Raw genomic sequence first — 142725 nt, 5'->3', positions numbered from 1 at the left:
CAGGCAAGGAATGGAGGGAAGGGTATGCCAAGCAGAAAGGTGTAAGTTAATCATTCAAGCAAGGGGACTGAGATCTCATCAGGGTACCCTCCCCCCGGACAGTGGCTGGTCACTGGGGCCCTGAGGTAACACCGATGGGGAAAGCAGGCCTGGTGTAGGAACCCGGTAGCAAAATTGTCATAACTGTCAATGGACCCTCAGCCTCTGTATCTGGGAGACTGTGGAAAGCAGGAAGTCCTGTGGCCTGTGGGCCTGCGTCCCCATGTTAAGGGCCACTCAGCTCTACCGGATGGGTGCCTTGTAGGAATGTGGACCCCGTGTTGTCAGATCTGGAGATTTTTCAGAAGAAGCTGGAAACCCCAATTTTTTCGTGTTAGACCTCTCAAGTTTATTTTTACATTTTTAGAGTTTTCCAAAGTATACACAACTAGGGGCTCGAACTCCTGACCCTCAGATCACGAGTTGCACGCTCTGCTGACTAAGCCAGCCAGACACCCCTTGACCTCTCAATTTTCTTAATGCTGGGAATTTAAAATATATAAAAACACAATTTTTTTTTTTACGTTTATTTATTTTTGGGACAGAGAGAGACAGAGCATGAACAGGGGAGGGGCAGAGAGAGAGGGAGACACAGAATCGGAAACAGGCTCCAGGCTCTGAGCCATCAGCCCAGAGCCCGTCGCGGGGCTCGAACTCACGGACCGCGAGATCGTGACCCGGCCGAAGTCGGACGCCTAACCAACTGCGCCACCCAGGCGCCCCTATAAAAACACAATTTTGTTTAAAAAAAATTTTTTTTAACGTTTATTTATTTTTGGGACAGAGAGAGACAGAGCATGAACGGGGGAGGGGCAGAGAGAGAGGGAGACACAGAATCGGAAACAGGCTCCAGGCTCTGAGCCATCAGCCCAGAGCCCGACGCGGGGCTCGAACTCACGGACCGCAAGATCGTGACCTGGCTGAAGTCGGCCGCTTAACCGACTGCGCCACCCAGGCGCCCCAAAACACAATTTTGGAACACAACGGCAACTACTGTGTTCTGGGGAGGCTTTCCCAGGTGACCAGTGTTAGCTCAGGTTCCAACACCCTTGATGAGGTTATGGCTCTCTCAGATACTCTGGCAAATCATTTTCCTTTCAGGAGCAATAGTCACCCAGATAGAGTCTGAGGACACACCCTCATCTCCACCAGTAACGCAAAGCATCTTTGAGCATGGATTAGTCTGCGGATGGCCGAAGAGATCTATTGTTCCATTTCTTACCTCCACTCTCAGAGGCTGACATCTTCCTGATATTGACTAGGCCATCCTATTTGGGGCTTAATGTCCTCCTAAAGAACCGCATCATTTAGGATAAGCCATCAAATGATTTACAGTGGGTGCTAGAATTCAAAAGGAAGCCCTGTCACTATGGATTAGGGTACCCAAAGGTTGAGGAGCCCAAAGAGATCGCTAAGGTTTAGGATTCGGGGTGTAACTCAAGCCAGGTCCTGGGGGGATGTGCCTGAACTAGCCGAGGAGGGCAAGGTGAGCCTCGGTCGCAGATAGCAAAGTGGGCTTGCCATGTCGCCAAGACTGGCCTCTTTCCCAGTGTTGGGTTATGGGGTCTTACCTTGAACCGGCTGAGTGGTGAAGGTAGATGATGAGTCATTATGGGGTTGGCAGATGAAACGCAGTTGGGAAAGAAAGAAACCCAGATCACTGGAGAGTGATCACAGGGGCTCTGGTGATGAGTACTGAGAATGACAGGCTTTCTCAGGCCAAGGGTTGGAGCAGGGTGGGGCTCGTGGCTGCCATGTGTCTCACTGAGCCTTGTTGACCTACCTTCCCCATGACCTCCTTCTCTGGAACATTCTTCGTCTCTTAAAGTGGATGCTCTCCTTCCTGTCTGGAGTGAGGGTTAAGGCAGGGGAAGCCCAGAAAGTCACTGTTTGATCAAAGTTGTCTTAATTTTCTGGGGGAAGTAAACTCTATAAGGAGACTGGCCTTGGCTATGAGAAAGCAAGCTGCTTCTCTGAGCCCAAATTCTGCTCTTGCCCTCTCCAACTCCTTGCTAAGGCTTTTTGGGATCAGTGAGATGCAGAGCATTAGGTCAGATTTCTGGTTCACCCAAGGAGGGCCCAATGCCTTCCTAAGAACTTCCCTCCAAATCTTTCCATGTCCTGCTAACCTTACTCTGGCCCCTCACAAGCCAGACACCCTTTCACAAAAAGCTAAAGGAATTGGAATTTTGCTTGAGAGAAAGATGACAAGTGACATTCTTTTTTTTTTTTTTTCCTTTAAAAATTGTTTTTTAAAGTATGTCTACACCCAACGTGGGGCTGAAACTCACAACCCGGTGATCAAGAGTCCCATCCTCTACTGACTGAGCCAGCCAGGCGCCCTGAGGGGTGACATTCTTAAGGAAAGGAAATACTGCTTTCAGAGGATGTTTTGGAGTGTTGAAAACAGTAAGGGGGCTTTTAAAAAAGGAGGTCTTACGGTGAGTGGTTACTTTTACAAGTACGGCTTTTCCTTTTCAAAGTCAGCCTAACAGGGTCCAGAGCTCAGCCGTCTTACTGGCGGAACAACTTTGGGAAGTTACTTTAACTTCCAGACCTCAGTCTTCTCATCAGGTAAAAGAGGGGTACTAAAGAGCAGCGCTGTGAGAATTAAGAGAAGTACGTGAAACACTCAGAATACTGCCGGTAGTTGGTAAGCACTGGATACATGTTAGGCATCGCTAGAATTACCCAAAGAAAAAGGAGAAAAGGTGCTACAGTTCCCGTCAAGTGTGCCTTGGCTCCCGGGTGCCCGCAGACTCCCCACCCAGTCTGGAATCCCTCCCTCCTTTTCAGCCTGGCTAACCCCAGCCTCTTCGGCAAGATCCAGCTCAGCGGCCCTTTCAAAGAGCTCCCAGGGCAACTTGAGTTGGATTTGTCTGGACAGTGAGTTCCTGCTTAACCTCCAAATCCATTGCCCAGACTCTGTGGGTGTTTGTTGAATGAGTGAATAATCCCTTGCTTTTCAAAGCCACTTTATTTAGTTGGTAAAGCTCATAGGAAGGAATGCGTTATCTGACTTAACCTTCAGAGGCAGGAGCAGGGGAGATCTCCGTTTTCCAGATTAAAATATAACTTTTTTTTTAACGTTTATTTATTTTTGAGACACAGAGAGACAGAGCATGAACGGGGGAGGGTCAGAGAGAGGGAGACACAGAATCTGAAACAGGCTCCAGGCTCTGAGCTGTCAGCACAGAGCCCGACGCGGGGCTCGAACTCACGGACGGCGAGATCATGACCCGAGCCGAAGTCGGCCGCTTAACCGACTGAGCCACCCAGGCGCCCCCAGATTAAAATATATAAATATAAATGAGACAGATCACCTGGAGTCTGCAGGGGTCCCACGGGATTGCCACAACCTAGACCCCGGTTGGGGCCCCTGGGATAGGAGTGCAGCTAAAGGTGGGGGTGTTGGGGTAGGGGTTAGGGGAGAGGGTTCCCACCTGCCTCCCCTCCGCCGGAAGGAGAAAGCTGCCCAGAAACTTCCCGGAGGTCACCACCGCGCTGCCTGCAGCGACCAGCCCTTCCCCTGATGGCGATTCCCGTCGGTCCCGGCCCTCTCAGCCCACAGCGTCCGTGGCACTTAAGCCCCCCACCCGCGACCCCAGCAGGTGCCGGCCCCGCCCTCCCCGGGATCGGGAACACCGAGCAAGGCGGGGTCCTCCCTTCTCCGGACCTGGGGCACGCTGCGGGGCTGCGGGTGCGGAGGGGGCACGAGCCCCGTCCCCCAGCCTCTCCCGGACTCCCCTCGGGTCAGTCCACGCTGTCTCCCTCGCTGACCTCTCTTCCTCCCTTTACGCCTGCCGCGTCCTCCTGAATTGCCTTTTAGGGGAATGGCGTTGGTCTCTTGGTAGCCGGATTCCTATTACCAAGCCCCACCGGCCAGGCGCGACAGCAGATGGTGAGACTGGGGAGCCTGGACACCCATCACTCCGGGAGGGTTGGGGAGGAGCCCTCGAGCCCGCGATGAGACCCCCGCCCCCCCACCCCACCCCCAGCTCCAGGACTCAGCAGCAACCCTTCTTCTGCCAGGATTCTCATTCATCCAAACCTTTATTAAGCTCCCACTGAGTGCTAAGCACCTGAGATGAGGGGGGCTGCAAGTCTCACATTCTCCATGAAGTCTTTGAGGCTCTCCCTGGGAAGAAGTCAACTGTTTACCAGGTTAATGCGGTTCATTGGAAAGGCTTGAGGTCACCCAAACGTGGGCTTCGGGGGCCTCCGCCCAGCGGAGAGATCTTAAATGCTATTGGCCACTCTGAGCAGATAATGGACATTCAAGAGCCCATCAGCTTACCTCTCCCTTCGCCAGAGGAGCCGGGGGTGCCTAACACTCACCCTTAGCCAAGGTCCCTCTTCCCTACCCCCTCATCCTCCATAAAGGACCACTGGCTGTGACTCACTCCCAAGGGCCAGCTCCTTTGAAACTGTGAAGTTGCTCCCCACTGACACATCCCCCCAGGGCGCAATCAGCCCTACCACAGAGTCTGAGCTCCTCCCCTTCCCTGGGGAGACTCAGACAGGCCCGGGCAGGTAGGGCATTTCCATTGTGTTGCCAGCCCAGCCCCAGGTGGGTGGGGAGGGGCAGATTTTCCCACCGGGACACCTCAGGGCATGATTCTTCCCCTTCTGGTTGGGCTACTTTAGAAGTCCTGGACATCCAGGGAGCAATTTTAGATGTTATCACCATGGGGGCTACCAGACAAGACTGACGCCCAGGTTCCCTGCCCCTCCCAGAGGCATCATCACCTCCCCACTGGTCCACTTGGGCACTGGTGGTATCTACCTGGTCCCGGAAGGAGAAAGGCGTGGGGCAGATCTGTGAACTCAGACACTTGACCTCTGCGATCCCAAGTGTTCTTATCTGTAGACGAAGGTATTGCCCTCACAGGGTTGCAAGGGGGAGTTGTGCGTGAGGGCTCAGAATTTTCAGGCAAGGAGTACATCGTGTTGGGTCACGGCAATACCTTTTGCAGTCCTCCAGTGGCTTCCCTGCAGCTCGTGGGGTCACACGCTGCCTACAACTGCCTCACTGATCTCATCTCCCTCCACCCCAGTCACTCAGCCAACGCGGTTCCTGCGGTTCTTTCCATGGGCCTGACCTCGTGCTAGACCCGGGGGCTTCCCCGTGGACTGTTTCCTGGCCTGGACCTCCTCCATCTGGCGAACTCTGCTTGTCCTCAGCTTTGGTGAGGTGTCCTCAGGGGAGCCTCCCTTGCCCACCCACAAAAGGCCAGGCCTCCTGCCACGTGCTCTCTTTGCACACCTCTAGCTGGAGCTGTGTAACAACAGTTGCCCCCTCCGAGAGTATGTGGTGCCTCATAGCCCTGCTCGCCGTTTGTTGACCACTGTGTCCCAAGGCTTCATGGTACACGGTAGGCATTTTATTTTCCGTTGAAAGTTTCTAAAGAGTTTTCTTTTTAAATTTTTATTTATTTTTGAGAGACAGAGCATGAGTGGGGGAGGGAAGAGAGAGAGGGAGACACAGAATCCGAAACAGGCTCCAGGCTCTGAGCTGTCCGCACAGAGCCCGACGCGGGGCTCGAACCCACGAGCTGTGAGATCGTGACCCGAGCCGAAGGCGGACGCTTAACTGACTGAGCCACCCAGGCGCCCCCAAAAGAAAAATTCTAGAATCTGAGGCAGCTTTGTGTCCAGTGTCAGCTCTCAGCCTGAAGTCTGCGGCAGTTGCGTGATCCCCACAGCCGCCCCACCTCCCCAGACAGCCGCCCCGCACCTGCTCTGTCTACCAGCAGGATGGGAGGGCTGGTCGGACTTGCCCTCCTCACTCCTCCTCATCAAAAACGTGAAATTCCGGTCACTTCCGTCTTCCCTCTTCGCTCCCTTTCCTGACCCCAGCAGAACTTGCCCTGTTCACTCTGTCACCTCAGTTCTAGGTTTGGGCCTGTTCCGTGGAGTATTAGGTTCACCCGTCAGCAAGCCTCCTGACTGCCCCCCTCCCTCTTTTCCAACAGAGGAGCGGGGCCTCTCCCAGCAAACGGGCTTGGGCCCCAGCTGTGCCCTGTCCTAGTGGTTAGACCTGGGACAAATCCATTTTGGTAACTAGTGTCCTCATCTGCAAAACAGGGATGCTACTTCACAAAATGGTTGGAATTATGAGGTGCGTAAATTACGATCTATGTGTCTGACACTGTGCTGGCCAAGCACTTCACCTGCCTTCTTCTGTACAGCTCAGTGTGATAGAATCCATTGACCTTATCTTGGGTTTGAGGTCACTGAAGCCTAGAGAAGTTAAGTGCATGGCTTGTTCACTAAGTTCGTGAGATCCCTCCAGAACCCAGAGCTCTCCTGACTGTGTGCTCTGTTAAGGTCAGGGGGCAGAGCAGGTGCTCAGTAGGTTTTAGAGTTTTGTTTTGTTTTGAAGTAGGCTCTGTGCCAGCATGGAGCCCAGTGCGGGGCTTGAACTCATGAACGCTGAGACCAAGTCCTGAGCTGCAATCAAGAGTCAGGTGCTGAACCGACTGAGCCATCCAGATGCCCCAGTTTAGGCCATTTCAAATCAAGTTCCACAGGTTATCGAAGGCACCTGGGGTGGTTTATCTGCTAAGGCTGAGAGCTTCTGCAAATCTGTGCTAATGTTTGAGTCAGGGACATAGAAAAAAGGTATTCTTTTTCTCCCTCCCTTGAGGAAAGAACCCCCACCTCTTGGCCGGTGTCACTGTGTTGGTAGTAAGAGGGAGGATGGGGATAAGAAGCAGTTACAAAGTGTTCAAAGGGGGTGACAGGAACTTAAAAGTCAAATTCCTTAACCTCAGGAAGTTCACAACATGTTTTCCATTTGTTTAAAGCTGTATTCCGTTTAGGCCTGTGCAGGTCACATTGAGGAACGATTTTTCTTAAAAGTGCCCACCGATGGCTTTATTGTACTATTTCTGCAAAAGTCCAGGACCCTTGAGCAGTGGCTGTCAACTCTGGCTGCACATTTGGGTCACCTAGGGAGATTTCCAGAAAAATACCAGAGCTTGGACCCGAGACCAATTAGTCAGAAGTTGCAGGGTAGAGCCCTGGCATCAGTGTTTGTTAAAGTTCCCCCAGGTGATTCTACTGTGCCCCCTGCCCTGGGAACAGTTCCTCTGACAGCCTGGCCTTGAAGCAGCAACACCTGGGAACTTCTTAGAATTGCAAATTCTCGGGCCCCACCCTGGACCTACTGAATCAGAAACTTGAGAGTGGTGGTCAGTGACCAGCAAATCCTGTTGTCAAGCCTTCCAGGGAACACTGATCCAGGCTAAAGGACTCTGATGAAGGCACAAAGGTTTTGTTTTGTTTTGTTTAAAAAAAATTTTTTAATGATTATTTTGAGAGGGAGAGTGAGAGAGAGAGAAAGAGAGAGAGAGAGAGGCGTGAGCAGGGGAGGGGCAAGGATGGAGAGGGAATCCCCGAGCAGGCTCCTCAGGGCTCAAACCTGCAAACTGCAAGATCCTGACCTGCGCTGAAATCGAGTCAGTCGGGATGCTTAACCGACTGAGCCCCTCTGGCGCCCCTGGAAGGCACAGCATTTTCAAGCTGACAACAATCAGAAAGTCCATCTAATCTGAGCTTGCCCTTGGTATCCGGGGAAAGGGAAGCAGAGCCACACAGCTTCCCTAACCTCAGCCCTCAAGTTCCGGGCAGAGTCCGGTCTAGAAGCTGGGCTTTGTCTTTTTGTCTCTAGTCTGTCCTCTCTTGGGCCGCCTTGGAGTAGAAGGTCTGCAAAGACCAAAGACAGCCGCAACCCTCCCATCCCTGTACATGTAGGTCAGTCTTCCCACCAAAAGGGAGACTTCGTTTCCCTTTGGTATTCGTTTGCCAGGCTGTTGTAACAAAATCCCACAAACTTGGTGCTTAAGACAACAGAAATTTATGGTCTCTGGAGGCAGTCAGGTTCTGGAGGTGACAAGTCTGAGACGAAGGCGTTGTAAGGGCCATATTTCCTGAGACCACTGGGGCAGTCTCTGTTCCAGGCCTCTCTCCTAGTCTGATAGTTGTGACAGCATTAACGCCACAGTCTCCACGCGGCATTCTCCATGTATATGCCTAAATCTCTCCCCTCCCCCCCTTTTTTAAATGTTTATTTTTCAGAGTGTGAGCAGAGGAGGTGCAGAGAGAGGGAGACACAGAATCGGAAGCAGGCGCCAGGCTCCGAGCTGTCAGCACAGAGCCCGATGCGGGGCTCGAACTCACGAACCGTAAGATCATGACCTGAGCTGAAGTCAGATGCTCAACCGGCTGAGCCACCCCGGCACCCCTAAATCTCTCCCTTTTTTATTTATTTATTTATTTATTTATTTATTTATTTTAATGTTTTTATTCATTTTTGAGACAGAGAGAGACAGAGCATGAGCAGGGAAGGGGCAGAGAGAGACGGAGACACAGAATCGGAAGCAGGCTCCAGGCTCTGAGACATCAGCACAGAGCCCGATGCGGGGCTCGAACTCACAGACTGTGAGATGAGCCGAAGTCGGACATTCAACCGACTGAACCACCCCGGCGCCCCTAAATCTCTCCCTTTTTAAGGACACCAATCATATCGGATTAGGAGTCCACCCTACTTCAAGTAGGAACTTCCAGTTGAGGGCACGTTCTTAGCAAACGAAGATTAGAACTTCACCATATGATTCTGAGTGGGTCGGGGCCACATTTCAACCCAGAACACCTCCCACTGAACCTGGACCTGAGGGAGTCCTCGGAGCTTCTATCTTCACACTCTGAAGCATCGAGTTCTCATGGTCTGGAAGCTGGCTACTATGTAGAGAAATCTGACTTCACTGCTGGATGAGACTTAGAAGAGAGAAAGGGAGGCCCAGGCCAACCCTGCCATCCCAGTCACCTCGGCTAAGGCATCGGCTGTGTGAGTGAGGCCGTTTGGGGATCTTGGGTAGCCTGAGCGAACCTCCCATAGCAAGGGTGAGCCACCAGCACCAAGCTCTGTCAAATTACAGAATAGTCAACGAATAAATGGTGGTTGTTTTAAGCCACTAAATTTTGGGGTGGCTTATTTAAAAAAATTTTTTTTAATGTTTATTTTTGAGAGAGAGAGACAGAGTGTGAGCAGGGGAGGGGCAGAGAGAGAGGGGGACACAGAATCCGAAACAGGTTCCAGGCTCCGTGCTGTCAGCACAGAGCCGGACGCGGGGCTCGAACCCACGGACCGCGAGATCATGACCTGAGCCGAAGTCGGATACCTAACCGAATGAGCCACCCAGGCGCCCCTGGGGTGGCTTATTTAAATTTTTTTTAATGTTTATTTATTTTTGAGAGAGACAGAGACAGGATGCGAGTGGGTCAGGGAGGGAGACACAGAATCCGAAGCAGGCTCCAGGCTCCGAGCCGTCAGCACAGATCCCGACGCGGGGCTCGAACCCACGAGCTGTGAGATCTTGACCTGAGCTGGAGTCGGACGCTCAACTGACTGACCCACCCAGGCGCCCCTGGGGTGGCTTATTTTAGATGGAAAGAGATAACTGCCATGAGGCTCCAATACCACATGGCCTTCATAATTAATACTCAATTCTTCCTGTTGGAAGGCCTTCTGCCAGAGCCAGTGCCTGCGTATCACTCAGATAAAATATTTGGGTCTCACTGCTGGCTGAGTGGCTGGGAATTAGGACAAAGTTCTGCTTGTATATAATGAATGGCACCCTCTGACCTACCTAGAAGCTTCTGAGAGCACGAGTGAGACGCTGAGGCCCTGGCTGCGAGCAGGCGGGAGCAGGGGAGGGGGCGGAGAGGTACTGAGGGGTGCTTTGTGTGGGTGGGCCTACAGCCAGAGCTTGGACGCACAGAGCCAATTGTGTGGCCTCCAAAACACTGGGACTTGGGGAGAGGAAAAACGCAAGTAGTGAGAGGCCTTGGCTGAAGGGAAAATTGGAATAATTAACCACTGAGAACAAGTATCTTCAAAAGAGCTTCATTTGGGGGGAAGGAAGGGCATCAGGGAAGACAAAGAAGTGATTACTTAGAATAGGAACAGAGGAGTATTATATGGAGAACAGTGATGGAAGGCAAGGTGCTCAGACCAATACAGAAAGTTCCCGACTTCCCCCTACGGTGGGTTGTGTTCACCACCACACTGACAGTAGTGAACAGCAAAGCACACTTGCCGTGTCCCAGGCACCATTGTAAGCAGTGTGTATTCAATCCTCACGGCAACCCTAGGAGGCAGGTTCTGTCATCTTAGTCTCATTCCATGGATGAGGAAACCGAGGCCCAGGAGCATGAGGAAGGCCACACAGTGATTAAGTAGCAAAACTGGGATTCAAATCTAGGCCTCTGGCTTGAGGATCTGTGTTCTTCACCATGAGTGGAGCTGCTCTGTACTTTTTAAAGGCAGCTGAGTGGATTTGCACACTGCTTCTCATGCCTCTGCAGAGCCTTAAATGTAGCATTTAGAGATCACTTGGGCTTTGGGCTTGTGAGACCCGCTCCAAGCGGCCCGTCCCCCATTGGGGATGGGGGGGGGGACTATTCCCTGGTAAGCTGCTCGCTAGGATAAGGTGACCAAATGGGCCCAGTGCTTCTCCCCTAGTTGCTGCTGCATGAAATCCTGTGTGGGCCTTGCCTGCTGACTTTCTGATGCGGTAGTCTAAAAGCAGCCCCTCCCAGGGCAGGCAAGCCACAACCTTCCGAGGAGCCTGCCCGGGGCAGGGAGCCTGCTCAGACTTGATGGGAAGAAGCAGACTCTAGATCAGCAAGAAAGACTGTGCATGGGGGGTGCCTACACCTTGGACAACCCCATCCCTGGATTTCTTCCTTGCCGCCTAAGTTCTGTGTCCTTGTGCATAGAGACACGGAAGTATCCTTAACTGGACATCTGGTCCGCGTCCCTCCACTTACAGACAAGGAGTGTCCAGAGGGGAGAATTACTTGACAAGGTCTCCACCCCTTCTCTGACAGGTGGGTGATCTGTCTTCCCAGCCTGCTCCACTTTCTTCTCCAGGGCTGCGGTGAGGAGGGGAGAGGAAGCACGTACTCTCTGCAGGCTCCCCCTTCCTTCCTGTCAATGAGGGAATCCGATGCTGCTACCTCAGCTGAGTCCTGCCAGGTCTTTCTGAGCAGGTGTTTGAGTCCGTGGCGGAGCAAGCATCCAGAGCGCCCAGGCTGCTACTCGGGGCGGGGTCAGAATGCCCCAGGAGGTGGCAAAAGCAGTCTCTATTGAGGCGTGGGCCCAGAGCTCCGTCACCAGTTTCGTTTCCAACTTTGTTCCTTCTCTCCAGTAAGAACGAGCCAGCCTTATTGTGAAGTGGGAAATAAGCAGTCAGGCGTATGGTCAGTTAGCAGCATTTATAACCATCCCTTGAACCTTAACTCCCGGACTTTAAAAAAAAAACAACCAAATTATTATTTTTGAAAGTGAGAGCAGGGGAGGGGCAGAGAGAGAAAGGAGAGAGAGAATCCCAAGCAGGCTCTGCGCTGCCAGTGCAGAACCGGACATGGGGCTCAATCTCACGAACTGTGAGATCATGACCTTGTTGCAATCGAGAGTTGGACGCTTAACCAGCTGAGCCATCCAGGCGCTCTGTGAACCCTAATTCCCAGACTTCCGAGGTCTTAGGCGATCATCATCTTTCTCTGCCCCCCCACCCCCGCTCTGGCTCCCATTTTCCCGACACCAGAGTCCTTCAACCTAACTCAGTACCCAAATACACATCAGGGGCTAGCACTATGTGAAGTGTGACTAAAGCACAGACCTTGCCCTCAAAGGCTCAGGCACAAGAGTCCTTTCTTGTCACTCTTTACAGGGACCTCTTGTTGGGGTCAGGAGGTAGCTGTTCTCTGAAGACAGGGCCTGCCTGCTCCCGTTGAATTTTCACCTGTTTCCCACCACTCTGCCCTGAACTGTCAGCCCTGGCATTAGAAAAAGAAAGCTAGCTGTAGTAGTTCTGATATCATGCTGTGCCCTCTGCCTCGTTCCTTCCTGGTCTGCCTGGCCACCCCACTGAGACTCTCTACCTAGTTTCCAGGCTCTATGCCCATTTCTACTCATCTTTGCCACATTATGCTGTGATCTGTGCACATATCTTCTTCCTGTTTCTTTCCTTCTAAGCTTAGACTCAGGTGGCAGTAGGTTCCGGGCCCTGTGTGCCAGGACCCCTTGGTAGTGGCCGTGTTGAGGGGTCTAGGGCCCTGAGGGTTCAGAGGGGGTGGGGCAATGTCTGCGGCTGGACAAACTGGCCATTTGCAGATTCCCAGGGCCCTCAAGGACGCCTGGTGGATTTAGATGCCTCTTCCCACTCCCCCAGAAGATCGAAAGCCTTGAATAGTGTCTACCTCCTTTGCTGCCGTTCATGTGAATGACTCAAAGGTGAATTCTTATACTTTAAGTAAAAAAAGAGAAGCCAGGCATTCTGACCTCCCACCTACAGGTGTAGCCGCACAAGTGGCCATCTGCCCGGTTGCTGCTGACACTATGGCTGAGGACTAAAACACAGCCTGCACCCTTGCCTTCTGCGACTGTCCTCTCCCCTGGGCTGGGGAGTCTCTGCCCCCGTGGGCTGCAGCATTGAGGTGTCTTTCTGTACTCTCTGTCCTTCTGTACTCTCCACTGGTGACCTCACGCCCTGACCCTCAAATCCTGACTTCCTGGGTTTCAGAGCATCTGGCCAGCCCCCAGGCAACTTCAGCTCAACATCTGTTAGAGGCTGAATTGTGCTCCCACAAAATTCATGTGCTGAAATACCTCCCAGTGGTACTGTATTTGGAGATAGGATTTTTTAAAAAAATGTTTATTTTTGAGAGAGACAGAGTGCAAGTTGTGGAGGGACAGAGAGAAAGGGAGACACGGAATCCGAAGCTGGTTCCAGGGCTCCAAGCTGTCAGCACAGAGCCCAATGTGGGGTTCAAATCGCAAGATCCAAACCTGAGCCGAAGTCGGACACTTAACCAACTGAGCCACCCAGGCACCCCTGGAGATAGGACCTTTAAAGAGGTAATTAAGATAAAGGCGTAGGGGTGAGTCCTATATGACTGGTGTCCTTGTAAGAGAAAATTAGGACACAGACAGGCACAGAGGGAAGACCATGTGAAAACGCAGGGAGAGGACGGCCATCTATAAAGCAAGGAGAGGAGCTTCAGAAGAAACCAATCCTGCTGAGAACTTTGATCTCGGACTTCCAGCCTCCAGAATCCTGAGAAAATGCATTTCTGTTGTGGAAGCCCCGCCCCCAGTCTGTGGTACTTTGTATATGGCGGCCTTAGAAGACTAATTCAGTGTCGAAAGCGGAGTTCATCTCCAAATCTAAATGGAATAACGCGGAAGGACAGCATCTCATGCGGTCCAAGGCAGAAATCCAGTCATCCACAACTCTCTCCACGTGCCTCATCAACTGATCACTAAGTACTGGGTTTCTGACCCCTTCTCTTCCCTGTCTCACTGCTCTGGTTGAGGCAATATCCATCACCTGGATTACTACAAACGCCTCTCTCCCTCCACCTCGCTGTGCGTGGTAACCCGCCCCTCTCAGCACTAGTGACACTTTCGGGCGGGTCGGGCGGGACAATTCTTTGTTGAGGGGAGGTCTGTCCTGTGCTTTGTAGGATGTTGAGCAGCAGCCCTGCTGTCTACCCACGGCACGCCACAACCCCCCACCCCCAACCCCCCAGCTGGGACAGCCATAAAGGTCTTGCAACATCACCCCAGGTTGAGAACCACTGCTTTCAGGACAGCGTATCCCTGGATGCTGGCCCTTGACAGCCACCGAAGATTTTATACAGGAGAAAATTCAAACTCCTTTGCTGCCCGATGGGTTGGGTCCCTATAGCATCTAGAGTAATGCATGCTGTGTAGTGGGCGCTCAATACATATTCAGGAAAGAAAGGTAAAATCAAGGTCATTTACTGCAACCTTTTTTTCTAGCTTCCCCTTCTTCCGTCTCAAGTTTCAGCTACAAACTACTCAGTCCCTTGAATCTAATGTACCTGTGTTAACCCATAGCTTTTCCTCTCCCTGTCTCTGCCTTGAACATCCCATCCTCTCTCTATACCCCAACCCACCTTCAGTATCTGGCTCAAGTGCCAGTCCTTCCAGAAGCCTCCCCCTGGTGGAGCTGGGGCTTCCTGGCTCCTCTGGGCACACCATGCACATTTCTCACCCCAATCGGACGGCTTTGGGCAAGAGGGAAGACTTTGAGAGGCAGCGGATGGGTAAGCGGGAGGGCTAGTGCATTAGCACCGAATGCCTACAAGAGGACTCGCGTCACGAACTCCAAAAGGCCAAGGAACTAGAAGTCCTGGGAAGGTCCGCAGGTGAGGATGCAGGAAAGAGGCAAGAGTAACGAGCCTGGTCAAAAATCCCCAGGATCCTGCCTTCTACCTTAAAACTGGCAGACACATCAAAAAGGAAACAAAGTTACACCCCAGAGCAGTTGAATCTAAAAGGCTCTGGTGCCGGGTGGTTCCGGCACAGTTCAGGGAATATGCAGGAACAGCATGGAAACCAGGCATTAGTGAGTAACAGCACCAGAGAGAGAGAGAGAGAAACAGCCAAGGCCTCCCTCCTGTCCCCTCTATACTTTCTTGAGGACAGGTATTTTTTGTTAAACTTCTGATATGAGCTAGCTGCTTTGGAGGTGCTCTAAACTTCCCTGTCACTTAGGCTAATTCCTTTTAGCGTTGTTCTGGATCACCAGCAGGATAACCACCCTGCTCTCCAAGGACTCCACTTTCCACAGGGCTCCCGGGTTCTGGGTCAGTCACAAACGGAAGGTGGTGGTACCTGCCGGTGTAGACCCTGTGGTGGCCAGGACCGGAGTCCATCTGCCGCGAGCCCCAGTAAAAATGCCTTCGAGAAAATCCCAGCTGAGTAAGGGGAATGCTTACTTTAGGCTCATGCTTTAAGTAGAGTACTTGTGAAGACTCTAAGTGCGTAGGGCACTTGGCTGGCTCAGTAGGTTGAGCATCTAACTCTTGATTTGGGCTTCATGGTCAGTCTCAGTTTGTGGGTTTGAGCCCCATGTTGGGCTCCATGCTGACAGCACGGAGTCTGCTCGGGATTCTCTTTCTCTCTCTCTCTCTCTACCCTGCTCGCACGCCCTCTCAGGCTCTCAAAATAAATAAACATTAAAAAAAAAAAAAAAAAAAAGACTCTTAAGTGCCTTTAAATTTCAGACCACAACTCCCCAGGCAAGAATTTCTCTACTTCTCCATCCTTAACCCACCAAGGACTTCCTAATTTGAAAGGAACCCAGGCAAGGCTCTCTCTGGGGACCCAGGGAAATGACTGTTTGGGGGTCGGTGGTGGGTGTTGGGGGAGGGGCATTGAATCCAGACACAGACTGAACAAAGATTCTTCCTGCATATTTTGAAAATCTACACAGAAAAGGGATATAGGAAGTGGGAAAAGAGAATGTGACTTACACTTATTCCAGTTTGGGGCCATGAGAGAAGGTAATGGCAGCTGCGGGTTTATCCAAATAAATTATCTAGTTTGTTCCGCCCACTTGTAACTGACTCACTTTATCTGGTCTCTCATCACAGGAGAGCCTCAGGGTTAGGTGTCCAACCCTCATTGGCCATTCTCCTTCCCAACGCCTGGGGCACTTGTAGGGGAGGAGAGGTCTCTCAACTTGGTGGTTTGAACCAACAGAGGAAGTGCTAGTATGTGTGAATTCATGTGTCCAGGGAGGGAAAAAGCAGGGAAAGAGTTAAAAATATCTGCTCTTGGTTTCTGGATGAAGATACCAGCAGAGCAGGCTGGATGTACTTGCTGAACACAGACAGATCCAGGTCCTTGAATGGGCACTGGCCAGGTTTTTCTAACTTCCTCCCCTTCCTTCTATACCTTAACTTCACCTCTAACCCAAGCCCTTAAGTCCTTGAGGACCTTCACAAACAGACCCATTGCCTGGGACTGGTAATTTGCATAGGTCCACAGCCCCTATTAAGTACATGCAGCTTCACTGTAGGGGTCAAAGTCTTCTGGATCTGAGCACTGTGCTAATGAGTTGTAGGATACTAAACCGCTCCCAGGGATCAATCAAGCAAGGCTCATTGATGTTGGGGATTAGTTCCTAGGTTAACATTAATAAACTTGTCCCCTGAACCCAAAGCAAGGTCACTAAGTGACCCATTCAGGTAGCCCCAAGGCTCACTGGTGCCTAAAAAAAGCAGAGACACATCTGAGTGAAATGCTAGAATTAAATGTTTGAAAATCAAAGCAGTTAGATTTAGGCCAAAAACACAGGTCCTACCCATCTGGGTGTGTGTGTGGGGGGGGGGGGGGGACTGGGCTGGGTTCTCCTCAACGGTCTTGCCAGGGGCAGAACCTGGCCCCATGGAGATATCCCTCCTCTTCAGAGAATACATTTCTGCCTGGCTGAGATTTTTTAAGCACATTAAAGAGAAACCTCCTTGAACCTGGGCTGTGCTAGAAGGGTCCATCCAGTTTACTGCTTAGCTCCTGCCAGGCCCTTCTCCTGACTGATGCACTGATCTCTAAGACTTTATGTGGCTAGATCCTAGAACAATAAATAGTCCCTTTCTCAGCAGGGACACCTATTGAAAATAAAAAATACAGTTTTTGCCTTAAAAGGCTCATAATCACTTTAAAAATTATTTCAGATGTTCACAGCCCCAGGCTAAAGACCCCTGTCTTTTGGAATGCTGGTTCTTAGACCCAGTGCCCTTATATGGCATCGGGGTAGAGCCCTAAATTGTAAGATGGCTGCTGCAGAATGGCCTGTGAATTCATGTGGATTCAACCTCTACTGCCCTCTGTTGGCCATGAGGAGGGAGGAGGGGTTAAAACGCTGGATTCCTTCCTGGCATTGAGATGGAGACAGACGTTCTGCCCCAGAATGGCAGGGGGGACAGATAAACTTTCAGCAGCTTTCACCAGAACCTCTACAAGGCTTACCTTTCCTTGCGGTGGGCTGGGGATAAGGGGATACACAGGGAACCACCACATGAAGTCAAAGCACCACAGCACGGGTCCTGAGCCCCTGAACATTGTCAGGTGGTCTGATTGCACGGGACAGCACCATCGATCCTCCATTAGGTATTCCCCTGGCTGCAATCCCTAGAGGCAGAGGCCACCCTGGCCCTTAATTTAGAAGGGCAACAAGGCAGTTGGGAAAGTTAGTGAAGGCCCACAGCTGGGCAGAACTCCACATCACAGAGCTCCACATCACTTGAGACATTGATTGTATTTGTAGGGGGTTAGGGAAACAGTGGAACGAGAGACACAAAACCGGGGAGAGAGCCCAGGCGTTGCAGGTGCCGGGACCCCTAGAACTCCTCACTCTCGTCCTCGCCGTCCATAGACTCTGTTCCCACTTCTTCATAATCCTTCTCCAGGGCAGCCAGGTCTTCTCGGGCCTCAGAGAACTCTCCTTCCTCCATGCCCTCGCCCACGTACCAGTGCACAAATGCCCGTTTGGCATACATCAGGTCAAACTTGTGGTCGAGGCGGGCCCAGGCCTCGGCGATGGCCGTGGTGTTGCTCAGCATGCAGACTGCCCGCTGCACCTTGGCCAGGTCTCCCCCGGGCACCACGGTGGGCGGCTGGTAGTTAATGCCAACCTACGAAGAGACAGCAAGTAGTGTAAGCCCTGGGTTCTGTGTTCCCTGGAAGGGGTTCCCATAACTGGGAAAGGGGCCGGTCAACCGGCGTGTGACATTTGCCAGGCTGCAAGAAGCACAGGGATAACGGGACAAGTTAACTACCACCAGAAAACAAATCCAGAATGTGGACTTTCAAGATGGTAAGACTAGTCCCTTCAAAGTCACCATCAAGAAAAAGGGTGGATGTTTTACATTAAAAGATTTAAGGGGCGCCTGGGTGGCGCAGTCGGTTAAGCGTCCGACTTCAGCCAGGTCACGATCTCGCGGTCCGTGGGTTCGAGCCCCGCATCAGGCTCTGGGCTGATGGCTCGGAGCCTGGAGCCTGTTTCCGATTCTGTGTCTCCCTCTTTCTCTGCCCCTCCCCCGTTCATGCTCTGTCTCTCTCTGTCCCAAAAATAAATAAACGTTGAAAAAAAAAAAATTAAAAAAAAAAAAATAAAAGATTTAAGAGATGGGGGTGCCTGTGTGGCTCAATTGGTTAAGCGTCCAACTTCGGCTCAGGTCGTGATCTCACAGTTCGTGAGTTCGAGCCCTGCGTCGGGCTCGGTGCTGACAGCTCAGAGCCTGGAGCCTGCTTCGGATTCTGTGTTTCCCTTTCTCCCTGCCCCTTCCCTGCTTGTGCTCTGTCTCTCTCTCTCTCTCTCTCTCTCTCAAAAATAAACATTAAAAATAAAAAAAGACTTAAGAGACAAATATAATGCCTAATCCTTGATTATACCCTGACTTTGAAACACTGACTATAGAGCACATTTGTGGAAATTGGGAAAGTTTGAATACTGACTAGGTATTCTTACTTTAGAGAAGTGTTATTAATTTTGTTAGACACAAAACAAACTTGTGTGTAATACCTATGAGTTTATATGGATCAGCAAAGCAAAAATAAAGGAAACCTAGCAGAGTCAGATGTTGAATCTAGGTAGTGGGTATATGATTGTTAACTAATCTCTCCACTTTCCTATAGTTTAGAAAATAGTTTAAAAAAATAGAAAACCTTGGGAAAATCTACTTTAGACATTGCTCTATTCAGAACGTATAAATACATTTCATATTCAGTGTTTGGAAAAAAAAAAAAAAAAGGTCAGCTTCCCCCTTAATGCCTCTAATGAGAGCAAGCTTACTATTTCCTGAAGGCGGTCTACTCTTCCTCTGAGTAGCTAAAGCTTTCCTAATATGGAGCTGGGAGAATCCGCCTCCCAGACTTCCTACCCCTGGTTTCTAGTTCTGAGCTACAGGACAGCTCTTCAAAACTAGCAAGCAGCTATTATCTTTATGACCAGGAGTCCCTGCCTCGCCTCCAGTTGTGGTCACGTCTGCAACAGTGCAAGGAAGCTGTGTGTTTTTCTTAAATGCCTCAGCTGCCACCTTTAATCTTTCCAAGCGCACACTGGAACAAAACCCATAAAACTTAAAACTAGGTCGTATGCCCAGTACCCTCTGGGAATGTAGACTGACGAAAGAACGGGGCATATAAACAGATTCTTCCTCATTACTCCTCAAGAGATTGCATTCATAGACTTCTGACCCACGTCTTGCCCATTATCTGAATGGTAGGCTTTTCTGCGCTTCCAAAAGCACTCCCTTCCGAGGAGACGGATTCTGGGGGTATGTCCCTGGCACATGTGAACGACGGGTTCCCTGACCTGACTGGCAAACCTAGGGAGTGCCTATCTGCCAGGCTAAGAGACACGAAACCTACTTTTCCCTTTGTGAGGGCAAGCTTTCAAGTCAAATAAAAAAGTCGTGATTTGCCCGATTCTCCCCATCCCTAGCACTTCTGTTTCCATGCTCTGGGGCTCTCTAGGAACCTCCCCTCTAGCAGGTACGCAGGCAGCATGCGAATCCCTCCTCCCCTGCTTCATTCCCGGCTTGCCTTGAAACCCGTGGGACACCAGTCCACAAACTGGATGGTGCGCTTGGTCTTGATCGTGGCAATAGCGGCGTTCACATCCTTGGGCACCACTTCTCCACGGTAGAGCATGCAGCAGGCCATGTATTTGCCGTGGCGAGGGTCACACTTGACCATCTGATTGGAGGGTTCAAAGCAGGCGTTGGTGATCTCTGCCACGGACAGCTGCTCGTGGTAGGCCTTCTCGGCTGAGACAATGGGGGAGTAGGTCACCAGGGGAAAGTGGATGCGGGGGTAGGGCACCAGGTTGGTCTGGAACTCTGTGAGGTCCACGTTGAGGGCACCATCGAAGCGCAGGGAGGCAGTGATGGAGGACACAATCTGGCCGATGAGCCGGTTGAGGTTGGTGTAGGTGGGGCGCTCGATGTCCAGGTTGCGGCGGCAGATGTCATAGATGGCCTCGTTGTCCACCATGAAGGCACAGTCTGAGTGCTCCAGGGTAGTGTGCGTGGTTAAAATAGAGTTGTAGGGTTCTACAACCGCTGTGGACACTTGGGGGGCGGGGTAGATGGCAAATTCCAACTTGGACTTCTTGCCATAGTCAACAGAAAGCCGCTCCATCAACAGGGAAGTGAAGCCTGAGCCAGTGCCACCCCCAAAGCTATGGAAGATCAGGAACCCCTGAAGCCCGGTGCACTGGTCTGTCTAGGGTAGGAGAGAACACTGTTAGGGTACAGACGGCCTATCACCCGCCCCCCCGCCTCTTCTGACAACGCTCTTCTGTCTGCAAGGCTACTGTGATGCAACTACAACAGTATTCACTTCTATATTTAGAAGGAAAAAAAAAAACTTTGAAGCATAACTTGTACTTAAGTGTATACATTTTATTGCACGTACAGTGAATGGCTTGACAAGTGTGTATACCTATATTACCAAACTAATCAAGATATAGAAATTTCCATGACTCCAGAAAGTTCTCTCATGCTCTTTTGCTTTGCCTCTGGAGAGGTGAGAAGAGAATACCTACAAGGGGTTTGGAGTTCTAGGGGACAGATGACCCAGAAGGACACTGCTGTGTGCATGTGGTGGCAAGTGAGGGGAGGGGGGAGGGGAGGCTCAGGTAGGACATAGGACTTGTAGTCGGAGAGCTGGGCCCTCTCAGCTCAGTAGCTCTGCCACCTGGCTGCAGGAGAGTGGGAGTTGGGGGCAGGCAGTGGTGGTATCCTGTTGAACATATAGGTTCCCAGGCCCCTCACTTCCGAGTGGAACCCGGGAACCTGTAGGTTTAACAAGTACACATGGTAACTTCTGATACAGCTGGGCCTTGGACTAGAAGAGCATCAATCTATACCGGACACATGGGTATCATAGTATAAAAAAACTCTATTTATTTGCAATATATATGTCTATCAACTCATTACGTAGTACACCTGAAACTAATGCTATGCCAATTACCTCTCAATAAAAATACATTAAAAGCAGGCTTTATGCAAACTGGTAACAAAAAACACCCCCCCCCCCCCCGGAAAAACCCTTCTAGAAAATCCTAAGCCTAGGGGGTACTTTGCGTTAGAAAGCATGGAATCCCATTCCTCAAGTCAATGGAAGTCCTCAGTCTCGACTAGGGAGCAGCAGAGAGTATGTCTGAACAATCCCTCTAGAGGACCGGTGCCAAAGTGCTGGCTCCTAGTTGGCCTCACTCCTGGTTCTCAGTGCCTCAGGCAAGGGATGAGGTAAACTGGGAAGCGGTTAAAAACTAACCAGTAAGCAGGAGTCTCTCCCAGGCATAAAAGTACTGTTTAGGAATCTAAGAACAAGCCGGGCTGCCAAGGCAGCTTCCTCCTACCTGCTGGGGCTACAGAGGGATCAAAGCTCAAAGAAGGCTTGGATTGGACAATTAGACCTGGCATAGCGAGGCACCAGCAGGCCGGAAGCCCGAGTCCACAGACTCAGGGTAGAACAGGTTATTCGGGCTGCTAGCCCTAGATCCACACCCAGGATACACAGCTCCCCCTAGGGGAAGCCAAGGAGACAGACAAGCGGAAGGAGCCGTAAGGACACGTGGGGTTCCTGTCAGAGCCACAGGCCTGTGGTTTCCGTTTCTTCCGCACACGGCAGGCCTCCCAGGCCAGGAAGGGAGGGTAAAGACACATTGATCTCCTGCAGGTGCCAAGGGCACCTGGTCCGCTCACCAGTTTTCGGATTCGCTCCAGCACAAGATCGATGATCTCCTTCCCCACAGTGTAGTGGCCTCGGGCATAGTTGTTGGCAGCATCCTCCTTGCCAGATATCAGCTGCTCAGGGTGGAAGAGCTGCCTATAAATGCCAGTTCTTACCCCATCTTGAGGGGAAGAAAGAGGGCAAAGGTAAGAGATGCTGGTCTCATCCCCCACAAGGACACAGGCGCTAGGACCTAGGCTGCTAAGCTCCCCTGGGTGTAACCGCAAGACGGAGCATGAACAGCAAACAGCCTTCCAGAGACCCACTTGCAAAGTCCTTACCTGGGCCTGTGAGGGGGTAGGTCAGGGCGCCTTTAATAGTCCCTGCCCTCAGAGCCACTTGTACTTGCTGAGGAATCAGAGGATGTCTAAGAGAATCTCACCTTTTTTTTTTTTTTTTTAAAGATTTATTTATCTTGAGAGAGAGCATGCAGAGGGGCAGAGAGAGAGAGGGAGAGAGAGAATCCCAAGCAGGCTCTGTGCTGTCAGCATAGAGCCCCGCGGAGAGGCGGGGAATGGACAGGAGATCATGACCTGAGCTGAAATCAAGAGTGAGACGCTTAACCGACTGAGTCACCCTGGCGCCCCTCATTTGACTTTTGCTTGGGATAAGAACATAGACTAATGCAGAAAACCCAGTCCACCGTTTACCATCTACAAAGATGTCTTTAGAAAGATGGGGGGAGGGGGAAAGTTTTCAGGAATAGGAAACTGAGGAGATCCAGATGCAGAAAGGAAGCAGCAGAGAACGCCCTGGGAGCCAGCAACAGCCAAGTTCACATAGGTCCACATGCTATTAAGGGGCCCGGTTCAGTTAAAGTTTAGCAGGGGGCCATTAAGAATGTTCTCAGTGCCCAGTTCCTTAGGCAATATTATCCTCAAGAGTCTGTGGGTAGGAGAAAGGAAGTTTAAAGTTTCTGCTTTCATATCCACACTTTTCTGCAGTCTTCATTCCGGGTCTGGCCCCTGACTCAAACATCTGGCAGTCTCCGGGCAGAGAGGATTGACTGATATCCCCTCTCAGCACAGAAAGCCCCCAGGACCCCTCCTGAAGTCAGAGTCTAGACAAAAGCAACAGACTTCAGTGTTGTTCTTGGCAGGGCGTCGCCTGCATTTCAAGAGCTTTTCCCCCTAAGCAGAGCTCCCCACAGACTTTGGGGCTCGCAAAAAAAAACGTGGGCCAGAGGAGGGGAACCCCCCACAGCACCCACTCACCTATGACAGCAGGTTCCAGGTCCACAAAGACAGCCCGGGGCACGTGCTTGCCAGCCCCTGTCTCACTGAAGAAGGTGTTGAAGGAGTCATCACCGCTGCCCAGTGCCTTGTCGCTGGGCATGGTGCCATTGGGCTGGATGTTGTGCTCCAGGCAGTAGAGCTCCCAGCAGGCATTGCCCATCTGCACCCCGGCCTGGCCCACATGGATGGAGATACACTCGCGCTGTTGGGGGAAGCAGAGCAGTGGTGTGAATGGAGGAGGGAGGGTGGGGGGGGGGCTTGAAAAGGCCCTGGAAGCACCCTTTTATCTTTCCTCCCTGGAGCCCGAGGCCTGGTCTGAAACCCAAAAGACTAGGTTCCCTTTCCAGACCTCCCCACACTGGGAGCCAAACTACCTCATTTTCTTTTCATTTTCTGAGGGCTTGAGAACAAAGGCAGCTAAGCCTAGGTCTTCAGGGGCAGGAACTAGAAAAAACTGATGCCAAGCAGCCAAATCCCACTGACTAGTGCCTTGTGTGCCTGCTGGGGTGGCACAGGAAGGCCAGAGTCTCACACACCAAGATGGGCCCCCCCCAGGAGCCTCTAGCGCTGGACCCCTAGGAGGAGGGGTCTCCCCTGGTGGGGACTCTGGGTCCTCCACACCCTGAAGGTGCTGAAGAGTATCAGGTCTGTTGTGGATCAACTGAGGAAGTGGCTCTGGAGTTACAGCCAATTTGAAAGTTTACCCAGAAACTCCCCTTTTGGGGGGCTATACCCCGACTCTGGACACTTGTCCTTGCCCACTGCAGTACAGAGTCAATCCAGAGAAGTACTGCTCAACAGTCACGAAGGAGGCAGCTCACCCCACCTTTCAGCCCTCCTGAGATAACTCCTGCAAGGGACAGACTCTCCTGTCTTCTGGTCCTTCACCCCCAACCCTGAGTCTCTCTGTCTGAAAGGGCCACACGCTTCCCAGACGCGGAGGGGGTCTTCTAAGACAGTCGGCAATAGTGTGGCAATTTCACCAGTTGTCCTGCAAGACGGCCTCAGGGCCTTTACACTGCCCGGAACACAGGCGGGGATCAAGATACCTGTGAGGCCCTGGGGTCTGTGTTCACACCCCGAGCTCCTCGATGTAACTGAGGGACTTCAGGGGCTTGGGCACCAGAAGCTCAGCAAAGGATTTTCCTCCTTAGGCACCAGAAGCTCACGGACACCCCCGGACAGGTCTGGGCCAAGGTCTGATTTCTGGCCGGAGTTGGGCCGCGCAAGACAAAGGCATTCAGGGAAACAGTTCAGAACTGGAGAAACCTGCTGGAGTTTGCAGGTCCGCCCAGGTCCGGCCTCCAGCGCGGGAGTGTGACTTCACAGGTGGGCGGGGACTGCAGCTGGGGGCGGGAGCCTCTTTGTCCCGGGCCGCAGCGGGAGAAACCCGGGCGGGTCCAGGTTCCTGACTCCGCAGCGCGCTGCACCGCGGGGCCGGGGTTGGGGGTCCCAGGCTGAGCTCAGCGCGGGACGAGCCCCGCCCGCGCCCCGCCGACCCCGTGCCCCGGCGCCACCTCTCTCCGGTCCACTGCTGGAGCGCGCACTTCTCCAGCTCGCATCCGCCTCTCCCGGGGAAGGGGGCGCAGAAAAGCAGCGCTTGGAAGCCGCGGGCGTCCCGGGCTTTCCGCAGAACCCCCACACCGTGGTCACCGTGAACCCCCGCCAAACTCTCCGAGAAGCCCCGCGCAGCCCCTCACACCCTGAGCTGCTTGGCGCCCCGGCCTCCCCTCTTTGCCGCACAGCCGGCCCCTACCGGGGACCCCCGGGCACCCCCAGCACGCTCTCCCGTGCAGTACCCCCTCACCGTGCACTCCGCGAGTGCCCCCAGCTCCCTCTCACCATGGTTGTTCCCGACAGGTGACGTTTGCGGAGGGTCGTTGACTGCGGACGCGTTACGAGTCTCCAGCAACACCACGAATCCCGGTGCGGGGCGGCTAGTGGGGGGCTTATATATCCCCGCCGAGCCGCCGGCCATGCCTCCCAGCGGCGCTCCCATTGGGCCGCGGCAGGACAGGGCCCCGATCCCTGCTAGTCTTTCATTGGGTCTTGTTCTCACCGGGGCCCGCCCCCCTCTCCGTTATTGGGCGGGAGCTTATGAAATATCCCCGCCACAGCCGGTCATTGGGCAGTTTGTAAAACCAAAGGGAGGGAAATCCTCGGTCGTCCGAGTCCTCCAGGTCTGCTCGACCCTCTCTTTCTCTATGGGGCGTGTGCTGGATCTGAGAGGTTGGAGCTCTGGAGCAATACCTTTATTCCGCTGTTGCCTTAGGTCTTTACACGGGGAACAGGGCGGACCTAGTTCGAAAAGTGCATAAACCTCGGACGGTGGCGCAGACTTGAGCTCAGCAACCGCTAGAGAAGGAAAGATGCTGTGATGAGAACCAGGTACGGGGAGGCTCTGAAGCGGGAGGAAATGCGGCTAGGGTGGGGGAGGGTTGGCCAGACAGGTGTGGGAGAGAACATTCCAGGCGCAGGTAATTGAAGTTTACTTCCCTTTGTGGCCAGCGCTCCAGGTCAGGTGACTCAGATTACCAAGAGAGCCACGGGTCCAGGCTGGCTATAGCAGATTGAGGAGGACTCGTGGGGGGAACATGGCAAAGCTAGGTGGGGCTTTGAATGTTACTCTGAAGAGTTTGCACATAATTCCCCTGGCTATGGGGCACCCTTGAGGATTATTGATCAGAGGGGTGATGTGATAAGCAGTATTTTAGGCAATACATAGATGTTACTGGTGTATTTCTTTTTTTCCTGGTGGTGGTTTCGTATGTTTCCCTGCTAAGGGGCATACACACAGTTTTTCCTCTCCCAAGCTGTTTCCTGGCTGTCTGAGATGGACGTTTTACTTCTAAATACCTGAGCAGAACAAATTAATCCATTTCCTAGTTTGGGAGGATTAACTGGCATTCGGTTTTATCAAGTGACTGGACTCCCCACAATGATTACCCTTAGTATTTGTTCAGCACATTCCAGAGGAACCCGAAGCATCTATCATCTCCTATTCTCACCTCCCACTGGAAAAGTGACTGCACCCAGATTATGCCAGTCAGACCAGGGGACTCGAATTGTTGCTTTAGGAAAATCTGTAGCTGTAATGACTTTCTGTTGCTAGAACCCAGAAAGACCCAAAGTTACTGTGTCACTCACCAGTGTGACATCAGATCAGCTGCCCCCTGGATTCCTGCACCTGTTTTTTCCACAAGACTCTGGACATGTCATTCAGTATCCTGAAATATTTTGAAACTAAATGCTTGTTTAGGTGGCTTGGTGGTTTAAATCCTGGGTGCAAAGGTTAACTTCAAACTCTGAAGAGTGTTCTTTGATCTCAACCCTTGTGTTTTATGAGGCTGCCAGCTTTAGAGTGGATGTCTCTTGTCAAGGGATACGGTGAGTGTGGGTGAACACTCAAATAAGTACTTTGAAAATCCTTGTATATACAAAGCTAAGGCATGATTATTCATTGTCACTGCCCCAAGCAAAACAAGTCAAATGTTACATCCCACTGAATGTGGGCATATCAGTGATGAAAATGAAGCTATCTGGGCATAAACTCAAAAAAGTGATAAATACCATCCCTTCCTTGCCTTGCTCTACTAGGAATTCATTTCACCAGCTGTTGTGTCTGCCAGTGAAAAATGCCCTTGGGCGCACCTGGGTGTCTCAGTCGGTTGGGTGGCTGACTTCAGCTCAGGTCATGATCTCATGGTTCGTGGGTTCGAGCTCCGGGTCTGGCTCTGTGCTGACAGCTCAGAGCCTGCACCCTGCTTCAGATTCTATCTCCGGCTCTCTCTGCCCCTCCCCCACTTATGCTCTGTCTCTAAAATAAATAAACATTAAAAATAAATAAATAAATAAATAAATAAATAAATAAATAAATGTCCTTGGAGGGGCACCTGGGTGGCTCAGTCAATTAAGTGTCTGACTCTTGATTTCCGCTCAGGTCATGATCTCATGGTCATGTGACTGAGCCCTGAGTCAGGTTCCTCGCTGAGCATGGAGCCTGCTTGCTCCCTCTCCCTCTCTCTCTGCCCCGCCCCCGATCGCATGGTCTCTTGCTCTAAATAAACACTTTTTTAATTTTTTTTTTTTCAGCGTTTATTTATTTTTGGGACAGAGAGAGACAGAGCATGAACGGGGGAGGGGCAGAGAGAGAGGGAGTCACAGAGTCGGAAACAGGCTCCAGGCTCTGAGCCATCAGCCCAGAGCCCGACGCGGGGCTCGAACTCACGGACGGCGAGATCGTGACCTGGCTGAAGTCGGACGCTTAACCGACTGCGCCACCCAGGCGCCCCAATAAACACTTTTTTAAATGTCCATTTCTTTACTGAATAAAGTGGACTCTAACCCAAATATAAATATATTTGAAACAGTGATCCTCAGTGTTAATTCTGGAAATCACACAAACCAACGTTTCCTGGCAATATGCTTCTTTACAGCGCACACATTAAAATTGGTCTCTTATAAGGTATTTGAATTTCTTTCATTTTAAATTTCTTTTTTTTTTTTTTAATTTATTTTTGAGAGAGAGACAGAGATGGAGAGCGAATGGGGGAGGAGCAAAGAGAGAGAGAGGGAGACACAGAATCTGAAGCAGGCTCCAGGCTTTGAGCTGTCAGCACAGAGCCCGATGCAAGGCTCGAACCCACAAACCGTGAGATCACGACGGGAGCTGAAGTCGGAAGCTTAACCGACTGAGCCACCCAGGCGCCCCTGAATTTATTTCTATTATCTAGATGGCTGCAAAGTTTAGATTCTTTTTCTAATTTTTTTGTCATCCTTTTCTCTATGTCACCCTGCTGATCTCAACTTTAGTGCCATTGCAGACACACCATTTGCACACAGTTCTTCAGGGATTTAAGCTATTCTAACGTTTGGAGGGAAAGGCTATGGTCGCTTCTAGGTTTCAAGCCATCTAAAGATGCTTGATAAGCCTGCATCTTTTCCCTATATGTACTCCCTCTGCCCTACCACGTAGAATCAAATGACAGTGAATTGAAAGGACAACTGCCGTCCGTCTGTGCAAGGGAGGGGCCGACAAGATGGAGAGGCTTTGTGGGAGCAAGAATGTCCTGTTCATGCAGTGGTGAAATCAGGGTAGACAGGAAGACACTAGGGCCATTCATTCTTGGGCTGGTGCCAATACTCTACAGGCAGTACCTGGCTTTCAAATGACTGAATTACTTAACAATTGATGGTCATGCTAGCAAAGTTGCTGAGGTTGGGTGCCTCCATGAGCTCAGTTTTTCCTCCCTATTATCTTGCCTCTTTGACTGGGGCAACAGCTCCCTAGGATGGAACCTCCATTTCCACCCAATCCCTATTTCACATCTCATCCCAGAAGCCATCCAGGACAAAGTGGGGAAGGGATAATGTATAAACCTACAGGAGTTGAGCACTCTCCCCTCACCTCCTTAGGACCATAAGTGTTCCTAGCCCACATTGTCTCCTCACTGTTCCCCCAGGTCACGGCTCATCCTGGCCCCCAACCTGAAAAAAAGACTGTCTGGGGTCACCAGGTCTGGAATTTGGAGCACCCCGATCTAATCATAGCAGAGGACTTGTTCATGACATCCCAAATTAGAACTGCTTATTGAAATACTATGCTTTGGGTATGCATAGTTTTGTGTCACAGGCTACAAACTACTCATCATGGATAACATTGTTTCTTTTTAAAAATTTTTAAATTTTATTATTTTTTATTTGAGAGAGAGAGCATGAGCTGCATGAGAGGGGCAGAGGGGGAGAATATCTTATACAGTCTCCATGCTCAACACGGAGCCCAATGCGGGTCTCGATCTCATGACTCTGGGGTCATGACTGGAGCTGAAATCAAGAGTTGGAAGGTCAAACTCAAGAAGCTCAAGCTCAACCGACTGGGCCTCCCCCAGGTGCCTGGATGACATTGTTTCTATATGAGGCAAAGTGAATTCTAAGTTTGAATAGATTTGAAGTGAATTTGGTGGACCCTTACCACTTAACCTTAAATTCTGACATTAAAAAAAAAATGTTTTCTTAACGTTTATTTATTTTTTGAGAGACAGAGACAGAGCATGAGCTGGGGACAGAGAGAGGGGGAGTCACAGATTCCGAAGCAAGCTCCAGGCTCCGAGCTTTCAGCACAGAGCCCGACGCGGGGCTCGAACTCATGAACCATGAGATCATGACCTGAGCCGAAGTCGGCTGCCTAACTGACTGAGCCACCCAGGTGCCCCATTAAATCCTGACATTTAGACACATATTCCAGGAATTTAATTCTCTAACTACTCTTGTGGTTAGAAAAGGATGACAAAAAATTAGAAAAAGAATCTAAACTTTGCAGCCATCTAGATAATACAAATAAATCCAAATACCTTACAAGAGAACCAATTTTATTTTTATTTTTATTTTTTTTAATTTTTATTTTTTTTTAACGTTTATTTATTTTTGAGACAGAGAGAGACAGAGCATGAACGGGGGAGGGTCAGAGAGAGGGAGACACAGAATCTGAAACAGGCTCCAGGCTCTGAGCTGTCAGCACAGAGCCCGACGCGGGGCTCGAACTCATGGACCGTGAGATCATGACCTGAGCCGAAGTCGGCCGCTTAACCGACTGAGCCACCCAGGCGCCCCCAAGAGAACCAATTTTAATTTGTGCGCGGGAAAGAAGCATATTGCCGAGAAAGGTTGGTTTGTGTAATTTCCACAAATAACACTGAAGATCACTATTTCAAATATATTTATATTTGGGTTAGAGTCCACTGTATTCAGTAAAGAAACCTTGGTCACAATGGACAGATTGGCACTGCTGAAGTTAACACCTTTATTGTCTTACTCCATGCAGACTTAGACGAGGTCATGACCACGTAGATGTACTTACTCTGTACACGATCCTGTATCACATGTGTTTTCACGGTCTTTGTCAAAAAGCCTTGGAAAAAAAGTGCAGCACCTAATTTGTAATCCACTGTTATTCACTGCATCAGAAATATAATTCACTCTAATCCCTCCATTAAAAAACATCTGCATGAACCACTTTAAATTAGTCCCGCTAAAATGATATAGCATTTAGTGGAGTTTATTTTAAATTTCCTTAACAAGCATTCATCAAACTATTAAAATGTGGCAGACATGGGGCCAGGCACCGAGGGTAGAATAGCAAATTGGATATTCCTGGTCCCTACACTTCTAGAATTTATCTTCCTTAGAGGTAAGTAGAGTCAAGGGTTTCAGTATTACATGTGTATAGATCTAGGAGGTAACAGAAAAGATGCCATCCCATTCTGAAGGGAAGAACTAATGTTTAGGAAAGTAAGGGTTGGATGGGATCAGTTAGTTCCAATCTTTCAGAAGCTTTTTTGTTATAAGAATACAGCATATATTCAGAAAAGCTCACAAAAGATGCATAGCTTACGAGTTCATCACATAGCCACTGTCCAGGTTAAAAGGAGATAGAGCATTTCCAACATTGCAGGAGCCCTCCCCACACCACCCTGTAAGTCATCATCGCTGCCTTGGTCACAAATCAAGTAGCCACATGCACGGGTCTGTTTCTGAGCCTTTTTGTTCCACTAGCCTGTTTGTTCATTCTTGTGACAAATAGAGGTCTGTCCAGTAGAGAATTTCTCCCATTCTGTTTTTCTCTGTGACTGTCTTGGCTAGCCTCAGTCCTCTGCATTTTCATGTCACATTTAGAATCAGTTTGTTGAATTTCATGAAATGTTGGGTATTTCCTTAGGATTTTATTAAACTTACACATCAGTTTGGAGGAAAGTTGGCGTCTTTACAAAATTAGTCAATACTTGGCAATCTTTTTTCTTTTTTTTTAATTATTATTACTTTTTCATCTTTATTTTTGAGAGAGAGAGAGTGAGAGAGAGAGAGAGAAAGTGCGCGCAGGGGAGGAACAGAGAGAGAGGGAGACATGGAATCCAAAGCAGTCTCCAGGCTCTGAGCTGTCAGCACAGAGCCCGACGCAGGACTTGAACCCATGAACTGAGAGATCATGACCTGAGCCAAAGTCGGACGTTTAACTGACTGAGCCACCCAGGTGCCCCTGGTAATCTTTTCTCTTAAAAGACTGGTTAATATTTTAGGCTTTGTGGGATAAGAAGTAAAATTGGAGATATTAGATAGATACTTATACAACCATTTAAAAAGGTAAAAAACATTCTTTTTTTTTTTAATTTTCTTTAATCTTCATTTATTTTTGAGAGAGAGGGACACAGAGCATGAGTGGGGAGGGGCAGAGAGAGAGGGAGACACAGAATCCTTAGCAGGCTCCAGGCTCTGAGCTGTCAGCACAGAGCCCGATGTGAGGCTTGAACTCACGAGCTGTGAGATCATGACCTGAGCTGAAGTCAGCCACTTAACCCACTGAGCCACCCAGGTGCCCCGAAACCATTCTTAGGTGGCAGACTCCTGACTCTCTATAAATCAGATGCTGTCTTGAGTGGGCTTGGCCTGTGGGCTATAGTTTTCTGGCCCCTGTAAGTTTGTTTCCTTTTAGTATCTCTCAGTAATGTTGTATAACTGTGTTTAGGTCTTGCAGATCTGTTAGAAATATTCCGGGGTGCCTGGGTAGCTCAGTCAGTTAAGCATCCAACTTCGGCTCAGGGCATGATTTCGTGGTTCATGGGTTCGAGCCCCGCGTCGGGCTATGTGCTGACAGCCCAGCATGGATCCTGCTTTGGATTCTGTGTCTCCCTCTCTCTCTGCCCCTCCCTGCTCATGCCCTGTCTCTCTCAAAAATAAATAAATGTGGAAAAACAACAAATTATTCCTAGCTCCCAGTTTTCTAGTTCTCTCTTCAGCTGTGCATAATCTGCTGCTAAAAACTTCCACTGAATTCTTAATTTTGGTTATTGGATTTTTAAAAATTCTACAATTCGTATTTTTTCACATGCCCAGGTATCTGTTGAAATTCCTCAAACTGGTTAATCTCCTCAAACAGAGTAAGCAATTATTTTATAGTGTTTGGTGGCTCCACTGTCTGCAGCCTCTGTGGGCCACTTTCCATGGTCTCTTATTTCACTGGTTTTCTTAATATCTTGACTCATATGCTTGGTTACATTTTATTGTGTTCAAGATATTGTATTAGCAAAATTACTTGTAGAAACAAGTTGAAGTTTAGGATGATGGTATTTTCCTCCAGAGAGCGTTTTTGTTTGCTTATGCCAAGGGTGTGGGGAAACTACCACTTTGGGATCAACTTAATCTAATTTCAAGGATTGAGACCATTGGAAAGCAAGCTGCAGTCCAGAGAGAGCCTTTCAATTTCCTCCTTCTGGTTCACTCCTACTCCTGGGGTGCAAAGGACTGAGGACCTCAACCCAAACTGAGGAACACTGACCAGGTCTACCACTCTTTGACCGGCACAGACCCCTACCTCCAAAAGCCGGTCACAATCACCCATCAGCCTCTGAAGTGCCCCCTTCACATTTGGCAAATGCCCCCAAGAGAGCGCTGGCCCTTAACACCAAGCCCACCTGCCAGGGTCACCTTCTCCTCAGTGGTCCTAGCCCAGTAATCCTTCAAACAAATGTTCTTTGATGCTTTTGGTTAGAGAGAGAGAGAGAGAGAGAGAGAAAACGAGCGAAGGAGAGGGGCAGAGGGAGAGAGAATGAGTGAGGGAGAAGGGCAGAGAGGGAAGGGGGAGGGAGAAAGAGAGAGATGGAGGGAGAGAGAGGGAGGGAGGGAGAATCTCAAGCAGGCTCCATGTTCAGTGCAGAGCCCAACATGGGACTCAATCCCGTGACCCTGGGATCATGACCTGAGCTGAAATCAAGAGTCGGTCACTCAACCAACTGAGCCACCCAGGCGCCCTGACTTTGGATGCTTTAAATATTTTGTCCAGCCTTTCTAACTGCCCTCGGTGGGATAGTGAGTCTAAATTACCTACCCACCAGGGGCACCTGGGTGGCTCAGTCATAAGTGTCTGACTTGGTTTCAGTTCAGGTTACGATCTCACAGTTGCGTGGGTTGGAGGCCTGCATCGGGCTCTGCGCTGACAGCACAGAGTCTCCTCGGGAGGGATTCTCTCTGCCCCTCCCCCACTTGCTCTCTCTCTAAATAAATAAATAAATAAACTTAAAAAAATGTACCTGTCCACCATCATCGGGAACAAAAGTCCTCATTAGTCCTATGTTAGAGGCACTTGAGTAGCCACATACGTGGCATAGGAACAATATGTAAAATGCCAGTACGCCACTGTCCAACTCTTTTGTTAGAAAAGAATTTTGTAGAAACAATTAGGCCTTGGAAAAATCCTTTGCTCTAACAGGAACTGCAGGTGTCTAAACTCCTAGCAGCAAGCATGGGTTACTTCCATCTACCTATGACAAAGCGGTTAACAGATTTCCCAAGTCTTTACTAAGAGCCTATTATGTGTGAGGGACGAAAGAGATGACATTCCCATTTTATAGCAGACACTAAGTGATCAATTAATTAGTTGACAGACCTCACGATAAAGCCTGAGGTTCAGTTTTCAGCTCTCCTCTGCTTTTTCAAATTGTGTATTCTTTCCAAGGACATACAGGAATCTAATTTCTACTGTTTAAATGCCTTTATTCCTTTCAAATTATACCGAAAAGGCAGAATAACAATTTGATATTTTTGGCTACTGTGGTAACGTTTGACAATTTTCTAAAAAAAAAAAAATACAAATGATCAGTATCTAAAAATTTCATTAAAAATACAAGAAATGCAAATGAAAACATGAGATACTACTTTTTCTATCAAAGTGGCAAAATATCTTTTTCATAATACCCCGTGTTAGGAAGGTTTCAGAGAAATGAGTGCTCTTTTACACTGCTGGAGGGGGGTGAATTACAGCTGTTTCTGAAGAGTATGTGTCAACAGACCAAATCCTTGAAAACATGCATACCTTGCAATTCTACTTCTAATAATGTATGCCAAGGAAATAATTACGAATGTGTATACAGATTTAACTTTAAAGTTGTATGTTGTATCACACCGTTTATAAGAAACTGGAGACAATCTAATAGGGGATTGTTTAAATAGATTACAGAAATGACAATGGAATACTAAAAACAAGGGTGGCCATGGACGGTTATCTGTTAAAATGGGAAGTCAGTATTTTGTTAATTGGAAAAGGCAAGTTATAAAAGAGCACAGTATGATCTCATATGTTTTTAAAAACCATACATGTTTATATATACGTATAGAAAAACACTGAGGATATATACCACATTACCATAGGCAATCTCTGGATGGTGGAAATAGGAGTGATTAAAAAAAATCTTTATACCCATTTTTGTATTTATCTGCAACAAATGTGTCCTATTTCCGTGATTAAAAAAGGAAAGAAAAGTGAAAGCCTAATTTAAAAACTGCCTTGCTTAGGTTTTGGCTTGTGGCAGGAGGGGCGACATGCCCCCAGAGGCATCTACCTGGTTTTGTTCCTTCGGACCTGAGTGGGTACTTCTCACAGTTGTTTTTCTGCACATGCCGTAATCATGGACCTTTGACTGTCTGGAAAACTGTTCTCTCATTTTCAACTAGATCTCACCGAGGCTATGACTGGGGAAGGAAGCCACCTTTCTCGAGGAGTAGGTTGGTTGCAAAACCATGCCCAAGGCTCACACTTTAGTTGGGGAGCCCTTAGAAAAGTTCTGGGGAGAAAGAAGGCGGAAGCAAGCAGAAAACAGATACAGAAGGATGGGCTCTAAACTGGAAGGTTTCCGTTTAGTCCTTATGTCAATTCTAGGGTCTCCTCCATCTTCCAGGTAGGGCTGATGGGAGGATACCTGAGATCTGGTCAGAGAGACTCCTTCTAAAGTTGAGTCACTTCAGAAGAGAGAGGACAGAACTGACAATTATATTGAAGATTTAAACAAGTCTGCTAACATTGAACTATTAGAGCAACACTACAGCTATAGAAATAGTGGCATGTGGATGGAAAGTTTGTTCTGGGTTGGTACAGACATTCCAAATGAACCAAAACTCTGTGAGGACCATGCTTAGTAGGTTCGGTAAATGATGACACTACCCATTAGATAGATGGATTCCTTTGCTAAGAACAAAGGAAAAGTTACTTGTCCAAATAAGGCAAACCTATAAAGTCATGTATAATATGGCAAAGGCCTGTCCCTCCTATATCCCACATCCTCCACTGTGATTCTAGGCCAGGGCTGAGTTTTCCTTGGGGTGGCTGCCAGATAGGGTTGAAAATCTGATTCTCAACTCACAGGCTAATATAAAGAGAAACCATATCAAGATTTGAGGGGAAGAGGGGCCATATTCATCTTCACAATAAAAAGTCACTATCAGCCTAGAGGCTCAGCTGTCAAACATGGTATTAGAGGGGTGTCCAAAGTAATGTGTTTCTAATTAGTAGTTTAAATACTAATGTCTGTAAATGCTACACTTTTAAAAAGAATAAATTACTGTAGATACAGTTAGCCATACAACCAAGTCACTCGCAGACACTTGTATGCTTTCTTGAATGAGAGAGAAAAAGGTGGAGTTTCAGCTATCAGCACGGGCATCAGCTGTCATGTGTCATCTTGGACAAGAGGATGAATGCTGCTGTTACAGAACACGAAACAAGGGAGCCCAGGGTCAGAGAGCCCGGGGCAGGATGCCAGGGATGAGAGCACATTTGTGGACGTGTTCCAGTGTCCTGCAACTGGGGGAAAAGGAAGGTTAGGAGATGTTGGGATGCAGGATGAGTGATGCATGAGGCATGCACTTGAGGCTTTAAGGAAGCAGGATTAGCCCTCTGTTCAACCGGACATGTTGATACTCATAATTTACATTAGTACCGAGAAGGCGGCAGCAGGGCAATTACATCAGGTTAAATGCCAGTTCTTGAGGGGAGGAGCCTTTAGAGCTGGGGGTGGAGCTGAGTCCCCCTCCCCTCAGTTACTCATGGGAAACCCGTTCCAAGGCCACATAGAAACTGTTCTTGTCATCTAGGCAATGCCAGCCAATTGGTCCGATTTCACAGTCTGCGCACACCAGAAACTTGATGTTGCCCACGTCCTTGGTGAAGCCCACGTTCTCAAAGATGAACATGTCATCAACCAGCCAGTGCTCCTGGAGAAGCTCGCCGTCAGGATTGCTGCCATCAGCCAGAGCTGGTTTCTTTCTCATGGAGGGAAGGAAAAGCTGCAGTGGAAAAGAACACAAAGAATGCAAGAGCTGACTGGCCAGTCACGTCATCACCCCCATTCCGCTCACACATCACACTGCTCCCTAGCACTTTCTCGGAATGAAAACAAAATGAGGAGCCCGATCACTGATGGATGAGGATGCTGGGCGGCTCCTCTGTTGCCTCTAGTCCGTGCCCTGATTCTTACGAGACGTTAAAGAGGTAACATGCTGTTTCCAACTGGCTTCACTGCTATCTTTACCATGGTCCATAAGGCCCTGCCTGTTCCTAATCTCCCTCCAGCCACACTGGCCTTGCCTTCTTCAAACAGGGTAAGTGTGCTCTGCCCTCAGATCCTGGCAAGGCCGGTTCCTTCATGATATTCAGCTCAAATGTAACCTCTTCGGGAGGTCTTCTCTAACCAACCAATCTGAATTAGCTTCCCATACTGCCCACTATGTTTTATTTTATACTTTTTAAAGTTTACCTAACTATTTTGAGAGAGAGATCAAGTGGGAGAGGGCGGGAGAAAACAGAGAATCTCAAGCAGGCTCCACACTGTCAGCATGGAGACCAACGCGGGGCTTGAACTCACGAAGCGTGAGATGATGACCTAAGCTGAAACCAAGAGCTGGTCGCTTAACCAACGGAGCCACCCAAGCGTCCTTATGTTTTTTTATATGGCTTTACTGAGGTATAGTTGACACATATACTGCACAATACTTAAAGTATACAATTTGATACATTTTGGCCCAGGCATATACCGATAAATCATTACCAGCAAGATACCAAGCATATTCATCACCCCCAAAGTCTCCTTATGCCACTACCTCTTTATTTTCTACTTACCATTCTCTGAACTTAATGTATTGGCTTATTTACCGTGGGTCTCCTTCCACTAAAATGGAAGCCCCAGAAAAGGAAGGAGCTTACCTTTCCTGTTCACTACTATATCCCCAGTGCCTAGAGTAATAACTGGCATAGAGCAGGAACTCAAATATTTTCAAAAGAATAAATACAGGATACCTGGCTTTGCTCTATTCCATCACTGTAAGGTATGTGCTGGATTTATCTTACAAAAGAACATTAACAAGGAAAATCTAGTTCTAGAATTCGGAATAGCATCCCAAGGATCCTTGTACCCACAAATCAACATGCCTTCCCAATCACTACGAGAAAGCCTCTGGCACACGCGCGTGTAAGTACACACACACACACCCTTTAATTTCTTCCATATGGTTAGTTCACACACCTTTAGCAGCCCCACAGTACTGCAAGATACATACAGCAAAGCTCGTTACTCCTCTGCTCTCATCGTAATGGCTACTGCCAATACACTTATTTTCCACCCTATGAAACACTTTTCAGTTTTTACTTTATTATGACTATGAAAATATTTGCTATAAAGCCAAGTAGTAGTCTATGGCTGTTTCTTTCTCATAAGTTTTTTCTTCATAGGTAACAATTTACTTTTTTTTTTTCCCTCTTGCATTAACTTTCAACGTACCTACTATCATTTTTTTTTAAATTTAAATCCAAGTTTGTTAACATATAGCGTATTAATGGTTTCAGGAATAGAATCTAGTGATTTATCACTTATACCAAGTGCTCATCCCAACAAGTGCATTCCTTAATACCCATTGCCCATTTAGCCCATCCCCCCCCCACCTGACACCCCACCAGCAACCCTCAGTTGTTCTCTGTATTTAAGAGTCTCTTATGGTTTGTCTCCCTGTTTTTATCTTTTCACTTCCCTTCCCCCATGTTCATCTGTTTTGTTTCTTAAATTCCACACATGTGTGAAATCATATGATATTTGTCTTTCTCTGACTGACTTATCTCGCTTAGCATAATGCATTCTAGTTCCATCTACATTGTTGCAAATGGCAAGATTTCATTCTTTTTGATTGCTGAGTAATATTACACACACACACACACACACACACACACACCCCACATCTTCTTTATCCATTTGCCAGTCAATGGACATCTGGGATCTTTCCATACTTTGGCTATTGTGATAGTGCTGCTATAAACATTGGGGTGCAAGTGCCCCTTTGAATCATTTTTGTATCCATTGAATAAATGCCTAGTAGTGCAACTGCTGGGTAATAGGGTAGTTCTATTTTTAATTTTTGGAGAAACCTCCATACTGTTTTCCAGACTGCCTGCACCAGTTTACATTCCCACCAGCAGTGTAAAAGGGTTCCTCTTTCTCTGCACCCATGATATGTTTCTAATGCAACCCCAAACTCTAATAACATAGGATGGCCTCAGTGAGCTAGTCTGGCATTAGCAATCAAAATAAAAGCAAAAAAAAAAAAAATTATTTTTTGATGTTTTTTTTTTTTTAAGTAGGATTCATGACCAAGCGTGGAGCCCAATGTGAGGCTTGAACTCATGACCCTGAAATCAAGACCTCAGCTGAGATACAGTTGGATGCTTAACTGACTGAGCCGACCCAGGCCCTTCCCCCTGCACCATTTTTTTTAATTAAAAAAACAAAACAAAAACAAAAACAAACCCTAACTGGACTGACATTATTCCAAAATAAAAGGGAAATGCTTTGGTAGGGATGAGGAAGCCTCTCCTTGAATGCTAGTTAGGGAATCACAAGAGATGCTACTGTGTATTAAATACCCCAGAGTGGGGCGCCTGGGTGGCTTGGTCGGTTAAGCGTCTGACTTCGGCTCAGGTCATGATCTCACGGTCTGTGAGTTCGAGCCCCGCATGGGGCTCTGTGCTGACAGCTCAGAGCCTGGAGCCTGCTTCAGGTTCTGTGTCTCCCTCTCTCTCTGACCCTCCCCTGTTCATGCTCTGTCTCTCTCTGTCTCAAAAATAAATAAACGTTAAAAAAATTTTTATAGGGGCGCCTGGGTGGCTCAGTTGGTTAAGCGTCCGACTTCAGCTCAGGTCACGATCTCTCGGTTTGTGAGTTCGAGCCCCGTGTCGGGCTCTGGGCTGATGGCTCAGAGCCTGGAGCCTGCTTCCGATTCTGTGTCTCCCTCTCTCTGCCCCTTCCCCGTTCATGCTCTGTCTCTCTCTGTCCCAAAAATAAATAAACGTTAAAAAAAAAATTAAAAAAAAATTTTATAAATACCCCAGAGTTTCCACTTCTGGCCATACTGTAGCCAGTAGGTGTCCCTAATAGGGAGGAGGGAGCACTGATCCAGAGCTTTTTTACTCCCCATCTTCCGAGCACCTGGCTTACTAAAACAGGTATCTGTGCACTACCCTGCGCTGTGTCACCTGAGACATCAGCTGAGGACATCATAAAATAGAACAGTTCCTCCTCCTGTTACACTGTCATTCCAGTCACTCTTTTTGCCCATCTGATGTTTAAATGAACCCCCAAATGCTTTGTTTTACACTAAGTGAAAAACTGGAACAAGCAGAGGCGAAGAGGAATCAAAATTCAGAAACCAGGAAACCTGGATTCCAATCCTAGCAGTATCTTTCTGTGGGCCTAAATTTCCCTAAAAATATTTCTGGGCCACATTGTAGGTGTGAAATCAACATCTTAACTAACTGTAAGGGGAGTGAAATGTTAAGGGGAGAAAAAGACTTGCTGAGCATTAGCCCTTAGGACTCATCCAACAAAGGAGAACCAGCTTCCCTCCCACAGTTCCCATTTATAATGCAAAACAGCGCTTCAGCAGTCTTGATTAGTGATTTAAGGGAAATACTAGTAACCGTTCCTTCAAGGGGTCCTACTGGGTCCTGGTCCCTCTCTTTCTCAACATTCCCATTTTTATTGAAATCCCGTAAGTCAGATCCACAAGACTAGACCTACATATATGCACACTGTATGTGTTGGTGTATGGATGTCAACCCATTCACTGCAGTGCCCAGAGCTATTGCAGGGTCAAGTTTTGGAATGTAACATTTAGAATACAATTAGGCTTTCTAGATAGACTACTGAGGTGAAAATCAAGGAATTAATGCCTAATTTGAGGCTGCTAGGTCAGCTGGTTGGGGGACAAAGTTGCCAGTTCCATCCCTGACCAGGTGGGTTAACTACTCCGGACTCCAGGCTGTACCCTAATCCTGGACTGGCTCCTCAGAGATAAGTAGAATACCACAACTCAGTGAGATTCTCAGTGGAACTCCTTTTGCTTTTTCAATAACTGTTAACAGTACCCTTTATTTTTTTAAGTTTACTTATTTTTTCTGAGAGACAGAGTTCATGTGTGCAAGTGAGTGAGCGGGGGAGGGGCAGAAAGAGAGGGAGAGGAGAACCCCAAGCAGGCTTTGTGCTGTCAGCACAGAGCCTGATGTGGGGCTTGAACCCACAAACTGTGAGGTCATGACCTGAGCCAAAATCGAATGTGAAAGGGAGGGAGAGAGAGAGGCAGAGGGAGGGGGAGAGAGAGAGAGAGAGCAAGCCAGCAGGGGAGGAGCAGAGAGAGAGAATCTCAGGCAGCCCCACCCCCACCCCCCCTTACCCCCCTTACCCCCCATCAGCACAGAGCCAGATGTGGGGCTCGAACCCACGGACTGCGAGATCACGACCTGAGCGGAAGTCGGATGCCCAACCGACTGAGCCACCAGGCGCCCCTTGTGGTGGTTTTAAAACATGTCCACAAATTATTTGACAATCCTTCCAAGACATAGACTCCATGTCTCTCACCAGGCGCCCCTTGTGGTGGTTTTAAAACATGTCCACAAATTATTTGACAATCCTTCCAAGACATAGACTCCATGTCTCTCACCTTGGGTCTGGGAGAGCCACTGTGACGGCCTCAATGGAATCAAGTGCAGTGGAAGTGACAGGCTAGGTCAGAAAAGGCCATGCCGTTTTGGCTGGTTTCTCTGGGTACACTTGCTCTAGGAGCCTTCAGCTACTATATGAGAATTCCAGCTACTCTGAATACCTCCAGGTACCCTCCAGGCATCACATGGAGAGACCTTGGGGAGAGAGCCACCGAAAGACCAACGTGCCCCCAGAGTCTATTTCAGTGCTCAGGTGTCTGAGTCTTCCCAGGCCACAAGCAGACATGTGACGGTAGAGAGCGTTTCAAATGACCCTTCTGACTGCACATGAAAGATCCCGAGTGAGAACTGTCTAGCTAGGCCCAGCCAAGTTGAACTTTGCAGTTCTTCACACATACTGCACTTTCTCTAACAACACTGAAACATCACACTGCTGTCCCCTCCACCTCTGTCCAGCTTCATTATAAATTCCTCTGTCACAGACTCCAGGTAAGATTTCAAGAAGTACCGAGCTAAAGGGTATGAACGTTTTATATGGGAAACCAATTATAGGCCTTTTTAATACATGCTGCACCACCAGTGACATACTAATCCATTCCACCCATGCTAACCCATTATTTACACTGGGCTAATAGCTTTTGTTCACTAATTTACTTAAATCTAAGTATCTATTAAGTTCTTACTTATGGGCACAATCTAAGTGTAGGAGATACAGAAGTGGATAGGATCTAGGACCTCATAGGCTGGTGGTAGAAATACTAATAATTTCATAAGATCAACTGAGATTATAGATGTGAGTGTGCTTTGCAGTCTTTAGGCCATGATTTCCGTCTTGGTACTGCTGACCTCCTGGGATGGAGAAGAAGTCTGTTGCAGGACCAGGGGACGGGGGTTGCTGTCTAATGCATTGCAGGATGCTAAGCCGCATCCCTGGCTTCTACCTTACTAGATGGCAGTAGCACCCTGTTATAGACTGTGTTCCTCCCAAATTCTTATGTTGAAACCTAATTCCCAATATGATAGGTCATGAGGACACAGCATCTTTTTGGAGACAATTTTGAGTGAGGGTATGCACATGGCTGAAATGAGATTACACTTTGCACTTTCCTGAGGTTATTGTTACACCTCAAGAAAAAGTTTTTTAGTAAAATAAAAAAAAAAACGTTTTCAACTTTCCCCTTTTGGGGTGATGGCAGCATGAAGAATATAAAAATATCTAACTTGAAGGAAATAAAAGATTAAAATAAAAATTAAATCTCCCTTCAAAAATGATTTCAGGACTTGAGCGGTCTGTCCCACTGGAAATCTGATTCGTTGGAGAAACTGCGTTCCACCCAGTACCTTGGTAAAGCGTGTAGGTTACGAGAGTCATCTGTCACATCCCCTACACTGAAGTCGGTTCTGGAGCTCTTTTTGGGGCGGCGAGGAGCCCATCAGAAAGGACACCGGTGAGAGCGGTGTGATGCGGGCCAGGTACACCGGGCGCCACGGGGCCAGTCCGCAGGGTGGAGCTGGAAGGTCTGCCCGTGTCCCGAGGCGCCGGGCCCTAGGAAGCCGGCGCCTTGCCGCAGCCCTGCACCGCACGCGGAGGAGCAGCGCGTCCAGCGTGCCCCGCGCCCGCGGCGACCGGGAGACCGGCCGGCCCAGACCTAGGGCGGGGCTGGGGCTGGGGGCCGGGGGCCGGGGGCCGGGGGCCGGGTCCCGGCAGCGCTCCCGCCGTCCAACTCCGGCGGGGGCAGCCTCAGGCGGAGCCCGGACGCGACGAGGGGCGCGGCCTCCGGAAACGCGCGCGGGGTCTGGGACACGAGCCACCTCGGCCCCCTGGGAAAGCGTGCGGGGGTGAACCGCCTCCAACCTGCCTCCCTACCTGTCGGCGGGAGAAGAGAGCGGTCCCTGGCTGCAGCACTCGGGAGCCACAGCGTTGGCACAGCACCGCCTTCCGGTTTCGGCCCTCGGCTGACACTAACTCGTTCAGCGGCTCAGCTGGTTCCATCGCCGCTACCGCCACAGCTTCCTCGGCCACGACCGCGCAGGCGCTGTCTCTGCGGGCTTTTCGGAACTGCGCGGGCGCGGCTTTCAGAGACCGGGTGGGGAGCGCACGGTCACTCCCCGCCCCCCCCGCCCCCCCGCGCATGCGTCCTTCCCCCCTCGCCCGCTCTGGGTTCTACTGCGCAAGCGCCTCATTCATTACTTGAGTGGTTAGGTGTCCGCAGGCTTTGTGACAGGGTCACTTACTGGGACGTGACAAATCCTCTCTCTTCATACTCACCTGGTCTTTGGGCTTCCCTTAAATAATGAGTAAAATCTGGGTAAACAAGCCATTAAAGTTGACCATACCATGTAGTTTGCTGAGATTTGACTTTGGTCTTCTGAATGAACGGGAACATTTCTGGAGGCAATGCGAAGGGAATCTGGGCCAGGCTATATACATCAGCAAGTTTTATCTACATTAGTTACTTCAACAAGAGACTACTTAAAGGGACATGTACCTTTTTGGTGTTGGAAAAAGATGCTTCCAGACTTTGCTATCTGTTCTAATCATCGCAACTATTTACTATGTGGCAAATACCGTGTTTAAGTGCTTTAGAAACAAACCTATTGAATCATCACAATTCCCTTATGTGGTTGTCACTGATTACTCCCAGTGCACAACTGAGGAAGGTAAATATCAGAGGCTAGTTTCCAGGGTCCATAGATCCAGGCCTGGCTCTAAAGCCACTGTCCTTTGTCATTACACTATACTTTTCACTCCATTTGATTGAGCTTTAGATCTCTAGCTTATCAGTTCTAGTGCATTAGGCCATGGATATCCTGAAATGGCAAGGGAAGCAGAATATGAAGGGGAACTAAGTTACTTACATAGGTAATGTCTAATCTACCCATCATCCCCATCTGCAGGTTTTTCTTCTTCCTCTTTGTCCTTCAGTAATTCAACATTTAGTAATTATGTAATATAACTAAACCCTGAGGATACAATGATAATAGGCACTTTGTATTTGAGAACACAGTCTAAACAGGAAGACATACCCAAAACAAATGACATGTGATAAAGACAACCATGGGAACAAAGTAAATGGAAGCCAGGATTAGGGAATAATTCCATCTGGGGAGTTAGAAAAGGCTTTACCTAGGTGACATTTTAATTAGGCATCAAAATGTGACTAGGATTTTGTCTGAAAAGCAAGACTATGTCAGAAGAACAGTATAATACATGAACAAAGGTGAGAACACATTTAAGAATGGTTAGTAGTCCACTGAAGGACATTACACCCGAGGGAAGAGAAAATAGTAGGGGGGGGGGGAAGATCAGAACGGTAGAGTGGGTCCAGAGCACCATGGGTCTAAAGTCATGCTAAGGAATTTGAACTTCATAATGTGGGAAATGGGAATCTATGGAATTTTAGGCCAGAAATAACTGTTCAATATTCACTGAAAATTTGCTGTATGTTAGGCACTGTAATGATGCTACATGTAATTGAGGAAGAACATTGATAACTAAATGGAGGGGTTAGACTGGAAGACAGGAAAAGAGCAGGGGTAAGGCTATCAGGAGGCTATTACTCCATGAGTCTGTGTAAGAGATAAAGGCTTGAACTAAGTGGTAGCAGAGGGAATACAGTTATAAGAATATATTTGGAACTATTAATGTCATGTACAAGCCAGAAATGAATTGCATGTCTGTATTGTAATGGGGGTAACACAAGATAAATGAGTTTTCTGAGGTGGGATAACTAAGGGCTGGTTGCCAGCGGAGAGAGCTAGAAAAACAGGAGGAACCCCCATATTAGGCATACCTCTGTGTATGTGTATGAGAAGAGTATGCAAGATTGGAAGAATGGAAAGACAGCAAAGAGTTTTAGATGTTTTATGCAGAATATTCAGTTGTGGCTGCCATATAAGAACTCTTAAGTCAGCAGTAAAGATAGCCTAGGAGCCATCAGTTCTGAACCCCCACTTTTCTGCCTCCCCTGGATCTCTTCCTGAGAAAGGATGAGTCATATGTTTCATAGCTGTGGTTTGATCAGCAGGCACAATCCATCTGCTGAGGAAAGGTTGGCAGGGCTTCTTTAGTGAAAATAACTTCCTCTTTGGCTCCCCCTTCCCTTTGCTCTGGGAATGTCAGGATTTCTGCAGTTGTGCAGGGCCTTCTGCATGGCTGTTTACATCAGGTGCCATAAATCAAAGCAAATAGAGAAAGGAATGGAGTGACTAAAGACCCTAAAATTCAAGTGGGTACTAAGTGAGCTCAAGATTGACTCCTCTTTATTCTGTTTGCTTTTCAAGTAAACTCCCAGTGTGAGAGGAGTCAATAAATACACAAATTCACATAAATATTTTACTGCTGAGAAGCTCAAGGGTAAAGCGGCTACCTCTTACCCGCGTCTAGCAAAGAAACATAGTAGGGCCAGTTGGCAAACACATAAGGTGAAGAGGTTGAAGAGACAGGATCATACAGCTGATCTCTGCCTGGTCCCCCCCACCCCTCCCCAAGTATCCGCAAGACAGTGTTGGTTAGCCACAAACTCTCTTATAGGCACTTGAGACCACTGATTTTTAATATTTTCTTAAAAAAATACAAAGGAAATGAACTCTTTACACCAATACAACTCGGGGAAAGAGGAAAAAAATGGAATTTTAGAATAAAGGGAAAGTGCATCCTTGTTTAGGTTACCACATCCCCACACTCCCAATACCCACAAAGCCAAGAATTTCACTCCGTAACACAGGGGAGCCTTGAATAGTAGCTCAGAAATTCAGAAATGGTGGTAGCAAGTACTGGAACTAACAAGAGTTTTGGTTGCCTTGATTATTCTGTCCCAGGAAGAATAAAATCCACTCTAAGGACAGGTCACGGAACCTCATAGTAGGAAAAGGACTAATTGTACCAAACACAGCAGTAAAAACCACTCCTTAGCAGAAGTGTGCCCTTAAAAGAACAGGGCAGTAATCAGGTAGCTGAATTTCTATGCTGCTGCCACCCCTACCCCACCCCCAAATAAATAGTAATGAAGTATAATAGTGTAGTAGTATTTGATTCAACACAGACAGACAGTGTCTCACCGACTCAAGGCAAACCTTGCCACGGAGAGATGAGCCCTGGCGGGAAATAAGACGATTGTAAAATCACAGGTACTTCTAGTTTGTTCCCAGGCATACCAAACTCCCACCTTTATTCCATCTCTGCTCATCCCAACATTTGTTTATTCTTACTCTGTCAATGCCAAGATGCGCACCCAGAAAGATCATGGGGAAATTAAAAGATCCTTCCAATAACACACCCTTTTAAGTCTTCCAGGTTATACCTCAGCGGTGTTCTAGGTTTACTCACGTTCCATCAAATTCTGTTTACTTCCCTTATTTTAAACCCAGTTCTGATACACCAACCTTGTCCCTTAAGGCAATGCCAGGTCTCTCCCCAAGCCCCCCAAGTTTTGATAGGGGGCTTTCCCCTCTATTATCCTCCAGGATGGAACTGTGTTGCCCCTAGTTACCTGCAGACTAGGAAAGATATTTATTCCTGGAAAACAAGACTTGGATCTTACCCAGCTTACTCAAGTTGGTATCCTTCCAATCATACGCTGGATACTGTCCACATCTAGTAGGTCATACTCACCTTAATTCTCTGCAATACACGAGGCACAACATATATATGGATTCTCCCAAGCACATGACAGTGCTCTCTGGACAAGGAGAGATGCTCTGGCCTCTCAGATCCATTCAGTGTGCGTTGTCATCCCTTGAGTGTCTGTTACCCACCCTCCTCAGAGAGAACTACCAGCACAAAGTGGAGTGTGTGTCAAATAAGTACAATCATCACCACACCGGTGCTTGTAATCACCCTGTGCACACGGTGAGAAATAGATATTCTGGAAAGGATCCTTGACGCTCCTGTAAACTGTCCCTTGGACTGGTCACTAGCTCTGGATGGTGCTCCAACAACGGTCACTTCTCTCGAAGAACACACACGCCAGCATCACAGCGCTGGGTTCCCATGGATGTCACTACTTCCCAACTGTCGATGATAGGGTCATAGCACTCGATGCTACTCAGCAGGGAATTCCCATCGTATCTGAGTGGGGAAGAAGCAAAAGAAGAAAATGCACTTTCTATTCCTCTCCATACAGTCCTACATTAAAGTTTGCCACTGGAGATGTCTCCCCCAACCCAAACCCTGTCTCGATCCAAAAATTTGGAATGGATCATGTTGTCCTGGATGCACGACGACTCTAGCCTGGCTTCCAAATCCTTACCCCGCAATAGCATAAAGTCTCCCGCGAAGCACTGTGGCCCCTACATAGCATCGTGGAGTGGTCATACTAGTGACAGTTGTCCAGGAATCGGTGCGAATGTTGTATGCTTCAACAGAAGAAAGGTGGGCTGTACCATCAAATCCCCCCACCACATAAATATGGTCATTCAGCAGGGCTACTCCTGCACCTTGGGGGGAAAAAGGCATAGTAAATCAATACTACTAAGCTTAGGAGAAGAATTCTAAAAACAAAACATGCTCATTGGTGGCTAGCTGAGTTCTAGAGTAGCTGAGGGATGTGGACTAGAGCCAGACAGGCTTAGAATAATCTAGTTGTCTTTATTTTCATTATGTTTAGAGAAAAGACAGGCAAAGAGGAGAATGAAACCAGACTTATGTTTTACATGAGTGAAGTGTACAGTGAAGAAAGAAATACAACTCTGATTTGTTGACACCCTCTTTGACTCCACCACCACTGCGTATGTAAAGATTCGTCAGCACAGTCGACTGTCCTCTCCTTTAGATATGAGGGTCTTACCAGAGCGCTTAGTGGCCATTGGTGTAACATTAGTCCAATGTCCTGTGTGGGGATCATATTTCTCAACTGAATTTAAAATATTCAAGCCATCATATCCTCCTGAAAACCAAAGCAGAGACCATTTCAGACAGACTGGTAAACCCTCATGCCCATTCCCAGTGTGCCTCTCTCAGAGGGTTTCAACTAATTCTTATAGTTTCAGTTCTCCTTCAAGAGTTCCAATAATCCAAAGAAAAATCTGATAGTACCCTAATTTCTGCTTCCATGAGAAAGATAACCTCAGTTAACAGAAAAGATATTGGGATAGACTAGGGTTTTATGAACTTCATTTTGATAAAAAGGGGTCCCCACCCATTGAGTTCCCTCATCTTCGCCTCCCAGACTGAATACCTAGGCAGTAGATCACTCCACTGGCCACAACTAGTCCAGCACCCTCCCGGGCGGTTTGCATATCTCCCAGCATGCTCCACTGGTCAATGTTTGGGTCATACCGCTCCATACTGGTATGACGCCTACTTCCATCAAAGCCTCCAGACACGTAGATCATATCTGCTCAGGATGAATGAATCACAGACTATTAGAGGATGAGAGATTTCTTTTTTCATTTTTTATGTTTATTTATTTTAAGGTGGGGGAGGGGCAAGAGAGGGAGAGACAGAATCCCCAGCAGGCTCCATGCTGTCAGCACAGAGCCCGATGTGGGCCTGAACTCACAAACTGTGAGGTCATGACCTGAGTCGACAGCAAGAGTTGGGCACTTAACTGAGTGAGCCACCCAGGCACCACGAGGATGAGAGATTTCTATTAATTCTTCTCCTTACAAATTCCCCACAAGTCCTTTAAATGTTTGGGAACAAAAAGAAAGTGTTTTTTCATGAGATAAGTCAATTAAGTCTTATAGATAAGGAAGACATCAGAGTTAAGACATCTAAAAAGAACGGGGTAAGATGGAATCCTTGAAGGCACTCAAAGACTTCAAAGGTGGAGTTTGCAAAAATATAACCAGTGCCAATTCTCCACTCGGCACACTGGAACTTGATTTACCAGCTCTGTGGTCAGTGTTGAAACACTCATGAATACTGAAAAGCTCTGGTAACATTAACATTTCCCAAAGCAAAAAGGAATATTTGACCTCATGCTCCTGCCAGACAACAGGAGAGTTATGAACCCTGATCCAGCCCCAACAAAACGGAAACACTGCCCTGCACACCAAGCATACCTCCTAGGGTGGTGGCTCCAGCAAGGCCTCGTCGGACATTCATAGGGGCTACAGAATACCAGACCCCATCCTCATCTGCTGTGTAGTCTAGACATTCCACCGAACTAAGGCGAGAACGGCCATCATAGCCACCAATTACATAGATCCGGTCATGTAGGGACACTGAGGCCACGTAACGTCTCTTACGAGTGATGCTCTACGGATTTAGGAGAGAAGAGGTACAAATATTTCAGTCATGCAAATCTTAGGCCTTATCTGCTGCTAACCTTCCTGTTTTTATCTATGTACCTCTCCTTCTTCACTTGTCACTGTGAACCCCTGGGGCAGTAGTTCACCCTCAAGTGGCCTCCAAACCCTCTTGCTTGTTGTGATGCTTTTAAAGATGCAACCCTTCTCCACATCTGCCTCTCTCCAAGGCTTCCAAAAAGTTTAATGTCTTTCCATTATCCAGTGTCTGATTCCTTCCTGTTCCACTGGGCTAAAGACTGTTATCTATCTATAAAGTAGAAAAGTAGCCCCAACTGCTAATCAAAGGGCCAGGATTCCAATATCCTAAAAGTTAGGAGGACTGATGAAAAGATTTCCATGTTCTCAGAACTATTATTGTTCATCCAGCACTGAAACAGAGACATACAAAGGGAGAAAGATATAAACTTCAGACTTCAAGTGAACATTAGTTCAATTTAACATAATTTAACAGAGTTCAGCTTAACAGAGCATGACAATGGAGCATGCTGGGAGTTACACAGACAGCTCAGGAAGGTGCTGAAATAGTGGTGGGTCAGGTAAGTTTAATTTCACACAGGGCCATTGATATTTCTCCTCTTTTGGAACGGGGGGCATTGATATTTCTGAAGTCTGATCTTCGAATCAAATGGTCAGGAACGATGGATTGATTAATTGATTTTGAACCTACCATGTACATGACACTATTGTAAGGAGCATCTTACTATTACTAGGCTTTGCTACTTTTAGGGCTGGATTACATATGATCTAGAGTCAGGGACTGAGGACATTTAAACTCTTTCCCAATGACTGGCTCCACCATTACTTACTGGCAAAAAGCTCCACTCCTGAGTCTTGGGGTCATATTTCTCTACCACGTCGATGGGAGACTGCTGGCTTCCGAAGCCCCCAACCACCAGAAGCACTTCATTGGCTCCTGAGGACAAAGAGAGAAAAAGATAGGTTACGTCACCATCCCAAGCTGGGAAACTACTCATAGGGAAACATAAGTAGAAACAGTTGTAGGATTTTGTTTTATGTGGCCCAGAGAAGCAATCTGAAATAGGACACTCATCACAAGGTTGCCTAACAGGAAATTATTTCTTTCTGAGACTCTAGCTCTTGAGGATCTGGACCTCTGAAATTAAAATTTCAGGACAATATTAAACTCCAGAAGGCAAACTTGAACACACCACACCATTCCAACCTATCTACATGCCTCTGGCTGACATAATAAATGAGGTTCTAAGTGCAGGCAGGGGGCTAAAGGAACTCCCTGCCCTTCTCAGGCTGTAAAACTCAAAATGGGAGTTTTTTGCAATGGGGAAATAACATTCTCCTACTAACCTTGTCTCAAGAAAGTGGAAAGTTGTGGTTTAAGGACCAAGTGGTAGGCTTTTTTTTGTAATTTTTAAAATGTTTTGATTTTGGGGAGACAGAGCATGAGTGGGGAGGGGCAGAGACAGAGGGAGACACAGAATGTGAAGCAGGCTCCAGGCTTTGAGCTGTCAGCACAGAGCCCCACACGGGGCTGGAACTCATGAACCATGAGATCATGACCTGAGCCGAAGTCAGATGCTTAACCTACTGAGACACCCAGGTGCCCTCCAAGTAACAGATTTTTAAAATTCTCTTCCATGAACTTTTATTTTTCCAATGTAGCCAACTATATGACCATGTTCCCTACTAATTCATCACAACTGCCAGGGAATCGTAACAGGCTTTTTTCCCCCTTAAATGTTTGTTTCTTTATTTGGAAAGACAGAGAGTTAGCAGGGGAGAGGCAGACAGAATCCCAAGCAGGCTCCACACTGTCAGTGCAGAGCCCAATGTGGGGCTCGAAGCCACGAACTGTGAGATCATGACCTGAGCCGAAATCAAGAGTCAGACACTTAACTGACCAAGCCACCCAGGTGCACCATCATAACAACAGGCTTTTAAAGAAAGTCTTTTTCTCTGTTTTCCCAAAGAAGATATTTTGATGTCCTTTATATCTTACTCTCTCCCGTAAAGCCTTCTTGTATTAAATATCTCCTCCTTTGCCTCTTTTCAAAGAGCAAAGTCTTTTGAGAAAATCCTCTGTAAATGTGCTCTACTGAAGTGCATGGAAAGAATGGAGCGTTTTGTATGATTCAATTACTAGGAAGCCATTTGAGAGACCAAGGCACTATTATAAATAACTGGACTTTAAAGAGTAAATGGAATACATTTCTTTCTTTTTAAAAAATGTATTTAGAGAGAGAGAGAGAGAATATGTGTGCACACATGAGCAGGGAAGGGGCAAAAAGAAAGGGAGAGAGAGAATTCCAAGCAGGCTCCAGGCTGATGGCGCAGGGCTCCAACCTACGAACTGCAAGATCATGGGCCAAATCAAGAGTCGAATATTTAACCAACTAAGCCACCCAGGCGTCCCACAAATGGAGTACCTTTAAACTGCCAAAAACAGATGCATCCCTGATGAAGTAATGGCTCTGACAATTATCATCAGTGGCTGCTGTAATCATTAGGTGAAAGCAAAAATACTACTTTATAATGCTAAATAGGAAGTATACAACCATCACCTATGAAGTATTCTTGCTAAAAAACTGAACCCAAATCTTGAAACTTACCAAGATTCTAGTGTAATCACCAGTTTACAGACAATACAGGGGACAGAAGAACACACTAAACTACACTACATGGATACAATCAGCAAAATCCAGAATGTGGGAAATTCTAGAAGCCAAACATCTTGGTTTCTTAAATAAATTGCAAGGAAAAACCAAAGCAGGAGGGACAAGCCTATCGATTGAAAGAGACTAGGGGCGCCTGGGTGGCTCAGTCGCTTAAGTGGCTGACTTCAGCTCAGGTCATGATCTCACAGTTTGTGAGTTCAAGCCTCGCATCGGGCTCTGTGCTGATGGCTCGGAGCCTGGAGCCTGCTTCAGATCCTGTGTCTCCCTCCCTCTCTGCCCCTCCCCCTCTTGCAATCGGTGTCTGTCTCTCAAAAATAAAACAAGCGTTAAAAAAAATTTTTTTAAGAGATAAAGAGAGACAAGAACTCAATGTAACATGTGGACCTTGTCTGGATCCTGATTGGAGAAACTTAAGTGTTCAAAAGCAAAACCAGGGAAATACTAACAGGTATTTATATCTGATGAAAATAAAGAACTGGTTGTGTTTAAGGGTGATAATGGTGTTTTAGATACATCTAAAATTTTTTAAATGTTTATATTTTTGAGGGCGGGAGGAGGGAAGGAGGGGCAGAGAGAGACAGACACAGAACCCAGGCAGGCTCCAGGCTCTGAACTGTCAGCACAGAGCCTGACGCGGGGCTCGAACTCATAAGCGGTGAGATCATGACCTGAGCTGAAGTCTGACACCTAACTGACTGAGCCACCCAGGAGCCCCGATATATTTTTAAAAAGCTCCTTCTTTCAGTGATATGTATAAAAGCATAATATATATGGATGGAATTATATCCTGAGATTTCTTTCAAAATAGGCCATGAGTTGATAACTGTTGAAACTGGGTGATGGGTACAGGGAATCATTATATTATTCTGTTTCTGTATATGTTTGAAATTTTTCTTACTATTCCACACATAAACCATGAAGTTTAACCTCATTTAAGAGGACACCTGTCTTGTATACTTGCCAAATAAAGTTAAATGGACCCTTTTCCAAGGTGAGCCAGTAAGCAAGTCTCAGCAGTCAGCTCCTTTCAGAAAATCAAAGCCTTTGAACAAAGGGTCTTTTCATATTATGCTTATTTTATTTGTGCATAAAGTTCCCTCAAGCTGGAAGAGGCCAGGACCACAAAGTATTTGTTTCTTCCTTGGCAGCACTATTCCCCTATTTACCCCTTTCTTACAGTACTGCTTCTCTCCCTCTGACTTGAATAGAGAAGGCAAAAATAATTCTATTCACACACATTTCCCTCTGTAGGTAAATAGGATACTAGTGGATGATATCTGTATGGCTAACACAATGAACATACTCCACAGCAACTGAGAGGCATTTTCTATGCTTTGCGCATTTAAAAAATACCCACTGATTTTCAGCTGTAATTCCTGTTGCTTTATGTAATTCCCAGAAACAAAAAAACAAAAGCCTAGTATTATGCTAAGTGAAATAAGTCAGGCAAAACAGATACCATATGTTTTCACTCATATGTGGACCCTGAGAAACTTAACAGAAGACCATAGGGGAGGGGGAGGGGAAGAGGGAGAAAAGTTACAGAGGGGGAAGGAGACAAACCATAAGAATCTCTTTAAGCACTGAAAACAAACTGAGGGTTGGTGGGAGGATGGGGGAGAGGACAAAGTGGGTGATGGGCACAGAGGGCACCTGTTGAGATGAGCACTGGGTGTTGTATGGAAACCAATCTAACAATAAATTATATATTTAAAAGGCATTTTTAAAAAAAGAACATACTCATAAAAATGAGTTCTGAGTTTCATTAAATTCTAAGTTCCTCAAATGTTAAAAAAAAAAAAAAGCCTAGGGGAAAAAACCACTTTCTTGATAATATTTCACTCAGGCAGCTTCTGAAGGATGGGACATAGAGACAGGTAAGAAATACTTAGACTGTGTTACAAAACCCAGAAAACTGACAGTGCTTCCTCTTAGCTGAAAGTTTCTCCATAACATTCTGGGAACTATATGTTTACAGTGGAACTTGGACAAATGTATCAGCATGAGGCACTCAGGGATTTTATGGTTCTAAATGCCTGGGGTCCTAGACCATTGGTTCCTAACGTCTTTGTCATGAAGGACTCTTTTCATTATTTTCCCATGACAGATCTTGTGTGTGTGTGTTTTTTAAATGTTTTTATTTATTTTTGAGACAGAAAGAAACAGAGCATGAGCAGGGGAGGCGCAGAGAGAGAGGGAGACACAAAATCGGAAGCAGGCTCCAGGCTCCGAACCGTCAGCACACAGCCCGACGTGGGGCTCAAACTCACGGACTGTGAGATCACGATCTGAGCCGAAGTTGGACGCCCAACCAACTGAGCCACCCAGGAACCCGTGGGTTTTTTTTTTTTTTTTAATGTTTATTTATTTTTGAGACAGAGAGAGACAGAGCATGAGCGGGGGAGGGGGAGAGAGAGAGAGAGACAGAGACAGAGAATCGGAAGCAGGCTCCAGGGTCCGAGCTGTCAGCACAGAGCCCAACGTGGGGCTCGAACTCATGGACCATGAGATCATGACCTGAGCCAAGTCGGACGCTTAACCCACTAAGCCACCCAGGCGCCCCAGATCTTGTGGTTTGAAACACTGTCTACCGAGCTGCATCTAAGTAATTAACTTGCTGGTGCTGCTGGAGTTACATGTAAGTACCAACAGAGCTTTTGATAAGTATGAGAGCACCAGCATTTTCACACTCAACAGATATAATCTTAATTTTTTTTAATGTTTATTTTTGAGAGAGAGAGAGAGAGAGAGACAGAGTGTGAACAGGGGAGGGGTAGGGAGAGAGGGAGACACAGAATCCGAAGCAGGCTCCAGGCTCTGAGCTGTCAGCACAGAGCCCAACGTGGGGCTCAAACTCACAAAGCATGAGATCATGACCTGAGCTGAAGTCGGACACTCAACTGACTGAGCCACCCAGGCACCCCTGAACAGATAGGAGTTTAGTCTTTATTTAGACTGTGTAGCTTTTTTTTTTCCAAAAAAAATGTTTATTTTTATTTTTGAGAGAGGCAAAGACAGAGTGCATGTGTGAGCAGGGGAGAGGAAGAGAGAGTGAGAGAGAGAGAGAGAGAGAGAGAAAATGAATCCCAAGTAGGCTCTGCACTGTCAGCTCAGAGCCCAACTCAGGGCTTGATCCCTCCAACCGTGAGACCATCACCTGATCTGAAACCAAGACTTGTTCGCTTAACCAACAGAGCCATGCAGGTGCCCCGAAATGCCAGTTTTCTTTTTTTTTTTTTAATGTTCACTCATTTTTGAAAGGCAGAGAGAGATAAGAGCACAAGCATGGGTGGGGCAGAGAGGAGGACACAGAATCTGAAGCAGGCTCCAGGCTCTAAGTTGTCAGCACAGAGCCTGATGCAGGGCTCGAACCCACGAACTGTGAGATCCTGACCCGAGCCAAAGTCAGACGCTTAACTGAGAGAGCCACCCAGGTGCCCCGCCAGTTCTTTTCTTTTTTTAAAAAAAAAATTTTTTTTAACGTTTATTTATTTTTGAGACAGAGAGAGACAGAGCATGAAAAGGGAGGAGCAGAGAGAGAGGAAGCCACAGAATCTGAAACAGGCTCCAGGCTCTGAGCTGTCAGCACAGAGCCTGATGCGGGGCTCGAACTCACGGATCGCGAGATCATGACCTGAGCCAAAGTCGGACGATTAACCGACCAAGCCACCCAGGCGCCCCTCTTTTCTTTTTTTTAAACTAATGTTTATTTATTTTTGAGAGGGAAAGAAAGAGAGTGAGAGCAGGGGCGGGGCAGAGAGAGAGGGAGACACAGAATCCCAAGCAGGCTCCAGGCTCTGAGCTGTCAGCACAGAGCCCGACATGGGGCTCGAACCCAGGAGCCGTGAAATCATGCCCTGAGCCAAAGTCAGATGCTCAACCAACTGAGCCACTCAGGTGCCCCCAGTTATTTTCTTAATACAGCATTGGGAGGTTGCTGGAGTGAAGAACATGAACTGAAAAAAAAAAAAAAACCTTTTAATAAAAATTATAAAATTACTTTCTGAGGCTTAAAACAATTTATATGGCCACCAACATATATGCCAATTCATATATATGCCAATTCATTCTACTCTCTGTAGCTGGATATTGTTTTTTTTTAATCTCTGGTGCTATGGTAGGCAAAAAATTGTATTTATTGTTTTAATTCTTACTTTATTACTAATAAGACTCTATTAGTAATTATGTCGCATTTCCCCCCTTATATTTAGTAGTCAATTGTACCTCCCCCTCTGTAAACTGAACACTCAAGTCTTTAGTGTTCCTCCCATGCATTTTTACTGGGCTCTTTACATACAAATAAATTTAACCCTTTGCTGTGGTTGTAGCAAATCTATTTTCCTAATGTGTCTCAGAATGTTGCGCATTTTCATTTAGTCAAATACACTACCTTTTCCTTTGTGGTTTCTTGTATTGCTTTTGCCTAGAAAGTCTTCCTCTCCTGGAAGAACTCCAGTGTTCTAATGTCTTCGGACCCTAACTTGGGGACCACTACTTTAACAATCTAATGTGAAAAGAGCTAGTCAAAGGATTGACTGGAAGAAAGCCTGTTTGTTCTTTGCCAATGAATGGGGGTGGGAGGGACTTGTTAGATTTTTATCTTCCCAACAAGGAAGATATGTCTAAAACACCTGACAGGGAGTGCCTGGCTGGTGCCTGGTTGCTCTTGGTTTTGGCTCAGGTCATGGTCTCACAGTCTGTGAAGTTGAGCCCCATGTCAGGCTCCGTGCTGACAGCACAGAGCCTGCTTGGGATTCTCTCTCCCTCTCTGTCCCTACTCAGTTCACGCTCTCTCTCAAAATCAATACATAATCAATCAATCAGTCAATCAATAAAACACCTGACAGAAACAGTGTGAAAAAGCACATTAGGAAAACTGAGGCATCTTGACAATGCCATGGTCATTATTTGTGGGGGGAGGGATTAGGAGTTGTGTGTGTGCTGTGGTGTGATGTTAGAGGAATACAGCAGACAGACTGCAAGCTTGCTAAAATAACACGGTTCAGAGACTACATTGCCATACGTATTGATCTTTAGCTCAGAAAAGGAGACTGTGACAAATTAGGAATTGCAATTTCCATTATATCTTCTGTGAGAAAGTAATGGCTAAGAGGTAAATAACTAAAAGAGAATCCTCACACATGATTTGGCAAGCTATTTTTATGTAGCTGTAAATTTAATTTCCTTATGCTGTATGCAGAAGAGTTATCCTGGTAGCTGGTTTAGCAACCTCTATGAATAGAGATGGGCAGAAGACGTGATAGGCAGGAACAATTTACTTCCTAAGGCGCTGATAAGGAGATGCTAAAATAAGAAGAGGGGCTCGTGGGTGGCTCAGTCAGTTAAGCATCCGAGTCTTGAGTTCGGCTCAGGTCATGGTCTCACAGTTTCTGGGATCAAGCCCTGAGTCGGGCTCTGAGCTGACAGTGCAGAGCCTGCTCGGGATTCTCTCTCTTCCTCTCTCTCTGCCCCTCCCCCACCCGTGTGTGTGTGTGTGTGTGTGTGTGTGTGTGTGCGCGCGCGCGCGCACTCTTAAAAATAAAAAAAAAAAAAGAATCTACTTTGAGTGCCTGGGTGGCTCAGCTGGTTAAGCGGCCAACTCTTGGTTTTGGCTCAGGTCATGATCTCACGGTTCATGAGTCTGAGCCCTGATAGGGCTCTACACTGACAGGACGGAGCCTGCTTGGGATTCTCTCTCTCCTGTCTCTCTGCCTCTCTTCGTTCTTGCTATCAAACTAAATAAATAAACATTAAAAAAAAAAGGGAATTGGAAATGGCTTCAGAATTTCTTTTCTGGAACTTCTGAAAAATAACCTCAAAATTATAAGGGCATGTAGAATCCTAATCTTTCAAGATCAGGGCAATAAGCAAGTTCTCTAAGCAGGCGGGCACCTTCTCCTGCCAGTACAGAGAAATGCAGAAAATGTATCTCCAAAAAGTCTTCTGGTTTGCTGGTTCACACAAATTTTCATTGGCTTTAGTTCAATTTAACAAGCAGCTAGGAAGTGCTATTGAGTACTCTCTGGGACACTTCTGGCTCTGCAAAAAAGAAATCTTATCTTCTGTATTAGAAAGAACCTCAGTGGTTTGAATTTAACTCCCCTGATATACAGAAGAAATGGTAATCCAGAGAACTTAAAGGACTTGTCCAGATTCAAAAAGCAAGTTACTAGAGTAATAGCATTGGGAGTCAAAATCAAAGGAAGCAAAGTGTCTTTTCTTCTGTACCAGATGATTTCCACTATATACTGGCTCACATAATATTTAAAGAATATCTATTTTTTATTATTTTTTAAATAACAAAGGTAACCACACATTTATGGTAATAACACAGAAGTATATAAATAAAACAACAGTAAAAATATTCCCCTGCAATCCCATCTTGTTAAAGGTGTTTATCCTTGCATACATATCCTTTGTTTATAATCATGAAAACATATACATATATAGTACATATACAGGAGTTTTTGCCTTTTTTTTCCCCAATGAAAAGTATATACCCCCAACTTAGTATATACCCAGTTAGTCTGTCCAGCAACACATGTCTGACTTAATGCTTTTAATAGTTTCATAATATTCTATGCTTCAGTTGTACTATAATTCAGTCAACCATTCATTCTTCTTCAGATGGAATTCAGGTTGTTTCCCTTTTTTCCTGGAAATATTTCTTTTTTTTTTTTATTTTTAAAAAATGTTTTATTTATTTTTGAGAGAGAGAGAGAGAGAGAGAGAGAGAGAGAGAGAGAGAATGTGAGCTGGGGAGGGGCAGAGAGAGGGGGACACAGAATCCGAAGCAGGCTGCAGGCTCCGAGATGTCAGCACAGAGCCTGATGCGGAGCTTTAACTCACAAGCAGAGAGATCATGATCTCAGCAGAAGTTGGATGCACTAGAAACTGGATGCTTAACCAACTGAGCCACCCAGACGCCCCATCCTGGAAATATTTCTATAGTACAGATTCCCAGATGGGACATAAAGAGTATTCACTTTAAAAAAAAAAAAAGTTTATTTTGAGAGACAGAGACAGAGACAGAGAGAGAGGGGGGGGGGGGGAAGGGAGGGACAGAGAATCCCAAGCTGTGGGGGAAATAGGTTCTACTCACATAAATGGGTTAGAAAAAAGCTTAGGGTGGAAAGTCACCACCACAGGGTGAAAGCGCCTAAGGTTAGCTAGCAAGATACTGTAATGGGATCAGGAGCAGCTTGTTATATCACCTGCAGGAAATTACTTTCCATCTAGTGCCAATGTACCTTGCTAACAAACTCCACTTGCTCCCCCAGACCCTTTGCTTCTTACACACACAAGTTAATGATTACTATCTGATTGTTTTCTTCACGTTCACCACGTGCAAGATCTTGAGCGCTCAATAAATACGGAGATGAAAGCCCTGTTAGGGGCTCTTGTCTCCTCCCGGGCAATAGCCTCTTTTGTATTCAATTCTGCATCCGCTCTCTTGCTGGAAAAGAGAGAACTCCAGACTCATAGTTTGCAACACCAAGCAGATTCTGCACTCTCAGTGCAGCCAGATGTAGGGCTCAATCCCACGAACTTTGAGATCATGACCTGAGCCAAAATTAAGAGTCAGATACTCCACTGACTGAGCCACTCAGGCGCCCGGAAATATTTTTAGTATCTTCCACTTCAATAAATATCTTATTCTAAGGGGCGCCTGGGTGGCTCAGTCAGTTAAGTGTTGACTTCAGCTCAGGTCATGATCTCATGGTTCATGAGTTCGAGCCCTGAATGGGGCTCTCTGCTGTCAGCACACAGCCCGCTTTGGATCTTCTGTGCCCTTCTTTCTCTGCCCCTTCCCTGCTTGCACTCTCTGTCTCTCTCAAAAATAAACAAACAAACAAACTTAAAAAATAACTTGTTCTAACCTTCATTTCTAGACCTGGTAATGAACTATATTTTCAAATGTTCATTGTTCACGTGTATTTCAGCTTCAGTGGGCTACTATAAGTCTTTCATGCCAATTTTCTATTGTGTTGTTTTTTTTCTTGTTGATTTATATGGTTCCTGGGGTGTTTTTCTTGGTTTATTTATTTATTTATTTATTTTTTGAGAATAGTTCACACACAATGCTACATGAGTTTCAGGTGCATGAATAGTGATTTGACAACTCTATACATTATGCTGCACTCACCACAAGCGTGGCTACCATCTGGGTATGGACTTTTTAGTTTTGTAAGATGAAAAGAGTTCTAGAGATTGGTTGTATAACAATGTGAAAAAATATATATATACATTAAACGTTTATTTATTTTTGAGAGGGGGCAGGGGCAGACAGAGAGGGAGAGAATCCCAAGCAGGTTCCGCACATCAGCAAAGAGCCTGATGCAAGGCTCAAACCCATAAACTGTGAGATCATGACCTGAACCAAAATCAAGAGTTGGACACCTAACCGACTGAGCCCCCCGGGCATCAATGAACTGTACACTTAAAAATGGTTAAGATGAGGGGCGCCTGGGTGGCGCAGTCGGTTAAGCGTCCGACTTCAGCCAGGTCACGATCTCGAGGTCCGTGAATTCGAGCCCCACGTCGGGCTCTGGGCTGATGGCTCAGAGCCTGGAGCCTGTTTCCGATTCTGTGTCTCCCTCTCTCTCTGCCCCTCCCCCGTTCATGCTCTGTCTCTCTCTGTCCCAAAAAGAAATAAACGTTGAAAAAAAAAAAATGGTTACGATGGTAAATTTTACCACAACTAAAAATAGAAAAAAAAAAAGGCTCCCACCCAAAAGTTATACAAATATTTTCCTCTAACTTCTAATATTACCATGGTTTTTCATGCTTAGTCCTTCAATCTGTCTTGTTGATTAGTACGTATCCCTGTATATAGTATGAGATACAGACCACATGTTGTCATCCTGCAGGAATTAGTAGAACAGTATCATTTACTACTTCTTCTCTGAGTCCCCTTAAAAAAAAAACAAACAAAAAAACCCCAAACAAAGCAACATCTCTGGGCGGTAGGTTTATGGATGATTTTTATGTATTTTTTGCTTCTCTGTGTTTCTAAAATTTCTATGTTGACATATGGTACTTATGCCATCAAAAATATAGGGGACGTTGAAACATTATTACAAGATGTTAACTAACTTGGATTTAAATTAAAAGCATATATATAGGAGACAAATCATCATTCTACTTAAAGCAATCAGTGAACAGCTTAATTATAATTTAATACCTTGGCAGGCCTGAGTCCACAGTCAGGGGAAAAACAGAAAGCAACAAAAACAAAATGCCACCCCATATATCATTTATAACTTACAACAGCAAAATAGGGAGGACAGGAAACAGAAGTAAGGTAATATCTGAGTCTTACCACCTGTCGGCTAAAATGTCAGGCATCTTACATACACTATCCTGTTTAATCTCTGTAACAACACAGTGAGATAAGATGCTCGGACCCTCACTTTAGAGGCAGAAGCACAGGCTCAGATAAACTGATACTTTACCCAAGGCCATACAGACTGTCATTGGTGGGGCTGAGATCTGCACCTAAGCCTCCTTGCTAAAACAACAGCTAATGTGCACAGCACTTGTTATGTGCCAAGAACTCTTTTAACCCTGTTACATACATTACTTCATTTACTTTTCAGAACAACCTCTGAGGCGGGAGCTGTGATGATGCCCACTTTACAGAGGAGGCAACTGACGCACAGGGAGGTTAAGTTTCTTGCCAAAGTTAATACACCTAGTAAGTGGTAAGCTGGGATCTGCACCCACACCGGCTCCGGAGTGCAGGCTCCAGGTTCTTAAGTACTACATGTCACTCCTGAACTTTATACTATGCTGCTGCCTTTCCTTCCTCTTTTCACCCAGAATGAGAAAACTACTACTTGGTATTTGAAATAATTTCTAATTCACAAGACTCCAAATATCTTGAAATAATAACCTGCATAATATTTGACAATTTAGAAGATGCTTTTACACACTCGATTCCATTTAATCCTCCAAATAGTTACGGGAAATAGATAGGGAAGGTATCCTTGGTTTATAGTAGAGCTCAGGGTGGCAAAGTGACTTGTCCAAGGTGACAGCCTTTCTAAAAGGTTAAAAACAGGTCTAAAACAGGTACAGAATGTTCTTTTCAACTACATCATGCCACCCGGCAAGGGGTAGCTGAAAAATATCCCTCCTTCTGCCAAGATGCCAGCTTACCTAGACGAGCCCTCGTCCTGGGTCCCTGCATCTGACTTCGCAGTTCAGGTCTCAGATGAAACTTCTTTGCTTCATCAACTAGATCCCTGCACTGTAAACTACAGCGGATGAAAGGCTGAAATACAGCAGGCAGTAAAGTGAGCCACAGGGGTCACGTCTTTAATATTACGAGTATAAATGGCACACATAAGAATTCACTTCTTGATATAGAAAACCAGTTTCTAAAGCCCTGTGGTTCCAAGAGGGCTGCTGGTAATAACTACGCTGCTGGTTTCCAGAAATGATTAAAAAAAGTTTTTTTAATAGACAATATATTATTACATGGTTCAAAAATCAAATGACTTTATAAAAAGATATACTGAGAAGTATTCCCTATCTACCTCGGCACTAGGCAGTAACTATTTTAATTAGTTTGTCTGTACATCCTTCCAGTGATTACACAAACACAAGTATGTAATAGCTAACAAAAATTTTAAGGGAAAACCAAAAGGCTGCTGTTAATTCCTGGGATGACAGGAAGAAGTAAATCTTGTCTGAAATAATTTCCTACATGTTCACAACACTGTCACGATGCCTAGGTCTCCCCTGATGGAGCTCTGTACTGGGCAGCTCTCCTTCGTAACCTAACTCACTCCACATCCTTCTTCACTCTACTCTCTGGCTTGGAAGACTGGCCTACATGAACTACGTCGTAGGGTCCCCGTGCCCTCTGACTTCTGGCTCGGCTCAGCCAGTGAGGAGCCCTAGAGGAGCTCAGAGGGAGAAGGGGAGTGAGGCCAGGTTCCCCCACTCCAGGGTGAGTGGTGAATATAGGATTTCAGTCTCCTGAGTCTAACTCGAGAGTCTGGGCTGTGAACCACAATATAAGGAAATAGACACAACGGCAATATGAATTGTTAGAAAGAAATTACAAATATGAGAAAGTGAGTTTGACATGTGACACTAATCAGCCTGCAACGTTTCTAATGTGAACTGGAAAACTGTGTTTGTAGTTAACTCCCAAAGAGGTCTGAGGCTGGGCCAGAGGAAGGAATGCATTCACTGACCTGGGCTTTACCTATGTGCTAAACAGCAGCGTTTGCCCAAAGTACAGTCTAGGTAAACAGGTGATACATAAGGTAAAAACCATGAAAACATACCACACACAAAGAGCTTGTGTTGGAGAAACACTTTTATAAATAAACACCGTAAAAAACAAATTAATAAATAAAAATAAATAAATACACACAGTATAACCTAAATTCATATAAGAATGCATCAAATTACTTTGGTGTTGGGTTTCACAAGGGGTCAAAAATAAAGACATTTGATAAGCAAAGCATCTTTTTCAGGGCAATTTGGAACAATTTATCTTTGATGGAGAAGCGGACAACATTTGTCATCTAATGTTGCTTACGTGAAACACATGGGCATAGCAAACAAAAAGACAAGAAAACAGAAAATTAAACCATAGATTTCCATTTCCAGAAGGGTAACTTGCCCACCAGTTATCTGGAGACTACCTAGCACCATCCTCTCTGGCACTCCTAGAGACGCTAACCAGGAGACGCTGTGCCTACGGTGAATAACCAATTTGAAGTACGTAACACTAAGCTGCAAGAGACACTCATGGTTTTCGATCCCGTGTGTTTTGCCTGACTTACCTCAGCATCTATGACGTCTGTGATGTACCTGGGGGTCAGCAGGGGCATCCGGACGTACTGCAGCAGGTCAGGTAAGGATTCTTCTCGCTCCTTTTTGGCGTGCTTCACCCAGTTGATGACAGCTTCAAAGACTGGCTCCTCAGAATCCACCTATAAACGTGTAATTACACATCATGGAACTAACTCTGCCTTTCCAATGTTCTCACAATTTCAAAAAGTAACCGTGCTTACTTTCTCCTTCCTGCTCCCCATCCCCTACCACCATTATTTCCTCTCTTCCAGAAACAGCTAAGCTCTTGGGGAAACAATCCTTTTCAGACACGACTCATTAAGACCAGCAAAAGAACTGCAGTCAAACTGGGTAAAAAAAAAAAAAAAACACAAAAAACCAGATAGTGCCTAATAAACCATCAGTTACAAGTGGGCTTTTACTTCAGAATTGTTTCCATTCCTGAATTTTTTTTTTTTTTAATTTGCGAGACAGAGAGAGAGAGAGAGAGAAAGAGAGAAGGGCAGAGAGAGAGAATCTTAAGCAGGCTCCATGCTCAGTGTGGAGCCCAACACAGGACTCAATCTCACGACCCTGGGATCATGACCTGAGCTGACATCCAAGAGCTGGACACTCAACTGACTGAGCCACCTACGTGCCCCTTTTCTGGTCATTTTTGAAAATTTGCAGGGGGAGGAGGAATCTGTTGCCCTATTCAAAATTTGCTATGTATTTTTTAAAATACGCTCTACGCTCAACGTGGGGCTTGAACTCACAACCCTGAGATAGAGTTGCATGCTCTACTGACTGAACCAGCCAGGCACCCCCAAAATTTCCTCTTAAAACAACTTGTGTTTATAAGTGTTGTCTAACGACCTCCAGGATTGCTCCCCAACACCTCCACCCAAGCCTGTGAAGCAGAAACTTCTCTTATATCATTATGCTATAATGCTGCAGTTTCCAAAGAATTGTCAATTAGCATCTGAACAAATACTATTTATATATATAACATATGTAAATATATAATTATATTTCTATATGTATAAATATATATAGAAATATATAATATATATAATATAAATATTATTTATCAGGCACAATGCTTTGAGATGATATATGCAATTAATCATTTGGGGAACTTAGGTCTAAGCCTACATGTAACAAATTGCATAAGGCACAGCCTAAAAAACCTACATTGTATCCCTGCAAGAGCACTACATCTACTAACACCTAAGACCTCCCCAAGACAGACACCTACATATAGGTCCTGTGCCTCTTCCACCAGCGCCTAGAACGCATCTGTTCTGAGACCTTTCAGAATGTGACAGTGCCCAGAGACACCATTCTGTGAACTTTTCCCAAGAACTGAAAATGCAGACGTTTCAGAAGGTTCATTCATTGATGTACCAAAAACCTACTATGCGCCAGGCCCAGTGCTGGAAGCTGGTTATACACTGGTAACAAATGAGACATGAACCTTGCTTTTTAGTGGGGAGATAACAGGTAAGTTGGAAAAACGAACAATGCCACTTTGTCATTCTGTACTATGTAGGAAAAGTACAGGGGCTATAAGACAGAATAACACGAGATTTCCTAATTTAGGTTGATGGGTCAGAAAAGGCCTCCCTGCAGAAGAAATAGATTTCAGTATGATGGGTGAGTAGCAATTAGCCACGAAGAGTTAAGAGAGTGCTCCAAGGCAAGCAGGAGAGCACATGCTGAAACCCTAAAGCTGTATTGTCCAATATGGTAGCCACCAGCTACGTATGGAGATTTATAATTACATTAATTAAAATTAAGTTAAGGGGTGCCTGGGTGGCTCAGTTGGTTGAGTGTTCAACTGTTGATTTCAGTTCAGGTCATGATCCCAGGGTCGTGGGATGGAGCCCGGTGTTGGGCTCCGTGCCCTTCTGCTCCACTCCCCTGCTTGCTCTGTTAAAAAAAAAAAAAAAAATTAAGTGGGGCGCCTGGGTAGCTCAGTCAGTTAAGTGTCTGACTTCAGCTCAGCTCATGATCTCACAGCTTGTGAGTTCAAGTCCCGCATCGGGCTCTGTGCTGACAGCTCGGAGCTTGGAGCCCGCTTTGGATTCTGTGTCTCCCTCTCTCTCTTCCTCCCCTGCTCATATTCTGTCTCTCTCTCAAAAATTAAATAAACGTTAAAAAAAAATTAAGTTAAATTAAAAACTCAGCTGCTCAGTCACACCAGCCACATTTGAAGTGCTCAACAGCCATGTGTGCCTAGCAAACTGGACAACACAATCTTAGAGCAAAAAAGAACACAGTTTGAGAAATGATACAAGGCTGGTGTAGTAGAAGGAATGAGGCAGGGGAAGAATGGTAAAAGATCAAACTGGAGAGGTAAACAAGGGCCAGCTCAGAGAGAGCGTTAGAAGACTGGAATTTACTCTAACAGCAATGGGAACCCATGAAAAGGTTTCAAGCAAGCTTGGGATATGATCATATCAATGTTCTGTAAAGATCACCCTGACTAGCATGGGTAGAACAGATTAGAAGGGCCAAGAGCTGGGACACCAGCTGGCACATTAGGCAAATGGTGATGGGTACTTAAGCCATAGCAGTGGTGACTGAAATTTATGCACCAAATTTATGGGAGGTGAAACTAACCCAGCCTGCTGATGGATTAGAGGCAGGGAAGTACACAGAAGAGTGCCCACAATTTAAAAAAAAAAAAAATCTTTTTAAAGACAAGAATGACAAGCTAACAGTTGTAAACAGCTCCATGCTAGGCTCTAACACATTCTAGGTTTAAATTAGATACATCAGTTTATAGTGGGGTTTTTCAATCATGAGCAGCGACCCTTGATCTTACTGAAGAGAGAATAAACTAGACTTGCAGAGAAACAGCTAAACTGGGAGGAAAAAACCTTCACATTAATGTTTCACTATGGAGAAAAATTTCCCCATAATAAATTTTCAGAGAACTATTTTATGTATCAGGCACTGATATTCTTTTCTTTTTTTTAATTTTTTTTTAACGTTTATTTATTTTTGAGACAGAGAGAGACACAGCACGAACGGGGGAGGGTCAGAGAGAGAGGGAGACACAGAATCTGAAACAGGTTCCAGGCTCTGAGCTGTCAGCACAGAGCCCGATGCGGGGCTCGAACTCACAGACCATGAGATCGTGACCTGAGCCGGAAGTCGGACACGTAACCGTAACCGACTGAGCCACCCAGGCGCCCGAAGGCACTGATATTCTTATTTAATGATCAGAATGACCTCATGCACTAAGTAGGACTATTATCTACAGAAGAGGAAACTGAAGATTAGTGGTTAGGTTAACACGTGCCACACAGCCAAAATAAACCCCACCCTGATTCTAAAGCCCATGTTGTTTTAACCAGTACAACATACTGCTTCTGTGTTAAGTAGGATCGTTTTATATAATTAAGAAGAAGTATTAGCTGGGGAGTTAGACATCTGGTTCCTCTTTCTGGCTGGAATACAGAAGAGAAACAATGTGCCACTTGCTGTCTTTCCAGAAAAAAAGACAGTCTTTACAGACACTGAGGGAAGAGTTCTCAAACTCTTTTCATCTGAGTTTCTGAATAAAAAAGTTTTTTGCTCTCCCTATTCCATTTAGTTTTATTCCAAAGTATATATAGTTCTATGACTACATATGACTTCTGTAACTGCTTGCTGATTTGGTCAATTAGAAACTAACTAGGAAACCAGCTCATAGTTTCATGGAACAGAACAGAATCTGGAGCCAGACTGCTCAGATATGAGACCTGGCTCTGCCACTTATTAGCTCCAGTATGACGCTTACCCTCGAAGCATCAGTTCCTTTCTCTGAAAAATGGGGACAGTTTTGACAACTACATAAGATAAAATATACCAAGAATGGTGCCATTAAAATGAAAAGTCCAGGGGCGCCTGGGTGGCGCAGTCGGTTAAGCGTCCAACTTCAGCCAGGTCACGATCTCGCGGTCCGGGAGTTCGAGCCCCGCGTCAGGCTCTGGGCTGATGGCTCAGAGCCTGGAGCCTGTTTCCGATTCTGTGTCTCCCTCTCTCTCTGCCCCTCCCCCGTTCATGCTCTGTCTCTCTCTGTCCCAAAAATAAAATAAACGTTGAAAAAAAAATTTTTTTTTAATGAAAAGTCCAGAGTATAGTAATTTTTTATCTGTTGTGTTCACAATTGGATTGCTGGCACCCGGAACCGTTCTGGGCACAAAGTGCCCAATAAATGTTTAATAAAGGAAACCAATAGTAAATGCTGAGTAAGTTTTAGCAATTTTGTTATGTGCAGTGAACTTTATATTGTTCACGCTATTTACTGCATTTCCTAATGCATGGTTAAATCAAGAAAAATCAAGATATTCTAGCAAATTACCAACTTCCCAAGTCTGAAGAATGTGCCATTTGTCTACACCTGGCATTTCAGTGCATGGACACAATGTTCTACCACAGCAAGAGTGAGAACAAAACTTTAGCAAATATTTGTCTCAGTAACACTTGTAACACCAGCTTCTCTGGGCTAATAGGTCAAACTGGAAAAATGATTCCTCTTTATTTTGGAAACAATGTCACCAATGTACCTTAATAAATTTTCCCTCAGAAGTCAGTAGGGGAAGGCAAAAAGAAAAAGTTGGCTAAAATATGATAAATATCCTTAAGGTCTTACTATATTCATGAAAATTCTAGTTTTAACAAAATAAATCAGAGAGTTATCATTTGGTTTATGAAAGTAAATTATAGGATTTCTTTAGCAAATTTCTTCTACATCATTTATTTTTTTAATTTTTATTTATTTATTTTAATGTTCATTTAGTTTTTTTTTTTTTAAACATTTATTTATTTTTGAGACAGAGAGAGACAGAGCATGAACGGGGGAGGGTGAGAGAGAGAGGGAGACACAGAATCTGAAGCAGGCTCCAGGCTCTGAGCCGTCAGCCCAGAGCCCGACGCGAGGCTTGAACTCATGGACTGCGAGATCGTGACCTGAGTTGAAGTCGGACACTTAACCGACTGAGCCACCCAGGCGCCCCAATGTTTATTTAGTTTAGAGAGAGAGAGAGAGACACACACACACAGAGTATGAGCAGGGGAGGGGCAGAGAGAGAGAGGCAGACACAGAATCTGAAGCAGGCTCCAGGCTCTGAGCTGTCAGCACAAGCTCGCCGCGGGGCTCAAACTCACAAACTGTGAGATCATGACCTAAGCCCAAGTCAGATGCTTAACCACCTGAGCCACCTAGGCACCCCCAGCTTCTATAGCACTTAGAATATTAATCAGATTTTGATTCCTTCCCAATATATCTCTTGTTTAAATTGAGGTGCCACTAACTTCTGGGAATCCACTAATTCAAAATTTATCTGAGCAGAGTGGGAGGAAAACAAATGAACTCTTAGCCTTCCTAGAGAAGTGAATTTCTCCTGATGAGGGGAAACAATTGTCACTCTAATTGTTAGCCTAACTACAGACCTCTGTGCAATAAAAACTCTGCTGGCTACTGGCACTATGACTTAGCATCAGGATTACCTAAGATCCTTCTTGCTGGGCCAAGTGACTGAACCCTTGCCTGTGCCCAGGTGGCTTCCCCTCTGCTGGGTGAAACACAACTCCTTCAAGACGCAGTTCATATGTTCCTTGTCCCCACTCGCTCATTACCCGCACCCCCCCCCCCCATTAGGCACTTATGATCTGCCTCCTGTTTACGGTTTCCAACCTTTTTTTCACTTCTTTTTGATCCACTTCCTTTTTGGTCTAATTTAAATGTAAAAGGTTTATTCTTCTTTCTTCTAATTTCTTCACTTTGAATAACCTCATTATTCTCACTATATTCTATTAAGTTTTGTCTTTCTCTGTCTCTACCACTATGTTGTGAATTACTGAAAACAAGGACTGTATCTTACTCACTCTTGGAGCCATAGCACCTGGCACAGATAGTTTATTCAGAATATCTACTGCTGTAGAGTAGATATTCTCCGTAAATGTTTGTAAAATGAGTGAATGAGTAATACAGAAGTGCTCTATAGAAATCTCTTTACTTCAAATTTCTGCTTATTCCACACCACTGTCTCTTCAATAGTGACTCTTAACCATTGGGATTGTATATTGAGGAAGGTGGCTAACTCCTTCCCAAAACTCCCTCCCATAAATTTGGCATAAAATTTCAGGGGTATTTAATGAAACCTTTGGAGACAATATTGACACTTGATTAAGATACCGTGCTACAGAAACACAGTAAATCCACCTTGCTTTTTCCTAGTTTTGTGTTTGTTTTCTTTTAGTAGGTTCCACACCCAACCCAGAGCCCAACACGGGGCTTTAACTCACAACTTGAGATCAAGACCTGAGCTGAGATCAAGAATCAGATGTTCAACCAACTGAGTCACCCGAGTGCCCCCCACTTTCCCAAGTTTTGTAATGTTCCAGTCTTGAAGAAACCCCAATACCAAGCCAAATTTGTACCTGAATTTCATCACACTTGATTAGCTTTTCCACTTCTCCTTGACTTAGAAGAATGAATTCTTCATGCTGTACCACTTCCGGAAAATGCTTCTGACTAAAAACCTCAGCTGCTTGCATCAGGTCAACACAATTGTGAGTTTCAGCAAAATCCCTGATACCCAGGCAATTAGAGGGGTCCAACTGACTTTCTAAGAACTCACAGCAGGCTTGCTTCACACCTAGGACAAACACAGACAATGAACACTTCAGGGTACTTGACCAGGTGTGAACTGGTCTACCTTCTTGGAAGGAGACATCTTCTCTACAAGGTAACAGAGGAATCCTGGCTCAACACGGGTAAGGATCAAATTAGAAATGTTATGCTTAAGGAATTCAAATCCAATTTCTGTCTTATGTGTCGTGCGACCTTCAAGCAAGGTCTTGTGTGTCTCTGTTTCAGCTTTAAAAATAAGTATAGCAAGACAAATTGCTTCTATGGACACTGGCACAATTAAACAAAACATACTCCTGGGAACCAAGCTTTTATAAAACCAATCATAATTTAACATAATGTACCTAATTTCTATTCCCTATGAAAACTTGACTGAAAGACTCCTGCCAAGGAAAAATAAGAGCTACTAACGACAACCCCTTATTTCTCTAATTGCAAAGTTCAGAGTATAAACCTAATTTGTGCACTAATGCAAAAGCTTCAATACTGTTTTTCAATCATGTATTAAAAACAGAACACTTTCAACCAGGCATTTCGAAATACTAAAAATAACAGAAACATCAATGCAGGTTAAGAAAGACAGTCTGGAAATAGGAAGGGGGACCACCCCATATCCTGTGAAAACATTATATACTTTCATTTTTGTGTGCCAATTTAAATTTTCAACACATAATTTACGTGGCTCAAAATTAAAAGTACAAAAGAGTTTAGAATGAATAACCCCCCAGCCTCCCTTTCCACCTGGCCATCTAGTTCCCTTCCATATAGGCGATGAACAGTATCAGTTTCTTGTGTCTCCTTGTAGAGCTAGTATGTACATACATGTAAGAAAATGTGTCTGTTATCCCCTCTTTCATTTTTTTAAAAACAGAAAAGGCGTAAATGCTCTTCTAAAGAGCCAAATGGCCACATATGGAGAGGTTCTTTGACGTTGTGATTGAGACCTGATCTTCTGTGCCGCAGGCGGTAAACATGAGCGTCCACAGTCTGTCTCCATAATTTCCGTGATTAAGTTTACCTGATTAATTCTAAGTATTTCCAAGGCTACCGTGGCATGAGCAATAGCAACTTTATCATCTGTACCTTTCAGCTGAAGCAGACAGGCTGCAGGAAGCAGTTCTTGTACATTCTCCACCGTCACATGTACAGTTTCAGTGTACACGAAGTCCAACAGAATCTCCATGGTAGAAGCAGTTAAGCCTTGAATATCAACATAAGGTTTCCCCTTCTCTGAAAGCTGAGAATTCAAAGGGTATGAAATAATAGTGGTTATGATTCCACGAGATAAAGGCAGAATCTCATATCCGAGAGCTTGAAGGGATGTTAATATTAACGCCCATCTTTAAAAAATTATGGTCGGGGAGCCTGGGTGGCTCAGTCGGTCAAGCGGCCGACATTGGTTAAGCGGCCGACTTCGGCTCAGGTCATGATCTCACGGTCCGTGAGTTCGAGCCCCGCGTCGGGCTCTGTGCTGACAGCTCAGAGCCTGGAGCCTGTTTCAGATTCTGTGTCTCCCTCTCTCTGAGCCTCCCCCGTTCATGCTCTGTCTCTCCCTGTCTCAAAAATAAATAAAACGTTAAAAAAAAAAAACAAAAAATAAATAAATAAAAAATTATGGTCTAATTTGTTTGATTTGTATGAAGCAAATATGGCATGTATTTGTAGCTTGTCCAACTTGGGGCAGCTGCATGCTACTCAAGAGCACACCGGGAGGCGCCACCCTGGAATATTAATTTCACCAGTGAATAATTTAAAACACTGCTTTTGTAATAAAACAAACATAGATCTATTACAGGACTGAATCCAAAAGTTCTGTGAACATAGCACTAGTGTCCATGAGCTTTTAAGATAAAACACAAAATTTCAATGAGATTTCACGCTTGTAGAGGACTCTGTGGCTTACAGCTCCAGACTCATGACTACTCATTATTGTTCTATTTGTTCTTCGAGTACTTTTTTTTTCTTCCACTGTTTATTTATGAGAGAGAGAAAGAGAGAGCACAATCGGGGGAGGGGCAGAGAGAGAGGGAGCTACGGAATCTGAAGCAGGTTGTCAGCACAGAGCCTGACGCACGGCTCAAACTCATGAACCGTGAGACCATGACCTGAAACAAAGTCAGACAGACGCTTAACTGACTAAGCCACCCAGGCGCCCCCGAGTACATTTAGTAATGACCAAATATTCAGGTCATCTTAAGGGGCATTCTACTGTGACACTGGATATAACTGAATTGGTACTTTTTCTAAGTATCAGATTGACTCTTTTGGCTATATTGGCTATTTTGACTATTTTCACTAATTGTTTAGTGGTATATTTAGTCCCAAAATGCATCATTGCAATTATGAGTATTGAAGACGCCTGGATAATCATAGAAAATTGTTCGGCTAAGGGTATAAATCTTTAATTTTACAGGACAGTAAACTATCTAAAAATCGATTACCTCATGAAACTCTTACTACAACTTAACCTTAGCTGGAAATTCGAATTACTCACAAAATTCCAGTGCACTTCCATTATGAACTACACATCTTTATCATCTTTGATTCCACCATCAGCCCAAAAGAATAATAATCAAAAAGTATTCTCTACCAAAGCCAAGAACAAAATCAATCCCTAACATTAAAAATAGCACTCGTAAGGGGCGCCTGGGTGGCGCAGTCGGTTAAGCGTCCGACTTCAGCCAGGTCACGATCTCGCGGTCCGTGAGTTCGAGCCCCGCATCGGGCTCTGGGCTGATGGCTCAGAGCCTGGAGCCTGTTCCCGATTCTGTGTCTCCCTCTCTCTCTGCCCCTCGCCCGTTCATGCTCTGTCTCTCTCTGTCCCAAAAATAAATAAACGTTGAAAAAAAAAAAATTAAAAAAAAAAAATAGCACTCGTAAGCAGGGCACCTGGGTGGCTCAGTTAAGCATCCAACTTTGGCTCAGGTCATGATCTCACGGTCCATGAGTTTGAGCCCCGCATCAGGCTCTCTGCTGTCAGCACAGAACCCACTCTGGATCCTCTGCATCCCTCTCTCTGCCCCTCCCCCACTCTCTCTCTCTCAAACACACACAAAAAACATCACTAGAACATTGTTTTGTAAAAACATTTGTTAACTCTGCACATAGTATGTATACAAGCAGCAGAAATATATAAGTACATTTATTCCTAAAACTTCTTATTCAATAAACTATTTTCCCATCAAATAAATATGAAAATATTTCACTATCTATGAACTCAGAGCAATTTATAGTATCATTTCACACTAATATTTGCTTTACAATTTTTCAGAGTGCTTCTTACTATTATTTCACCTGATTCTCACAGCAACCTGGTAAAGTAGTTAGAGGTCTGATATTATTGCCATTTATGACAAAAAGGATCTAAGGTTCAAAGAAGTTATGTGACTTAACCAAGGTCTCTTAACTAGCAAGAGACAGATGAAACTCAGGTCCTCTTGCCTCACTCAAATGACACTTTAATTGGACCACATTTGAAGAGCATTTTAGGGCGGGAAGAGAAAAATGAAATCATCTAGTTCAACTACTTTATTTTAAAGATCAACCCAGTGAAGTCAAATGGCTGCCAGAGTTCACACAGCATTGTTAAGAGAATTGAGCCTAGGACCCAGGTCTCTGAACCCTCTCCTTTATGTCAATTACTCTTAAAAATAAAGACAAAACCATCTGGCATTTTCTTGCCTAATACCAGTTTTTAAAGAAAAACTATAAAATGGTCCCTGGTGAGAAAAAAGAGAGAATTCTTTCAGAGAACTCCTTACCACTCTGAATGTGCAGAGAGAGCAAAGACAGACTATTTTCCTCCAGCTCACAGAGAACAGGATGCACGCTATATAATTAGCAGTCAGCAGTCCTGATCCATTAGTACCTTCATGCTCAGCAGCTGCTGAGAGAACCGTCCTTACCCAGTTAAATGCCAACTGCTTCTGATGCTCTTGGGCAGATATTCTTTCTGGAGGACAATATGGGATAGGGATCTGTGATGTTATATTACACAAGAGCATTTTAAAATTAGCCTGAAGTAGCTGGAATGATCTGTCAGGTTTCCATGTTTTTCCTACCAGCCATGTGACCGAGCACTGGCTCAGAGAACCATAAACTATTTTGGCTTTGAAATTGGAGAATATAAAAACCCATCTATCAGAGGCTAAGGAAGCACAGTAGTTAAAATGTGTATAAAGCAAGTAAGTAAGATCTGTGTAGAGCAATACAGCATGTTTGTAGCTTTTCGGATACAGCATATATCGTATGGGTTTAGAGTCAGAAAATTTAGGATTAAACCCCATCTCGGTCATTTATAAGCCATGTGATCTTGGGCAAGTCATTTAATATATAAGACCTTGTTTATTCATTTGTAAAGTGAGATGGTAACATCTAACCCTAGGGTGAATAACATACAGCAATCACCCAACACAGTACCTGCCCCATAAAAGGTAGTTATTGTTATTATTATGTTACCACCTCTCTTATTCCGATCCAACAGCAACATCTTCACTAAGATGATGAGATTAACTTAAAAAAAAAATACTGGTGGTTAAAAAGATTTTTTTAATTTTTTTTTCAATGTTTATTTATTTTTGGGACAGAGAGAGACAGAGCATGAACGGGGGAGGGGCAGAGAGAGAGGGAGACACAGAATCGGAAACAGGCTCCAGTCTCCGAGCCATCAGCCCAGAGCCTGACGCGGGGCTCGAACTCACGGACCGCGAGATCGTGACCTGGCTGAAGTCGGACGCTTAACCGACTGCGCCACCCAGGCGCCCCTAAAAAGATTTTTAAAAAAGTGCTGATACAATGAGATATTTCAGGCGTATTTAAGTATAAGTATGTGATATAATACACATTGGTGTACTCATCACTCAAGGTTAAAAAATTCAAGATAATTTATTTAAAATTTAAAAATCAGACTTGAGATTTTGAAAAATAAAAAAAGTTGCGGTGCTTTCTGCTGTTCAGCTAAGAGTAATTCACAATATATTCAACAGCCTTACCCTATGTTTTAAAAGTTCTGTCAATTACTAAAGCAGTCTTTCTTTATTTTTATTTTTGAGAGAGAGGGGAAGAGAGCGTGCATGAGCAGGGAGGGACAGAGAGATTGGGGGACAGAGGATCTGAAGTGGACTCCACACTGACAGCAGAGAGGAGAGCCCAACGTGGGGCTCGAACTCACGAGCCATGAGATCATGACCTGAGCCAAAGTCAGATGCTTAACCAACTGAGCCACCCAAGTGCCCCAAGCAGTCTTTCTTAATACCTGCAAGCACAACCTTTTTTCTTGTCAAGCCAACCTTTTCCTTATTCTCTTTTACTGCTTACACTCCATAGTCAGCATTTTTTCCCCAACTTATACTGCATATACCCATGCAGTCATTGAGTTATTTGTTAAGTCCTCTTCCTCTCATTTGAAATTACACTAAACTCTACATTGGTAGAATGAATACTGATTTTCTTCATATGCTGTTAGGTGGATGAGGACTGAATCCTACACTCCTCTTTCCTTCCCTCTCCCTTATCGTCCTAGTATTCACTTTAAAATAATAGATTTTGGGGGCGCCTAGGTGGCTCAGTTCGTTGAGCACCTGACTCTTGATTTCAGCTCAGGTCATGATCTTGCAGTTCATGAAATCAAGCCCCACGTCCAACTCCATGCTGACAGCACAGAGCCTGCTTTCTCCCTCTGACCTTCTCCTGCTCGCCATGCACATGCAAGCATGCACTCTCTCTCAAGATTAAAATAAATAAACGTTAAAAAATAAGTAGAATAAATAAAATATTAGACTTTGGAAGGAGAAAAATAGGAAACCAAATTTTAAAAGTAAAATCTGGGGCGCCTGGGTGGCTCAGTCGGTTAAGCGTCCGACCTCGGCTCGGTCATGATCTCGCGGCTTGTGAGTTCGAGCCCTGCGTTGGGCTCTGTGCTGACAGCTCAGAGCCTAGAGCCTGCTTTGGATTCTGTGTCTCCCTCTCCCTGCCTCTTCCCCAGCTCACACTCTGTCTCTGTCTCTCTCTCTCCCCCAAAAACAAACATTAAAAAAAAAAAAATTAAAAAAAAAAAAAGTAAGTAAAATCTGCGGCACCTGGGTGGCTTAGTCAGTTAAAAGTCTGACTTCAGCTCAGGTCATGATTTTGTGGTCCATGGGTTCAAGCCCCGCGTTGGGCTCTGTGCTGACAGCTCAAAGCCTGGAGCCTGCTTCAGATTCTGTGTCTCCCTCTTGCCCTCTACCCCTCCCCCACTCGTGCTCTGTCTCTCTCTCTCTCTCTCTCTCTCAAAAACAAACATTAAAAGTAAATAAATAAATAAATAAATAAATAAACAATAAGTAAAATCCAGTAGCTGACATTTGTGTTTTATCACATGCCAGATGCTGTTGTAAGCACTTCATATGTGATTTTCTCAAATAACTGTCACAATAACCATATGTGATTGCACATTGCTGTGATTCCTAATTTGGAGATGGGGAAACTAAGACACAGTCAAAAGGCAGATCTTGACCAGAGTCTGTGCACTGAACCACCACACCACAGAAATTCACTATTCTATCAAACTTGTATCATTTGATTCACTGAAATGAGACAACTAAAAGGTTACATGTGTGACTTTCATTTGTAAGGTGAAAACTTACCACTTACCTCACTAGTGAACATGGCACAGAAGTAATCGCTACAGGCGGCCAACACAATCCGATGAGCAGGGAAGTCTTTCTGCTCTACTCTCAGTGTCACATCGCAGAGGGTATTGCTCTTCCGGAGGGAGTTCATTGAATTGAGGATGGATTTAGCATGAGTATTTGTCATTATGTCTTTGGGGGCCATAATGCCTCCCATCAAGCAATGTGGAGAAAGAACGAAAGGGGTCCTTGGATTCTGCAACAAGAGAAAAAGAAAATAAACCCAGAACATACTTGAAGGACTAGGACAACTAAAAATGTTCAATTATCAATACAAATTAAGGAGGCTTCCTCAGATATTAAGTAGAGAGCATTCCTATTACTGGTCTTACCACCACAATCTAGCCACTAATAATCCCAAATAACAACGATTCTTCCTCTGAATTCCAGTATCGAGAGCCCCTACCACTCAACACTATAATCAATACTCAACTGTACTCGAAATATAAAGAAACCACACATATATCATATGTCTTCACAGTGCTGTTATCTCACATGATAAAATGAGAAGATAAAAATCTCTTAAAGGTGCGATATCATTATTATTTAAAGAATAAGGAGATAAGTACTTAGAAGGTAGGATCTTGTTTTATATATTTTTCATATATTTATATATTTTTTCCTGTTTATATAGTTTTCCTATTCTGGCAGGTGTACAGAATGTTTAGAAATTAAAAGCAAGAAAAGAAAAATTGTGTATTCACCTTACAGCAATAAAGGCCAGTCAGTGAAAATGAACTTTTTCTAAAGAAGTATGCAAAAAATTATTTGTGACTTCCAAATATATCTGGATTTCTTCTTAAAATGACATTTCAAATGAGGACCAATACCTACCCTGAATAATGGAAACACTGCAAGCTTATCTACGGATTTTCATGTGATTAAATTTTTTATTTTAAAATGTGTAGCATGCCAGCGGGGAAGGGACAGTGAGAGAGGAAGAGAGAGAATCCCAAGCAGGCTCCATGTTGCCAGAGCAGAGCCCAATGCCGGGGCAGGACTCCAACTCAGGAACATTGAGATCCTGACCTAAGCCCAAATCAGGAGTTGGAAGCTTAACCAACTGAGCCACCCAAGTGCCTCTCATGTGATTAAGTTATTGAATCTCTTCTATTGAAGGGTCTTCCTACTCTACATTATTAGCAACCGTCCAGTAGTAATTCTTCTATACTGAAACCAAGAGCCTAATTATTAGGATAGAAACCTATTAAAACTCCTCTAATTTTACTGCCATAAGCAGTCACTTGCAAAGTTCACTTGTATGCATCAAATAAACTAAGTACATTAAAAAATGTACTTACTTTTTTGATTGTTGACAAGCTTTAGTGACACTCTTTTTGCTTCAAGGAAAATTTCTGGGGAATGAAATGGCAGGGTTATTAAGACAGTCTTACTGGAATCTATAACTTTCTGAAATGATCCAAGAAAAAAAAAATCAAACTACAATCTTCAAGAGTCCACAACTCACGACCATAATTTTTGACTAGCACAAACAAGATACTAAATTCTCATCTGCTCCTATGTACAGTTAGCATATTATTTTATAAGTACTCTAGAAAATCCCTCCAAAAACCCTGCAAGATCCATTTTACAGAAACGGAGGTGATTCATCAAAGCATACAAAGTTTTTCAAAAAGAGTTTCCTTAAGTCAACTTACTTCCAACTCTGGAGATGTAAGAAAAGTCTGAACAGATACCCACTTACTGTTAACCACAGGGCTCAGCCTAGGACTGGGCTTTACGGTGTCAGTGTCAAAACTGACAGTAACCCTAATGCACTGTACTCTTCCTCCTTGGGGATTCCTGCCTCATCAGGCAAAACCTCAGCCACATCACTCTCATCTTTTTGAGGTTACCTATTCGGGAACTTCCGTTAACATCTGAATAGAGGAGCTGCACCCTGGAAGACTCGGGAAGGGGGTGAGAGCGAAAAGGTGTCAAATTTTGGAAAGGCTAAATTTCAGGTAGGAGAAGAGAAGGATGGGCAGTCCCCCCCCCCCCCCTCCCCGCTGACAACACGAGAACAGTGCCGGCAGCTCCAGGGGGAGGTCCTGGAAGGGCGCGGTCAGGGCGAAGTTGCGAGGGGGGCGCCCCAGCCCCGCAGACCTCCCTTCGCTCCCTTCGTCTCTCCGTTGCAACCCGGAGGGAGACGATGGTTGGGGGCAGGGCCGTAAGCTGGAATCGGGGGCTAGGAAAGGAAGGGCTGCCTGCCACCACCACCGTGCAACTCACCTCCGCTCGCGGGCCCACCCAGCGGCGCCGGGTCCGTTCCCAGCTCGAGGGGATTGGGTGGGGCGCGGGGCCAGCAGGCGGCTCAGGAGGAGCCCAAGCGCCGCCGCCGCCGCCGCCCCGACCCGGAGGCTCTGGAGCCGTCAAGGTGGTAGTCCCGGCTCTAGTCTCCGCGGCCGCGCGACGTGATGACGTAATGCAGCTCGAGGCCCGCCCCCTCCCTGCCCTGGGTCTGCGTCACGTGAGGCGGCGGTGTCACGTGACCCGCAGGTACGGGGGTGCGGTTTTCGGCCCGCTTAGAAGAAGGCGGAAAGAAAGGGTGGGGCAGGGTGGGGTCGGGCAGCGAGGGGCGGGGTGTATAGCCCTCTTGCCCCGTGATTGGCTGAGGCCAGACTCTCCCTGAGTCTCCCCAGAAAGGGCATATTGACAGGATTCCACATTTCTTTTTTTTTTCTTAATTTTTAAAAATGTTTTTACTTATCTTTGAGAGACAGAGCATGAGGCATGAGTGGGGTAGGGGCAGAGAGAGGAGACAGAGAATGGAAGCAGACTCCAGGCTCTGAGCTGTCAGCACAGAGCCTGACTCGGGCTCGAACCCACGTATCGCAAGATCGTGACCTGAGCCGAAGCCGGTCGTTCAACAGACTGAGCCACCCAGGCACCCCCAGGATTCCACGTTTCTAAACCGAGGAGCTGGCTGTATGTTTTACCTGCCAGGTATTCAGGAACTCTCTCACATCGAGAAAACCCGCGGGGGCTTCACATTTCTTCACGTCTATTGCCCACAATGGCCTTTTCCAGCGGACCATCGCTGTGGGGAGAATCCTCTGAGCCCTGGGCTCCACACACCTCAACATTCTCTGCATCATAATGGGGCCTATCATCACCCTCGAGGCGGTTCTCCTCCGCTTCGTGCACTTCAGGACAATCAAGTGGAAGGAACTTGTCCCTGGACGCTGGACGTTGTGAGGGAAATTGCAAAGGGTCGTATTAGAAGTCCCAGGAGTCATCATCTCCCCTGTTGCTGTTTTGCTGACTTTTCACCAGCTCCTGGGTGCTGAGTGTTTCAGTTTAGGAATTTTGCTTCTAGCTGATTTTGGCACACTTACCTTAGTGGTTCAGAGGGCAGTGAGGTCCCTTAATTCAACTTCTGTGAATGTCCAAAGTAATTATGTTTGATTATACAGTAGTTCCCTCTTATCCTTGGGGAATATGTTCCAAGGCCCCTGGTGGATGCCTGAAACCATGGATAATACTGAACACTATATATATACTGTGTTTTTTCCTATAGTAGGTATGAAGTTTAATTGCTAAATTAAGCGTAGTAAGAGAATAACAACAATAACTAATAATGAAACAGTCTATAACAATATATTACAATGAAAGTTGTGTGAATGTAGTCTCCAGAAATATTGTACGGTACCCACCCTTCTTGTGATGACGTGTGAAGATAAAATTTCTACGTGATGGGATGAAGTGAAGTGAATGACATAGACACTGCGACATAGCGTTAGGCTGCCACCAAGCTGGCAATATGTGCACCGGATCATCTGCTTTCGGATAATGGTGACGACTGGTAACTGAAATTGTGGAGAAGGGAGAACTACTGTACTATTTTCCTCCGTGGTGCCTTTGATTCTTTACAGATAAAACGATAGCCTAGAGAGCAGCGATCTGATTTTACATACTATTTCCATCTTTCATATTATATCTCTTTGATCTAGAAGTATCCTTTATTTTATTTTTTTTAATTTTTTGACGTTTTTATTTATTTTTGAGACAGAGACAGAGCATGAATGGGGGAGGGGCAGAGAGAGAAGGAGACACAGAATCGGAAGCAGGCTCCAGGCTCTGAGCCATCAGCCGAGAGCCTGACGCGGGGCTCGAACTCAGGGACTGTGAGATCGTGACCTGATCTGAAGTCGGATGCTTAACCGACTGAGCCACCCAGGCGCCCCTAGAAGTATCCTTTAGATAGAGGATTGGTACAAGTTCTGTTGGGGGCATTTGGGAAAAGTGCACCAAAATGATGAATGAAGATAACTTTAACTAAAGGATTTTCATAAATTTATCCTTCCGATGTACTCATGCACATGTAAAGTGATATGTGTGCCAGGTTGTTTGTAAATTAGATCGAAAACAAACTTAATATCCATCAGTAGGGAAGTGGCTCAATAAAGTGTGGTCTATCCATACAATCCAATACCAAGAAGCCGTGAACAGTGTGTATAGGTTGATATTAATTGTGTAAAAGTTTGGGGAAATTTTAATATTCACATTTGCCTGTATATGTATAAAACGCATCTGGGAAGACACAAAATGTTGGTTTCTTTGGAGAGACGAACTGATTGGTTGTGAGACAGCGTGGGAAAGAGATTTCCCCTCTATATCTTTTTGTGCCTTTTGAACTTGTCATCATTAATTAAAAATTAAAAATATGTACAATTTGGAGCACGTGTGGGCTCAGTCAGTTGAGTGTCTGACTTTGGCTCAGGTCATGATCTCAGGGTTCGTGGGTTCAAGCCCCGCATCAGGCTATGTGCTGACCGTGCAGAGCCTGCCTGGGATTCTCTGTCTCTGTCTCAAAATAAATAAATAAGCTTGGGGTGCCTGGGTGGCTCACTTGGTTGGGCATCCGATTTGGCTCAGGTCATGATCTCACAGCCCATGGAATCGAGCGAGCCCTGCATCGGGCTCTGTACTGACCTCAGAGCCTGGAGCCTGCTTCTGATTCTGTATCTCCCTCTCTCTCTGCACCTCCCCCACTCTCACTCTGTCTCTCTCTCTCTCTCTCAAAATTAAATAAACTTGTTTTTAAAAATTAAAAATAATAAAGTTAAAACAGATGTTCAATTTATTTATTTAAAAAAAATCTTTTAACGTTTGTTTATTTTTGAGACAGAGACAGAGCATGAACGGGGGAGGGTCAGAGAGAGGCAGACACAGAATCTGAAACAGGTTCCAGGCTCTGAGCTGTCAGCACAGAGCCCAACGCAGGGCTCGAACTCACGAACTGTGAGATCGTGACCTGAGCCGAAGTCGGACGCTTAACCAACTGAGCCACCCAGGCGCCCCCAAAATATGTACAATTTAAATAAAAAGTAAAAATCGGGGTGCCTGACTGGCCCAGTCAGCGGAGTGTGAAACTCTTGATCTTGGGGTTGTTGAGTTTGAGTCCCACATTGGGTGTAGAGACTACTTAAAAATAAAATCTTAAAAAAAAAAGGTAAAAATAATCCCATGTCTTCTGGATGCAAAATGGCACTTTAATGATATTGCCTAATTCCTCTCTTGTAAACTGAGTTTTTTCATAATGTGAGAGTTAGGTCTTTAAGTCATGGGGATACTCTCCTTCCTACACAGTATATTTCCAGTCATTTGGATATCTGACCCAATATCCTACAGCCCAAACTTATTCTGACTTTTTTTAGGCCCATTCTGGAAGGCGGGGGCTGGGTAAGGTAAGTCAGTCTGGTTTCATACATCATCCTGCGTTTATGGTTTTGATATTTATATTAAAAGGGTTTCAGTAACAGAAAACAAGGAATTGACGTTGGAACTCTAGATCAAGCACACAGAGTATAGGGTGAATCGCTAAAACCAGCTAGGCAGAATACATTGCATTTTTGCCCCACTAGAGCATGGCAGACAAGAAAACGTACCTCTTAAATTACTCACTGAATGTAATCAAAGCAGGGCCCCGCTGCTGCTTTGGATTTCATCACTGAATCTGCACCCAGGCCCAGGTCATGTCTCCCAAGGGCTGATTACTGGGTATGGGAGACATGCTAAGGTAGACCCTTTCTAGGGTAAAAGGGACTCTTTGTCAGTGGACTTTGGATCAAGGACTTCTCCCAAACAAAGGGCTTTGCTGAGCCTTTCTTAGATTGCAAGGCAGTTCTAGGACACTTCTTTCAACCTTCTCTCCCTCTTGTCTTCACGGGGGCTCAGACCTGCATCACAGCCTCATGGTTCTCCCTACCTTCTATGACTCCGTTTATGTTTTCTTTTACGTATAAGCATTTCCCCTAATAAAAGATTTGCATACTTAATTTCATCTTGGTGAATGCTTCTGTAAGGACCAGACTAATAGAGCATTCAATGATTTCTTTAGATTTTATCTGTAGTAATTTAAGAGTTGGCTACTGCTCGGGGCACCTGGGTGGCTTAGTCGGTTAAGTGCCTGACTTCAGCTCAGGTCATGATCTCACAGTTTGTGAGTTTGAGCCCCGCATCGGGCTCTGTACTGACAGGTCAGAGCCTGGAGCCTGCTTTGGATTCTCTCTCTCTCTCTCTCTCTCTCTCTCTCTCTCTCTCTCTCTCAGAAATAAACTTAAAAAAATTTTACGAGTTGGCTACTGCTCCCAAAGTTCCATGTTTAAATTGAAAATGGATGTTCTAAAGATAGAGATAAGTTAGCCTCACTCCTAATTTTTAATTTATTTATAGGGAAGGGGTAGAGCCCAATTCTTAGCTTTTATTCTTGGCCTTTCTTTAATCACAGTTTGACAGTGTTTTGCCATCATTTACTTGTTCTCCTCTAGTGCCTGCTATACAGCAGGTCCTGAACAAGTATTCAGGAAGTGAATGAACCATATGTATTCAGCTAGAGAAAGAAGGTATTATTATTCACTTGCTACTAGTTAGCAGTTCTGATAAAGGCAAGGAAAGATACTGAAATCAGGATAAGTGATTTTTAAAATGATCTTGAGCTTTAGGGGTGCCTGGGTGGCTCAGTTGGTTAAGCGTCCAACTTGAGCTCAGGTCATGATCTCACACTCTGTGAGTTCAAGCCCTGCGTCAGGTTCTGTGCTAACAGCTCAGAGCCTGGAGCCTGCTTTGGATTCTGTGTCTCCCTCTCTCTCTGCCCCTCCCCTGCTCATACTCTGTCTTTCTCTGTCTCAAAAATAAATAAAAACATTAAAATTTTTTTTTAAATGATCTTGTTCTAAAGCATGGGGTTTTAAGTCAGCATGATCTGCAGATACTGACTCCAATCCCGTCCATCATCTTGGAAAAAAGTCTTGGTCTTTTGGGACCTTAAGTTTTTCATCTGTGGAATGGGATACTACCACCTACTTCACAGGGTTAAAGATAAAAAAAAAAGATATAAAATAACATATGAAAAGTACAAAGATGCTTAGTAAATGTTCTCAGATCCTCTTTCCCGGGTCCTACTACTGACAAATGAGCAAACATCAACACACTAGGGTTCACCGCGTGCTCTGGGTCTCCGTATGTCCTCACGTACAAAACGGATGCAGTTGGCTAGGAATTTACCCAAGAGATACAGGAGTGCTGATGCAGAGGGGCACTTGTACCCCCATGTTTTTGCAGCACTTTCAACAATAGCCAAATTATGGAAAGAGCCTAAATGTCCATCAACTGATGGATGGATAAAGAAGTTGTGGTTTATATGTACAATGGAATACTACTTGGCAACGAGAAGGAATGAAATCTGGCCTTTTGTAGCAACGTGGATGGAACTGGAGAGTGTGATGCTAAGTGAAATAAGTCCTACAGAGAGACAGATACCATATGTTTTCACTCTTATGCGGATCCTGAGAAACTTAACGGAAGACCATGGGGGAGGGGAAGGGGGAAAAGAAGTTAGAGAGGGAGGGAGGCAAACCATAAGAGACTCTTAAAAACAGAACATTCTGAGGGTTGATGCGGGGGTGGGAGGGAGGGGAAAGTGGGTGATGGGCATTAGGAGGGCACCTGTTGGGATGAGCACTGGGTGTTGTATGGAAACCAATTTTTGACAATAAAGTTCATATTAAACACAACAACAAAACAAAACAAAACCCCAAACGGATGCAGTTGGAGCAGATGTGGCCCGTCGCCTTCCCGTGCTACACTAGTGGTTGGAAACTCAGATGCCCACAGGAGCTGGGCCAGCGACTCCAATGAGAGACATCAACGCACTGAGAACACGAGCCCTGTATAAAGGACCTAGCTGCTCTTGTGCTGCAGTTGGTCGTTCCCCAACCTGTGGGCCAAACGAAGCATGTTTGTGGAGGTCTGGGCCTGCAGGTCACTCTGTGACTTGTGCTATCCAGCTCTTTAAGTATTTTTAAAATTTTCAATTGTTGCGTATCAAAGAGATAGATTTCCTGCACGTAGGCAAGAAAAATAATCATGGTGTGAGCAACACCCAGGAACCCACCACCTAATTGAAAAGAAAAGAATATAAGCTTTACTTCAGACATGTTCTGTGTGCCCCTCTGTTCTAATCCTGTTCTTACCCCTTCAGAGGTAACCGTTTTCCTTTTCTTTTTTTTAAAGTTATTTATTTAGAGAGGGAGAAAAAGTGCGAGCGGTGGAGGGGCAGGGAGAGAGAGGGAGAGAGAGAATCCCCTGCAGACTCCACACTCCGTGCAGAGTCCGATGTGGGGCTCGATCTCATGACCGTGAGATCATGACCTGAGCCAGTATCAAGAGCCGATATAGAAGACCCTTAACTGACTGAGCCACCCAGGCACCCCGAGGTATCCATTTTTCTGAATTAACCTTTGTTTTTTAAAGCTTTTAGTGTCTATATCCCTAAACTATCTTTAGTGTTACAAATTAATAGCTTTAGATAAACACAATCATACCAAATATATTCTGTGAGTTGCTTCCCTCCCTCCTCTCATCTTTTTCTCCCCCCTAATCTTATTTGAGAGCCAGCCATGTTGTGGTTTGTCACCGAAACCGTCACTGCTAAATAGTGGTTCATTACATGAGAAAACCACGACGTACTTTTCCACTCTACAGTTTTGGGCATTTGGCTTGCTCGCAGTCTGTTGCTACCAGATACAGTTGCAGTCAATCTTTTCATCCAAGCTTCTCAAGGGCAGTGTTTTTCAAACTGCGAGTTGTGACCCATTCATTTAGTGGGTCAGAAGGAGCATTTTTAAAAAATCAAGTGATCTAGGATAGGCATCTCATGTTGTAAAGTGTTGTTTCATAAAACGTTTGAATGTCGTAGCATGTATATATGCTCTATGCACATCCACAGTCATCCTACCAAAACAGTTCCACCAGCAGCGTCTGGTCTGCTCCACATCTATACCAACACTTAACATTAGGATCTTTAATTTGTGCCAGTCCAGTGGGACTTGGATGGTTTATCACTTGGGTTTTAATTTACATTTCCCTCATTACTACTACTGGAGCTTGAGAAACTTCCTGTGCGTTGGCCTAGTTGGATTATTTTTTATTTTTATTTTTTTAATTTTTTTTCAACGTTTATTTATTTTTGGGACAGAGAGAGACAGAGCATGAACAGGGGAGGGGCAGAGAGAGAGGGAGACACAGAATCGGAAACAGGCTCCAGGCTCCGAGCCATCAGCCCAGAGCCTGACGCGGGGCTCGAACTCACGGACTGTGAGATCGTGACCTGGCTGAAGTCGGACGCTTAACCGACTGCGCCACCCAGGCGCCCCTTGGATTATTTTTTAAAAGAACCATTTGTTCTCCCAGTTGTACAAACCTGACTGTTGAGGTGATCCCAACTTTGTAACTCAAGAAGATTCCCGTCTAACTGCCTACAGTTGGTGATTACTGTGGACCTTACGCTATCTAATGAATACAGCACGTGTCAGATTGCGTGCAATTCGCAAAGGCACAGAAAAGCATGGAATAACCCCTTGATGAGACAACCTTAAGCAAGGCAGTTTTAAAAGAACCAAACTCTAGAGGCGTCTTGGTGGCTCAGTTGGTTAAGTGTCCAACTTCGGCTCAGGTCATGATCTCGTGGTCCGTGAGTTCGAGCCCCCTGTCGGGCTCTGTGCTGACAGCTCAGAGCCTGGAACCTGTTTTGGATTCTGTCTCCCTCTCTCTCTGACCCTCCCCCGTTCACGCTCTGTCTCTGTCTCAAAAATAAATAAACGTTAAACAAAAAAATTTAAAAGAACCAAACTCTAAAATAATATGTAGTAGAGCTTTGATCACAAGGGATATATTCCTAGCACCTTTCAGAATCTTCTAATCATTGAACACTACTACAGCAAACCAAACTCTGTAGTGAAATTTCCGTGTGGTAAGTAGAAAAAAAATAAAGCTGTATTGACGAGCTGATGCTAGGAATCCAATTAGACTCATTCATTGGCTCGCATGTGCCTGTCAATCAATTACCTGTGATTCACATTTGTATCTCAGCAGAATCTGAAACTATTTAACTGTTTTTCATCCTTTGGAGTTGTGTACAAATAGTTGAGACCACACATGTCAGATCTTTGAATGCCAAATGTCTTCTGTACTTTCTTTTATTATCATCATAGTCTTTGCATCAAGATACATAGCAATGATAGCAGGTTTCTTTTTAAAGCTTAGTATTAAATATTAAATATCTTTCCCCATTTTAATTTTACATTACTCTGCCAAGAAAAAAACAAAATTAAAAGTCAAGTTACTTGAAGCCTGGACACACTTCCATGATTAGCCGGGCTATGTAAAAGTTGGTGGCTGTGTTCTTCCTGCTGTAAAAGCAGATCCAGGCCCTAGAAAGATGGGACCAGGTTCTAATTGTTTTTGAAAAGTGTGCTACAAAAATGGATGGCCTGTTATAAGCCAGGTTACAAAGTAAGGATGGGGGTAAGGAAGGGACATTTTCCTCCAGAAACAGGATTTCTGAAGAGTCCCAGTCCATCATTTTTTCCCAAAATGGCTGGAGGAGGGGTAAAATCTCAACATGAGCTTCGAAGTCCTGTCTCTGTGAGGGGACGGTAGTTGCTTTGCCAACAAGGGGGACTGCTGAGGCGGGGCATGTCTGAGTCGGACCATCCCTACCCTCCTCAGCTAGGGAAATGGAGAGTCTGTTGCCCAGTGGGTGTGAAAGTGGGCTGAAGCTTGGTTGGTACTGAATTCTCTACGAGGTTTCTTCTAGAAACAGACAACTCAGACTCTTCCTCTCACGTCAACAAAGAAGTTATTTTTAAAAGCACTTGGGAAGTTCCTCCTCCACCCCTCAGGTGGGAAGGCTCAGAGAAGGGAGTCATCAGTACAGCCCCCCTCCAGGCCGTAACGGAATTCTTGAAGGTTGGAGACCCCGTAGAAGTGGACAAAGGCTGCTGCCACCACCAGGACATGGAAAATCTGATGAGACTGGAACTGCAAGGGTAACAAGAGAAGAGCCTTTAGGACAGTGGCAAGGAGAGATTAGAAGTAAGTAGCAGAAAGCAGTCTCCTCCTTGAAAACATTTTTTTTTGTATCATAAAAGTGGTATTTGCGTTGCAGAAAAATTTTAAAAATCTTATCGGCGATATGTCAAAATGGCAACCTTGGTTATTTCCCTGCCACGTAAATATATGCACCCCCAAACACTACCCGATCTCCGTGTCTCTCACCGCCTTTTACTCAGACCTTTCACTGTGGCTGCTCTCACTCACCATCACAGGCCCTTCTGGAAGAGTCATCTCTTACCCATATGTCAAATTTTCCAGGAAAGAAGCGCTCGGGAATTCGAGCAGCATAAAGGCCAGCTCCGGTGATGTACATCACAGCCATGAGGAAGAACCAGCCCATCTGGCCCACTGTGGTGGCCTTGACAAAGCCCTCAGCAATAGTAAAGTGCATGGTGGGCACAACACCGCTCAAGCCAAGTCCCAGGAACACCCCTGAATAAAGCAGAGAGACGACTGTCAAGCAAGGAAGCATCCACTACACGGAAGGCACTGTTGTCTTTCTCCGGAATTCAGATGTTTAGTATGACAATTACCTATCCTCCATGTTTAGGAAATTGAGCCCCTTGATGGATAACAGCAGATATTTCATCAATATCCAGAATGGGAAGAAGGCTGTGTAAGTGCTAACATCGCTATTACCTCGTAAGGAGCACCAAGAGCAAATATCCCCGTTCTTTACTATTTGTTAAGAAATGTGAAGCCTTACCAAAAAAAAAAAAAAAGGGGGGGGGGAAGAGATCGAGAGAGAGCAAAGGCCATATCTATCAAAGCCCTCTGATGGCTGACTCAGACACAGAGCCTAAATGGCAAGGCTTCAGGTAGATGGCTTGCAAGTCAGAGGGAAGTTGGGCACGTTTTCCATTAAGATCATAAAAGATTTAAGTAACAGAACTCTGACCTCCTGGGTAGACAGACACACCCAGATCGGAAGTTGTCAAGGCTGCAGGGACACACGAGTAGGTTAAGAGGAAGGGAAGAATGGGTGTTTGTCTCCACACCACCACGCTACACATAACTGGAGGGCAGGGACGACCTTCTGCGTTTCTGTGGATGCCCTTGTTAAAGCACGGTGCCTTATTCTTTAACTTCTTTAACTTATTCTTTTAACTGAAGGTTAAAACACAGCAGACGTGAAGTCCAAAGGGCCTAAAGACTAGCAGCAACTCGTGTGTTGCTTCCAGAATAAAGCTTAAAAAGGGGTCCAGATGAGCCAACACAAAGATGTGTATGCTGATGGCTGCTACAGACGTTGTGACCAGTGTTTACGCTCAAGGTACTTTTTCGTTCACCAAACCCAGTCTTCCATTCCCTTAGGAAAAATAACTCCAGGTGTTTGAATTTTAATCCCTTGGTTTGAGTGCTTAGGACTCAGGTCATTAAAATGACCATGCTCTGTGCATCTTTTAGCTTTCTGAAACCAAATTTAAGAGTAGTCATTTTTATACTTGCAGCGGATTGATCAGCTTGGTGACCAGGTGTCCTGTTAGCTAGCATGCCCCTGAAACAGTCTGAAACATGGGGGAGAACTGAACTTTGAAAATCCACGGTGTTTTGAAGGTTAAACACAAGTCCGGGTTCAGCTGGGCGACCCAAACTGCAAACCACAGGGCCCACGGTTGAGCCTATTAGGCCCGAGGCCCAAATACAAATGAGGTTTACACTAGGGCTTCCTACCCACCTGCTCTTGTCTGCCGGTGCTTAGGAGTGGCAAACCGGTCCCACTGTGCCACAATGATGGCAGAGATGCCCAGGACACAGACGATGGAGAGGTAGATGAGCCGTGGCTGTGGGGAGCAGTAGAAGGAGTAATAGAGCCAGGGGACAAAGCTCCCCATAATCAGTAGAGCAATCCCTGAATAATCCAGTCTAAAAAAGAGCCACAAAAACGAAATGAATCAGTGGGAGAAAGGAAGACATCCTATGGCTTGTTTAACTTGTTCTTTCTGTTCACCTGCTCCCAGATCTGACCATTCTGTCTCCCTCATTTCCCATACAATCCCATACATACATTTCCCATACAATCCTATATCCTGGACCAAACACCCACCAGGTCAAGCACGTCTGTTTTGCAATGGAAAAGTTTCTGCGAACCCCTGATCACAGGACTTCATCCCTTCCCTCAGTTGTGGGCAGCCATATCTCCCCCTGGTGGATACTTCGATTTGGGAGTTCTGTCACAATTCCCTGATTCCCAGCTCTCCATTCACAACGGGCTCTGAATGTCCTCCCTTCAGTTCTGATTAAGTTGAGTTCCTAAAACAAAACCCTTAAATTGGGAGTATTCTTAAAAGGTACTGTTTTGACTTAGTCGACTTTTTTTTTTTTAATTTAAAAAAAAAATTTTTTTTTTTAACGTTTATTTATTTTCGAGACAGAGAGAGACAGAGCATGAACGGGGGAGGGTCAGACAGAGAGGGAGACACAGAATCTGAAACAGGCTCCAGGCTCTGAGCAGTCAGCACAGAGCCCGATGCAGGGCTCGAACTCACATACCGTGAGATCGTGACCTGAGCCGAAGTCGGACGCTTAACCGACTGAGCCACCCAGGTGCCCCTTAGTCGACTTTTTTAACGATAAAAATGTATTCCTGTTACCAGTGTTACAGGAAAAACAAAACAACCCACCATCACAACCAAAACCACCACCACCACCAAGCAAATAAACAGAACTCCGGGGGGCGCCTGGGTGGCTCAGTCGGTTGAGGGTCCAACTTCGGCTCAGGTCATGATCTCGGGGGTTCGTGAGTTCGAGTCCCGTGTCGCGGGCTCTGTGCTGACAGCTCAGAGCCCGGAGCCTGCTTGGGATTCTGTGTCTCCCTCTCTCTCTGCCTCTCCCCCGCTCACGCTCTGTCTCTCTCTCTCAAAAATGAATAAACATTGAAAAAAAATTAAAAACACAAAAACAACAAACAGAACTCCGGGCGCAGCGTGGGGGAATATGAAAAGCATTAGATGAGGGGCATCTGGGGCTGCCACAGTGCCTGGGCAGCACAGATAAGCTTAACTTGACTGGTGGGTAGGAATGCTGGCAGAATGAAGCATGGAACACTGCCACACCCTGCCGGGCCAACAGGAAGGCCAGATAGTACTGGGCACGTGCTTGAAGAGCAGCCCACTGGCACCCCAAGTTTACAAAAGGACAGCGCTGCACGGGTAAAAAATACGTTCCACACTCGGGTTCTATCAGTTGCGGAGGCTGTGGGGCATTTTTCCACGAAGGATTTAAGAGAAAAACTGTACCACCCTACTATGCCCACAAAATAGAAAGCCTTTCCCCTGGCCCGTCAATCAGGGAACCTTCGGGAGTTATTGGCGTTTCCACTACCCAGTCAGCCCTCCAGTCACAAGACGTTGACAGTCGCACGTGGTCTTTCCCTCTTGACGTTCTTTCAACTCACTTGGAAAAAGTCCGAGAGACTTTCTCTGAATGACAATAGACGGTGTGAAAGAGCCAGGAGAAGCTGAGACAGAGCACTGCACCCAAAAAGAACATCCCAAAAACCACCTTCTCCTGTAGAGGGGCCATGAAGTACATATTTGGTCTGAGCATGGTCAAGATTCCCAAAAAGAGAAACAGCACAAAACCTGCAGGAGGGAAAAGAAAAAAAAAAAAAAAAAGGCCTAAGGAAAAAGAGAGTACGTGCACTTTTGACAGTTGATGGCATTAAATCAGTACTAAAGCTACAAGGGTTGAGCTGTGGGAACCGCAATCTAAAATTTCAGGAGAAAATGGCAACAGTCGTAGAAACCCTGACTAAAAGAGCATTTTTTTTTTTTTTTTTGAAATATCAGCATTTTGTTTTGACAGCAGGAATTTATGAACTCGAAGGGTCTGCCTCCGTCGAGGACAGTTCTGCCAGGGATCACATGAGAACATCTGGTTCTAATTTCTTTTCCGGGTTCTAGGCCTTCCTCCTCTCGTCTCAGAGATCATGATCGAGGATCAATCCATCAGAACAGCTTTGCCCTTTTTCTACCCATGGACAAAGGCTATACAATCCCTTGAGATTTGAGAAGACAAAAACAATGGGTATTTCCCCCACCCAGATCACTCACCAAGCAGATGGGTCCAGATGTTGCCAGTTTCTGTATGGATGCGGAAAATGCTCTTGAAGCAAGCCCGGAAGGAGGGCATCGGCGGTCTGTGGCCATGTAGCAGGTAGTCATTGTCCTTCAGCCAGTCGGGGAGTACGTCATATGGGATGACCCTCCAGCGTCCCTCCCAGACCTGGAATACATACACACTCTCTAAGAAGGGTCCCAAAGGAGGCCAGTCTCTCCAGGCACAAGGGACGAAGGACAGCCAGTCTAGGAGAATGTCAAGCATGCTTTGGGTGGTCCTAGGTAACAGGGAATCAGCCAAGACAGAGTGTCAATGAGGCTATCACAGTACTGTGTATCTCGACCAATTTTTGTTAACGCCTTTGTTCTTCGTTCTGTTAGTTTATCTGGATGTGTTTTAGATTAAGCGTATCTCAATCTTTAAAATTTCAAAATTAATACAGTGAGTGAAAACAAAGAAATAGAAATGAAATATATGGTTTCAAAAAACATACTTTTTTTGCCCTCCTCTGCTCCTCTACTCCAGGGGATTCTGGTTGACCCCTGCTCGATCCTTTCCCCCCAGTAGATTCTAAGTCCTCCCTAGGTTGAGACTGTGTCTTTTCAGAGCAGTGATTCTTAACCCAGGGCACATGGACAATGGACAGAATCCAGGGAGTGGATGGAAATTTGGATGGGAAGAAATTATTTTTATTTTCACTCACCTCTAACTGAAATCTAACGTTTCTTTCAATTATAAATGTGAACAACAAAGCCCAGTAGTTCTAGACCTTTTGACTATCACCCACAGAAATCATAGATATTTTCATACATTAGCTTTGCAGATACCAAAATATTGTTATTCTTACCGCTTAGAAATTATAAATTTAAATAAAATACATTATCATTTTCCATGAATGCATATTTAATGTGTTCGTAAAGGAGGCCCACATGAAATTTTTAAGTTTTAAAAATTAAAAAATTCTGATGACTGCCAAAGGGATCCGTGGCCAAAAAAAAAAAAAAAAAAGAAGCTAAGAACTTCTGTTTTAGAATATATTTTGAACAACGTCTAACATGGCAGGCAATACAGATTCAGGCATAAAAGTTCTTCAATCCAATGCACGTTTGCCAGCTGGGAGCATCCCCAGGAAGCCTGCCGTCCTTCTCCTTCCAGAACAGAACCCAGCGGGCTGTACCTTATACACAAACTCCTCCATCTTCTCCATGGCATGGTGGGCTTGCAGGGGAAGTGTCAGTACCCGCACTTCCTCCTCCTCTTCCTGGGGCACTGGGCATGCTTGTTCTTCTTCAGCCTGTAGGGGGAAAAAAAAAAAACCCAAAACCCCAAAAAACAATCCTAAGAGTCATCTCATAAATGGTGCTATTCCAGATCAGAAAGATCCAGAGAAACCCAAGCTGAACGCTTTCTGCCTAGCTTCTCTCCTATACATAGGGCCTTGCGGCTTTTTTCTCGAAAAACATGACAGTGAGTTGATAACACTACAGTTCAAGCTTTATTAATACTTGGTACAGGCTGGGGTGGATGCTCAATTCAGCAGGCAGGAGACAGACTGACGGGGGCTGACATCAAAGCGATATCGGATTGGCACGTCAGTCCTACCTGTTCTTTAGGTCGGGACAGCCCATCCTTACCTCTTGGACAGTGGTTCTCAACTGTCCCCCATTTCCCAAATGTTTCTCTATTCCAGACCACTGAATTCTCAAAACAATGGAAAAGACAGAGTCACAGAGATTCCCTTAACAATTTAAATCTGTTCCTAGTTCCCTGTGCACTGACTCTGGGGATTATATCATGACGGAAACTTTGTATTCCTAGCAGCTCCCAGAGGTATCAGGGCCTCCAAACTTGGTTCTGTAGAAAGCAGCAGCACTGAGTCCCGTACCCCAAGGAACCTTGACATAAAACTTGCACACGGGTGAGCACTCCCCTATCAGGGAGAGAGACCAAACCATGGAGATGGAAAGCCTGGAGGTTCAGCTCCTTCTCTGGGCTATTCTCTTTCTCTCTCCTGTTGATGGGCCCTGGGAAACAAATGGTCCCTCTTAAACTCTGTGATGTAGATTCCTGTTTGCCTACCCCAATGTCCATTCTCTCTCTCTTCCTCAGTAAAAAGGTCCTTGGTTTTACGCAGGGTGGCAATGTTACTGTGATTTTACTCAGGCCGAGTGAAGAGGTCTAAAGTCCAGTGCAGCTGAATAGAATGATGTAACTAAGTTCTGGCCTATGGGCTGTAAATGGAAGTGTTGTGAGGTACTTCCAGAAAGGGTGGGTCCTTCTCCTTTTTCCCCTTACTCATTTTTGAGAGTAGTGAGCAAGAGAGCGAGCAGGGGAGGGGCAGAGAGAGAAGGAGATAGAGAATCCCAAGCAGGCTCCGCGTGGTCAGCGCAGAGCCCTATGTGGGGCTTGAACTCACTACTGTGAGATCATGACCTGAGCCGAAATCAAGAATCGGACGCTTAACTGACTGAGCCACCCAGGCACCCCCTTCCCCCTTCCTCTTTTGTAGTGGTTCGTAGGTGGATGTGATGGGTAACATTAAGAATGAAGGAGGAGTGGGGCACCTGGGTGGCTCAGTCGGTTGGGCGTCCGACTTTGGCTCAGGTCATGATCTCACGGCTCGTGGGTTCGAGCCCCGCATCGGGCTCTGTGCTGACAGCTCGGAGCCTGGAGCCTGCTTCAGATTCTGTGCCTCCCTCTCTCTCTGCCCCAACCCACTCGCATTCTGTCTCTGTCTCTCTCAAAAATAAATAAACATTAAAAAAATAATAAAGAAAAAAAAGATACGGATAATACAGTATGATAAGGACTGGGATAGAGATACTCCCAGGGTGCTATGGTTCCGCCTTTGGGGAGAGAGGGGAGATCGTAAAAAAGTGGAGACTGACACAGGCCTAATGAGAGGTTCTGATCAAAAGAATGACTCCTGGGACGACAACTTACTTTGGTTGGGTTGGCAATGACCCGTTTGCCCTTCTCTTCTAGCAGGGGTCCCAGTTCAGCCAGCTCCACCGTGTCCGTTTCCCTGTTACTGGCAGGAGCCCCATTGCCCTGTGCCACCACAGATCCTTTGTGAGAAGACATCTGGCTGGTACCTCAATCCCCTGCAGCTTCAGCTTGGGGATAGGTTGGGGTCTCTCAGCCCCAGGGGGCAGAGATCTCCCTGTGGTGGTAAACACTAAAAGCAAACACAAACATGAAGGGTACTGAGAATTGATTCCTCTTACAGTTTCATATCCGCGAGTCGACACTGAGTAAGACACAGCTAATCAACGCACATCCTGTCTCCAATTCTGAAGGCCAGTTAACTGCTAAATTCAAATCCATTCCTTGTTCTCCCTCTTTAATATTAGTCTTTACTCAGAACTTCACTAAGCTGACAGATAAGGTTGAAAATGTAACATCTGGTTGCTTGTCTTCAAAGGATCTGTGGTTATGGTACCAAACTGTCACCAAGAAAATCAGCTACTCACCTGCAACCCCCTCCCACAAGTGTGGAGCCCATTTAGTGAGGAGAGTCTAGCCTACCATTCCCAAAGCTATTCTGCCCAAGAAACACTTGGTTCTGAGAATGAGGAGCAAAAATACGAAGCCAGCTCCTGGCTGTAATTACAGTTGGCCCTTGAACAACACGGGTTTGAACTGCATGGGTCCACTTATATGCAGATTTTCCTCAGTACATATATGTACAGTAATGTGAATGTAAATATATTTTCTCTTCCTCATGATTGTCTTAATATCATTTTCTTTTTTCCAGCTTACTATATTGCAAGAATACAGCATATACTACATATAACATACAAAATATGTGTTAATCAACTGTTTATATTATTGGTAAGACTTCTGGTCAACAGTAGGCTATTAGTAGTTAACTTCTGGGGAAGTCCAAAGTTATTATGTGGATTTTCAACTGTGCAGGGGTCAGTGCCCCTAACCTCTGGTTCAAGGGTCATCTATACTTCAAGACCACCCGAGCCGTAGAAATAAATTAAATGCCAACTGAACTCAGTTGGGCTTTATCTACAAATGCTCTGACACACGTGCCTTGCATGCAGAAGGAACTTGGTTGAGAGCTAGAGGCCCGGGGGTTAATTTCTCTGCGATGTCTACTAATTCCATTGTAGGATTATAGCCTGGGTTCAACATTTGTATAACAAGCTTTCATCACAATCTCTCCTTAAAGCAAGCAATAACTTACCTGGAAGCAGGAAGTTGAAGACAAGGAGGCAGCCCCAGCCTTGCCCTTTGCCACACACATACCAAACAACCGGCTCAGCAAGAGCTTGTCCCCACCACCACTGCTCATCATCTAAGCGCCACTCAAATTAGTCTTTCAGAAACTAGAGACAGGCACACAAATCCTTAACCAGAGAAACCTAGAACTCAGTTTTCTAGGAAAAACTTCAAACACTTGAGGTTCTCCTGAGTTGGACTTCAGGGAGTAGTCTTTCAATCAGGCCTCAGGGAGACGAAAGTATGAAAATGATATCGAAAAAGAGAGGAAAAGTGCCCAAAGATGTCTGTCATCTTGTAAATTACTAGTCGAACCCCTCCCCCCACAACAAAGGAGTTTATTACTCCTAGCAATAGTAATGACCAGCATATTCGCATTTTTATGCACTGGTTATCCAAACCCAATAACCACAGGGCCAAACAATACCTGCACAGGGAGTGGGCTGCACTACCAGAGAGGAAATTTAAGCTTAGGGAATCCAACCCTTTTATAATAGGCAGTAATCACCACTGCTTGTGAGAGAGACACTGTATCTATCTCCCACCGCTGTTCACTATATAAACATCTTTAATATCTTTTTTTGTTTCAAGTTTTTATTTAAATCCCGTGTGTGTGTGTGTGTGTGTGTGTGTGTGTGTGTGTGTTTTTAAACATCTTTGATATCTGTACCAGTTCTCTTTTCATCCAAGACCGATTACAGTTCCTTCTCGGGGATTACAATTGGATATATGTAGTCAGATGAGGGCAGTCCTCAGGTTTCAAAAGTCATGCTATGCTCAACTCACAAGCACAGCTGACAGCGACAGGCAAGTCGAGTTCAAGAGAGCAAACAGTAACTCACTGTACAGCAGACCTTTATATGGTGTCAACACATAGACAGTTTTTCTTCCGTGAAATGCGCAAGATTCTGACAAGACAGACGCCAGCCCACAGCCATAGCGAACAACTGAGCCCAAGGTGAAGAGGAAACTGAAGGCCCCTGAAAACCTCAGGAAATAGGCAATCCACATAAGAAACACTGGGAAATCTTTTTCAATAGGTTGACCTCAAAACATATTTCCTCAGAGTGAATAAACAGCTTTCCTCAGAAATAATTTATACAAGAGGAAAAAAAACGTTTTGGGCCCTTTGGAGAGGTCCGAATAGGGGAATACACTTAGCTTAAAACACTGCTGCCAGTACTTTAGAGACAGGCCACCAAGGCTAAATAAATAAATAAATAAATAAATGAATAAATGAATAAATGAATAAAGAAAATACTCAGGTTCTGTGATATGTACCCTTGATTTTGGTCAGAACCTATACAGTATTTCAAAGTGAATGAATGAATAGGGCAGCATTCTAGTCGGCAAGCATATGACTTATTAGCTTCTTGTCATTAGCTAAGGGTTTATGTACTTTTTCTTGTGCTTGTGGGGCTTTCTCCTTTTCCTCAGAGTAAGCCAATACATATTCACTGAATATGAATACAACACTGAATATTTAACAAATATATTTAGCACTAGCACCCTAAGGTATTCTAAGGTACTGTGCAAAATACCCAGTTGAACAAGTGTCTTCAAAGAGCCCTTAACCAGATGGCACAAGGTCATTTGTGACATGTACAAAATCAGCGATACAATTTCACTGTTCCGGGAGGGCAGTGGAGGGAGAGAACGTATAACCTAGGATGGCCACACACTAAATTCAGTTATTTCAAATGCTGTGTAACTATTTCACTTGAGGCAATGAGAATAATATAGGCAAACGTTTAAGTTGGGCAGTTAGGGTGAGAGACCCAATGCAGAATCCAGCTTGATATTCATTTTCTCATTTGATCTGCAAAGTTTTTATACCCTCAAGTCTAATGTTCTCCTAGGATGATCTCTGTCTCTTGGCCATCATTAGTCTTTTTGCTTTCAGTCCAAATCACTCTCTGTTAATTCTTCTGATTTCCCTCTAGCTCCTCTGTCACTAGCTCCTACACCTCCCCTCAGCGTTGTCTTCTAGGCCCAGAGTCACTAAACGTAACAGACATCCTAGTTAACTCACAAACCAGCCATCAGCTGCAACTCATCATACAAGATACGGCATCATGCATCATGTAAAGTACATACAATGGAGGTCAATGGAGATCACATCATCATAGTGAGCAAAGTCCATTGTCCGGTTTGGTCTTGTAAACTGTAGCAACACAGAGACAGGAAAGGGAGAGATAGGGATCGGAGGTCTGGCAAGAGAGGAGAGCAAATAACACTAGGACCTGGAAATATAACTTCTGATAGGGTGACCACTCATGAACAACTGGGGATGGTTACAAGCAAGTGCTTTTGTCTCTATTGTATAAAACCAGCATAAACCCTTAAGGTCTCAGGACTGATTCTGAGAACACTCAGGAGCATCAAATATACTTCAGCTTTCTGCCAGCTTTCTACATCCTTATGTATTTTAGAGGAAATACATTTCCCCTCAAACTCGCCACACCCAATATAGCAAATTATAACTGGGCCTAACTCCACTGAGTGCATTTTTGATGGGATTTCGTCAATTCAAGCTAATAAAATCTTTACCACTAAGCTTTCCAACTGGATAAACCTATGATATTAGAGAATAAAGCTGTGGAGGCAGGGAGGTGTTTGTGCTCCTATAAATAAGATAATCCTGTGCCACACTTGGGAAAGAACTGATTCTTAATCACCGGCCAGTTCTAGCTACAGTTTGTATCCCTCACAGTTGCTGGAGACATTTATTCTGTGAGCCAGTTCTGTGAACCAGTTTCCCTCCTTCCCTGGAGTCAAAGGCATAAAGCTTCTTCTGGGAATTTTTAATCTAGAGTCCCCGGACCCTTAGAAATTCTGTGGATAGGCATGGGTAGGCTCTATGTCTGCCCGACTCTATTGTTCTAAAGCAAGATTAGTCTAGCAGTCAAGTCAAAGAACACAGCCATCTTCTCGATGCACGCCTCTGTTAGAGGTGGTTTCACAACTGTTGGGGGAAAAATGAGTCAAGGCCAAGGCCTATGTTTGACAATCACCAAATTGCAGTAATGGTGCCTTGGCTTTCTCACGGGATGCTAAGTGTCACTGACTTAGAGTCTGAAGTGGAACATCACAATCTAACTTCCTTTGTAGCTCTTCTCCAGCTAGCCCAACAGAAGGAGTCTTTTTGATCCCAAACAGAGACAGAGAACCTTTTTCAAATGCCATGACAAAAAAAAAAAAAAAAAAAAGTACACAGGCTTATGGAGTTGTATGCCAGTCCCTGTTTTTAATACCCGGCTTTCAGATACATGGTCGATACAGTTATACATCACAGCAGTCACTTTACAAGGTGTACCTCAGAAGCCCCAACCTAGATGCATGCCTAAAAGTCAATCAGTCGGAACTGGTTTGCCTACAGGGCACGTTCAAGGATCCTTTCAATCTAAGATAACTACAAACTTTATAAACATTAATCATGCCAACGTTTCTGAACAGGAAAAGGGGATTAACTTTGAGCACAGTGAGAGGAACAAACTCCGGTGGGCAACATTAGAGATAAACGGACATTAAGGGAAAAATGTAATGACTCTGATGAGTATCTGTACTAGGAAAAAAACAAACAAACAAAAACAAACACCATAATTAATAAAGCTTCTGGGTTTAAGGATGACTGTTTAGTTCACCAGTGTGATTACAGGTAGATGGGACAGGATAATATAGCAAGAGTGTTAAAGAGTTTCAGTGTGGCTTTATAGTATAGGAGTCAAAGGAAATTTCCTAGGCAAACAGAGAACGAACTTAACTGGCCTAGAAAGAAGCACAAACTCTATTCTTTCTCCATCTGACAATATCTATTGATTATTTACAATGTACATGGCACTGTGGCTACAGAGATAAGGCAAAGGAGCATTAGAGGCCTAACATGGTTGCTGACCTCTGTTTTAAGAGGGGGCAATAATTTTTGTTTTCTACTAACATCCCTACAAGGCCAAACGTCAGTAAATGCTGGAGGAGAAGTTCAGAAGAAAAGTTCAACTTTAGTTGGAACGATCAGGAAAGGTTTTGTGGAAGATTTTAAGGAAGTATCTTGATAGGTAAAGATGGGACTAGTGGCCATTCCAGAAGCACACCTGGTATGAACCAAAGCAGGCTTGAAAGAACATAGTGCCCAGGGCAGTGAATAATCCATTATTTCTATAAGGGAATCTTCCAAAGGCAAAATGAGGCCAGACTGAAAAAACTGAAGATAGCCTAAAAGCCTACTTAAGGTGGTACACTTTACCCATTCGCAATGGCGAGCCTAGTGATCCTTTCCTACTTGCAGGCAGAGTGGTCATTTATTTTTTAAATCCCTTCAGAATCATGTAAATTTTTTGGCCACTGAGAACAGAAGGCTTTCAGATTCTACTCTGCAATTAGGTATATTCTATGGAGGTCCACCTTAAAACCAAAGCTTTGAAGACCTAAAATCTCAAACGTGAGATGGCATACATCAATGTGAGATTTCTGAGGTAATAAAATTCCGTTTTCCCCCAGTTTGGATTTTGCTCACATTTCAGCTTTTAGGATTACCTTAAATAAAGGTAAATTGTCCACTAATCTCCCTTTCTCTCCCAAGTCGAGGTGGGGACACTGTTACGGTTCGATCTGCCAAGGACTTGTGGTCGAGGACCCTCGGGGCTGCCCCTGCCACGGAAGGCTGAGAGAGGTGGTTCTGCGACCCAAGCCCGCACCCCCCACTCCCCACTTGCCTGGCGCAGCGGCCTTGGGAGCCGGCTTAGCTCTGGCCTGGCCCGTCTCGATACAGGGCCGGAATCCAGACGTCTCGACCTCCCACCGGGGCTGGGAAGACTCGGCACTCACCGGGACTGTGGCAGTCGGGAGAAAGTCGGAGGACGAGCAGCCCACCCGCCCTTAAATTGTAGTGGAGGCCGCCTCGGAGGCGGCGCGAAGTGGGAGGGGCCGGAAATGTTTACAACCCCGACCGCAGAGTAGCCGGGAGGCGCGGCCGGCTCCTGGGTGGGGGTCTCGAGACCCTTGGGGCGTCTGGGCAAGTCAGTCCCAAGGGCTGTCCCAGCCTCAGGCCTGCGCCGAGGCTCCCGGGGGTTCCTGAGCTGCGGCCGATCCCCGCACACCCGCTCGCCGCAGCAGCCGGGGGGAACTTACGGCCGGCAGGCGGGCTCTGCTGGGGGCCGCGATCCCCGGCGCTACATCCCGCGGCGCTGGAGGCGGCCTGCGGCCGAGCGGCCCCGGATCTTCAGCGCCTTCCCCGCGCCGGAAGGGGCGCGCGACCACTCGGCGTCACCTCCGTGGCCGCGTCACCTCCTCTCGGGTGCTCCCTCCTCCTCCTGACAGGCATTCCTCCCGCAGTTCCAATCACAGGCCCGATCCCCTCGGCCACGCCTCCCGCTTGCGGGGTGCCGCCCCATCCGACCTGGCCCCGCCCCCTACGCGGCAGGCCCCACCTGCGAGGCCCTGTTTCCCGCCCCCTCGCTCCGCTCCAATCGTGAACTCCTCCTCTAAAAGGACCACACCTCCAAGTCACTAACTGGAGCACGTGATAGAGAAGGAATTTCGGGGAATTAGACCGAGCCCTGCGAAGGAATGCCAAATTCCCTACCGTGCACCTTGTTCACTAAATTGGGAATGTCCCTCCACTTCATCTGTTACCAATGCCAGTCATTTTATTTCCGAAAACACTTAATTCCTTCTTCAATCTCATGGTCCCTCCCTCCAATCCACAAATATTTATTGAAGCGCTTATCGTGTGCTAGCGCTGGGCTAGACTTAATTTTGGTTAGTTATTTCTGTTTGGAAACAGCGGAATTGTTTCTAAATAGTCTTGCTTGACGGCTCCCTGCTCCAGCTCCGTGTTCTCATATTGCAGCTAGAGTGGTGGCGCCAGAATGCATGTCGGGAGACTATTGGATGGTGCAACCCTCATCTGAATCACAGAACGCAGAAACTTTGAGGAACTGTAAGTCAGTTCTTTCAATTCTCCCAAGGATAGTACATAGCTGGTGCTATTCTAGATGCTGAGAGAGAAGGTAATTTATTATAACCTTACATGGATGCCTAAAGCCAGTGGGATGAAATCTTTCGGTGCTGGTAAAGGCATGGGCTCAGGAGTCGGATAGAACCAAGTTTTGAGCCCTGACCAGCTTATGATCTTTAGAATGTTACTGAACCCCTCCAAATAAGAATGATCTCATCTGGAAAATGGCAATAAAATAGTGCTATTTCAGGGGCGCCTGGCTGGCTCAGTCAGTGGAGCACACAACTCTTGATCTCTGGGTTGTGAGTTCAAGCCCCACATTGGCTGTAGAGATTACTTAAAAAAAAAAAAAATCTTAAAAACATAGTGCTATGTCACTGGCTCTTGGGTAGGATTAAACAAGATAATTTATGGAGGCTCTTAGTGTGATTCCTGGCAAAAGGTGAATGCTTCATGAATGTTAGCTATGTGTTGCCCACTGTATAAAACCTCAGAAACTTCCATTGTTCACAGGATTTTTTTAAGTTTATTTAATTTTGAGGGAGAGAGAATCCAAAGCAGGCTCCATGCTCTCAGCACAGAGCCTGACAAGGGGCTTGATACCACCAATCATGAGACCAGGACCTGAGCTGAAGTCCAGAGCCAGCCGTCCCCACAGCATTGAGTTTTAAATCTCTTCCTGGTAGTGTTACAAAGGCCTTTCTCAGCTGGCTCTCACCTACTCTCAGAACTCTTCCTCCTCTATTTTCCTTCTGGCATTTAGGCCTCAAAGAACTTCTCCTAGTTCTCCAAATGTGAACTTCTCTTTCATTCCTCCAGCCTTTTTCAAATGCTGATCCTTCTGCTAGATTGCCCTTCCCCCCATTCTCTGCTGCAAGATCCAAGCAATTTACAATGCTCAGTTCTGGGTTTGCCTTTGGACTGAGACAATCCTAGGTTCACATTCTGGCTCTGCCAGCCACTGACTGACTTTGACTTTTGGCAAATCCTTAATCTTAGACTCACAGAATTATCATAAGGATTAAATTATATAGACGAGTACTTTGCACAGTATCTGTTACATGGCTAACTCAAAAATGTCTCTCTTTCTTCTCTGAATCTTTTCCAAAACCTTCCCATCTGCACCTTGTATCTCTACTATGCTATTAATCACACTGCACACAGTGTTATAATTGTTTATCACTTGCCTATCTTACTCTAGACTGAGTTCTTTGGGGATCGAAGACCAGTGTTGGTCATAATTGTGTCCTCAGGAACGAGCACAGTGCTTAGAAGGTGGCAGGTCCTTAGAATACATCCTGTTTGTATGTCGAGTGAATGAGGCAGAAACCCATGTAAGACAAGAAATGGTGAGCTTCTGTGTGGGAAATGCTCTTTGCTGGACTGCTTCACTATTTGAGCCTAACAATCCCTGTGCAAGATCTTTCTTTTTGGAGGTGAGGTGGCCAGGTGTATCTCACAGAGAACAGTGGCATACACATACGAGTTGATCGAGAAATGTTTGATGGAATACTCGTAACAATTTATTGACAACTCTGCTATATGGAGGGGTGAATTCTGGGGGTCCCACAAGCCTTTCTTTTGGGGCCCCAGGGAAAGCAACACATAGTTCCATGCAGAGAAGCAGTGCCGGCCTTCTTCTTGAGGCCATTTCATTGTTCTATTCCAATGGGACTAACAAAGAAGATCGGAAGAAACTGCCCTAGTCCAAATCTGGGAGAAGTGGGTGGATTGTCAGAGCAGAGGAGAAGGGCAGTTAGGACAGATGGGCCTGGGGGTGGCCAAGCCTATCCAGGCACCAACAAGTCTGGCTGGGGCTGGTGATATCAGGTTACTTTTTAAAGGGGAAAAGCTTCTCGTCCAAACAGAAAGACAATACTTTCATTTGTTTGCCAGGTACCCTGAAGGGTAAGTTTGGCGAAGGGAGGGCCAAGAGAAAGAAGGGAAAGAGTGGCCAAACCAAGGGACCACTGTGATCGTACCTGGGCTCAAAAAGCATCCCCTCTAACTTCGGTTCTCCTCCCCCTCCCTTAGAAGCCTCCAGGGAGAAGTTGAGCTCCTGCCTCTGCTGAGACAGCTGTTAAGTGATCACTGAGTGTGTGGCCAGGTCAAATTTCAGCACATGGTACCACTGCTCAAAGGTTCTCTGGAAGACCTGGGAGGAATTCTGTGCTGGGAAATCCTTCCTCCCCAGATTCGCAGACATGAAAAGCCTTAGGAACAAGGACCCCAGACACAACAACCCCGTAGGTTTAACACGGGGGCCTTAGCCCCATTTATTTGCATAGCCAGAGGTCTCTGCCACAAGCAGCAGTCTTAGACTGTGGATAGCCATTTCCTTCCAGCCTGGGCAGGGGCTGGGAAAGACAGACACACAAATACATATTTCAGATTCCCTTCTCTGATGTCTGAAGAAATCATTTTCTCCTTTCCTGCAATCTTGAGGAGACCACCTCTGTGAGGCTGCTCAACTTGCGCTCACTAACACACACACAGAATCTGCTGTGGGTTAAGCACCGAATATTAAGTAAAACCCATTACATAGATTGTTCCTTTCATCACAGACACAGAGTGTGATGCTATCAAGGAACTAGTCAGTACAAGCAGCGAAGGTACATGCTTCCTTCTTTCTGACCCATGGAAGAGATGTCTCCACGGGCCTGACCTGGACCTTCTATCACAGGGAGATTTGGGGGGCCCTTTCAGGGAACGACTCAGCATTAGCCCTCCTCCATGGCTACAAGGATGTCATTCCTGCAGGTATCCTCCAGATTTCAGCTCCAGAGTAAGACAAAAAGGCTGACACTGCCAGGAAAGGAACCTAGGGCTTATAGCACTTGAGTACTGGCTGAGGACAGTTGCAAGGAACAGGACCAGGGACACAGGCCCATGGAGCAGGAAGCTCAGTAGGTGAATAGCATCTTTTGTGAGTAGCCCAGTTTGTCCAAGTTGGGATGGCAGGCGAGCTGCACCATGGGGGGTGGCCCGCAGAGCAGCAGCAGCACGCCATCCCCTGGGGCGGGCAGGTGTTCCCGGATCATGTCAGCAGTCACAAACCCCTTGCTGTAGGCCCAATCTGCAGTACAGAGGAGAAGAGAGAGCAGACATTCCAGACCAGACCCGAGCTGACAAGGGGCGGAGTACCATGAGGCTGGAGGAGGGGGGGGCCCCGGAGAGCCTCCAGAGAAGGCCTCAAGTTGTAGCAGCAGCTAGACGGGGAGACTCAGCCTGCTTCAGCTTCACAGACATGCCTGCCACCCACCCGGAAAACAGGAACCAGAAGGAAAGGGCCCAGGAGATCACCAGGTCTGTTGCACTCACACTTGGGAGTGTGGCAGTACCAGGGAGGGCTTGTTTCACTGAAATCAGAACCCCCAGTGCGGGAAGGCCCTGATTTGGGGGTGTCCAGGAACGGGGAGGGTACCTTCTGGGGGGTGATCCAGAGTGAACCAGAGCTTAAAGCGACTGGGATATCGAGCCTGCAGTTCCTCCAGCTCCTCCCGCAAGATTATGTCCTTTTCAGTCTGAAATGAACGGGGAAGCAAAGATTCTAGGAACCTCATGGGGCCCACGTACAAAAAGTTCGCCGCTCTGACAACTTTCCAACTGGGACAAAATTAGAGAGCCAAAGTTCTAGGGAATAATCAGGGCTTTTAGAGAGTTAGCGTGAGGCAAAGAGAGGGGAACGGCCTTTATTTACACAGTATGGAGGAATAAAGATGAAATATTTCACAAAGGAAACCCAAGGAGCAACTTTTTACGCTTAGGACTCGGTTCCTTAAATGTGTCCTTTTCATGTTTCCTTGGGGGCCAGGGAAGGAATTTGGCCCCATGCTCTGTCCTCCTTGTGGTAGTAGAGGGTCTCTACCTTGCAGGGGGGACCTTGGGCAAAGGCTACAACAGGCTCTGGACTAGCTCTGCCTGCCGGTGTCGCATCTCTCAGGCTGCCTGCACAAGAGCTTTAAAGACCCAGGTGTGAGAAAAGTAAACCAACCTGGTTGGCAAAAAGCAGAGAGCACTGGGTCGGATCTTCACGGTCCTTCAGGATGGCCCGAATCAGCTGCAGCATTGGGGTGATTCCTGCAAAAAGACAGCCCACCATGAGACAGGATGGCCGCAGACCCTCCCCTGTCCCAGCTCCTGAGCTGACCAACCTCTCATCTTAATTCTTTCTACCCATTCACCACCCTGCTCCATTTTTCCTTTAGTATCCCGATCCTCGAATCCTCTCCTGTGTCCTGGAGCACTGACATTCCTGGACAGAGATGCCCTTGACCCCACACTCAACATCATGTCTGGTAGGTGCACTGTGGTCATGCTCCATATTCGCATAAGATCATACAGTTAACAAACGGAGGGTTGATGGGGGGTGGGAGGGAGGGGAGGGGAGGTGATGGGTATTGAAGAGGGCATCTTTTGGGATGAGCACTGGGTGTTGTATGGAAACCAATCTGACAATAAATTTCATATATTAAAAAAAAATAAGATCATACGGTTGAAATCCTTCTAAGGAACCAATCTAAGACCCTTCCCCTGAAAGTCTGTTGGAGGCTTGGACTCAAATGTCACAGATAACTGTAAGTACCTACTGATTCAGTGATGAGGGTTCTGGAACACTGGACTTGAGGGTTAAGTGCATGTACTTTGGAAGTGGACAGAGTTAGAAACTAACCCTACCTCTGGTCATTACTGTTTATCCTGTGGAAACCCTTCAACTTCTCACAACCTCCATTTTTTTCATCTGTAAAAGGGGAAGACTAATATCTACTTCATAGATACACACATAAAGTGACTAGCATAGTGTCTAATATTTAGAAATGTTCACTGTTTGTTCTTTTTCTTCCTTCTTGCCTATCCTATTTCTAGCTGCCTCTCCATTCTCACCTAAAAATTATTAGATTCATTCCATTTGAGGTCTTAGGAGAACCCACATGATTTATTTCTCTCATTCTATTAGTTAAAAAAAAATTCCTTATTTATTTTTTTTTGGTTTCTACCTGATTATGATTTTGTTTTCCAGATATCAGGGAGTTCTAAGCATCACCAGGAATCCCCCGACTAACAGCTTGGCTATGATTACCAAACCTTCTGAGGGTCACTTGGGCGTTTTCATGGCAACAACCAATAATGGTGTGAGAGAATGGCCCCTCAAGTGATACACACCTGTTCCGCCGGCAATCATTCCCAGTTTCTTCGCCACTTGGGGTTCTGGCGGAGATTTTTTGTTGGGCTGAATGCTAAAATTCCCTGAAAAGTCAAGTTAAGAGAGGGGTGGAAGAAAAAAGTCAATATGGGGGACTAAGAAAACAAATATAGAACTGAAGATGTGTCCCAGGCCGGTTTAGCAGCTGCAATGAAATCTGATCCTGGAGCTTGGGTGGAGGTTTGAGTTGAGCCAGTCTTGACAATGATACACTTGAGGGACAACGGGGCCAGGACTATCCGTCCCATATTATTAAGTACCAGTCAGTTTAGGGCCACACAGTGAGTCATTAGCTGCCTCTGGCAGACCGTCACTCCCTGGTGAGGGAGACAGGCATGGGGCCAGGTGTGAATCTATTTTCCCAAGTGGCACAGAGCAGCTCCAGAGGCTTGCTAATGCACACAGCTGTTCCCATGGGCAGGGATGAAAGCTGTGTCTGGCTATCTAAACTGCTCAACTTGAGAAGCGTTCGGGGGAGGGAAAGAGAGACATAGGTTTGCTTTAGGCATCTCCACAGCAGTCATGGCTGGTGAGCTCCAGTGGGTAGGGGGCTGATCCCTGTGGCAAACGGAACTGAGAAATATGCCTTTCCAAAATATCAGCGCTATGTTTAAAGGGCAGGTCTGGCCCTTGCCCACGTACTCACATACATGCACACGCACGGCCACAGTGTGCCAAGTGGACTACGCGTACTGGAGAAGTGGGAGACAGGCTCAGGGAGAAGAGGGGCCATTACCTTTCCCAGTGTAAGTGAGCAAACCACTTGGCCCTCGAAATTCCACCACATCCCCAATCTTCAGGCTGTTTAGGTACTGAGACATCTTCCCTCCCTCAGGAAATTTGGGGTGCACACCCTTCAGGTACACCTGGTAAGACAGAATGGAAAACACTTTATCTGGAATGTCACTGGCTTCTGAGCTGAAGCTAGAGCAGGAACTACGCATGTGCTATCGTCCCCAGTCCACATACTTTCTTCATATGCCCTAAGGACACATGTCTCCTGCTATCAAAGAAATCTTGGAAGTTTACAAATTCCAGAAAGAGAGGGATAAGGAGCTCCTGGGGTTCCTTCCTACCCACTTACCTTGATGACAAGATCCACGTAGCCTTGGTCCTCGTCACTGGTGACAGGAGTATATGGCCTGATGACCAGGCTGCCATCGATCCGGGCAGAGAGGTAGACATGTTTGCCTGGGGACCATGTGTAGAGCTACATAAGGGCTGCTGGTGGACGTGTAGCCTTCCTGTCACCTTTCAAAATACTCAAGGAGTTTTGAGAACAAGGATGTCTTGCTTCCTAGAGTGGTTCCAATGAGATAGCAGGCAGGGAGGGCCCCTTAGGGCCCTCAGAAGCCCCCCATTGGAGAAACTCTTGGCAACTACTGCCAGGACCTTAGCAGTAGCAGGAGAATTGAGGGTCTGGGCAATGAGGAAAAAATAAATGTTTGCTCAGGGGGAAATACAAACAAATCCTGCAGGGAGGAGGAAGAACTAGTGAGTGTCAACGATGTCTAGGGGCACAGAAGCCACACCCTGGAGGGGCCCAGTGGTCAGTGATACCTCACCAATCCAAGCTGGGTAGGGAAGGGGAACCACCCTCTTAGGATACCAGGGAAAGGAGCCCACTCCACACTTTCCTTACCCACAGGCAGCCCCAGAACGTGGTGGGCGGTGGGAAGGGCAAAGCGGAACCTCTTGGTGTTGTGGCTCACAGTCTGGAGGATGGACGACACACACGTTTCACCAGGCAGGTCTGGTGCTGCAAAGTGCTTTGGGGCATCCCAACCACAGTGGATGGTCCCTCCTCTACCCGGGCTTTCCTCTACAACTTACCGTCTTGTCTAGCAGTCGCAGCAGGTACTTCTCATTGGGGTCCAGGAGAGTGACCTTTGGCCGGCGGGACTTTCGAACCAAGTACGAGCCCAGAGCCAGGCCAAGCACAGTCAGCAGCCCCACCCCCAGGGAGGCCAGCAGGACTGGGCTCTGTGGGTAGAGAAGGCAGCGTGACCATCATGCTGGGGAAGAACCCGGGGAGTGGGTGGTGACTGTCCCATACAACCAGCCGCCCCAGGGATGGCTTTCCCGAGCTCCAGCGCGAGAGCCTTTCACGGCCAGAAAGGTAACCGGGGAAGGGTCCCAAGCCCGACTGTGCGGCACCGGGACCCCGGATTCCAGGGCAGGTGTAGAGCCCTGCGGAGCGGGGTCGGCGGCGAGAGCCCCAGGTCCGGAGCTGAGTGCCCAGAACGAGATGGGGCGGAGTCCCCTGGTGCAGGACGCGGAGCAAGGGTCTCACCGGTTGGAAGCCCATGACCGAGCACCTCGTCCTCCACCGCCAGGCCCGCGGACGGATCCCACAATGCGCCGCGGGGCGGGCAGGAGGCGGGGCGGGCAGGAGGCGGGGCGGGCAGGAGGCGGGGCGGGCAGGAGGCGGGGCGGGCAGGAGGCGGGGCGGGCAGGAGGCGGGGCGGGCAGGAGGCGGGGCGGGCAGGAGGCGGGGCGGGCAGGAGGCGGGGGCGGGCAGGAGGCGGGGCCTGGCGAGGGTGGGGCTGGCGGGCTGAGTGGCTCTGCGCCCCACCCCTTTGCTCTCAGACTTGGTGGCTAAGGGCCCCAGGAACCTCTGGACTGATCCAAGATCCTTGAAGACCGCAGCTCCAGCCCACCTTCCCCTCCCCAGCCTCTTATTCCCGCCACTTCGATCCGCTTACCCCGAACAAGAGGGGAGTCCTGTCAAATGTAGAACCACACCAAGTTGGGGGACTAGAAATCTGAGTCTGGAATACTAAACAGAAGGCTGTCTGACATTGAGCCAGTTGAGCAGGAAAGGCTGAAATTAATCATTTTAGAGTCACCTTAGTTTTTCAACAGGCTGAACTGCAACAGCATTGAACAGTCTGGCGGGGTCTTCTTTAGGAATGAGGAGTGTGGCATGGCAACTCCATTTCCCGGTCCCATTTGGTTTTGCATACAGCACCAGGCCTTCGGTACCACTCAGTAGCTTCCTATGGGTCCAAATCAAGCTTCTTGTCCTGATCTGGGTTCTCCCACCCTCAGGGTCAAAGACCTGGGCTTTGGAGGCAGACTGTACAGAATAAGAATCTCACCTCCAGCACTTACTGGCTCTGTGACCTTAACTTTTCTGCAATTCCTCATCTATAAATGGATATATATTATCTTGTGTCTAGTCCATAGGGGTGTTGTGAGGCTTAAATGAGATGTGTAATGTGCCTAGTGTACTGTCTGTCAGAGCAAAATACTCGATAGATGTCAGCGACTATAATGGCTCAGAAGATAGCGCCAACAGTTAGGGTTTTAGAACTGAGCTCTGTTGGCAGCAAAATGGGACAAAGGGAGTCAGAAATAGACACTGACAGCCACTGGGGCTACACATTTGCCAAGATGGCTGTTCTTTCTCATACACAGTTTCCCAACCAGATTGACATTTGCGTTTGATTTCTTCTGAGGTCTCTTGCCTTTGCTTACAGACATCTTTTTATATTTTTACATGGTCTTATACATCTGTGTGTTTGTGCCCTAATCTCCTTATAAGTTCACTAGTCATATTGGACTAGGGACCACCCTAATGACCTCTTTAAAGACTCTATCTCCAAGGGAGCCTGGGTGGCTCATTCAGTTGAATGTCCAACTCTTGATTTTGGTTCAGGTCATGATCCCAGGGTCATAGGATTGAGCCCCATGTTGGGCTCCACGCTGAGCATGGAGCCTGCTTAAGATTGTCTCTCTGTCTCTCTGTCTCTCTGTCTCTCTCTCTCTCTCTCCCTCCTCCTCCTCCTTCTCCTCCTTCTCCTCCCTCTGCCCCTCTCCCCTGCTCACACTCTTTCTCTCTCAAAAAAAAAAAAAAAGAGTTAAAGACTAACTCCAAATACAGTTACATTCTGAGGCTACGGGCTAGGATTTCAGTATATGAATTTGAGGGGGGAGATGTGACACAATTCAGGCCATAATGGAGGGGTGCTATTTTAAATGCTATTGTTCTTAAAGTTTTGATTTCTACTTGTACTTTATTATACAGCAATAGGTTGATTTCTCTGTGTTGACCTTGTATTCTGTGATCTTGCTAAACTCATTCATTAGTTCTAAGAGGTTTATTTTGTTTGTTTTTGGTAGATTTCTTGGAATTTTCTATACAGACAATCATGCCATCTGTGAATAGGAATAGTTTAATTTTTTCCTTTCCAGTCCATATGCCTTTTATTCGACTTGCCTTATTGCACAAGCTAGTACTTCCAGTACGAGTACTGCCTCATTCCCATCTAAGGGAGAAAGCATTCAGTTTTTCACCAGGAAGTGTGATGTTAGCTATAAGTGTGTGTGTTGTAGCTGCCCTTTATCGGGTTGAGGAAGTTCCCTTCTATTCCCAGGTTTCTCAGAGTTTTTATCTTGCATGGATACTGAAGTCTATCAAATGTTTTATTCTGCATCAATTGTTATGATCATCTTTACACTATAATATAGTGGATTATGTTTGTTGTTGTTTTTGTTGTTGTTGTTGTTGTTGTTAATACCGAGCCAGTGTTGCTTTCCTGGGAATAAGCCCCACTTGGTTCTGGTGTATCATTCTTTTTACACATTACTGTATTTGATTAATATTTTGTTGATAGTTTTCACAACCATATTCTTGAGAGATAGTGCTCTATAGCTTTCTACTTTCTGTGCTGTCTTTGTCTGGTTTACGTTGTAAATGCATTGTTTGAATCAGGATCCAAATAAAGTCCATCCATCGAGATTTGTTTGTCTCTTAGGTGTTTTTAAAATATAGATTTCCCCTCCATCTCTCTCTTGCCTTTTTTTCTCCCTTACAAATTTTATTTACTGAAAAATTGAGAAGGCTGCACTCCTGACCACTACAATAAGCTGCTTGTAGAAATTATTTGGGGCCCAGTGTCCAAAGGGCACAACAATTTATGTTTATAGATAGTCCTGGGTGAAGTAATTCCTAGGGGTCCTACTGATAAGTAGGAGGGTGGGTAGTTGTTATCAGGGAGTTCTGTTTCTCCTCCTGAGATGGGGGGCTCTGTCTGGGTGGAAAGCTATAGTTCAGGATGGTAGAGGGAGCATCTCTTACTTTTAGAGTGTAGATCAAAGAAGGATATATGAGCATTTAGTGTGGGTATTGAAGTCAGGAGGTCAGGCAATAGATTTCAACAGGGGTGCTAACAAAAGTTTCTGAGGCAGGCAGGAGCAGCTGGATTATGAAGTGAGGGGGAATCCAAGAAATAGAAAGTGGGAAAAACGATCACAGAACACATTTGCTTAGTGCTTATCATGTTTCAGGCACTATTTCAGGAACTGGGGATATAGAATTCAACAAGACACAGACCAGCTTTAGGGGAATTAATAATCTGGGCCTCCAATCCATTAAAAAACCCCGAAAACCCCATTCTTGGCTCCCCATTGTTCTTAGAATAAACATCAGACATAGCCTCCAGACTCCCTAAAAGAAGTGGTCCCTCTCTAGCTTTTCTTCCTCACATGACGACAGACTCCATTTGCTTTCTTCTCTTCAGTGACCCTCTTTTCCATTTTCTTGAACAATCATGTTATTAGAGTCTTCGTAGTCTTTGCAAGTTCCATTCCTTTTGCCTGGAACATTCGTCTCCCATCCCTCCACCCACCCTTCACCTAGGTTTTTCTAACTTATTCGGAGATTGTTATAGGCACAGTTCTAAGATGGCTCCCAAGATTATCCCCGATAACCCAATCTCATTAGACATCCTGACTCTGCACTGCTTTTTTAAAAAAAAAATTTTTTTTTAACATTTATTTATTTTTGAGACAGAGAGAGACAGAGCATGAACGGGGGAGGAGCAGAGAGAGAGGGAGACACAGAATTGGAAGCAGGCTCCAGGCTCTGAGCCATCAGCCCAGAGCCCGACGAGGGGCTCGAACCGCGAGATCCTGACCTGAACCCAAGTCGGACGCTCAACCGACTGAGCCACCCAGGCGCCCCTGCACTGCTTGTTGTTAGCACTTATCACAATGGTTATGTCTGAACCATCTTGTAGTCAGTTATTTTCTGTTTCCTGCCTAAAATTTCAGCTCCGTGGGGTAGGGACTGACATATTTCCAGCACCTTACAAAGTGTTGTCATACATTAGGGGTTCAATAAATATTTGGGGATTATACACTGTTCTGATATTACAGACAGCACAAGAAAGGAAAATTGTTTACTCTGTATGAACATAAACATAAAATTCATAAATAAAATATTAGCAAATGATATCCAACAATTAATTAAAAAAATAAGCCACAATCTTGTTGGGTTTACCTCAGGGATGGAAAGATAGGAAATCTCTATATAAAATTCTTTGCATTAACGGATTCATGGAAAATGATCACATGATCATATCATTAGTTGCCAAAAAACATTTAATAAAGCTCAACCCCATAAGTTTTTTTAAATTATTTTTAAGGCTTTTGAAATGTTTTATTTATTTATTTTGAGAGAGAGAGAGAGAGAGAGAGAGGGAATGCGTGCATGAGTGCGGGTGGAGGAGCAGAGAGAAAGGGACAGAGAGAATCTCGAGCAGGCTGTGTGCTGCTTGTTTGGTCCCATGAACCGTGAGATCATGACCTTAGCCGAAATCAAGAGTTGGGCGCCCAACCAACTGAGTCACACAGGAACCCCAAACCCATAATTCTTAGGAAGCTAGGAATAGATGAGAACTTTCTTAATTTGATAAAGATCATATACCAATAGTCTACTTCAAATATCATACTTTAGATACATTTCCTTTAGTCAGGAATGAAGCTAGAATATCTGTCATCAATGCTATTATTTAACATGGTATTGGAAATCCTTGCCCAGCAGTTGGCAAACTTTTTCTGTTTGGGTTGAATAATAACTATTTTAGGACATACAGTCTGTGTTGCAATTATTCTACTGTGCTGTTGTAGCATGAAAGCAGTCAAAGGTAATACATGAATGAATGAAAGTGACTATGTTCCATTAAAACTTTATTTACAAAAACTGGCTGGGGTGCCTGGGTGGTTCAGTCAGTTAAGTGTCTGACTCTTGATTTCAGCCCAGGTGGTGATCCCAGGGTCGTGGGATTGAGCCTTGTGTCGGGCTTTGTGCTGACTGAACGTGAAGCCTGCTTAAGAGTCTCTCTCTCTCTCTCTCTCTCTCTCTCTCTCTCTTACTCCCTCTGCCCTTCTCCCCCCAGCTTGAGCACTCTCTGTCTCTGTCTCTCTCTCTCTCTCCCTAAATAACAAATAAATAACCAAAACAAAAAGAAAAACTTTATTTACAGAAACAGGTAATAGGAAATATTTGGCATGTAGGCCATAGTTTGCTAATCTCTGTTCCAGCCAGTGCAACAAGGTAAGAAGAACAAGTGAGGAATAAGAACAGAAAGTGACAAAATAGTCATTACTGGCATATAGTGCACGAGAGTTCAAGAGAATCAATGAGCTCACTATTATAAATAACAAGAAAATTCAAGATGATTTCTGGATACAAGATCAAACTAAAATATTAAATTGTCCACTACATTATAATTGATGAATATAAAATAAAATATTATAGTAATAGTTTAATATATTAATATCATTATAATACGTAATATATAATATTATATATTATTATATATAATATATATGTATTATATTACATATAATAATATATAATATATGTTATATAGAATATAGTATATATAACACATATAAAATATAATATAATATATTGTATAATATATCAATTATAATATATTATATTATATATTATACAATACTATAATATACTATATAGTATATATGTTATATATACTATATTATATATAATATTATATAACATATAATATAATATATATTAATGATATATATAATATATATTAAACATAATTATTATATTATTATAATAATTATAATATAATATAATAATAGTAATATTATAATATTATGATATAATATAATAATATACCATAATATATTATATTATATATAATATCATTAATATATAACATATACTATATTAACATAATATTAATATATTAATATCAACAGAAAATATGGACTATGTAGGAATAAATGTAATGAAGGAGGTGCAAGGCCCTGATGAGAAAATTTCCAAACTTCCTAAAAAGGCATATAAAAAATTCTTTCCCATTTCAGTGGAGGGCAGCTCCATCTTTCCAGTCATTTGGTCAAACACTTTGGAGTTATTCTTACTGTTTTCTCAAACCCTAAAACCAATCATTCAGGAAATTCTCTTGGATCAATTTTCAAAATACAGTAAAAACTTGGTTTGTGAGCATAATTCGTCCAGAAAACACGCTCGTAATCCAAAGCACTTGTGCATCAAAGCCAATTTTAAGAACCATTGGCTCAGTTGTGATCATGTGACCTTTGGCATCACGTACTACTCGTATGGCAAGGCATCGCTCAGTTTATCAAGTTAAAATTTATTAGAAATGTTTGCTCATCTTGCGGAACACTCACAGAACAAGTCACTCGCAGTCCAAGGTTTTACTGTACGTTAAAAATATACCTGTTAACGATTCTGTGTCTCCCTCTCTCTCTGCCCCTCCCCCGTTTGTGCTCTGTCTCTCTCTGTCCCAAAAATAAATAAACGTTAAAAAAAAAAATATGACCACTTCCACTGCCACCACTCTGGTCTAAACCATCTTGTGCCTGCAGAAGCATCCTAATGAACCCAGTCTCCACTCTTGTTTCTCTATAATCTATTTGCTACATAGCAGCCAGAGTAATTCTTTTATAACTTTGGTCATATCATGTCACTCTTTTACTCACACCCCCGCAATCTCTTCTGCCTCACACTTATTTATTCTGTTCATTGCCTCTCCCACTTTAGTATATGTGCCCCAAGGGGGGAGCCATCTTGGTCTGCTTACCGATGCGTCCTGAGTGCCTACAACAGTGCAAGTAATACAAGAGATAACGGCTAGCTCCAGGGAAAACTTACACATGAAAGAAAATATAATCACGGATCGCTACTGTAAAATCAAGCCATCAAGCAATCCCTGAGCACAGTGTAGCTGCTAGGCTGTCTTGCCACACTTCCATAAATCTAGTTGCTAAGGAAACAAAGACGCCGTTATTACCCATGACACGGCAGGTAGCCTGGACTTCATGCTGCGATAATTCCCTTTGCTCCCTGCCCCCAGTTCTTCTTGGGAAGAACAGTGGATCTGTGTCACACCTGAGAAATGCTAATCTTAGGAAACTGTCAATCTTATAAGGGGACTGCTAGCAAACCTGACCAAACTTTGCCCCTCAGGGAGAGGTTATCTTTATTATCCTGCTGAGGAAACATCGTCTCGGAGGACAGAAGGTCTCTGCAGTGTCTCTGGAGTACTACATCTCTAAATCTCGCCAGAGAGAGAGAGAGAGAGAGAGAGAGAGAGTTACTGTCTTTTAAAACAAATCTGCCCTCTGCTGTGGTAGAAGACACTAGCTCTAGGTTCTAAGCCTGTTTGCTGTACAAACATCCTTGAAAAGAGAGCCAGAGTTGTGTAGAAATGCCTTGGACAATTGCCTGCCACCGACTTGTTCAGCAGTGAATACTTGACAAAAGCATGAGAATGTGATCATCAAGAAAACTCTGTTGGAAGAATGGGGGAAGGAGAAGGGCCTATTTGTGGAGTAGCATAAAAGGGCTAATCCCTTGGCTGTTATGGCAAGGAATTGTATACAAAACTAATCAAAAAATGGTAGTGTAAGTATATGGTGATATGGACTCAAACAAACACCCAAAGAACACTTAAGAGAGTTGAAAGTAGTTATGTCACGTTGCACTAGCTTGGTTTCCCTCCTACCTCTATAGAGACCCTTTCCCACTGACCCTTGGTGCCTCCCTTTCATCGACTCCACGTTTTCGTGTTGAAATGATCCAGGGCTCCGTCCTTGGAAACCTCGTGGCTTTATATGCTGACAAATTTCAAAATTTGCAACGAGGAGGTCATTAGCAATCTTGACAAAGAGTACCTTTTGTTGGGTGTAGGCACAAAATCCTGACTGGAGAGGGTTTGAGAAATTCATAGATTTATAAAGAATGGATATCCTCCCTTTGAGGATTCAGATCATCTTTCTATTACAAATCCCAAGTAAAACCTGATATTTAACAAAAGACACGCAGTTCAAATGTAAAGAATCGTAAAAAGTTACAAGAAATCCTAGCAGAAATTCCTTAAAACTTCACACTCATAAATTTTGTTTTTTATAGACATTTTTCTAGATAGATTTTATGCATGTTGTGACTTACTTACTGAACTAGTGGTTTTGCCTTTCGTGGCTAAAACATTTTTTGTTTGCTCCTTCTGCTATGTGATAATTCTATTTTCTCCTTACGTGATTTGGACAATTTCGTCCAAAAATTTTGAAAAACTATTTAAAAGTTGTGACATCCTGTCATGTATGCTGCTGCTGATTCATTGAAAAGCTGGTTTCTCAACATCGGCGCTATTGACATTTTGGGTGGGATATGTCTGTGTGGTCGGGGCTGTTCTGTCTGTTGCGGTTTGTTTAGCAGCATCCTTGGCCTCTTTGTACGAGATGTCAGTCGCGTCCCCCGTTGTGACAGCCGGAAATATCTCCAGACATTGCCAAATGTCCCCCCTTGGGGGGGTGGTGAGGCCAAATCCCTCCAGGTGGAGGACCACTGTTGTAGAGAGGGTCAGAGAACAATGGAATTCAGGGAGGCTGGGAAGAAGGTACATATACAGTGAGGGTAGAGACAGATTGCAAGTGAAAAGATGGGGAAAAAAACTAAAAAAAAAAAAAAAAGTTAGATGCTCAACTGACTGAGCCACCCAGGCACCCCTCTAGTGTAATTTTTTTTAATGTCTATTTTTATTTTTGAGAAAGAGGGAGGGTGCGGGGCAGAGAGAGAGAGAGAGGAGGACAGAGGTTCCGAAGTGGGCGCCGTGCTGACAGCAGAGAGCCTGGCACAGGGTCAAACTCATGAACTGAACCGTGAGATCATGACCTGAACCGAAGTTTGACACTTAACCAACTGAGCCACTCAGGTACCAACTCCCCCCCACCCCCCCCGCCCTTCTAGTGTAATTTTTAATAGTGTTTCCTTTCATTCTCAAAAGTGTCCCAGTTTGGATAATAAATTACATGCTCATCCTACTCTGAAGGAGCAGGCCTTGATCAATTTCGGCTTTATTTCTGGTCGGCCATGTTGATTCCATTCCCAAACCCCACCTTTCCAGAATTCCCACTGTAATAACTCTCCTCTTCCTCATGCTGAGTCCAGACTTTGATCTGCCTGATCAGGAGCCAAGACTCTTGAGAGGCTAGCACAAGCAGTCGTATACAACTCAACTCCTCCACAGAATCTTCTTCATAAAATACCCTCTGGTCTAAATTTCCTTCCACCAGTGGACCTAGAAGGGTATAGCGGGTGCAGCCTCTGGAATTCTCCAAGGGATCATAGCCCAGCTCCACTTGCCCCTGCCGTAGCCAATACAGCCCTTTTTTGTCAGAACCTGTCAGGACCTCTATCCGGATGACTTTTTGTGGCTTCTCCAAAATCACTGTCAGGTAGTTGCCTCTTACAGGATTGAGAGTAGAGTAGCACTCTTCGTTCAGAGTATAAGCGTATTGTGGAATACCATTCATTTCTGCCATCATGTCAGTGAGGACGCTGGCAACGGGGTTGTCTGGTTCACCAAACACCTTCTCCTTCTCCACAGGAAAGCACGTGTCCTCAAACGCAGGATACTTGCCTATGTGGAAGAAGACTGAGGGACTGAAACGAATTGGAACACTCTGGGCCAAGAGAAGGCGGAATTCAGAGAGAAACAAGTAAATGGGAATATCCTTATGGAAAAGGAGAAAGAGAGAGGCCAGGCGGGAGAGGTCACTGGTGTGGAAAACTTTCCCAGAGAGGCTTAGGCTGGAGAACTCCAGGATCGCCCAAGGTAGTTCTTTCCAGGCTGATAATGCCCAATAGATGGTAGAAATAAATTTGGAAGTGCAGTAAACATAATCTTCCATCATCAGAAAGTATTCAGAGAGGTTGATAGCAAAGTTCATGAGGAGGGCATAATGGACTTTCTGCCTGGAATAATGCGCTTCGCAGCGTGAGGTGCGACTAACATTATTCCGATCTCCTGGGAGAGGAGAGTCACCGAGACGACCGTGGATCACGAGCAGCTTCTGGGCCTCAATATGTGGTTTGAAGAGGTCTGAAATATTGGCAACTGTTCGTCTGAGCCATTCGGGGTCGGGATCTGACAGGTGGACCAGCACCACGATACAATTCAGCTCGTGTTTTGAGGAAGCTTGGAACAGGGACCGCATGGTGTCCAAGAGGTAGCTCCCATTAGGGTGTTGCTCCGAGGAAATCCCTATGGTCAGCAGTTCTAGGGGTGGAGGGAGACAAGGGAGACTTTAGCTCTTCAAGATGGGGGAAAGGTTCCTAGGACTTCCTCTCAGGTCTCCCCTTAATGCCACACCTGTGACAAATTCATATTTCCCTTCCTTGGGAGAGTGTGGTCCAGAGGTGAGGATAATCTCTGGTTAGAAGTTGCCAAGTGGTTTTATTTGATCACAACTTTAAAAGGCTATCGGTGGAAACTTTATGAAAAACAAGCTTCTCTCTGATGGGGGAGGCTGCCATGTACCAAAGGTAAATTTGCTGGCTTGGCCAGTTGGCCAGGCCTTGACCTCACAGTTTTCTCAGCTACCTTGGATCAACCAGACCCCGATTGGAGGATCTCCAGGGACTCATGTAAACCCAAGGGTTCTGGCACCCTAGTGCACAGCTAGTCAACATTCACCCTCCCCTTTCTCCCTCTGCTCAGTGCTTTTGACCATAGCTCCCTCCGGGTCCTCTCTCATCATGTCTTCCCCTCCCTGGGGAGCTATGAATGAGCTTTGCTATGGGGTGGCTCCTTAACGGGTCACTATGGACTTCTCAACTTGTTAGTCATTCAAGGGGGTGGCCAGTGGGAAGAAAGTACACTCAGAATTATGATCTACAGCACATTTCAGAGCTTGGTCCTCCCTCAGAGCAACCTGCTTTTCCACCAGACACGAGCTCACGTTCCCTTTTTACCCACCTTCCTTTTTCTTTTCTTTTCTTTTCTTTTTTTTTTTTTAAGTTTATTTATTTTGAGAGAGAGACAGACAGACAGGGAGAGAGGGAGAGAGAGAGGCAGAGAGAGACAGGGAGACAGAGAGCATCCCAAGCAGGCTCTGCACTGTCAGTGCAGAGCCTGATGCAGGACTCAATCCCATGAACCGTGAGATTGTGACCTGAGCCGAAATCAAGAGTTGGAAGAGCAATTGACTAAGCCACCCAGGCGCCCCTCCCCTCCCCTGCCCCCCCACCCCCACCCCGCAATCTGCCTTTTTCTTGTTGGAATACCTTGTCTGACTTTCTCCTAGTCTGACCACTCCCTCTCCTATACTCACTCTTTTCCTGGGGAGGGGATCCAACCAGCAATTTGTACTTGGCCTGTTGGAGTAAAGGGGAGGCTTTCTGCATGTCCTTGAAGTTCTCTAGATGGTTTCTGCTCTCAGAGATCATTTGGTCCTGATTGAGCTGCCACAGTATTTTCTTCTTTTCCTCCTGCTGAGGATAAGATGAGCATCAACCCTGTTATTCATCCCTAGACTCCTGGAGGCAAATAAGGGGGCAGATCCCCCTTTTAGGACAGGCAGGGCAAGCCCCAGGATCTGGTCACCGGGAGCCCAAGTGTTAGGACTCAGCTGACTGTTATCCCCACCTCGCCATGAGAACACTCAGGACTTTCCAGAAGGAGTGGTGGGCCCTGGAGTCAGATAGGAAGTAAGAATGCCTATAGGAAGATCATAGGCTTATGCAGAGTAAGGACTTGCCTGCCCTACCCTGCCCCACATCTAATTTCTCCGACCGTTATCAGGCTGGCAAAAAGTCCTCTAACTCGGCTTAGACTGTGGCAGGTGCTGAAGACCAATGCCTGGTCCTGTCCTTCATGAAGTTATCCACAGTGCCTCAATTCTAAAACCCTTTCTTTTACTCCACTCTGACAATGCACACATTTCTGAACCATTTCCCCACATCACTTATGTTTTTCTCTAGATGGTTTGAGGCATTAAGGAAAGATGTAGACTTCCAAAACCTGAGCATTTGGTTTTCTCTGCTTGCAGCTGTTGTACATGTGGGAGAAGTTATTTTAGGGCTTTGTGTCTCAATCGCTTCGTAAGAGAAATGGGACGAATAACATCTCTCACGCGAGACTCTGGTGAGGAAAGTGGCCAACACCCAGGCAGTCCTCATCACATGCAGGTCCTGCCAGTCAGCCTGGTTTTCTAGATGTATCTGTGCATTGCTCTCTCTGCACTTAAACTGCCCTCTCTTCCTCCTTACCTTTATTCAAGTCTTCTCCATCTTTCAAGGCTGGCTCAATATTTATCTTTTCTCTGACACTCTCCTGATTCTTCAAGTGCCCTCTTCTTAGAACTTCTATGATGATAACTAGAGAGTTTGGATAACTGGAAACCCATCCCCTCCTACCGAAGGATTGACAAACAGTCCAGTCTCAGCCTCTGGTTCTTACCAATGATAAGTTATATGTAAGATGCTCTTCATTATTCTCTTGGAGGAAGAAGCTCAGGAAGATTAAGGACACAACAACTATGATATATTTCCATAGGCAATGACGCATGGTGCTGGGGCCTGGAGGAGCTCTGCAAAGAAATGTGAGCGGGATATGAATCTTAAGTGCTTCCAGCTTACAGAAGCATAAGGATGTCCTCCTCCTACCAGGAAGCCTCCCACATCCTTTCCCCCTTCCCTCCGCCGCCGAATTATTTCCATAGTCTTCTCCACGCACTTCAACCCTCCCTCCTACTTGTAGCCATCTATGGAGAGACAAAGGTCAAGGAGTTTGATTCTCTTCCACTTCTACCATCTTCACCTCCTGTCTGGGTTTCCAGGTAAAATTGGAGGAGCTTCTTTTGTTTATCCACTCTTGGAGTAGAGACCCAACCACAGCGGACGCGTTGCCAAGAAGAGGAAATCAAGGGTTAGGCATTAATCATATTTTTCCCTAAACTCTGAATTCAAGTCAAAGACTACTTGGATGTTATTGATCAATAAATAACTGTTTATTATTGTCTTGTCTGTTAGGTCCCTGTTTACTTTTGTGCCTGATCATTTCCAGGATTACGTTAGGCAGATTATGATGTTGGTCAACTCAGAGGGAAACTCTTGTTGGTATATCTTCCCCCCCATCCTGGACTGGTAAGTAGGTTGGAAACTAAAAGTGACCGGAAATTTCTAATCACGTGAAAGTCTTTACCATGTTTGGAGTGCTATGTCCTTCAGAGTCTTTTTGTTTAACAGAAGATGAGGGCTGGAATTTCTCTGAAATCAAAGAGAAAAAACTTTAATATTTTTATGCATGCAGGATAGGGTCCCAGAGTGGCTCTTCTGAGGTAGCAGAAACTAGTCACCCCTCCCAGGAAACCCTGCTTGACAACCATTGTCCACCCTGAATGGGGGGCTGGTTACCACTCCAGCCTCACATCGAGCACCTGTTTCTGGATAAGGTGAGGCTGAAGTTAAAAAAAATTTTTTTTAACATTTATTCATTTCAGAGAGACAGAGAGAGAGACAGAGCATGAGCAGGGGAGGGGCAGAGAGAGAGAGGGAGACACAGAATCAGAAGCAGGCTCCAGGCTCCGAGCTCTCAGCCCAGGGCCAAACGCGGGGCTTGAACTCATGAACCATGAGATCATGAACTGAGCCAAAGTCAGACACTTAGCCGACAGCCACCCAGGTGCCCCAAAACGCAACTGATTTTTGTGTGTTGACTTTGTATTCTGCTTTTTAACTGAAATAGTTTATTAGTTCCGACAGATTTTGTTTATTTGTGAGGAATCTTTAGTATTTTCTACCTGTAAGAAATATCACCCGCAAACAGAAAATTTTACTTCTCCCTTTCCAATTTTGGATGTCTTTTATTTCTTTCTCTTGCCTAAGTGTTCTTGCTAGAACTTCCAATAGTATGTTGAGTAGAAGTGATGAGGTGTAAGCATTTTTAGCTATAAACTTTCCCCTTAGAGTCACTTTCAATGTGTCCCATAAATTTTGGTATATTGTTTTTTTAAATTTTCATTCATTTAAATATTTTCTAATTTCCTTTGTGATTTCTTTTTTGATCCATTGATTAAAAGTGTGTTATTTAGGGGACCCTGGATAGCTCAGTCGGTTAAGCATGTGACTCTTGATTTCAGCTCAGGTCATGGTCTCGTGGTTCTTGGGATCAACCCCCTTGTTGGCCTTGTGCTGACAGCGCAGAGCCTGCTTGGGATTCTCTCTCTCCTTCTCTCTCTCTTTTTTTAAAAAATTGTTTTTCAATGTTTATTTATTTTTGAGAGACAGAGACAGAGTGTGAGCGGGGGAGGGGCAGAGAGAGAAGGAGACACAGAATCCGAAGCAGGATCCAGGCTCTGAGCTGTCAGCACAGAGACAGATGTGGGGCTTGAACTCATGAACCATGAGATCATGACCTGAGCCGAGGTCAGACACTTAACCGACTGAGCCACCCAGGCGCCCCTCTCTCTCCTCTCTTTGCCCTTCTCCCTCCTCACACGTGCTCTCCCTCAAAAAAAAAAAAAAAGTTTTTTTAAGTGTGCTATTTAATTCCCCCAATTTTGTGAAATGTCCAGTTTTCCTTTTATTATTGATTGCTAACTTTATCCTATTTTGGTAAAAGAACATACTTTGAACGATATCTATTTTTTTTTTTACAAAATGCACTGAAGCTTAATCTGTGGCCTGACATATGGCATATCCTGAGATACATGCACTTGAGAAGAATGTGTATTCTCTTGTTGGGTAAAGTGCTCTGAAATGCCTGCTAAATCTAGTTGGTTTATTGTGCAGTTTAAGTCCTCTATTTCCTTATTTATTTTATGTTTGGTTGTCCTGTTCATCATTGTCAGTAGGGTACTGAATTGTTTAAATATTATTGTATTTCTCCCTTTAATTCCATCCGTTTTTGCTGCTTATATTTTGAGACTTGCTATTAGGTATGTAAATGTCCATAACTGTTGTATCTCTTTGCTGTGTTGAACACTTATTAACGAACACTTATAATGTCCTTCTTTGTCCCTTGTAAACTTTTTTGAATTAATGTCTATTTTGTTTGTTATTAGTTCAGCTACCCCTTCTCTTTTGCTTACTATACGCATGGAATTTTTTCCCCGTCTTTTCACTTGCAACCTGTTAGTTTCTTTGGATTTAAAGTGAATCTCTCATAGATAGCACATAGTTGGATCCGATTTATAAGTCAATTCTGCCAATCTCTGGATTGGAGAGTTTAATCAGTTTGCATTTAAAGTAATTACTCCTGGGGCGCCTGGGTGGCTCAGTCGGTTAAGCGTCCGACTTCGGCTCAGGTCATGATCTCGCGGTCTGTGGGTTCGAGCCCCGCGTCGGGCTCTGTGCTGCCAGCTCAGAGCCTGGAGCCTGTTTCCGATTCTGTGTCTCCCTCTCTCTGACCCTCCCCCGTTCATGCTCTGTCTCTCTCTGTCTCAAAAATAAATAAACATTAAAAAAAATAAAGTAATTACTCCTAAGGAGACTCTTACTTCTGACATTTTGCTGTGTGTTTTTTATAGTATTTTTGTCCCTTATTTCCTGTATTACCATCTACTTTTGTGTTTAGTTGGATTTTTTAATAGCAAAATGTTTTAATTATCTTCTCATTTCCTTTTGTGTATATTTGATAGGTCTTTTCTTTGTGGTTGCCATGGGGGATTATACTTAACACCCTAAACTTATAACTCTTTAATTTGAATTTATACTCGTTTAACTTCAGTAACACAGAAACTGCACCTTTACAGTTCCACTCTCCCTGCTTTTGGTTGTTGTTGTCACAAAATTACATCTTTATACATTGTGTGCCGTGAACTAATACTTTTTTTTTTTTAATTTTTTTTAATGTTTATTTTTGAGACAGAGAGAGACACAGCATGAGCAGGGAAGGGGCAGAGAGAGAGAGGGAGACACAGAATGTGAAGCAGGCTCCAGGCTCTGAGCTGTCAGCACAGAGCCCGAAGCGGGGCTTGAACTCACGAACTGTGAGATCATGACCTCAGCCAAAGTCGGACGCTTAACCGACTGAGCCACCCAGGCGCCCCTAATAATTCTTTTTAAATGCGCTCCTCTCTAATAGAAGTTAGCTACTTCTAGTTACCTACTAGTTATCTAGTAGAAGATAAGATTTAGAGCTACAAACCAAAGTTAAAGTCATACTAGCTTTTACACTAATAGTTTTTATTTAAATATATTAGTCTCTTAAGTCATATAGAAGACAAAAAGTATAATCAAAAACCATTGTTACAATAATACTACCTTTCATAATTGCCTGTATATTTACCTTTATTGAGATCTTTATTTCTCCATATGGCTTTGAGTTACTGTCTCATGTTCTTTCATTTCAGGCTCAATGCTTCCTTGAGCATTTCCTGTGGAGCAGGTCCACTGGTTATAGATTCCTTTGGCTTTTATCTAGTAATATCTTAATTCCTCCCTCCTTTTTGGACAGTTTTGCTGGATAATGGATTCTTCATTGACAATTGTTTTCCTTTTAGTACTTTGAACATGTTGGCCCACTGTCTTCTTGCCCCCAAAAGATTCTGATTAGAAAGGTGTTAATAATTTTATTGAGGATTGCATGTATGTGGTGATTTGCTTCTCTCTTGCTGCTTTCAAGATTCTCTCTCTGGTTTTGACTTTTGAAAGTTTGATTATAATGTGTTTTGGTGTGAGTCTTTTTGAGTTCATCTTACTTGGAGTTTCGAACTTCTTGGATGTTTATAGCCATCAAGCTTGAGATGATTTCAGCCATTATTTCTTCAAATATCCTCTCTGCTCTTTTCTGTCTCTTCTCCTTCTGAGTCTCCCACAGTGCTTATGTTGGTCTGCTTTCTGAGCTGAGATATCCATTTGCTGCCCTCAGACATCGACATGCCTGGTTCTCAGGCCTTTGGACTCAGACTGTGATTACATCATCAACTACTCTGGTTCCTGGGCCTTCGAGTTTGGACTGGAACCACACCACTAGCTTTCCTGACCCTCCAGTTTGTAGACAGCAAGTTGTTGAATTCTCAACCTCCGCTCCATAACTGTGTGAGCTAATCTCTCATAATAATCTCTTTCTCTCTCTCTCTCTCTTCTCTCTCTCTTTCTCTCCCTCTCTCTCTCTCTCCCTCTCTCTCTCTCATCTCCTATTGACTTTGTTTCTCTGGAGAACCCAGACTAACACAGGCACTTGTTATGGATCTAAGGTTATTAATGCAATCAAGTCAGATCCAGGAGATAATCTCCCTTTCTGACTTGAGACTTCCATTCCCTCAAGGCTTTTGACAACACATACACACATTTTCATATATATAAAAGTTTCAACCACAACACGTGAAAGTCCTCACCTTTACTGGAGGTGTAGTTCTGAGGCTTTTTTTGGGGGGGTGGTGCAGAAGAACTCAGCTTCACAACTCCTGAGACTTCAAGGTTTTCTCCAAAGTCAAGAAGAAAATACAATATTTGTGGGAGCTAGATGAGGCCAGAATGTGCATGCTCTAAGGCAAGGCAAAGTTGGTCACTGCTTTCAGGTGACACTCCACCTACAACTATTGTCCTCTCTGAATGGGACCTGTTTACCTCTCCAACTTCACACGAAACACCAGCTCCTTGGTAAGGGTTGCAGGGAAATGGTGAGGAAGTTTTGACATCAGTGTCCTGGGATTCTGACCTAGATCCAGGACTGTGGACTGGGCCACATTTTTCTCCAAATAGGAATAGTTTTATTGATATTTTCTCCAAATTCAAATCAATATATGTTTAATGAAAAACATTGGATCAATTACGAAAAAAAAAGAATAAAAATTACTCAAAATCCCAAAGGCAGGAGATAATCTTTGGTTAGCACCTGGTGAACATCTGGAATCAAAATGAGAAGAGCAGATTAGAATCTGGCTTTATGGCAACAGAGGTCAAGTCACTCGGAAGCTCCCCAAGAAAGTCCTTTGGGCAACATGACTTACCAAGTGTGGCAATCTCGTAGAGAGTTTAGGGAAGAAGTAAATCTATCTCCACAAATTTACCAATTTCAGTTTCCTTGGGTGATTTTCAATTCCCACTTATTCCAGACATGCTGTCTCTTTCCCTGAAAATCTCCTTCCACTTTATCTTGTCATCTTCCTTGTCATCATTAAGAATTAATGTCCTAAGTCTGTCTTTCCAACCTCCAGCTCCCACCCCCCCCCCATTTTTGGACTGCTCTGAATAAAACATACACTTAGTCACTATCTAAGAAAAATTAATGCCAATAGAATACTATCACTTTTATAAGTCCAGGATTACAGTGTCCTCTTTTAAGAATATCTCTCCAAAAGAACTAGGTCTGCATTAAGAACCAGCTTTTATTTTGTGATGGTGTTGCTTTGATAAAGCCATTTGCTTAAAAATGGGATTCCCTCTTTCCTTCCCCTCTTCTTCTTTTTGATTCAGCATCCCCATTCTTCCTTCCCCTCTTCTTCTTTTTGACTCAGCCTCCCCATTCTCTTGGCTTCTTAATCTATGTTATCCCCTTTATATTCTTTTGTTTCTTCTCCCTGTAGCCAAAGACCATTTTAAAAGAATGATGTTGAGGGGCACCTGGCTGGCTCAGTCTATACAGCATGCAACTCTTGATCTCAGGGTCATGTGCTTGAGCCACATGCTGGGTATATAGACTACTTAAAAAAAAAAAAAGAAAGAAAAGATTATGTTAAGAATAATGGGCATAAGGAGCCACAGGCAGAGTGTAATCTCAGCAGGAGGAGGCTGTGGCCAAGGCCTGCTGTGTAGGTACAGACTGAGCATGGCTGTGGCCTGGGCCCACAATGCAGGCTCATGGGTGGCACCCCTGGAAGCCTCTTCAACATGCCCTCAATGCTGGTGGGGCTTTATGGGGCCTAGCAAGGGCTCAGGCCAAGGGCAAGGTAGGAGACTGGTGGGTACCACTGTCTTCCTTAGAAGAAGCAAAACACATCTATCTGCTCTGTTGCAGGACTGATGCTGTGGTTGGATATTTAGAGGACATTATCATCGACCAAGAGTTCTAGGAGTCACAGGGAAATTCCATGGACAAATACTATCAGGAATTTGAATACAGGAATTATAAAATTGCTTATGCTGCTTCTATTTTAACAAAACATATTTACTTAGTAGAAAAGCATATGAAAGAACAGCTGCTGGAGCTTTCCTGGATTTAACTTGGTGACTTTCACATTACAGCCCACAAAGATGAAATGATTGGTAACGTATTTGACAGGCTGCTCCCGTTTATGGATTCTCTGTCTTTCAAAGAAATGTTTCTGAACTACAAAGCAGAAAAGGGAGGTACAGGAAACAACCAGTGGGTTAGTGGCTACTTCATGGTGAACATTATCTTTCTGTCATCCAGAGCACTGCAACACTAGCTTTCACCTCCAGCCAGTGGGATTGCTTTGGACACTACAGCCCAATAGGTTGGGAGAAGATTAGGCTAACAATGACAGAAGAATAGGTCTTAGGAAACCTGAATTTGTTTGTGCCTGCTCATTAATGTTAAGTATCAATGAATAATAAAACAAATCCAGAAGATTTCATGTTATTAAGACAATACTCCCCAAATTGATAGGCAGATTTAATACAGTCCCCATCAAAATTCCAAGATAAAACAACTCTGTTTCTCCCTCTAGGCTACTCACAACATTTCACTTCTGACACCAGATATATGGGTTTTTCCACAACAAGCAATTTAACTCAATTCTGATACTATCTACTTGGAGTTAATATCAGATCCTACAGGTTAAGGGCTCAGTCCCACAAGACTGCTTCCCACTTCAGATGCCAACTGCAAGTTTGGGCCTCTGGTATTTCTGACCAATAGGCTATAAATTGGGGATTCTCACAATCCCATCTTTGGATTTGGTAATTTGCTAGAGTGGCTCACAGAATTCGGGGAAACACATTTGCCAGTTTCTTATATCATAAAGGATACAAATGAATACCCAGATGAAGAGGTACATAAGGCATGATCTGGAAGGGTCTCAAAGGTAGGAGCTTCAGTTCTTACAAAGTTGGAGTGTGCCATTCTCCGGGCATGTGGATGTATTCACCAACGTGGAAGCTCTCCAAACCCCTTACTTTAGTGATTTTTATGGAGGCTTCACCATGTAGGCATGATCAATTATTAACTCCATCTCTAGCCCCACCTCCCTCCCTGGAGGATGGAGAGGGTGTAAGACTGAAAGTTCCAAGCTTCTAATCATGGCTTGGTCTTTCTGGTGACTAGCCCCCATCCAGGAGCCCATCAAGAGTTGGCTCATTAGAACAAAAGATACTCCTATCACTCAGGAGATTATAAATGTTTTGGGAGCTCTGTGTCAGGAATTGGGGGCATATCTATCTATATCTATATCTATATCTATATCTATATCTATATCTATATCTATATCTATATCTATATCTATTACTATATACCCATATCTATATCTATGTGATTTCACAATACCAACTGTTTTTTTTTCTTCTTCAAGAAATTGATGAGCTGATCCTAAAATTTACATGGAAATGTAAAGGACCCAGAATAGCCAAAACAATCTGGAAAAGACCCATAAAACACCATCAGACAAAGGTAGGGGACTCACATTTCTTGATTTCAAAATTTAACTACAAAGCTACAGTAATTAAGACAGTGTGATCGTGGCATTAATGACACACAGATCAATGGGATAGAAGAAAGTTCAGAAATTGCCAAGATAATAAAATGGGAGAAAGAATAGTTTTTTTTCAACAAAGCGTGTTGAAACTGAATATCCACATGCAAAAGAATGAAGTTAGACTACTACTCCACAAAGACTGACTCAAAATAGATAAAGAACTAAATTTATAAGACTCTTGGAAGAAAACATAGATATAAATCTTCATAATCTTCTATTAGGCAATGGTGTCTGAGACATGACAACAAAAATACAAGCAATCAAAGAAAAGTAATGAATTGGACTTCTTCAAAATTAAAAACCTTTGTGCTTCAATGGATACTAAGGAGAAAGTGAAAAAGACAAGCCACAGAATGAGAGAATATCTGCAAATCATATATCTGATAAAGGACTAGTATCCAGCCTATATAAAAAATTGTTACAATAAAATGACAAACAACCCATTTATGAACGGGCAAAGTATTTGAGTAGACATTTTACCAAAGTAGATATACAAATGGCTAATAAGCACATGAAAATATGCTCAATATCATTAGTCAATAGGGAAATGAAAATCAAAACCACAATGACATACTATGTCACACCTACTAGAATGGCCATAATAAAAAAGACAGACAATGACAAGTGTTGGTGAGGAAGTGGAGAAGTTGGAACCCTCATACATTGTTGGTGGGAATGTAAACTGGTATGACTGCTTTGGAAAACAGTTTTACAGTTCCTCAAAAAGTTAAATATAAAGTTATTATATGACATGGCAATTCCACTCCGAGGTGTGTACCTAAGAGAAATGGAAATATATGTCCACACAAAAATTTGTACATGAATATCCAAATAAGCATTATTCGAAATAGCCTAAAAGTGGAACCAATCCAAATGTCCATCAATTGATAAACAGATAAATAAAACATGATATTCCATACCATGGAATGTTAGTCAGACATTAAAAGGAATGGAGTGCTTACACATGCTATAGCATGTATGAACCTTGAAAACATCATGGTAAGTGAAAGAAGGCAGACATAAGAGGCCACATATTGTATGATTTCATTTATATGAAACATCCAGAATAGCAGATCTATGGAGACAGAAAGTAGATGACAGGTTGCTAGCAATTTGGGAGAGGGGGAATAGGGAAACTTGATAATGAAAACTGGGAGAAATAAGCCTGTAGTAGTCCCTCGGATTGATGTGATGCTTCAAACATAATATTGGAGGAAAACATTAACTAGAACTGTACAATAAACAATACAGCTCTAAGAAAAACCTCTATTGAAATGTCTCTCTGGGGAGGCGGTTGATTTATGTTGCTGAAGCCAAGCAGCTGGGAATGCCTGGCCCGCTCAGGGTGGACAGCCACCTGCTTCTTTTGCTGGTACTTCTCCGCTTTCTCAGAGACCATGACCACCTGCTATGGGTCTAATCAGATTCTTTGTGCTTGCTCAACCATAGATTACTCCCGCTAGGTTCTTAAACAAGTTCTGTTTTCCTCCTAAGAATACTCTTTAAACAGTATAATAAATTGTGATGCCTATTAATGGTTGATGTGGTTTTCTCAATTAATATGAGAATGAGGAGTTGCTCAGGGCGACTGTCTTTCCAAACTGTCATCCCCTGCTCCCTTTCTCTTGCAGCTGACTTCTTTATACCTCATTCTTCTCCCAAACGCCGGGAAGAAAATGGCATAAGCCCACTGACCCAACCAAAGGAGGGACGTGGAGATTCGGCGCACAGTGAAGCAAGGCTTTGATCAACTTTCTTGCAAGAGTGGGTGTCTGACAGGCACACTCAGGGCAGTTACAGCAGACAATTTATCTCCTAGTGTGCAAGTCCCTCCCCTGATTCCTCATTGGCTGAGTAATACAGAGGTTACAGCCTTACCCAGACATCGCCTATGCCCATGTAAGGCAAAAGCAGTTTGATTGGTACAAATGTACATTTTCTGAGGTGAGGCGGAGACTTTCAGTCCCTCCTTTGTTCTTTGGTGCATGCTCATTGCAAAGCCCATAAAAATAAGCTGTGAAATGGAGAGGGGAGGAAGACCAGGAAGTGAAGTGTCTAAGAGTTTGGGACTCCATAATGGCGGGTGGTTCATATATATTTCCAACAGATTGTAAACCTACTGTTAACTAGACAGCGCAGCTTTTATTTGGTATTGCTGAAAACGAATCATCTCCCTTTTCACAAAACAGTTTCTTTTGGGGGTGATTAAAATGTTCTGGAATTAGATACTGGTGATGGTTGCACAACTTTGTGAATATGCTAAAAAATACTTACTGAATTGTATACTTTAAAAGGGTGATTTTTATGGTGTATGAATTATATCTAAATTAAAAAAAAAAACCCTAAGGGCCTGAAAACAAAATTACCTGACTCTTCAGGGACTGCTGTTTCTTCTAAAATATATTCTTATATTCAGTAACTCTAGTATTCCTCCCAGAGTAAATACCTGTCCAAGGTGTTTCTGAGTCAAGCTACTCCAGAGTACGTTGATGTTGAACATTCCACCTGGGACCCCCTTCCCTCAGCACACATACTGAACCCTCTCTTCCAAATACCAGAGACAGGATTTGCAAAAATCTTTTGTGTGTTCACAGCTCTTTCACTTGGGCAAGCATTTCAGTTTTTCAGCCCCAGAGGCTCAGCTATGCGGTGATTTTGAGTGTTTGGGAGTGTTTCTCTAAGGTGTTACTCAAACTAGCTGCCCCTTCTTAAGTTTTATGAAGATCCTATTTTCTGCCCACCATTCTAAGAAAGTCACAGCTGGTTTTGGCTGTAGGAATCATTTGAAAGAGATGTTCTTTGCCTAAAAGATAGATGTAAAACTCAACTCCTAGGCTTATGTGTGCAGTCCTTTTTCCTAAAAGGACCATATCTTCTGCTGATCCTGATGTAGTTCCACTGTTTGTATGAGAAACCTCTTTCTTAAAAAAGCATTATTTTTGAAAAGTATTTTTGATAAATATTCACGTTAACTTAGTGGGTTTAATCTTGGAATTTTAAATGATCACTTACTTAAGGACAAAATATTACATATCGTGTGCTCTCTAGTTGTTAGTACTGTGAAGAAAAGGATAGTATATGTATTGGAGTTCCTAGTTTCCTGGGCACCCATAAATGGATGCTGCGTGCTGGAAGCAAACTAAATAGGCATCCTTTTCTTATGGCATGTTAGGTGTGTTTGTACAGGTTTGCTTAAAATCCTTTCTGCATAAATGAGTTCATTAGGTTTTCTTTTGGTGTGGGAGCAAGTTTGGTAAAAAGGCAACTGACTCTGTAAGCTACAAAATTCCACCTAAATCCTTCTTCCGTCAAAATCTGTCCTCCCATCATGCTATTCTACAGTCTTGCTTGGCATGAGTAAGAGGAGGTAGCAAACAGCTTTTCTAGTTGCCTATTTGGCTTTGGTTTAGTAAAATGTTTGGTATAATATTACCAGAAATATATATGTCAAACCTTTGAGGCTAGCCCAGGCAATCCCAGTGAGCTCAGGTCACGGGAGGTGGATGAACCCAGGGGTGGAGAGCTGCTGGCACCAGAAAACCACAGGCAATTGCACCCACCTCACAAAACAACTCCTTTAGTCATAGTACCTAGTCTGCCACCCATCTCACCCCAGGACAAACAGCATTAGGGGGAGACATTCCTCCAATTGTAATTCATTAATCCCCAGGGATTTAGAAGAAGGTATAGGGAAGCAAGTTCCAGAATTTAGTTCCTACTTGCTTTGCTCATTCTCACAGGCATGGTGTTTTTGAACTATCCTGACTGTACCTTTGAAAATTCCAGAATGTATATATAGAGAGCCCTTGGACTGCTTGAATGATAGGGGGAAGGTTAAGGGTAAAAGGAAGGAAAAACACATCCTTTAATGTAAAACATCCTTTTGAGGGCACTTGTTATGGAATTGGGTGGGGAATGAGCAGAAGAAAGAATCCCATACTCAAGGAGTTATAGTTGGAGGTCATAGGACACGGATGATGAACAAGACCTAGTAATCCAGCTGTCCATTCTTAGGCTCTCCATGTTCATTTCCCATCCCACACCCCAACTTGCATTACTGAACCAAGAAGAATTTATGCAGTTGTCCAGTGTTGGAGCAGTAACTGGAGAAGAGTGCCTCTCTGCTATGGGTAGAGTAGGAGTTAATGACAGAGTTTCCCCTCCAGGTGATGGTGACTCTTGGGGAGGCAGAGTTGAGCTACAAAGTTTAGCTATCCCTCTCCCCATGTGATTTTCTCTCCTGTGCCAGTCCTAGAGGAGACAGAGTTTGGGGCTTCCACTGGGGCTTCATCCAGACAAATGAAAGCAAGATGAAACGGAATAAAATCCAATAGGGCTTGAAAGTCAAAGTTGGTTGCCCCTGCCAGGGAACACCCTTCTGACAGTCATTGCTCTGAATGGGGGTGGGGGATGAGTAGAACCTTCACCTTTATTCCAAGGGTGGGGGTTACTTGAAGGAAGGAAGCTCTGATACCCAGCATGTACACACTTTGGTGAATATGGTGGGTTTGTTTGCTCAGCAGCCAGTTCAATGTTTTTCTAAATATGCTTCCTTGTTCTGCAGAGGATGGCAAGCTAAAACCTACATTTCTCAGATTCCTTACTAGGTAATGTTCCAATATGATTTAGATTTAGATTTAGATTTCTGTATTTAGATGGACATGTATGAGATCTCACTGAGGTGAAAAAAAGTTACATTTATAAAATGAGGATGATAATAATACCTACTTCATTGGGTTTGATGTCCTATAGCTATATGGATAAACATATATGTATATGTATAAATTATATGGCATATTATACATAGAGAATATAGTATATATATTTATATATATACTACATATATAAAATTATATATATAGCCATTGTATAATTATATACTATATTTTATATAGAGAGTATAATAGAGTGTCTGGCTCATGCTAAGCAGTGTATGTATGTTAGCTATGAATATATTAATATTTTAAAAGATCTCCAAGTGATTCTAAAATGTAGCCAAGGTTAGGAACCACTAATTTAAGATCTTATAACCATGGTAAGAAATTTGGGCTTAAATTTAATGTAATCAGAAAATACGGAAGGGCTTTACGCAAGGAAATCATATGATTTTATTTACATTTTTAAAAACTGCTCAGGCTTCAGTATAGAGAGAGAATTTGAGAGTGGGCAAACAGCAGAAGCAAGAAAAGACTTACATATTACAGGTGTTCAGGTAAGAGAAGATGGTAGTTTTATAATGGAAACAGAAATATAGTTGGGTTTGTGATATTTTGGAAATTGATTTGACCAGCAGTACTGATGGATTGAATGTGGGTACGAGAGGGTCATGTGGCATGCCCGAGTTGAGTCCAAAGAAATGAATCAGAATCTCTGGGGCATCACTGACAGCATCTCGGTCTGCCAGACATACTAGCAATACCATTGGGTCTGCTGGATCCTAAGGCCCAAGTGGCAGGGTAGTTGGCTCTACAAGCTTACTGGTTACAAAACTGTTTATTGCTCTAGGTCCTACTCAAAGCTAGCAGTGGTACCATTGCTTTTCCCATTGAACAGATGAAAGGGTAATCAGATGAGGTTAAATAATCTGCCCCCAATCACACAGCTGGGATAGTAGGAGAGCAGATATATGAACCCAGGGGATGCCAGAGTCTGTCCTTTTAACCACTGTGCTGTACTACTTATTATAAACAAATGTCCTGTTTAGTTTGGTGCTAGTTGAGTTGACTAATGTTATTTTCAAGGAGTTTTTTTTTAATTTTTTTTAACGTTTTATTTATTTTTGAGACAGGGACAGACAGAGCGTCAACAGGGGAGGGTCAGAGAGAGGGAGACACAGAATCGGAAACAGGCTCCAGGCTCTGAGCTGTCAGCACAGAGCCCGATGCGGGGCTCGAACTCACGGACCGCGAGATCATGACCTGAGCTGAAGTCAGCCGCTCAACCGACTGAGCCACCCAGGCGCCCCTCAAGGAGTTTTAACTAGTGTGCATACTCTGATGCTTGGCACTGTCGGCTGCCCCTTCTTTCCTAGAATGCTTAGACTCCCTTTACTTTGGTGAGATGGCACTCGTCTGGTTCTCATATCTTCGCTTTCCTTCTTGGTTCCCTCTCCTTCCTTCCATCTGCTCTTTACATAACAGTTTCCTCAGGGACAGTCATTGTTAGGCCTCTGCATTTCTCACTGCACACTCTCTAGGCCTCATCTCCCACCATACTATGGCTAGCACTTTTGTTCCCATACCACTGTATTTACACACACACACACACACACACACACACACACACACACACACACAGTGTCTTTACACGTGCTGTAATGAAGAGAAGATCCAAAATAAATGAAACAGGGGGGAGAAAGTACAATAGAGAAAATGAACAAAGTTAAAGGTTGGTACTTTTAAAAAGCAGTAACATTGATAAACCTCTAGGCAAGACTGATCAGGAAAAAAGTATAAACAAATCTCCACAGATATTAAACTACTAGCAAGATAATAAACCATAAATTTGACAATATTTTAGATGAAATGGACAAAATTCTCGAAAAACAACTTATAAAAATTAACACAGGAAGAAAGAAAGCCCTACTGGTTCTTGATCTACTAATGAAATTGAATTCATGATTAATTTCCCCCACACAAAAAAGTACAGGCCCAGATACCTTCATGGGTGAATTCTCCTAAATATTACGGTGAATTCTCCTTAAATAAATTCTCTCAAAAACTAGAGGAGGTACTACTTCCCAACTGGTTTTTACGAGGCCAGCATATTTTAATACCAAAATCTAACAAAGATATCATAAAAGGGAAAATTACAACCAATCTCATGAGAACGTAGATGTAAAAATCCTAAGCAAATATTAGCAAACTGAATCCAGCAATATATAAAGAGCATAATACATCATAACTAGATGATAAATTTTCCAGGAGTTATCATCTTGATAGATGAAGAAAAACCACTGGGTAAAATTCAACATTCACTCACGGTAAAAACTCTTAGCAAGTAGGAATAGTGGGGAGATTACCTTAATCTAATTGGACTATTTACTCCTCTTCCCCAAAATTCTTAATGGCGAATTATTATTTACTTAGATTTATTTATTTTTAAAGTGTACAACATTTTGATTTGATACACATACACATTGTGAAAAGATTCCCATCATCAAGTTAATTAACACGTTAATCACCTCACACATTTACCTTTTTTTGTGTGTGTGAGAACACTTAAGTTCTACTCTTTTAGCAAACTTCAGTTACACAATACAGTATTATCAACTGTAGTCACCATGTTATACATTATAGCTTCAGACCTTATTCATCTTTATATTTATTTTATTTTTGAGAGACAGAGAGAGAGAGAGAGAGAGAGAATGGAGGAGGGGCAGAGAGAGAGGGAGACAGGATCTGAAGCAGGCTCCCCTGCTGCCACCACAGAGCCCTACCTGGGGCTTGAACCCATGAACTTCGAGATCATGACCTGAGCTGAAGCTGGATATTTAACTGACTGAGCCACCCAGGCACCTCATTCATCTTTTTTTTTCCCCCCTTTTCTTTAGAGAGAGAAAGAGAGCACAAGCAGGGGAGAGGGGCAGAGGAAGAGAGAGAACATTTTAAGCAGGCTCCACACTCAGTGCGGAGCCCAACACGGGGCTCAATCCCATGACCCTGGGATCATGACCTGAACCAAAATCAGAGTAGGATGCCTAGCTGACTCAGCTACCCAGGTGCCCCAAGACCTTATTCATCTTATAATTGGAAGTTGGTACTCTTTTTTTTTAATCAGCCCCACCCTTTTCCCCCACCCCTTAAGACCCTGGCAACCACCATTCTACTCTATTTCTATGAATTTGCCATTAAAAAAAAAAAGATTTCGCATGTAAGTAATTATTTGTCTTTCTCAGTCTGGCTTATTTCACTTAGGGTAATGTCCTCTAGGTTTATCCATTTTATTGCAAATGGCAGGATTTCCTTCATTTTTCAGGCTGAATAATATCGTGTGTGTGTGTGTGTGTGTGTGTGTGTGTGTGTGTGTATGTGATGGTAAATTATTGAAAGCTTTCCCACCTCTGAGAATGAGAATAAACAAGGATGCCCTCTGTCATAACTTCTATTCAACACTGTAATGAAGGTCCAGCCAGTTCAATAAGGGGAAAAAGTAAGAAAAGGCATATGGCTTGGAAAGAAAGAGATTAAATTTTAATGTGATTATATAAAAAAAAAAAACAAAGAATTTACAAACTATTAGAATTAATATGTGAATTTAGCAAGATCACTGAATACAAGGTCTATATATAAATACCAATTATATTTTCTATATACTAAACACAAATAATCAGAAAATAAAGATTCCAAATGATATTATTTATAATAGCATCAGAAAATATCAATCCTATGCAAAAATTCTCAACAAAATACTAGCAAATTTAATTCAACACTATATTCAAACAATTATTCACCATGATCAAATGGGATTTATTCCTGGGCTGCAGGACTGGTTCACTATTCACAAATCAATAAATGTGATATGTCACATTAATAAAAGAAAGGATAAGAACCATATGATCCTCTCAACAGATGTAGAAAAATCATTTGACAAAATCCAGCACCCTTTCTTGATAAAAGCCCTTAAGAAAGTAGGGATAGAAGGAACATTCCTCAACATCATAAAGGCCATATATGAAAAACCCACAGTTAATATCCTCAATGGGGAAAAACTGAGAGCTTTCCCCCTAAGATCCGGAACATGACAGGGATGTCCACTCTCATTACTGTTGTTCAACATAGTACTTGAAGTTCTAGCCTCAGCAATCATACAACAAAAAGAAATAAAAGGCATACAAACTAGCAAAGAAGTCAAATTTTCATTCTTCACAGATGACATGATAGTCTACATGTAAAACCTGAAAGACTCCACCAAAAAGCTGTTAGAACTAATATGTGAATTCTGTGCTCGCTTCGGCAGCACATATACTAATATGTGAATTCAGCAAAGTCACAGGATATAAGATCAATGTGCAGAAATTGGTTGCATTTCTATACATCAATAATGAAACAGCAGAAAATCAAGGAATTGATCCCATTTACAACGGCACTAAAAACCATAAGATACCTAGGAATAAATCTAACCAAAGAGGTAAAAGATCTGTACTCTGAAAACTACAGAAAGCTTATGAAAGAGATTGAAGACAACACAAAGAAAAGGAAAAACATTCTATGTTCATGGATAACAAATATTGTTAAAATGTCTATACTACCCAAAACAATCTACACATTCAATGGTATCCCTATCAAAATAACACCAGCATTCTTCACAGAACTAGAACAAACAATCCTAAAATCTGTATGGAACCACCAAAGACCCCGAATAGCCAAAAGCAATCCTGAAAAAGAAAACCAAAGCTGGAGGCATCACAATTCCAGACTTCAAGCTGTATTACAAAGCTGTAATTATCAAGACAGTATGGTACTGGTACAAAAACAGACACATAGATCAATGGAGCAGAATAGAGAACCCAGAAAGGGACCCACAACTATATGGCCAACTAATCTTTCACAAAGGAAAGAGTATCCAATGGAAAAAAAAGACAGTCTTTTCAGCAAATGCTGCTGGGAAAAGAGCAACATGCAGAAGAATGAAACTAAACCACTTTCTTACATCACACACAAAAATAAATATAAATGGATGAATGACCTAAATGTGAGACAGGAGACCATCAAAATCCTAGAGGAGAACACAGATAGCAACCTCTTTGACCTCAGCCACAGCAACTTCTTACTAGACATGCCTCCAGAGGCAATGGAAATAATAATAAAAATGAACTATTGGGACTTCATCAAAATAAAAAGCTTCTGCACAGTGAAGGAAACAATCAACAAAACTAGAAGGCAACCGACACAATGGGAGAAGATCTTTGCAAATGACATATCAGATAAAGGGTTAGTACCAAAACCTATAAGAACTTAACCAAACTCAACACCCAAAAAACAATCCAGTTAACAAATGGTTGGAAGACAAGAATAGACACTTTTCCAAAGAAGACATCCAGATGGCTAACAGACACATGAAGACATGCTCAACATCACTCATCATCAGAGAAATACAAATCAAACCATAATGAGATACCATCTCATACCAGCCAGAATGACTAAAATTAACAACTCAGGAAACAACAGACATGGACGAGGATGCAGAGAACGGGAAACTCTTTTGCACTGTTGGTGGGAATGCAAACTGGTGCAGCCACTCTGGAAAACAGTATGGAGGTTCCTCAAAAAATTAAAAATAGAATTGCCCTACAATCCAGCAACTGCACGACTAGGTACTTATCCAAAGGATGCAAAAATGCGGATTCAAAGGGGCACATGCATACCACTGTTATAGCAGCACTATCAACAATAGCCAAATTATGGAAAGAGCCCAAATATCCATCGACTGATGAATGGGTAAAGAAGATGTGGTATATATATACAATGGAATACGACTTAACGATCAGAAAGAATGAAATCTTGCCATTTGCAACAACGTGGATGGAACTAAAGTGTATTATGCTAAGAGAAATAAGTCAGTCAGAGAAAGAGAAATATCATATGATTTCACACACATGTGGTATTTAAGAAACAAAACAGATGAACATAGGGGAGAGGAAGGAAAAATAAGAGAAAAACAGAGAGGGAAGCAAGCCCTAAGAGACTCTTAAAGACAGAGAACAAAAGATTTGAATTTGATTCAGCAGAGTGAGTGAAGAGATCCACTCTCACCCTTGTGAAAGCTTTTTGGTGTACAATTTTATAAATGTTAACACATGCATAGCTATATGACAACCACCATAATCAACATACAGAACAGTCCCAGCCTTCTACTAAAATTCTTTTGTGGTATCCTTTTATTATCACCCCCCCATTCCTAATCCCTGGCAAGCTCTCCTTAACTGTTCTCCATCACTGTATTTTTTTTTTTGAGATTTCCATAGAATAGGAATCATATTAGCTTTTTGAGACTTCTTTCATTCAGCATATCTTTGAGATTCATTTGTATACAGGGGTTTGTATGAACACAGATTTTAATTTCTCCTGGGTAAATATCCAGGAATATGATTTCTGAATAATATGGTAAGTGTATGTTTAAGTTTACAAGAAAATGCTAAGTTGAGGCTAAATTGTACCATTTTGCATCCCTACTAGCAATGTATGAAAGTTCCAGCTGTTCTGCATCCTTGTCGGCACTTGGTATTGCCAGTATTTTTAGTTTTGGCCATTCTAACAGTTGTATAATTGTATCTCGTTATGATTTTAATTTAAATTTCTCTAATGGCATCTTTTGAAAATCTTTTCATGTGCTTACCTGCTGTCTGCATATCCTTTTTGTTAAAGTGTTTTAGTCCATTTAAAAAACTGGGTTGTTTGTATTATTCCTGTTAAGTCTTGAGAGTTCTTTAAAGGACTTCATTCAAGTCCTTGGTCAGATATGTGATTTACAAATATTTTCTCCCAATCTAAAGCTTGTCTTTTCATTCTTTTAACAGTGCCTTTTGCAGAGCAAAAATTCTCATTTTGAAAACCAAGTTGAAGACCAATTTATCAATTTTTGTTTTGTGGCTTGTGGTTTTGGTGTCATATTTAAGAACCCTTGGCCTATCCCCAGGTCTTAAAGGCTTTCTCCCATGTTCTCTTCTAAGTAGTTTCTAGTCTTACATTTTACATTCATATATGATAGCTTTTGAGTCAGTTTTTATATAAAGTATGAGGTTTAGATCAATGCTTATTTTGGGGCACCTGGGTGGCTGACTTCAGCTTAGGTCATGATCTCTAACCTCATGAATTTGAGCCCCATGTCAGGCTCTGTGCTGACAGCTCGGAGCCTAGAGCCTACTTCCAATTCTTTGTCTCCCTCTCTCTGCCCCTCTCCTGCCTGCATTCTGTCTCTCTCTCAAAAATAAATAAGCATTAAAAAATATTTGATCGATGCTTATTTTTTGCCTACTGATGTTGTTTTAACACCTTTGTCAACAAGACTACCTTTTTCCCATTGAAATTGCTTTTGCACCTCTGTAAAAAATCAATGGGCCACATTTGTGTGAGATTATTTCAGGACGTTCTCTTCTGTTTCATTAATCGATGTGTCTATACCTTTGCCAATATCACACTATCTTGATTACTGTAATTCTATAGTAAATCATATCATTAGGGGTAATGGTTAATTTTATGTATCAACTTGGCTAGGCTGTGGTACCCAGGCATTTAATGAAACACTAATGTTTAAAAGAAATAAGTTTGCAGACTTTAAGTTCAAAGCATAAAGTCAAAGATAGCCAATAAACTCAATGAATAGAAGCATTGACTCCTGAGAAAAGGTAAACAATTCAGCAATTGATTAAAGGAGGGCTTTATTTTATTTTTTTAATATGAAATTTATTGTCAAATTGGTTTCC

General features: G+C 44.8%; 6 protein-coding genes across 8 annotated transcripts; all 6 read right to left on the bottom strand.

Moving 5' to 3' along the window:
* Nucleotides 1-17161: 17161 nt before the first annotated feature.
* LOC124510016 (tubulin alpha-8 chain-like) lies at nt 17162-24942 on the bottom strand. Its single transcript, XM_047076674.1, is given in 5 exon segments — nt 17162-17556; nt 19469-20149; nt 21637-21785; nt 22879-23101; nt 24742-24942. Coding segments are annotated over 5 exon segments (1548 nt in total). The 3' UTR covers nt 17162-17262.
* An 8482-nt stretch (nt 24943-33424) lies between these two features.
* Nucleotides 33425-42772, bottom strand: RABIF (RAB interacting factor). The gene is made up of 2 exons (XM_047076673.1): nt 42570-42772; nt 33425-36006 (listed from the first exon to the last, which is right to left on the bottom strand). The coding sequence occupies exons 1-2, from the start codon at nt 42693-42695 to the stop codon at nt 35761-35763; spliced, it is 372 nt and encodes a 123-aa protein (XP_046932629.1). The 5' UTR covers nt 42696-42772; the 3' UTR covers nt 33425-35760.
* A 2461-nt stretch (nt 42773-45233) lies between these two features.
* On the bottom strand, nt 45234-79408 carry KLHL12 (kelch like family member 12). Of its 2 annotated transcripts, XM_047076671.1 has the most exons (13): nt 78949-79408; nt 78018-78071; nt 76679-76912; nt 71132-71285; nt 69838-70055; nt 63414-63563; nt 61771-61885; nt 49765-49871; nt 48710-48905; nt 47881-48039; nt 47491-47589; nt 46954-47140; nt 45234-46772 (listed from the first exon to the last, which is right to left on the bottom strand). In XM_047076671.1, the coding sequence occupies exons 3-13, from the start codon at nt 76871-76873 to the stop codon at nt 46646-46648; spliced, it is 1707 nt and encodes a 568-aa protein (XP_046932627.1). In that variant the 5' UTR covers nt 76874-76912; nt 78018-78071; nt 78949-79408; the 3' UTR covers nt 45234-46645. The 2 variants fall into 2 exon arrangements, with proteins under 2 accessions (XP_046932627.1, XP_046932628.1); XM_047076672.1 differs by lacking the exon at nt 78018-78071.
* A 7758-nt stretch (nt 79409-87166) lies between these two features.
* Nucleotides 87167-101699, bottom strand: ADIPOR1 (adiponectin receptor 1). Of its 2 annotated transcripts, none has more exons than XM_047076669.1 (8): nt 101539-101699; nt 95122-95356; nt 93356-93472; nt 92172-92343; nt 91514-91700; nt 89795-89982; nt 88355-88548; nt 87167-88041 (listed from the first exon to the last, which is right to left on the bottom strand). In XM_047076669.1, exons 2-8 carry the CDS (start codon nt 95260-95262, stop codon nt 87913-87915), a joined length of 1128 nt encoding a protein of 375 aa, XP_046932625.1. In that variant the 5' UTR covers nt 95263-95356; nt 101539-101699; the 3' UTR covers nt 87167-87912. The 2 variants fall into 2 exon arrangements, with proteins under 2 accessions (XP_046932625.1, XP_046932626.1); XM_047076670.1 differs by lacking the exon at nt 101539-101699 and adding an exon at nt 94064-94202 and having other exon boundaries at nt 95122-95202.
* A 2168-nt stretch (nt 101700-103867) lies between these two features.
* On the bottom strand, nt 103868-109931 carry LOC124510012 (NADH-cytochrome b5 reductase 1). The gene is made up of 9 exons (XM_047076668.1): nt 109864-109931; nt 109404-109553; nt 109213-109285; nt 108655-108761; nt 108307-108436; nt 107531-107614; nt 106362-106447; nt 105792-105891; nt 103868-105443 (listed from the first exon to the last, which is right to left on the bottom strand). The coding sequence occupies exons 1-9, from the start codon at nt 109876-109878 to the stop codon at nt 105271-105273; spliced, it is 918 nt and encodes a 305-aa protein (XP_046932624.1). The 5' UTR covers nt 109879-109931; the 3' UTR covers nt 103868-105270.
* Nucleotides 109932-118715: 8784 nt separating this feature from the next.
* On the bottom strand, nt 118716-122344 carry LOC124510401 (alpha-1,3-mannosyl-glycoprotein 4-beta-N-acetylglucosaminyltransferase-like protein MGAT4E). Its single transcript, XM_047077252.1, has 3 exons — nt 122102-122344; nt 120975-121134; nt 118716-119920 (listed from the first exon to the last, which is right to left on the bottom strand). Exons 1-3 carry the CDS (start codon nt 122207-122209, stop codon nt 118716-118718), a joined length of 1473 nt encoding a protein of 490 aa, XP_046933208.1. The 5' UTR covers nt 122210-122344.
* Nucleotides 122345-142725: the final 20381 nt, after the last annotated feature.

Source organism: Lynx rufus, unplaced genomic scaffold (assembly GCF_022079265.1).
Source record: "Lynx rufus isolate CCGP_SWC_20201006 ecotype Redwood Valley unplaced genomic scaffold, mLynRuf1.p SCAF_15, whole genome shotgun sequence".
NCBI lineage: Eukaryota > Metazoa > Chordata > Mammalia > Carnivora > Felidae > Lynx > Lynx rufus.
This window is presented reverse-complemented; position numbering and strand designations above follow the sequence as displayed.

Coding starts and splice junctions, on each gene's coding strand:
- RABIF (XM_047076673.1), bottom strand. CDS start 42,695: ATGGAACCAGCTGAGCCGCTGAACGAGTTAGTGTCAGCCGAGGGCCGA. Junction 36,007..42,569: donor CTCTCTTCTCCCGCCGACAG/GTAGGGAGGCAG, acceptor TTTCCACTGCAG/CTTTTCCTTCCCTCCATGAG.
- KLHL12 (XM_047076671.1), bottom strand. CDS start 76,873: ATGGGAGGCATTATGGCCCCCAAAGACATAATGACAAATACTCATGCT. Junction 61,886..63,413: donor CAGACGTCATAGATGCTGAG/GTAAGTCAGGCA, acceptor GCTGTATTTCAG/CCTTTCATCCGCTGTAGTTT. Junction 49,872..61,770: donor CAGGACGAGGGCTCGTCTAG/GTAAGCTGGCAT, acceptor CTTTGTCCTCAG/GAGCCAATGAAGTGCTTCTG.
- ADIPOR1 (XM_047076669.1), bottom strand. CDS start 95,262: ATGTCTTCTCACAAAGGATCTGTGGTGGCACAGGGCAATGGGGCTCCT. Junction 93,473..95,121: donor TCATTGCCAACCCAACCAAA/GTAAGTTGTCGT, acceptor TTCCCCCTACAG/GCTGAAGAAGAACAAGCATG. Junction 92,344..93,355: donor TGGAGGAGTTTGTGTATAAG/GTACAGCCCGCT, acceptor TATGTATTCCAG/GTCTGGGAGGGACGCTGGAG.
- LOC124510012 (XM_047076668.1), bottom strand. Junction 108,762..109,212: donor CGTTCTGGGGCTGCCTGTGG/GTAAGGAAAGTG, acceptor CATGGTCCCCAG/GCAAACATGTCTACCTCTCT. Junction 108,437..108,654: donor ACGTGGATCTTGTCATCAAG/GTAAGTGGGTAG, acceptor CTGTCTTACCAG/GTGTACCTGAAGGGTGTGCA.
- LOC124510401 (XM_047077252.1), bottom strand. CDS start 122,209: ATGCGTCATTGCCTATGGAAATATATCATAGTTGTTGTGTCCTTAATC. Junction 121,135..122,101: donor TTACATATAACTTATCATTG/GTAAGAACCAGA, acceptor TCTTATCCTCAG/CAGGAGGAAAAGAAGAAAAT. Junction 119,921..120,974: donor ATCCCCTCCCCAGGAAAAGA/GTGAGTATAGGA, acceptor CTCCACCCCTAG/AACTGCTGACCATAGGGATT.